The sequence below is a fragment of the Vidua chalybeata genome, chromosome 3 (assembly GCF_026979565.1).
Source record: "Vidua chalybeata isolate OUT-0048 chromosome 3, bVidCha1 merged haplotype, whole genome shotgun sequence".
Classification (NCBI taxonomy): domain Eukaryota; kingdom Metazoa; phylum Chordata; class Aves; order Passeriformes; family Viduidae; genus Vidua; species Vidua chalybeata.
This window is the reverse complement of record NC_071532.1, coordinates 54,564,746-54,708,924: the sequence shown is the minus strand read 5'-3', so window position 1 is coordinate 54,708,924 and position 144,179 is coordinate 54,564,746. Positions and strand designations below refer to the sequence as shown.

Genomic DNA, 144,179 nt, shown 5'->3' with positions numbered 1-144,179 from the left:
AACTGTGTAGCCCTGTGCACTTGTATTTCATCTGTAGACAGCATGACAATATAATTTTATCCTCCCACATGCTTTTCACAGCCTTTTGGAAAAATCTGTGTTAACAACATGACTCCTGCAGCTATGCAATGGGCTCTTACAAGGGCATGACAGCATTCTGTCAGCTCTCCTCAGACCACATGGAGAAAAAGAGACATTGGTCAACCAAGAGTCCTTGCTGGTGCCTTCCAAACAATTTAACTGGCACTGAAATAGGCTAGAGGTGGGTGTGTAAGAAAATGCACTGCCAAAATACACCTTGGGCATGAAGGAGAGCAGTGGTGCCAGCTGAGCTCAAGATTCTACCTAGGAATCTAATCCATGTGCTTTCCTACACAAATTTAGTCAAAGGAAAAGGATATCTTTTCAGATTTAAAAAAGTAGGCAAGTTAGTAAGGCTGATGACAGCTACACAGGAAAGAGTCACAAGTGTCAGAGATGATATTCTGCACTGACAAAAGGTCAGAGACACAATCAACAGGATAAGCAGTGGAGAAAACACCCATCAGGGAAGATTTGACAAGTGACATAGCTGTCAACAAACAACTTGAAGGTTTGCCCACCAGCCCAGTATAAAATTTCCGTAAAGTAATGAAATTTTTAAAAAACAGAGAGACAGGTGACACAGTCCACTCTACTTTGTCTGTGGTATATTCCAATTTCTCTTGGACATCGAAAACAGTGAATTTATGGAGGTCACCTACTCTAGAAGTTCTCAGAGTAGGCTTTTAATTCATACTCTAAGACAGCTGGAAGGTCTTCCTAACTATTACTTGGATGCAACGGATCACCAAATATATTAATTCATAGAAATTTTCCCTCCATATCCTAATCTGTCTCACACGTGTCAAAATAACATGAGTGATTCATGCACTATTTATCTGTGGCCAAGTACTATGCCTGTCAAGGAATGCAAACTTTGATTTAAAAGGTGTCTAAATTTATCTGGCAAAGTAGGAAATTGTTTGGATTACTCATTAGCATCCAAGAGCTTTCCACATTGTGCCCACAAAACATGACCCTCTAGGCCACAATTACCCCCTCCTAACTTGTTATTTGTGTGTACATGGTGTGCAGGACACAATACACAACAGAAAGTGTGTGATCAAATCAGGCACTTCATTATCATGTTTTCCACTCATCTGTCCAATTATGATTCATTTTACTAGGTGAAGTAAATGGTTCAGCACTGACATGCATACTGATCTCTGCTCTTCTAGACGCTGTGAGTAGATCAAATATTTCCCAATTTAAGGTCCCCCCTGATGCAGATCTTCGAGTTAGAATATGGCTTATTTTAATTCAGTTTCTGTATTTTTAACAAGTAATGTGCATGGGCAAGGGGTTGGTGGAAGAAGATTTTAAGGCTCTGCAAAGCTTTTTAAACCTTTTTAATGCTCCACAGAGCTTTAAAAATATAATTTTCTCAAAGGAACATGAATGTAGAATAGGCTTTCCCTCAGTCAAAATAGTCACGGATAGAAAGTGTAGGAAGCAGTTTCATTTCCACTATATGAACCCTGCCTTATTAATTAGGAAAATGACTCTCAAAGATTTTCAGTGACAAAGCCCATTTTAAGTAAAACAAACACCACTCTTCATTAACTAAAAGGTTAAAAACCATTCTCTGCTTTTGTGTTGCTTATTTTTACTAACCTGTTTATGAATATTGGTCAATTCTTCACCAGCAGTTAAGAACAGACACATAATCTGGGGTTTTTTTTTCCAATTTCTGTCTTTTGTTTTTGCTTGCCTCTTCACTAAGCTCAAGATCATGTATTAATGACAGCATCATCTGCTCACTGAGTTCATAAAGAGTATATTGTATAAAGAGTATATTCCTGAATCAGTGCTTCTGTCTTCTATTCCCAAGAACATGTACAAACATAAGTTTTGGAATATCCCCAGCACCAAATCAAAGCGTAATCAGTAGGAACAATCCACAAAAATCTTTGTTAGAATGGGAGAGAAGCCCCTCTTTGTTGCTGTAGCAGCTGTTGACAGCTGAGGTCAATACAGTTTGTGCTGACAGGTCCATCACTTCCACAGCCAGTGACCTCCTAAGAAATCCTACTCCCACATACCCATCCCATTGTTTAATGGCTTCCATAAATAGCAGGAAATTGCCCACATTTTTCAAATTAAATATCCCAGAGGTCAGAGTCAGAAAAAATTCCATTTCTGACTGCAGCAATACCCAACATTTCCTGACAGTCCTGTTTGACTCCATGACTCAATAGCAGTCCAGATCCTTTGGTTAGGGAAAACTGCCCTCACAGTCCAAGAGTCAAAATACCTGAGCACTTGATGTAGGATTGTGCTTCCACAAGACCAGCATCCCAAGCCACAGGACGGCAGGAGATGAGAAAGGATAAAATTTCATGTTGTACTGAAGAAAAGAAAAAAACCCCCATGAACCTGGAAAGCTCTGCCCACAGGGAGATCCTTCTCTCCACAGGAAAAGGAAGGTAAACTGAAGAAGAAATCATGACTCTAAGATTTAAATCTAATAAATCTTTTTAATTTTAAAAAAGTATTACTCCTGTAGTCTGGTAAAAAAGGTCATAAGGAATTGATGCTTTAGTAAGAGCAGGACAGACATGAAAAAACATGTGAATTTGTGGAAAGAAATTGGGATGCACCAGCCTTAGGGATGCACAACCTAAGTTGTGCTTAGGTAATATCTACACCATGGGACTGAGCAGCAAGTCAAGGACTTCATCAGGACAGCATTCTCCCTGTGCACTGCTTTCCATGGCAAGTTGGCTGTCACACAGGCCAAGGCATCCTCAGGATAATCCCTTGTCTGTACAAACAGGGAACCAGAACATAACATTACTCCAGGTTTTTATGTCTGTCCCTGCAGGACGGACATCCTGGAGCCAATCAGAGCCAACAATGAAGAGCTCAGTGGGGACAAGAACTTTCTGATCTGTTGGAACACCCTCCAGCTGCAACCAGCGTGCCCATGTTACTGGTTAATGAGATGAACATCCTAGGTCCAGCACCAGAAGGGCGTGACCCAGCTGCTAGCAGCAGCAAACGCAGAATAAAAACCGAAAAAAACAGAGTGTGAACAGGACTTTTCAACTGGTTTTGTTTGTTGTTTGTATTGACATGGTGGTTATACTTCAATAAATCAGAAAAGGTATTATTAGAGAAAAAACATCATGGAAGAGCTGGAAAGGATCAGTATACATGACAAAGCAGGCTAATTCTCCAGGCTCCTCACAGAAACTCTTAGAGATCCTTACCCCAGTGAACCCTGGCACTGACTACAATAGGGTTGGTTTTGGATACGAACCCATCACAAAGGACAGGGTTCCAGTGTTTCACTTTCACTTACAGTGCAGCTCTTCATGTTGTGTAAGTGCCTCACTATTGCACAGACTTTCATACTGAAATAAAGGACAGAGATGAAATAAGAGCAATTATGAAAAGACAGCCAGAAATTAGCTGCAACCCACAGGGGCTACTAGTAAAACTAGCTTATTTCTATTTCTACCACCTATCTGATAAAGCTAGATAAATTCGCTTACAGAAGATTACCTTAATTTAATTGAACAATAAAATATCAGCAAATACAGGTAAATCAGATAAAAAAACAGATAAATTTTCTTCCCTGTGTTACATCTTCCCAACCATTTTCTCATTTTCTAAAATAATTTTATTTGACACTGTTTTGCTAACTATTAAAAGCGGGGTGTTTTTTCCTAATTTTAAATTCACTCAAAGTCATAACTCATTGCAGCTGAGTATGGCTATGATTAATGCCCCAAATCACTTCTGCTCAAGTTGCCACTGCATTTCACTCTGCAATATCCGAGCACTCAGCACCATCTCTGGCCAACTGTGTTAAGTACAAGCTAAAATTCAAATAAACAGAAATCCCCAGTAACAAATTCACAGGACTCAGGACAGATGAGGCTGACATGAAGATTTTGTAGACAGAAAGATTTTGCTCATCTGGAACATAAGATGCCCCCAGAAGTGAAAAACATGTGAAATTTGATTCAGATCTTTCTATATATAGGAACTCTATAACATTTCTATACATTTCTGTATTATGCTTTACAATTTGTGGTTTTGTTTCTCCTTTATCTAAGAAGCATTAAACCCCTGTGTTTCCTCTTACAGGATGGCAATGCTTTCTGCCTTGAGTTAATCCCACTATTTCATAGTGAATGCAGAATGATGGACTAAATATGGAGAAGCTGTGAGGATGGGAATCCATATTTCACACTTTGGCCCCTTACCACAATGAACCAAACCTAAACCACAAATCAAAAGACTCATTATTATTACAGAGGAAAATACTGAATTTGAACTTAAATATTTGAATTAAGAAAAATGCTCTCCCCAACTTTCATACCATATATTGAAGCCTGCATTTTTCCTTCATATTTTAAAGTGTACATATACTTAAAGGATAAAGATAATATGTGGAATCTAACTTGCACATCACTTTTCCTTTCAAATCTTGGGAAGAATCAGCTTTAACTTCTTTGGTTGCATTAACCCTTTTTCAGGGTTGTAGGTTGAATAATATATGGAAAATATGAAATTACTGTAGTTGAAAAATTATTCCCTCAAACTACATAAGCTGTAGCAGGAATACACTCTCCCTTCCCCAAACATTCATAAATACATGTATGGAAAAATTACAGTTTTGAGGCTGTGTGGGTTAGATCAAGGCTTAGTCTCTGCAAGCGGTTTCATTAACATCGGTTTTTCTTCCCCTGGCCTCACATGCATACTTACCAATGTCCAAGAGGAAAACAAGACCTTCAACTGTGCTTGCAATGTACACAGAACAAGGACAGTGATCTCTTGCTTTATGAGTCTCTGTAAAGTGCAAGAGTATATTTCAATTACACATAAAATTCTGATCCCTGACCCAAAATAACTCAGAAATTCACAATGAAGTAAACATACATAAGTCTTCCTTTCTATTTTCATTCTGTGGTCTCACATTCTACAACATCTGAATGTTCTTCTTCACACTAAAAACTGATAATCACCTCATTTATTTAAATGATTTATCAGAATGAGGGTTGACTCATAGGAGAAATCTCAGACTTCAATTCTACAAAAGCCTAAATGACAACTTAGAATAAAAGTATTATGATAACCTATCATAGAAAAGGCTGCATCTATTTCTCATCTTCTTAAGTTTAAATATATATCATTGGTATTCTAAGTAGCCAGGCATGAAATACCAATGAATCATCCCATTGCACTTTCTCAGATATCCCAATGACATTAAAAAATAAATCTAAGTTTTCTTCCCATTTTTTTCACTAGCCATGATAAGTATGAAAAAGCTTTACTCAAGAACCACAAGCAGAATTTCTGCCCACCAAGCATAAAAATGTCTACTCACTGAGCATTTGCTCAGACTTTTATGCTGATTGACTTCCTGTGTTTTCTCATTCCTTGCATGTTCTCCTCCTGTTAAGGTGAAATGCAACTGACTTTCAACAGCATAATGTGGTTGTGGAAAAGACATTTAGGTACACATCTTTGAATACTTCAGTGGATTTAAAACACAGTGTTCAAAAGAACTACTTGGAAACTTGATTATAATCAGTTAGCCTCCTTCATGCCATCTGGAACCTCAGCAGTCAGATGTCATTTGTATCCCAGTCCTAGAAGATCACACTCATTGCAGCTTCTGAAAGTTGTGCAATGTTGCATAAGGGGGGCTCGCGGCTTTCCTTCATTTTATTCCTTCAGCTCCCTGTGTGTCATCTGACCCCTGTCCTCTGCCTCTGTCTCATCCAAGGGCTTCCCCTCTTCACCCTCCTCCAAAACAGCTCATCTTCTGTTGTCCCACATTTCCATTTGCCATATTGCCAAATGGAATATTTCTTGATGTCTCCCCCACCCTCTTTAATCCTGTCCTCTTTTCTGATGCCAGGACTTCTGTGTAGCCAGTCCTTCATGTGCCGCACTATTTTTTATATCTTCTTGCTCGGTATAAGGTTTCTCCATGTATTTGCACCTTCCTATTGCCTCTTCCTCTTACAACTCTTCTGAAGTTGCTCACAGACCTAATGCACCTCCCCTGAAAGAAGGTAGCGAACAGTGAGGATGATAAAAACAACTTTTGGACAACACCGATCCTTGCTTGGCTATGGTAATAAAAAGGGGAAAGAGGGAAAGCAGGAAAAACTAAGCTTAAGAAACCCTGTAATGGGTGTCATTCAATGTTAGTTAGGTTTCTTCTATAAAACACTAAGGAAAAAAATCAGCAGGAGAGAAGACCATCTTCAGTTTCTCTCCATACCCCTTTTTAATAACGCTTTCCTGTCAGTTCAGTAGGGTTCTCTGTGCCACTGCCAAGAACCTTGCCTGGAATTTTCATTCATGAGACACAATTTTCAAAAGTACACGTTGCAGAGAAATGGTCCAATGCACTATGAAGTAAATATGCAATCTTGACTGAGCCAAATGAACTTGGTAGAGCTGATTTCAGTGGTGACCCCTAGATTAAAACTAAATATTCAGCAGTTAGCATAGCTAAGCAAATGGCCATTTTTGAAGGCATATTGCAAAGAGAAAAAGAACCTTATTAAAATAGCCAATCATTACAGCTATTTTTCCAGCTCAAGGAGAAAGAGCCTAAGAAAATGTGAAAGAATTCAATTTGAGGGAGCGAAGAAACTGTTAATAGAGTGTATGGTATGTTTTCATTCAGTTGGGGTTCTGTAAAATTTTTTATTTATTGCAGATATCATGGTCTTAAGCCCTGTAGGACTGGGAATGGTAGGCTAGCTACAATACCTTTCTGAAATGTTGTTTCAAATTGTACAGAAATTTGCTAGAAAGAAGTTAGAAAAGAAGAACTAGCAGCAATTCAGTGGTCAGCCTGAATTGCAAGCCTATATTAGGGGGAAAAGGCATGGTTATGCATGCAGAAATCTCAGAAGAATGTCTGCTTCCTTCTAAAAGGGACAGCAGCACCTAAAAGGACAGCAAACAAGCTGGATCCTTAAGTTTGTGCCTTGTATGACAATGATTCAAAGCAATACACTGTCTCCTAAAATCCCAACAGGGTTGTGGTTCAGTTATAACTTTATGGGAAATGTGACATCCAAAGCATCAGCATCACTTAGGGATGGTATGTCATTCCCTCAGAGCATCCTCAATTACAAGCAACATAACACCTCAAGGAAATGGCATGGTACATGGAGTTCTTCTCATCAGCTTCTCAGAACAGCTTAGATGAAACAGTGCCACACATGACTTAATTCTTACAATTGAGATTCACTGACAGCTACTTAGATGTTGTTTACTGTCATAAGTCCAGTGACAGTTTGTCCTATATCCCATTATAACTAGGTTCTTTTAATGAGCTTGGGATGTTTTGTAACAGGAAGCTTTTCTAAGCTTTCCTCTTAGAAACACATCTTTGAATATGAAAATGATTGCTGATGATGGGACAAACTCTTCCTTAATTAAAAAATTGGTACAAGCCCAGACTAAATTTTGCTTTGTATCTCAGCCATTTGCAAATGCTTGCAGATGAGATTTGTCCTCGGCTGTTGCACAAAAATGTAAGCCAAATAAACAGAAGTATTGCCTCTTATATTGCAAAAATTCAGAATTAGTTTTTGGCATTCCCAGTTTTTATCTTCTCTTCCCAGTTGTTTGATACATATCAGAATAAACACCAGAAAAACAGACTTAAAATACACTAATCCTGAAGTCATGTGTAGCATTTACTAATGCCTTTTACTTTTGTAACACAGGATAGAGACTCCACTGGTGTCTGACTAAAAAAATGTATGCCAGGGATGAAATCTTAGAGAGATTGACCAGCTTTGCAGTTGCTGTACATGATTAAAGCCCCAGTGGGTTTCATGCCTTGCAACTGAACAAAGATGGTTTACAGCTTCAGAGAAGACAATCTGCAGCTGTTCTTCCTTGTATAAAACCTTGATGTTAATTCATAAAACAGTGGAAAGACACTAACTACAAGGCAGCAAAAGGAAGATTTGAAACGATAGTGTGACAAAGAGGAGACAAATATGTTCAAGAGATGTAAATGCCTCAGAGCTAAAAAGCAAGTGCTACTCCCTTGATATTTCTTTTCTGTCAAAATATAATGAAAAAATAGCAAAAAAGTGTCTCAGTAATGCACATAATTATGACTCTAGCTGTAGACATATTTGCTTGAAGTGATAATAATAAAGGCATTCCCAGGTGCTAATGGTGACTAATCAATCTTCTCTTAACAGGTAACACACCTTTAACTGAAAGAAAGGAAAAGCACATTTTCCCAAATCAGTCCCAAGAAATCAATCGAGAGAGAAGAAGCATTAGTTATGTACCACAGAACCTGAATTAATGTGAATTATTAGAATTCAAAAATTACTTCTATCCAAAAAGTTAATATTCCCCCAGCCCCTGCAAGAAAGTTAATACTATTGATCATGTTTCTTGAAAATTGAATTTCACTTCAAATTTCTTGAATTGAACTTCTTCATATTATTCTTCAGTAAAGAGGGAGAAGTCATGAACCTCGATATGCAGAACTGTTTCCTCATTCTTCTCTGGAGAGAGAGAGAAGCAAAATTTGCAGCTATTCCCTGCCTGCCTGCTCCTTTCCAAAACTCGTATCTTTTCAAATCTGTAAAGGGTTCAGTGGAGGGAAAACACGTTTTCATCTAAGCTACCTGATGATGTGCTGTTACACAGATTCACACAAACATATGCACACCTGCCCTTAACCTTGACAGGTCTTTAGCATGGCTTCCCTTGCCTCTAACTCTAAGAAGAATTTATCAAAGAACAGGAATTGGGAAAAAGAATTTCAAATACAAGAATGAGTAAATAAAAATCATGGCAGAGCCTAGCCCACCATTCTCAGTGATGGTTCTTAGATGTTGCTTAGTTCTTCCAAAGCAAGAACTAAGGAAATGCAGAAGGCTCCACTATAGTCCATTAGGGCAATTTCCACTTCTATGTCTTCCACCTTTCTCAAACCTGGAGCTGAAACGATATTTAGGGGCCCTAGAGAGACCACGCAAAAGCCAGTGCCAACTGGGAAGAGCCTGGCAAGTCTACTTCCTGCTCTCAGGATTACTTCTGATTTATGGCTTACTATTGGGAAACAAGTAAGGAGCTGATCAGAGTCCTCCACCTTGTAATGCATGTCAGTCCTGTTCTGGAAATGCTGCAACACAGTTGGCACTGAAGGAACTCCAGGTCAGAACAGGAGTTAGCTCAAGTTAGCTCAAGTGCTGTTTACATTAGGGTGAAAACTATGACCGCAGTATAGTGTCTGTCTATGCCCTGCTTTAATTATCATCATTCTTTTCTAGATGCTGCTTCTCTCTCTCTCTTTAAAAATCCTGCACCTAAGCATGGTGCACAGTTATATTGCTGGCATTATTGCATTCTTCCTCTCCTTCACACGTTTTTGACTGCTCCCACAATGACTCCACAGCACTCATTTCCTCATTTATTGTAAACCTAACGCAATGGTAGTATCAAAACATCAGCCTGACTTATTGATCACCCAAGCAGTCCTTGATGATTTTCCAAGGAGAAAATATTGCTGAAGGAACAAAAAATGCACAAACCCCCATTTTTTTAAAAAATAAGTAAAGTAGGTAAATAAGCAGGATTTATAAACTCAGGGTTTGGAAACATCACTAATTTCTCTTGAGATTTATTTTCTCTATTTTATTAGCTCCATTTTTAATTCATGCACAGGTAAAGGGTCAGATTTGTGAAACATGGTTTCTATTAGCTGTGAAAATTTTATAATTCTCTGTTATTCTCAAAATAAATGCAATTTTCAGGGAGTCCTTTACATAAATCCAATTCAGCAAAGCTCTTAAACAAATGTTTACACTTCAGTAATGCTATGTACAAAACAACATCATACATTTCTTGATTTTCCAAGATGGTTATTGGAATGCCTACTTCGACAGAAATTTGCTACAAACATACACCCACCACACACACACATGCACACACAAAATTAATAAAGGAATTGTTGGATTTTGTTTTTTCTTAACAATTAATAACTTAGCAACGAACAATCACATAGGCAAACAAACTAATTGTTAAGCTCCTAAGTAAAAACACCTCCTGTGTCTGTGTGGAACAAGTCACATTTAAATCTTGCTTTACAGCTGGGACTCCACAGTGCTATTGTACTCAACAGCAATAATAATAATAGTGCTAACAGCCGTCTGGTCCTTGCTCTCAAAGATATAAAGATATCTCCTTCCACACACAGTGACTCTGTGGTACTCTGTTTTCACTGGGGTGAAGCCTCTTGTACCATGGTGTCTCAGGAAAATAAAGGAAATGCACTTCCTCAGCAAATGTACATGAGTCCTGCTCTGCCCACCCAAACCCAAAGGCACATAAAGACTTTCAGTACCTCCCAGCACGTGCATTCCCTGGGCTTCACAAGGAATGCAGACCATACCACAGATGATTCCACCCTGCATCCCGCAAATGACATCTTAATGATTTTGGCCATAGCAAAGGTTCTGGTAATTGCAGAGATGGACAGAAAACATTGAGTTGAGCTTCTACATGTTTTCAGTTAATCAAAAAACATCTCGCTACGTTTCTAAAGGGAAAAAATAATGTAATGTCCTTGGACTTCTTTGCTGTATTTTTTTTTTTCAGAGAGACAACTAAAGTAATTCAACTGTATGAACTTTTCTTAGCAAGTAATGTTTCAATACAAAAACACAAACAATTATGAAAAGAAATGTCCATTAGGGATTTATGTTAAACCACTATACACTCTTGGAAAAGAAAAGAAGGTAGAGAAGTAGAAATGCAGGATATCTTTGTTTTCCCATGAGTCAAAGGCATCAGCTCTTGTCTTTCCATGTCATTTTGCTATCAATAAACTGTTGCTAGGAGGTGAATGTTTCCATGGCAATGCATGAACTCTTAGTTTCACTAACAGCACTGTTCTCCACACACTCTCTTTCATTTTCTGAGATTATTTATTTTTTCATACCTCAGGAACAAATATGGAAATGAAAACAGAACAAGACAGGCAAATCCCACATCAGACTATAACCTAGAAAGGCTTGAGGACTTCGGTGCGACTCCAGGTAAATGTCTCTGAGACAGCATCATGGCTTTTGCCATAGTTTACAGCCACTTACTTCTACTTCAGATTTCTGGCATGGAGCAGAGAACGATATCAGGTTCAGGAAATTTTCTGAAACCTGAATAGGAGGCAGCTTGTGCAGAGGAAGCTGCATTTTCAGCGCCGGCTTTGCTGGATGTAGAGCATTTCGGCAGGCAGAGCCTGTGCATGTGCTCGGTGGAGGCAGGGGAGCGGAGCCGGGCAGCGATTGCCACCTGTTGGGTCTGGAATGGCAACTGCAGGGCTGGAATGGTACCTGGGGGCTGGAATGGCACCTGGGGGCTGGGACGCCCGGGGTGAGGCTGCCGGAGCGCCCCGCCGGGGCCAGCTCTGCCCGCATCCTGCCGCCCTCTCTGGGGAGGCACCAGCGGCTCCTCCGCCCCCGCAGCGCTCAGAGTCACTGGCGCTTCAGCCTGGTTGTCAGGCGCCGACTTTTTCTCGACAAACTGTTCAAGTAAGCAAACATGAAACCGGTATTTACAAGTCAGGTGAGAAAATCAAGCGGTGCAGCTACTTTTCCTCTCCTCCTCTCTGATTTTTACAGGAGGAAAACCACCTTGGAATGAAATTTGTTGTCTGCATCTGTTGTCTCCCTCCTTAGGCAGAGCAGACAACAGGGATAAGGCTATAGCTATCATCTCTGTCGATCCTTTTGTGATTTCTTTTACAAGCAATACAAAGGAGACAGGGAGTTAAATGGCAAAGGGGGAAACAGAAGCTTCCCTTCTCACATTGCTCCTCCATGTCCAAAACAAGCTGGGAGCTGCTGGCATCACCTTGAGATGGGTCTAAACACTGACACTAAGAAACTCTTGACTGGGTCACCCAACTTCTCCTTTCAGGAGACTTGCAGCTCATCCTACTGCTCAGTCGTTACCATGAGCCTGACTAGACACCTCAGGCTCAACATAGATATTTCTGAAGCTAGAGGGCAAAGCCAGAAGGAAGAAGAAGGTAGTAGGTTACAGAAAAATCATACACAAACAGGGAGGAATTTTGGGAGAGATTCTGATTCAGCACATAGAAAGATGTAGATAAGACAATAAAAGAAATTCTGATCCATAGTTTCTTCTTTGCCTCCATTAATTAGATGGCTTTCTAGGAAAAAAATGTGTGACAGTAAATCCCAACAAGTACAGCCCTTGAACAGTTGAAGTTTGAGGGCAATGGAGATCATTGGCCACGCTAGAAATAAGAGCCAGAAACTCATAAAATTCTTTAAAAGATCTTTTTTTTAGAGTGGACCTCATCAACCAAAAATGAGAGGCACATTTATTCTGTTCTTAATTACAGGGAAATACATGTTCAGAGCCCAGTTTATAAGCTCTTTACATTTCACCCCTTCTGCCTCACAAAACTTGTGTGGCAACTTGTGCTAGACTCTCAAATATACACAGCATGACTTTTTTTTTTTCCTTAGCAATAACACATAAATATCTCTGGCATTAATTACTTTGTGTTGTTTTTCGCCAAGTGGTTTTGACAGCTCTCCTTGATCATGGGACAACAATTTTCTTTAAAATACTCAATTGTCTAGACAGCCACCTTAAGCAGACATTTTGGTTGTTTTCTACAACCAAAATGAAGGATATTTATGGAAGTCCGTTGTTAAATACTGATCTGTTACTGCTCTTCATCACTTGGCTGGTACCCTGCTTTCCACAGTCCAAAACCCCACATAGGTAGAATCTCACCAGAGTCACATGTTCAGAGACATAGTCAGGATGTTCAGAAACAATGAATTTGTCTCTCAGCTGCCATTGCCTTCCCTTATTTTGATATATCTGCCCTTTCACTGAGTGTATTTTCCAGTGCCATGTTGAAAGTTTAAGTGTTTTTCAGTGCTTCCTTCTGAGAGGCCAATGAATCAAAAGTAGATCAGCCTCTGACCCATATACCTGTTAGAAGCATTTTTAACCCTAAAAGTGTTGTTCCTCACATTCCAAAATTAGTGTAGGGTGTGTGACCTGTAACTAGCAATAGTGATCTTACTGGTCCACTTGAAAACAACATTAGTCATTAATATTAACAGTTATGATAAGGCTGTCCTTTTAACCAACATTATCTGAAGATGCTGAGCTGTGTCAGCTGGGGATACAACACTACAAACTTTGTGGCTCACAATGAACAAATTGTTGCAAAGAGTTAAGTAATAAGATGCACATTTGGCTTAATCATGTTGCTCAAAAGCTGGAATGGGGGACTGTCACCAGCTCAAACAACTCATGAAGGTACAAGATAAAAAGCACAACACTATCAGAATTGCCATTAACTGGTGCTAAATTCATTGAGAACGTCAAATACATCCAGATACCTTTTTTTAAATGTTGTCATTTATCCATTTTCAAAACACTTTTTTTGAAAGAAAGGTGGCTCAGCTTGAGACATGGCATAACTTATGCTCATCTTTGACCATTTCTAGTGCAGTTGAAGATAAATTATATGCTGGAATATGGTCCCAAACCCACATAGGCCAGTGAAATCCTGCAGTGGAATTCAGTGGGCTTTGGGATTACAACAAAATGAGACGTCCTGAAGATAAGAAGAAGCATTGACAGAAGATAACACTTTGAAAGGCCTACATTAAATTCCTAAGCACCATCTGCATGGGAAACTCAAAGGAAAAACACCAGCATGTCTCTCAGCATTCCTTTCTGCCATGTAAATTATTTTCAAGGGGTACCAGCTATCTTCCCACTGCAAGACAATAACGTGAAAGCCCCTTTGGATTCTCAGCCAACTTCAGATGCTGCTGTGGGAACGCTGCAGGGAAGATCACTAGCAGGACCCAAGGCTGTCCTCCCAGGCCAGAGAAAAGAAGGAAATAGCACATCAATTGTCCTGTACTGCTTCCATGGCTGAAGTGCTCTTGCACCCAAGCAAGCTTGTTTAAAGCAAACATGATGGAGCCCTTTCCTCTGGCACCCCACAGGGCATAAACACACTTCTGCTTTCCATCATAACTGACAGTTCTCATCCTTCCTGCTTTGAATATAGAGCTAAAATCCTTCTTTGCAAACTGAGAGAATGAGCTTACAAAATAAATTAGGGCTACAAACTCCATCTTTTCCCATCATCTTTGCCAGATCCCTAGCAACATTTCTTGCCTTCTCTTATAGCAAGACCATCAAGGAGTGGGAGATAAAACAGTATGATATTTAAAAATTATTATAGCGTAAATTAATTTAGCTCAACAAACATTAAACTTACCCCAAATGCAGTCCTGTAGGTTTGGTACAATGTCACTATGAGGAAAGTGAAGGTTTCTTCCAAAGAAGGCGATTTCATCAGTGATGAATGAAGAAAAATTGAAGGCAAGCTCTGAAGTATTTAGTGAACAGGACTGCAGCCTTTAAATCAGGTGAGGATTTGGAAAGGTTCAAGAGAGAATATTACAATTCCTAGCTCACCCAAACACATTTATACCTTATAATTTCTAGATTCACTTATCTAATAATACATTATCTCAATTTTTTGTTTCTGGTTCCAGATGAGTTAATTACAATAGCCTGTAAGTATATTTAAACATATTACAACTAAAACTGTTTAGCTATGTTTCCAATCTGAGCTCCACTTAAATTAAGTTTTTGCCTGTGTATGAATTAAAAGAATGTGAACCTGTTCCAAGTACTCTTATTTGGTGATAGAATTTGATGTAAACTGAGGCACGACTTTGTAAAGAGAAATTGAATACTATAAAGTAAATCTACACAAAATACATTATATTACATGATTTTCAGCATTTACCAGTCTTTAATATTTTACTTTCTTCAGTTCTGCTTGTTTATGCAAGATAAAATTAATGTTTTCTTAATACCAAGGAACCTAATGTTTTATGTATATTTATCATTTTTCTGTTTCAGTTTCTTGATCTAGGGCTGTCATTGCATAAAAACTGTCCTTTTATCTGCATTCACTAAGTTTTACATCTTGCCTACACTCAAGACAGCTGGCTTTTCATTTTTGTAACTGCTAATAAAACTAACATTCTTTGACAGTTTTATTCTGAAAACATCTTTATTTCACCCCTGAGATATGTAAGACAGTATCTAATTTGGAGTTGTGGCATATCAGGAAATCTGGATTGCAGTTTAAGTGGAACAAGAACTGGCATCTAGAATGATTAGATATCTGCTAAAAAGCCCCAAATTTCAGCCCTAAGAGCCATGCAAGTTTTCCTCGCATTTTGAAAGTCATGTTTCCAGGGATGAAGGGGAGAAAAGTGGAGGTATAATTTTTAGAAGAATCAATCTAACATTATTTTGGCATCACTTGAGAGGCAGTCATATGCCATCAGGACTTGGTATGGTCCATAGGGAAAAGAAAAAGGTGTTGGGGGCTTTCTGGTGGCACCAAGCCATCAGGACAGCTGGGTCAGCTAGCTGAGGACACTCTTCCAACTCTGATGGTGATTGCTTACAAGCAGGAAGCAATGGCTCAGCAGAGGTGATGTAAGGACTTCCCAAAAGCAACAGGGCAGCAAACAATGGTCATAAGCTGGGTACCTCCTTTGCCCATTCTAGGCTCCTGGAAGGTCAGACTGGCTGCTGGTGAGGGAGTGGGACAGTTTTCGGGGATTGAGGAAGCTGGATTCACATTCATGCTTTTATTCAACCCCCCACACAAGAAGCCTGTCTGCCCTAGACAATGGCTCCATCCCCTCCCTGTCTCTCTTCTAGTCTGTGTTTCTCTGGTTTTGTCCCTGTATTCCTGTCAAAGGGCAGGAGCAGCTAAGACTGAGCACAGGTGTGTTCCCTGCTGATTTGCACTGCATACCTTGATTAAACCTACTCTGCAAACAAATTTACAGTTAGCTAGAGTTTTAGCCTATGTGAACCAGAATAAAATGAAATATTATTCCTGGCAGATACCTAGCGTCTTCTAAGAATATAGAGCAGATACAGACATTCTTCCAGAGATCAGTTCCAGTCCCCTCCTAGTACCAGCTGTTATACCTTTCACAGACCTGGTCAAGTTCGGTCAGGTTCCATTCCTGACACTACTGAGCATTTCAATCCCTTTGCTGCTCTCAGAAAATGTTTCCAGAACCCCATTGTTCAGAGCAGAAACCTCCTCCCAATATTGAGGGAACATACAAACATTTGCTAGAAGTGTACTTTGCATATTTAGTTCTATCTTAGGACTGGGGAAAAACTATGTTCCCAAGGCTCCTTCCAGCCTTAAGATTCTGTGATGTAAATTTATTTCCCATCTCTCATTCTTTTTTTTTTTTTTCTTGTTTTGGTTTTTTTTATTCATCTCTCACTCTTTATAAATCCTAATCAGTCAATTTACCTTTGGCTTTCAATGGCCAGCAACTATTGCTAGCTTTATCTTGGCACAGTGTCATTGACCTTTGTGAGGTGTTTGGACCAAAGGTTAAGAGAAAGCACTTCATCACCCCAACAGTATTAACATATTTTCTACAGTTTACATATAGCTAAGCTAAAGTAAAGTTATCAAATATTTTTTCCATAGACTACAGTCCAGTGCTGTATGTAATAATATATCATTTCTGCGAGGCTGAAGTTTTGATTCCCTTTGATGAATCACAGGTATCAGCTTACTTGGGTGGTAATTATGTTCCTCTCAGAACACCTCAATAAAAGAACTCATTGTATGCTGGAAATTCTCACTTTGAAAGTGATCTTATCTAGACAGTATTGGCAAGTCTGGGTCTTTTTTATTGTTTGCTGTTATTACTATCGAAGGCAGCTTTTGCGTTTTTATCTGATTTGCTGTTGTTTGCAAATTGCTTAGTGAGTGTAACCTCTGGGAAAAGAATATTAACGATGAATTGGCAGCCAAGATAGAATATTAGCAAGCGTGACTTCACAGTTTAGTAGTTTGAGCATTCAGATTAAAGTGAGGAGAGTCAGGTTCCCACCCTGGTTTACATACAATTTGTGTGCTCTAGTCAAAGACTGCTTGACATAAGTGACTGTTTAAACAGGAGTCCCATGTTATTTATCTCCCAGGTGAATAGCCAAAACATGTAGCTAAAGACCAGACTTTTTTTTTTTTTTACACCTTTTTTCACAGCTACTCTGAACTCTTATGAGCAATGCAACAACTGTAACAACAACAGCAAAGGTACAATCTTTGGAGAAGGAAAATACTGATTCTTTTTTCAGAAGGAAATGGAAAGTGATGTCAGGAGTCAGAATTTTACATATGTGTTGTAACCAGGAAGCTCTTGCTTAGCAAGGGGGGACCGGCTTGGAAAAAAAGCAATAGTCCCTGCAGTGTCACCTGCAACCTGGCCAGCATGCTCTGAAATTGCTCACAAGATCAAGCTCCTCAATCTAGACAGATGAAGGAGCACCTTCAGTGAGATCTCATGTGGATTCCTTTATTTTACAGTAAAATGGGAGTGCCACACGGTCGGAGAGAGTGCCTCAGATGAGAGAAAAGCTGCTAGCAGCTCACAGATGGCAAGTGGATACAAATTGTTTGATTTAATAGTCTCAGGCAGCTGTCAGTGGAGATAGCTGTAATGAACTTATAGTTAGTACTAAGTCTTAAATCAGATGACCACATTTCCTTTCTCAGACCTTGCCATAACCTAGCATTTCTGTAACACATATACCTCCATATTGTATTATCTCTCAGTCATGCACAACAGCTAGCTATAGTGGAGCGCAAGTCTACTTTTCCCATTTTCAATATTTCACAACCATCAAAAAAACTGTGCAGATGTTCTACAGAAATCAAGCATAAGAAGAACTTCTTTTGCTCTTCAATTTATGGTATATTAAACAAAATTTAAATGTTGAATTTACAACATTCTGCTTGTCACAAACTTCAGGTTTCTTTGCACCTGCCTAGGATTTAGCACTTCATTCTCCTTTTAGAATTATTTTGCCAAAACATGGCAAAAATTATATCCACAAAAAGCCTAACTAGCCCTTAAATAATATATTAGTGGTTAATACCCACATACAGTTAGTCTGCAGAGCATTTTGATCACCAAAGGAATTACTTGCACATAAGTAAACATTGATTAATTTCTTATGTTTGTTTAAACACTGTCAGACATATGACATATATTGTTAGCTCATTGTTTAAAATTTCATAAGAGATGGGAGCATGCAATGAGCACTTTTCTGTCATGTACCAGTGAGGAGATTGCAGGTGTCACCATGTTCAGTTGAATTGAAATTCAGATTTTGTCCCATGTGGCAATTCCTCCCCCAGGTATCAGAACCAGGTCCATTCTGTTCTCAAAAAAACCTTGGCCTGCAATCTGGAAGGAGTGAACCATCAGCCACAAAAGCCTGCCTATTGAGACCTCTTTTTCTTTTCCTTGTCATGGTGTGACTCTTGGGGTAGTCCTGTGCAGGGCCAGAAGTCGGACTTCGGTGATCCCTGTGGGTCCCTTCCACCTTCAGATATTCTATCACTCCTTGAAAATTTTTCCTAAGATCAGAAAAAAGTTTGAAAGTTTCTGGGAAACTCAGCATGTATATGAATTCAGGGCCAAAGGAGGACTACCTGCGCAAAGGGCTATTCTTTTGTTATCTTCTTCACTAATATAAAATCATCTTAATGTACAATAGGCAATTAGATACCATTTTAACAAAATAAGATAAAACATAATTAGACTGCAACCTTTGCAGTCAAGCCAATTCCACTATCTTTCTTTCCAGAGGAAATCCCTAGCTCATCTCATTTTCTCATGTCATTTTTTCAGTCATCTGATCTTCAACTTAACTAGAGCTATGCTGACACAAACCACTTGAAACAGTTACTCATAAATGCTGCAATGCTACTTACATCTTATTCTGTCCGCGGTGGTTATCATGTATCATTTCCTACATTATCTGACAGTAACTGCCACAGGCTTGCTAAAAGAGTTGGTTTAAATGCATATAGAAAAAAGCTACATAAAGAACTGCGTATCTTGAGTGTTTATAGATCTAGTCCTGACTTAATTAACCTAAAGCATGTAATTTAAATAGGATGTGAATACATGAATACTTCTGTGGCTGAATTGCAAATCAGGAATTCATAAACTAAGGTCACAGCTTGCTTAACATTCACAAAACATGCCCACAGATTTGATTTTTTTCCTCCAATCCAGGGAGCAATTCAAATAACACTAAAAATTAATCCATTACTGGGTTTTCACTCATGCAGTAAACAGCACTCTCTTCCTGAGGAGAAGCCAAACTAGGTAAGACCAGCAGTTTGAACACAGTTTTCCTTAACCTGTGGGATAGGGAAAAGGGGAAAAGAAAAAGAAAAAGAAAAAGAAAAAGAAAAAGAAGAAAAAGAAAAAGAAAAAGAAAAAGAAAAAGAAAAAGAAAAAGAAAAAGAAAAAGAAAAAGAAAAAGAAAAAGAAAAAGAAAAAAAAAGAAAAAAGAAAAAGAAAAAGAAAAAGAAAAAGAAAAAGAAAAAGAAAAAGAAAAAGAAAGAAAAAGAAAGTAAGTGTTAAGTCTTCTTAAAAAAAAAAAAAAAAAAAAAAAAAAAAACCAGAAAAGGAGAGCTTGCTTTTCTGCTTTTGCACACTGTTTTCTTTGACAAAAATGTTTTCACAACCCCAAGTCTCTCTGGCTTTTCATGCCTTTTCCCAGGAGTTCTCCTAATGCAACAGCAGATGAGGACATGCTGAGCAAATTCACTCTGTTTTGACATGGTAAAAGATAATGTTGAGCAAAGAGTAACTGCATCTTTAGCAAACCAACATAACTACTGCCCTTACTTCAGAAATTATGAATAAAAAAATGTATTTCCTTTGAAGAAACTATTCACACAGATAGTTTTGGATGTATCTGTAGTGTATGCTGAGGCAAACTAGATAATGGGGGTGCTTGTTTGCATGCTAGCAGTCAGGAAACTTAGATTAAGCAGAAAACAAATTAGAGATCAGCAAGTGCAAGTCACTTGCTTATGTAGTGGATGGCAAACTGTGGCCAAAAAGAGCAGATAATCATACAAGAAGTAATATGAACTGTAGAAAATACCTGCATACCTTATATTATAGTGCCATATCTTCGGAAATAATTGAACTCTATCCTTAAGTGCATTGCCTAGTGTCAGTCATGATGCATGGGTAGAGGAAGCGACACTGACATTTGAAAATATTACATTAAGTAGAGAGGGGTGTTAACGTCTTTCAGACGAGACAGGGCTAAATGCAAAATGCCTTCAATTCAATTTTGTTGTTATTTACAGCTGACAGTGGATTTCTGATGAATGTGTAAGGATAAAGATAGTTGTAGGTGGTTCTCAGACAGTAGAAAATTGCATTAACATACCATACTTGTCTATGAAAAAAGCTAAGGTTACAAATAGATGCCAGGGAAGGCTCACTGACAGTTCTTCATGCATTATTATAGCTCATGATTATGGTATTCATAACAAAAACTCTTCCATATAGGGGAGGGGAGGGAAGGGCAGGGGAGGGGAGGGCAGGGGAGGGCAGGGGAGGGCAGGGGAGGGGAGGGGAGGGGAGGGGAGGGGAGGGGAGGGGAGGGAAGGGAGGGAAGGGAAGGGAAGGGAAGGGAAGGGAAGGGAAGGGAAGGGAAGGGAAGGGAAGGGAAGGGAAGGGAAGGGAAGGGAAGGGAAGGGAAGGGAAGGGAAGGGAAGGGAAGGGAAGGGAAGGGAAGGGAAGGGAAGGGAAGGGAAGGGAAGGAAGGGAAGGGAAGGGAAGGGAAGGGAAGGGAAGGGAAGGGAAGGGAAGGGAAGGGAAGGGAAGGGAAGGGAAGGGAAGGGAAGGGAAGGGAAGGGAAGGGAAGGGAAGGGAAGGGAAGGGAAGGGAAGGGAGGGAAGGGAAGGGAAGGAAGGGAAGGGAAGGGAAGGGAAGGGAAGGGAAGGGAAGGGAAGGGAAGGGAAGGGAAGGGAAGGGAAGGGAAGGGAAGGGAAGGGAAGGGAAGGGAAGGGAAGGGAAGGGAAGGGAAGGGAAGGGAAGGGAAGGGAAGGGAAAAGCCATGTCTTAGCAAATGCAAGGATATCCTCCCTGTCTTGGGAAGATCCTAAGTGAAAACTTATGGAATCCAGAAGAAAATCTGAGGAAGGAAGCACTACTACATGCTGGTCCTGCTACTATTGTGTTACAGAGAGCATCTGCTACTGATGACTAACAAAGTCGGGATTTAGGCTGACATCTTTATATTCTCACTCAGTATGTTGCTCTGTGAATCATAAATAGTATTCTGGCTTTTCCAAGTAAACACAGCCCTGCAGTGGTCTGAGTTCTGCAGAAACATGTCACTAGGTGGTATCTTAACTTCAGCATCTGCTTAACACAGAGTTCAGTGAAACTGCTGCTGTGATCCACTTTAAATAAACCCTACGGACAGAATTCTTGTACTGTCTGAGGAGACCACATGGCGGCAATGACACAAGACTCTGAAGACTCAACAGGAGACTAGATGAACACCTTAAAGGATATCTTTAATGGCAATGGATGTATGGATGTCCATGTTCAAGGATCTGAACTCCACCCTGTCTGAATTGGTCACTTAGAAAGTCCATGTCAAGATTGATCACTTTAATTCAAATTCAGTGGCCCACATTTTGCAAAGCTTATTTTTTTTTTTTTTAGCTGTTAATGCACAATTAAATATTCTGCTGCGTTGGGACACAGAGAAGGTACTAATGCCTAAAAGCCAGATAATAGGATATGCCCTGGGACCTGCACTGGAGAAGGTCAGAACTTGAATATTGATTTCATTTTGTTGATTAATGTCATTCCAACCCTTTGAATATAATGGGAGAAATGACAGCAAGTCCCAGTATAACAGTGCTGAGTTAGAAGATCGTTCCATGTGGAGAAAAGCACAGAGAAGCTCTTGGTAGGGAAGGATAGAAAGAGACAAGAGGTCTTGGTATCCGAACGGGAGATTCTGGGATTACTAAAACATTTCACAGAGCACCATGACTGCTGAAAACTAATTTTGATTCAACTTTTCATTTTAAAATTTACATTAGAGCAGTTGAGACTAATAAAAATAAATCATAGATGAAAAAAGATAGCATTTTGAAAGTGGAACTTTGCTCCATGTGAAATTATTATTTCTCGATATTCTTTCTTGGCAAATTTTAAAATGTCAGGTTACGTATATAGCTGAAATTAAAATAATTTTTTAAAACTGTAAGCTTCTCTGAGAGAATGAATTTCTACTCTGTGTGTCTCAAACAGAGATTCTATGTGAGCTTGAGAAATTTAGGCTGGAACAAGGAACTTTGATGAAGACAGGAAAAAATACATGTAAAAGTAAATTATTGAAGTTTTCACTATTAAGCAATTTTAAAGTGAATTGCTCCCGAGCTGCTGGACTTCTAAACTACATCCAAACCTTGCTTCAATGTAAGGACAAAGTATTCTAAATTAAAGTAGTAATTTTATTAGTATTAGTATTCTAAATTAAAGTATTCTAGATTAAAGTATTCTAAATTAAAGTAGTAGTTACGGCCAGTCTGAGAAGGCAGAGAATGCAGCCTGTACTCTCCATTTGTGGAGCTGTTTGAGACATAAATTAGTTATATCAGATTGGGTCACTTATTTTTTGGTGCCCCCCAAAGTTTCAATCTGGAATATAGACTTCTGACTGCATTTACAGTGTCCTTCTAGAGAGACATTTCTGAGGAAGGAAAGAGAGTTGGTCTTTTCTTCTATCTGGAGGACCATAAAAAGGAAGACACATGCTGTATACATAGTATGTCTCTCCACAGGTAGGCTCTTTTCTCTTTCCCCCTCCTTTCTTTCCCCTTTCTTCTACTCTTAATGCTAGAAATAAGTCTCAAAGTTTGTGGTCTTTGTAGGAGGTGGGAGTTAAGGCTGAAATAGAAATATAGATCCATCTTTTTATTAAAAATCACATAAAGATAACATTGATAATACCCATACCTGTACATCCTTAAATACCATTGTGGGATTACAAATGAGCCTCTTGAAAAAAGGGGAAAGGCTTCCAGCCTTCTGGGCACAAATCAGTTTCCCAAGATGACTAGAAACATCTGGTAATCATCTCTCATCACCTCTGACACGCAAATATCTATTAGATGGAAAGAGCAAACACTTTAAATAGAAGATATTGGGTATTTTTTAAAAACACTGTGGGACAAGATTAGCCCTTCATTCTTTCAAAAATTAAAGTCTCTGCTGTTGCACTTCATAAGCTACTCCACTCATATTCTTCTGTACTACCAAAGACAAGTTCATATCAATAGTTAAAAATAGAAATATATTTATGGTGAGATTCATCCACTAATACCTGACAACAGATATGGTGATTGATACACTTTGCTTTATTTGCTAGTGTTGTTTATAGAACACCACAAAAAAGTAGTGAGAAAAATTTACAAATAACATCTGTAACAAGTGAGGAGTCAGCCCTGGCACCTCTGAAGTGCCCCTGCCAGAACAGGCACAGTGCTCTTGTGGACACTCAGTGCAGTGAGGGCATGGTTGTGCTGACAGATCCATGAGCAAGGAGCTGTCTGACAAAGCACCAGTCCCAGTTCAGAATTCCTTACCTTTGAGCATGCACTGTAGTCTGGAAGCAACCTACCTCAGTTTACACTCAACAGAGAAAATATATGTTCCATAGTGTTACAATGCCATAAAAGGAAACAAATAGATACAGATAAACTGATGGATAAACTTCATGGCTTTAGTCAACAAAAAATTCTATTTATTCCAGAGTATAGGTCATTACATGTTCTCATGGCCAAGTTATTCCCTGGAAATTTATGAAATTGAAGATTAGATTCATTTTACTTGGACACCTAATAGAAGCACCTGTGTTAGGGATTTTTGAGGTCCAGCATGGACACAGGAACAGAAAGACAGAGGCTTCCTCAAGAGAGAGAAATGCCTCTTGCACATGATTCAATGCACTTACCACTCTGCCACTACTTCTTCTCCGCACTGTAGCTCTGTTCTCTATCCCTCCTGCACATCCTACAGAACTGGACCTCTTTCTTCAGTGTTCCTGGCAGAAAGGGAATTTCATTATGGATGGGCTGGAATAACAGCAGGTGCCATAAGAAAAGTGATACTGGAAGTTGCTGCACTCTTATGATACTCATGAACAAAGAAAAGTTTTCCTACAAGGTTCTGGAAGGGAAGAAATAAACCCACCAGCTTGCTGAGTTATTTATTAGACACAGATTCTCATCTGCAATTGCATCTTCTGTATTACAGCTGAAGGACCCTATGTGCTTTCCTACCTTTTATTTCATACTTGTGCCCTAACCCCATTCAGCATTTGATGTTCCAATGCTTTCCCGAGCACTTGCATTTAGGGAGCCTCATCCAAAGGGCTTCCTGACTGACCAAGTGTGCTATTGGAAAGCATGAATCATGTGGTGCTCTGAAACCAGTTTCACAATACCTGAATATGAAAACCTATATTCATTCAAAGAGGGCAGTCTGACTTCAGCCTTTCTCCTGCGCAAATGATTCATTCCAGGACTAATGAAATGTCAAGGTTTTGGCAACCCATACTCCCACAGTCTGCCATATCCAGGCACAAACTTACAAGCACAATCTGAACTCTGAATTCATGTTCTAATTACTCTGCTTACTCGACACTCGACCTTAGAAGTTGTGAGAAGACTGCAAAGGTAATCATTGTCTGGCAGATGAAACACTCACAATAGCATTGTGGATAGGTTCCTGCCTCCTAGACTTCCTTTCCTTTGTGCTCATTATCACAATGACTTCATAGGTCCTTACAAGATGTGGGACTGAGAATTGTTATGATTTTTATATAAATGAAGTCTTGAACAATGATTTGTCACTCTCCCTTCAATTGTAAGCGATTTCAGTGAGCTGCAAAATCTCACACCCCCTAATGCTATATTTGGCCAGTACTGCTGCACAAGTTCAAGTGGTCTTCTAACCAAGAAGAGAACACTTCTACCCAGGAGTAACTTGATGAAAGATAGATACACTGCAAAAATCATGCATTTAATGGATAACAACCATTTTGTATGCTTCCACTGTACATGTCATCTGAGGATTGCCGAACACTTCTCAAATGTTAATTGAACTTCATAATACCCTTCTGAGACACATAAAAGATGTAATGAAGGCTTCAACTCCTCAGTAAACTGTACTAGCTTCCAAGAGAGAATCAAGAAATTGTCTGACAGTATATAAACACTTCAGCAGGAAGTGAGAAATGTCAGCATATTGCTTTGAAATAAAGCAAAGGGAATTCAGTAGCAGTTTATTCCAGAAGGCTAAAACTTCCTTTTGCTTCAGACTCACTGAAACATTAAAGAAAATATAAGTCAGGAATTTACTATTCTCTCCTATTAGCACAGCTGACTACTTAGTAATACTAGTGCCCCAAGCTCTTTTTGAAGTACTGCAGTAAATTCTGCCAAAAAGCATTCTTCTCTTCTCCACTTCCTGCATCATTTGCTATCCCTGTATGGCAGCTATACCATCAACTATGGCTATTGTACAGCCTCCCACTATGGGTCATGATATGGATGCAGCATGAAGTGGTGTGGCCCCAGGCAGGCCAATTCTGTGACGCCAAGGCTCTGGAAACATAAAATCATAGAATCACAAATGGTTAGGATCGGAAGGCACCTTAAAGATCATCTAGTTCCAACCCCTTCATCATGGGCAGGGATGCCTTTCACTAGGCCAATTTACTCAAAGTTCCCTCCGGCTTGGCCTTAAACACTTGTAGGGATGAGGCATCCACAACTTCTCTGGACAACTTGTCCCAGTGCCTTTACCTTATGGTAAAGAATTTTTTCCTACTATCTAGCCTAAACCAACTCTCCTTCAGAAAAAGGCCATTGCCCCTTGTCCTAACACAACATGCTCTTGTGCAAAGTCCCTTTCCATCTCTCTTATTATTATTCCAGTACCCTTTAGGTACTGGAAGGTTGTTATGGGGTCTCATCAGAGCCTTTTTTTCTCTAGGTTGAACAACCTCAATTCTCACAATCTTTCTTAATAGGAGAGCTACTCCAGCCCTCTGATCATCTTCATGGTTCTCCTCCAAACTCATTCCAACAGGTCAAGGTCTTTCTTGTGCTGGGTGCCCCAGAGCTGGATGCAGCACTCCAGATGGGCACTCTCTCACAAGAGCAGAGTAGAGGAGAATCACACCCCTCGCCCTGCTGGCCATGGTGCTTTAGAAGCAGTGCAGGACGTGGTTGGCTTTCTGGGCTGCAAGTGCATGTTGAGTTTTTTGTTCACAAACCTCCCCAGGTCCTTGTGCCCAGGGCTAGTATGGATCCTTTCTACATCCAGTCTGTACTTTGCTTGGGATTGCCCTGACCCAGGTGCAGGACCTTACACTTCACCTTGTTGAACTTCATGAAGATTGCACAGACCCATCTCTCAAACCGGTCCCTCCAGATGCCATCCCTTGCCTCCAGCATGATGATCGCGTCATGTAGTTCCATGTTATTGGCAAACTTGCCATGAGTGCATTCCATCCCACTGTCCATGTTATTGACAAAGATATTAAAAAGTGCTGGTTCCAATACCAGCACCCGAGGAATGCCATGTGTCACTGCTTTCCACTTGGACATTGAGATGTGGACTGCAACTCGCTGGCTGTGACCATCCAGCCAATTTCTTACCCACCAAATAGTTGATCTATCAAATCCATGTCTCTCCAGTTTAGAGACAAGGATGTCATGGGACAGCATCAAATGCTTTGCACAAGTCCAAGTAGATTATGTCAGTTAGGCCTTTCTCATCTACCCCTGCTGTAACTCCACAGTAGAAGGCCACTGGATTTGTCAGGCATGATTTGCCTTTAGAGAAGGCACATTGGCTGTCACAAATTACCTCCTTATTTTTCATGTGACCTCCTTTGCCATGACTCTTTTCCCTGGCCCTCTACCACTCTACACATTTACTTACAGCAAAAGGAAGATCTTTCCCACCCCCTAGAACTTGCATTCTAAGTAAATCAAGAGAGCAGACAGAATCTGTTCCCCTGGGTACAGGGGTTAAAACCAAGTCTTTCCTCAAGTTCCTGTTGCCCTGTGAAGCTCCACTGATTTCATCAGAATTATACCTTACTTACTCCAGTAACATCAAAGACAAATTTGTCCCATCATTTTCTTTATGGTTAAATTATTTATAGTATAAAAAAAAAGTTCTGGCATCCAGAAAGGAGAAGTTTTGAATGTGATGCTAAGGGTGGCATATCCAAACCAGAAAAGAATAAAGCTACCATAGATACTACTACTCTATCACTTCAAACACTTCAAATACATAAAACATCGAAAGATAATTATGCAACTACAATATGTATGTCTACAGTCATCCATCAAACAACTTTCCACTGCATGCCCAATACGTGCTCCCATTTACCTCAGGCAAAAAATGCACATGCTCCTTCACTCTGTTTAGTCTTGCAGCCAAAGACAACAAAGTCACACATCAGAGGTTACAAGAGATCTTAACCTAATAGACTACAAATTTTTCATAGAAGGGAAAAATCAAAGAGAGAAAAGATATTCTAAACTAGTTTGAAGTCATAGAAATTTCAATAAGCAATAATTTCCACAATCTAATGGGGTGGGGATGGAAGGACTATTTTTTCCCATCACTTCAAATGTCATTGTACACCAACAAGACACCTTTCTATTACCAGTGGCTGTTAGCATTCAGAATCGTAGTAACAAATTAAAGGTCATTTTCCTGTATGTCATATCCTACTGCAAATTAGTTTTTGCAATCACTAATTGATGAAAAACTGGAAGTGCTTATTATACAGATAAGTGTGAAATCTTCAAGTTGATTTCTTTCTCCTACTGTGGTTATTTGGAAATGAATCATCTCCTATGCTCTCTTTTTAGTAACAACTAAAAAGATAATAGAAAAGGAAGGAAGAGAGAACAAAAATCAGAAATAAAAGTTTATTTCAAATTTTAGATTTTATGTTACTTAAAAATACATAAATAAATATGGGACATACTTGTGACCTTTCATCTTGTCATAAGTAGTACTATTATCCCTCCTATGCAAATGTGAAAACTATGACTCAGACATCTAATTTGTGTAGCTTGCTGATTCTGTTATGCATTTGATAAAGAGGCTTAATCACTGAGCAGAGTCTCTGCATGCTTGCACATATTCACAATACAAATACTGCAGTCAGAATACAATAACACATCACCATGTTCCAGTGAAATCCTATGCTATGTGACACCAAGATTATTACCTGTTCATTTGTTGTCTCTTGTACTTGCTGCAAAGAAATAAGCTGGGCAGATATACTTCTCCAAGAAAAATTAACCAGGAAAACTCTTTGCCCTCCTTCAGTGTCTCCCCTCACCAGGCTGATTGTTCAAAATGGATTAGTGTGGGAACAAGGCTATAATAGTTCATCCTTTTCTTGGCTCATGAACTGGCAAGCCAAAAGTGAAAAAAGCATTATTCCAAGAGAGTTCTGCTTTCTGAGTGTCATGGTTTAACCCCAGCTGGCAACTAAGTATCACAGAGCCACTCACTCACTCCCTATCCCTGCTGGAATGGAGGGATAACTGGAAAAAAGTATAAGTTTTTGGGTCAAGATAAGAACAGTTTAATAATTGAAACAAACTGAAAACTAGCAATAATAATAATAATAATAATAATAATAATAATAATAAAGGAGAAAGAGAGAGAGGAACACAACACAGGAAAATGAAGTGATGAACTATACAAGTGCTCACTACTCATTCATCAATGCTCAGCCTATCTCCAAGCAGTAACTATTCCCTCCCAACCAACTCCTCCCAGTTCATGTACAGGAAATTATGTTCTACTGTATGGAATGTCCATTTAGACGATTTGGACTGTGGTCCCTTCCTGCTTCTTGTGCTCTCCCTCACTGTCAGAGCATGAGACACTGAGAAGTCTCTGATTTAGAGTAAGCACTACTTAGCAACAAACAAACAAAATGTCAGTGTATTATCAATTATCAATCCTTGTACTAAACCCAAAACACAAGACTGTACCAGCTACTAAGAAGAAAATTAATTCTATCCCAGCTAAAACTAGGACACTTAGGAAAAAATACGTGGAGAAGTATAAGTGTCTTTCTTTTGTGTTTTATACAGATGCAATACTTTTAAGATGCAAACTCAAACATTTGTCAAATGTATGACAAGGACAAAAGCAAGTAAACCACCTGAGAAAGAGTAGTGCTATGCTTTCTGTTGTAAATCTAAACTGAGATTACACCAGCACTCTGCTTAAAATACTCTGTTTAGACAATGTCATTATCTTGCAGCAGTCATCTATAGACCATTGTGTCGGTTGAGTTCAAACCCCAAGGTTTCTTTAAAGCAGGCATTTGCAAGTGTTAAAGTGAATTTGAGCACGAAAATCAGAATTTATCCTTTGGACAAAGAAGTTCTCTTACCCTGTACCTGAGGAAGATGCCTCCCTCCATTTGAAATCACAGACACAACTCCTTCCACTGCTGGGTGTCCATCTCCATGTCACTTCATCAATTACTGCTGCTGCTGCTCCTATGCCTTCTCTCTCATATGCCCTAATATGCACCCCAAGAACAAGACACCCTGCAAAGATGATGGAATGCCTGAGCTCTCATCTCTCATGAGATCAAAAGGACCTAAGAACAATTTTTAGCAGAGTGCTTAAACAGCAGATGATAGTTCAGAGGAGACTGGGAAAAAAGAGGACCAAAAAGATCTCTCTTTTTGGAAGCTGCTCCATTTAGTTGGGGATAATTAACCATTTACTTAGCCAGAGCAAAGGTACAACAATAATTCCCAGTTCAGCTATTAAGAAGTTTTCCTTCCTGAGGTGAACTTTAACACCAATGCCTATTCCAGTGAACACTGTAAATACAAAATATTTAGCATCTAGTGACACATAAAAGCCAAATAGAAGTATAGAACTTTACATTTTGGAAAGAAGTGATTCTGTGACCAAATAGCCAAACCTTTTGGTCAAACTGGCCTTTTGTGGCTAATCTGATGACTTGAACTTGAAGAACTCTTTTGTTCTTTGCTCTGGTCTCGGGCGGCTGGGAAGCCCGGCTAGCGCTGCCCTTTGTGAGACCGAAGCTCTAGGGCTGAGCGCTCCTGCATGGGTAATGCAGCTTTCGTAGCCATACGCTGAGAGGAGGCAAAGGGACGAGAGAAGGCGCACCTTGCCTGCGTGGCTGAGAACTTTTATTTCCTGTGTGGCCGCTGCGGTGCCTGGAGCGGCTGTTCTCAGGTCGCGCACGAGGACAAAATGGCGATTGAACAAAGGAATCATTGGGTTAAATAGGGGGGGCGGGCAGATGGGGCGGAAGCCCCCCTCGCCCAATGAGGACAGACGACAGGGGAGTGATGTGGATCACGGCAACCTACGGGAACAAAACAGAGGTGGGTACAGCATTCTGGGACAAATGGAATTGCAGGGATGGGGTGACTGACACAGAACTTTCAGGAAGAATTCGGGAGTGGCTACAAGATGGACACATAAAAGCTCCTGTGGCAGACAACTTGGAGCGAACCATTGTGAGGGGAAAATGGGGGTACAGAGAACCGACTAACTAACATTTATTAAAACCCCTAACTGAACCAACCCCACATACAACAGAACTTGTGTTACATCTCAAGGTGATTGTTCCTACTATTCAATAACACAAAATGAGGTTCAGCCTCCATCTCTATTTGCAGGGATTTTTCTGAGACTGCACCTGGTGTTATGAGAAGCCAGATTGACATCAGACTCTTTATGGAATTCAAGTTTTCCAGTGTGCCTTTTCCTTTCCTGTTGTCTTTGCTTAGCCTCTAGCCCTGCTTATGTCTTACATCTGTTATGTGCAAGATTTAAAGCGTAGTGCTGTCTTACAAAAACAGGCAGCCTCCCATTCTGATAGAAGCAAGGCATGCTGCACACAGCAAGAATGCACACAAAGGCTTCAAGAGCATTTTGAGTATCAATTGTCAGAGCAGACAAATCAAGCAAGAAGCAACAATTATGAGCTGGAAGACAGAGGACCTTATTTTACACTAATTGATACTTGCTGGGGAGACAAAAGAGAGATTAATTCACTTCGCAGTATCACTTACTGAGGAAAGGTTTGAAAAAACAAAGCCCATGGCATGCCTGTAGGTAATTGCTCTCAGTTGGGTGTGTTCCCGGTGCCTTTGCAAGCAGTTTGTGAGGACACTGCCTTCATGATTTAGATAAGCTTCTAAAATTATCTCCCTACAAATTACTGCAAATATGGTGGTAAAGTGGGCTTCCTCTGCATGTGGAAGAACAGAGAGATAAAGGCTGGGAGGAGGTGCGCTGAATTTTTATTTTGGCTCATTTCAGTGGTGCTTCAGCTCTGGCTTATGCTTTCATGAGGGGGGGAAACAGGATATTTGAAGGGCACATCATTTTTAACATTTGTATGCAAGAATAATTAGAAGTAAAACTATCCATTTGTTCAAAACTCCCCATTATTTCACATTAAGAGTATTCATATGGGAACATGAATGATGGCAATTATATCAGCAGTGTTACAGATTTCCCTATGATAGATCAAGTGTATGTTTTATCACTTCTTGATAGGGCTGCAAAGAAAATAATAAACAAGGAAGGATTTAAAAGGGAACAGGACATGAGTTTGAAGGACAGAATAAATAATGCAGTCCTAAAAACAGATCCATATAGGATGCCTATAAAAAAGTTTTGGAAATGTAAGCAGGTAGAGGCAATGAAATGTTAAATTTGATAAACATGTCAGGAAACAAAATCCCAGTTGGGTTTATGGAAAGAATCATAAGCTCACACTTCACACAGGAGGAAATTGAGACTATTTCCTCGTTTGAAAATAAGTAGAGCTTGTCAGATTTTAAATTCTGTAACTTTTCATAATTTCTAAAATTAACCAAAACACACATTGGAAAAGTCTCAAAATCATAATCCCTCATTTTCCCTCTCCTTTTGGTTTTGAAAATAATTTATTTCTCAAAATAAAATCACATGGATAAATCAAAAAGCCAGATATCACGCTGTCCATTCTATACAGATTTTGCTAGTGTCCTCCCCTTCCAAGAATCAAAGTCAGCTCTTTATTCTGCCACACTGTATTATTTAATTTCATTAATCACATAATGGGTGGCAATTACTTAGTGTCACATAATGCTTTACTTTTAGTGCTACCAAAGTGGCATTACACTGTAGTTTAGAAGTTGTATTTGTGACAGGGTAATTTATGATGGCTCAGAGTTCTCCATTTATTTCTGAATGCCTTGTGGAATCTGTGAGGCCCATAACAAATATTTTATTAGTGCATTCTGAGGATTTCCTAGAAGTATAGAACTGCATTTAAATTATCTATTTGAATCTCCTCCCTTCAGCAAAAGCCAATTTTATGGCCACATAAATATTTTCCCTACATTACCATCTGTGAGTAGGCAGAGTAGTCAGTCTCTGTGGACAGTATTTCTCCAACAGGTGCATCCTTTGTGTATGCCTAATGCTGCCTTTCTAGCATATTAGAGAAATCAGTATTTAGCAGTGAGATTGACAGAGATGACTCTTAAGTTATGTGATCTATATCTGCACACATGCAGGGAGAGACAGACACAGCAACAGGTGGGGGAACGTAAATAATTCTCTGCCATGGCTACTCCAGGAGCCACCAGAGGAACCACCACCCCAAAAAAGACCCATGTCCTCACACAGGAAGGAGCTCCAGGATACAAGGGCAGGTGGGAGAACACTAATAATGCCATCAGAGAAATGAGATCTCTGACTGTCCCCAGGCTGACACAGGGGATTCTCAGCCCCATGGGCCAAGCACTATAACCAACACCACAGGGTAGCAGTTTCCTGGAGCACCTCCCAAACTGTGGGGTGTAACTGCTAGAGATATGGGACACCATCTGGGATTCAGGAGAAGAGTATCTTGGGATTGCACAAGAATGTGTCATGAAATGCTTAAGGGAGGAGGAGACATAGGCAGGAAAAGGGAGGGATACAGGCCAGCCACTGGGTACACAGGGCTCCTATGTCCATGTGCAAACAGCTGGGATGCAGGGAGCAGCTACTGGGCAGACTGAGTGTCTGATCCAGATGCTCACTGAGGACAGCCATATAGTGTACATGTACACATATATATTCACATGAGGAGATTTTCACCCTGAACAACTAGATGGGAGCAGGGTGAGGCTGTTGGTGCAGTTTGTGTCTCTGTTAGTGCTGTTTGTGTCTGTGCCGGTCTGTGGGGCCAGCTGTGTGTATATGTTTATGTGTGGGTTCCGTAAAGGTGCTTGCAGGCGTGACTACTGGGAATACAAGCCTAGTCTGGCTATTAGCTAGACCTAAGGGCACAGAGCTGCAGCAATCTCCCCTCTGTTGAGCTACTGGATTTGGAAAGCCTAACCAATGACCAAGAAGTGAACTTGCAAAATACCTAAGAGCTAGAAAACGTAAGATTGTATGAACTGAACTGTTCCCCTTACTATTGTATTAAATTATATCACACACTAACTTCCTCTAGACCCTTATGTCATTAACTACAGTGATAGTTTTTTGGAACACCTTTCACTCTTCTCATTCAATATGTAGCTCCAACTCAGCAAAAGTAAAACTATTCGTTTGTCAAGGGTAATTGAGAATATAGCTAACTATCAAGGACAGCTAGTAAATACAGTCCTTAACAAACCGTCATGAATCTGCTTTGCAGCCTTGCCAGATAAGGAAATTGAAGACTATATCACAGAATCACAGAATTGTCAAGGTTGGAAGAGACTTAAAAATCATCTACTCCAACCATCAATGTGGTCCAACTGACACCCTTCAGACTTGTTATGCAAACACAAAAACTATCACTTATAGCTACATTTATTAAACTTTGAAGAGACGTTTTATTTTCTACAAGGGCAGAAGAACTCAGAGATGATGAAGTTTAAAGTACTTATTTTCAACTAATGGATATAGTATTTGCCACTCTGCAGATTGCCCTTATCTGCAGAGTCACTGTCACAATCTAGAAAGGAGACACTGGTGATCTGTGAATACAGAAATAATGCAAATGACTGAGACTGCTTCATTTCTATGAAGAAGGAAAAAGCTGAACTACTACCAACAAGAAGGAATTACTGGTCTTCAATTCCACAAACACCCTTTCACCAGAATCTTGGCTACACAGTCCTATACTGTCTGAAATTATTTGAAGAAAGAGTCTCACACATTATTACACCCAAAATGACCTTTAGCATCTGAAAGCATTATTCTAAACGTTTATTTCAAATTGCCTATGTCCTTGTGAAATAACACTTGTAATAGCTTTGCAAAGAGGTGCCTTCAACTATCATTCCCCTACCTTGAAATTTTGCTTAATGAGGCCTGTCATAAACAGGCTCAACTCCCAGGGCTTTTTGCCAGCCCTCTCCTCATCCTAAGTTTTCATCTGCACCTGCCAAAAGGTTGATTTATTTGAGCATAATTTTTTTTTTGTTAATCACTTTTCTGTGAGCAGTCATAAAGATGTGCATATAGCACTCAATTTACTTCAGCATCTGTTTTTAAGGGTTTTTTTAAAGATATTTTAGTGTATTTTTAATGTCATTTTAAAGGGCCTTCTGATAGTGAGGATGATCCAAACCTGGCTATGACACAAGATATGGAGTGGGTCTCCTGGCAGCCTTGATTTTTGCTCCCGATCTTCCCCATCCCTTCCACAACCGGGCACAGTTGTGTTCAAAGGGCTAAATACTAATTGTGTACTTGTGGCTTACCTTAAACTCTTTTGATGGCTTTGGTGCAACAAAGGGCAAGCACAGACAGAGGCTCCCACACTCTGTGCACATATCCAGAGATGAAAGTCTCTGAGAAAAGCCCAGTTTTAAAGTCTTGCTCCTCCTGCTCTGTGTAGGACTATACATGCTTCAGCATGTATGTATATATATATATATACACTATACTTCAGCAGGGGATAAAGAGGCAGTGTCTTTGACCACATAAAATCTCTAAGTTCTTGCTTTCATTTGTCCACAGCTATTTCCAGAGACAAAAATAACTCCTATTCTAAAGCTCATCCTAAATGCAATGCTAAATGGGCTCTCTCCTACTCAATGAACGATGCTGAAAATACTCTCTCTGGCCATGAAGCAATACATGCTATCTACTGAAAGTACCCATTAATAGCTTACTTGTTCTTCTCCTTCCATTTTCGCTTTAGAATGAAAAAAGGAATACAAATTATCCAGACCTATATCCCTCTCAAAGTCCAGTGATGCCCCTTTCCCATTCCCTCTTCTTCCTCTCCATAAATTATCAAGATATACATTGAAAGAGTGTGTGGTCAATTCCGCTACTGTTACTGCCCTGAGCAGCACTGGTTCCCACTGCTTGTGGCACAAGCACATAGGTAAACCTTATACTAAAATGCCCAGGATTCTGCATCTTTCTCTTAGGCTGCAACTTGTTTCTTCTCCACTTTTGTCATTACCACTCTTGAAATAGCGGGAGGTGCTCTGCACAGGGTGAGCAGAATAAGTGCACATCCACAATGAGGCAACAGGAGCAATCACTGCTACTCTGTCACCTTCCTGTTCACCAGGAGATATTTTTTTCTGCCTTACCAGGGATCTCTTCTGATTTCATTAGTGAGACAGTAAATGAGCTAAGTCCTAATAATCAGCCATCAGGCAGTCCCACACCTCTGTACTCATTTGGAACAACTGATCATGAAAAGGTACCGGTGAAAACAAGCGGTGTGCAAATTAAGCATCCAGTAACAATGAGTGCACTGCTTAAGAACGGTTTTGATGTCGTTCTTATCTGTGTTATCACATCCGATAACAATCACACCAACATCTAGGGGAGAACATCCTTGGAGCTCTGAACAGAAGGTCCTCTGAAAACCCTGAGGATCCATGAGATTCGAGTCATTTCTAAAGGACAATTCTGTTCACAACCACCCCTCCAAAACTGTTGCCGTAAAGTTCGTCACATTTTATTACAAGGTTCTGTTAATCACTGAGGACATCGTTTTGCCAAGATCCCTATCTCACTACGATAATCTCTCGCGCATTGATCTCCTCTCTGCACCGGCCTTTATCTCGCCAAGTCAGTCTCCCCCGGTTTTCTCTTTCCGGTGCTTGCCACCGATGCCTGCGGCGCTGGGGAAAGGAATATGTTAAGCGCTTTGCCTTCAAGTGCCACCTGCAGGGGAAGCGAGTGCCCCCCGCAGGTGCGCCCCGCTCGCCGCTGGGGGCGGCCGCCACCGCGTCCCGCCGGCCTGGGAGGAGCGGTGGCGGGCAGCGGGCGAGGGAGGCGGCTCCCGCCGCTCCTGCGGACACGGCCCCTCCTCCCGGCCCGCCCCGCCCGCCGCACACATGTGCCCGCACCCAGCGGCGGGGCGCACCGTCGGGGCGGGCGGGTGCCGTCGCCTCGCCGACACCGCGCCAGCACCGCGGCGCGCCGGGAGTCCCTCGGGCGTGGGGAGCGGGTGGCCGCGCTGACACCGCTGCGCGCCATGGCTGTCGCCTACCTGCTGGGCAACGGGTCCGCCCCGCTCCTCGCCGGCGCCCTGGAGGTCCCGTTCGCAGCCAACGCCTCCGCCTGCCGCCCGCCCGGGCCGCCCTGCCCGGCCTGGGGCAACGCCTCGGCGGCGCTGGGCTGGAACCGCTCCGAGCCCTGCGGCGGCGGCAATGGCAGCGCCGGCGGCGGCGGGCCCTGCGCGCCCGCGGGCGGCGGCCCCTCCGTCGTCACCGCCATCGCCATCATGGCCCTCTACTCCGTGGTCTGCGTCGTGGGGCTCTTCGGCAACTTCTTGGTCATGTATGTCATCGTCAGGTGAGTGCCGCCCTGCCCCGCCCCGCAGCCCACGGCCGCTGCCGTCGGGGCGGAACCCCGCCGCCCGGAGCCGGGATGCGGGACGGTGTCCCGGCGGGGATGCTGCGGTTCCCCTCCGCCAGGCAGCGCGCTGAGGGGTGCGGACGGGCGCCGGCCCCCGCGGAAAAGGGAAGGAGGCTTTTGATAAAGAGCTGGAGCGGGTGACGGGGGAAGAGAAACTTGAGGTGGAGCAGTGAGGGGCGGCCGGTCCGCCAGAAACCGCTGCGCGTCCGAGGATATTCTAAGGATCCTCCGAGCTGCCCACCTCTGCGAGTGGCTCTGGCCAACGGGGCCTGAATCCTGGACCTGTCCCCTTAGGAGCGAGGATTTAAAGGGACTGTAGCCACTGCCTGTGAGCGTGTACGGGTACGGGGTGGTACACGGATAGCCGGCACGCATCCACCTGTCTTTCCACCCACCTCTCCCAAATGCACGAACAAAATGTAGATGGCACTGCGGTTAAACACTTCTCTGTGGCCATGTTTGGAGATCCTCTGCCTCATGTCTAGATCTATATGTGTATATTGAAATACATTTATATATGTGTATAGATATACATGCGTATACACGTGTATAAATACGCATGCGGTGATCGCGACCGCTTTCTGTAATCCCGGCGTTCCGGCTGTGCTGCGGCACTTCGCAACTTTCACGCCCGCAAGAGAAAAAGCCCCCAGTGGGGCTGTTACAAATCAGATCACGCGCGATAAATCCATTGCCCGTAAATGAGCGGAAAACGAGTGAGAGGGAGATGAAAAGAGGCTCCCTTGCCGGCCTGGCAGCCGAGCTGGGCAGGTGGCTTCCGTGAGGGAACACTGCCACCTCCCGGGAGCGACGGCCCGGGAGCGGGACGGCGGATCGCGACAGGACGGGGCCGACTGAGCTCATCTCCCTTCGCGGCTGCTCGTCGTTTCCAAACGAAGCATCCATTGAGCCCTGGAGAGCTCGGCGGGCGCTTTTAAGGGGGCGCGCTCCGTTCCTATCGGGACAGCCCCAGCACTTCCATTTCCCCCCCGTCGTTCGGAGCGTCCGTTCTCCCTTTGAGCTCTGCGTTGCCCGAGGAGTCGGGCCCGCAGGAACCGGGGTTGTCTCTTGGCATCACTGGCACACCAGCGGCAGCGGGCGGCTTTGTGGTGCGTGGGTGCAGCGCAAGCAGTGCCAGCTGTAGAAAGCTGGGGGTGAGGGTCGCGGTCACAGTGGGGTGTTGCAGCAGGATGGAGGATGCAGCGCGTGTCAGGGATGTCACTGCAAAGCCTGTGCATCTGGTAGACCTAGTGGGAACACAAGTGATACCCATCAGTGGTTCAGACTAGAGCAGTTCAGAAGCCTTGTGGGTTTAACTATGCTTTAGAGGCTGCATGCCCAGAGCTCTTCTGTCTTGTGGTTTTGGTCAGTCTGAAACTCAAGCTATCTGTGTGAGGATACATTGCAGAAAGGCTTCTGAGTGGGGGCATGACTGCAACCACCGTAGCAGTATTGAATGCATTCCTCTGGGAGGAAAAGCAGATGCACAGTATAACAGAGACAGGATAGCTGTCAGCAGAGAAATATGCTTCCAGCTTGTCCCTGGAATTATGTATTTATTATCCTGGACATAACCCTTACTAGGTTCATATTTCTTACAGTAATTAATTGAATTACACTTGCACCACAAAGCCAAATCTAATGAGGCACTTGTATTTAGATTCCTATCTAAAGAAAGCATCTTTCCCTGAGATGACAACTTACAAACAAAAGCCAGAAGCAATAGCAGAAAGCAAAAATATATTTTCATTTTACAGAGGAAAACACAAATTAAGTGGCTTGTCCAAAACCATCAGGAATTTTATGGCAAACCTCACATCTCCTTTGCAAGAACAGCTTTTGGTGTGACAGAATTTGTTCCAAATTATCACCACACAGCTGTTTAGCAGTTGGGATGACAAGGAATTTACATGCTAATGGCTGAATAGGATCTGTGGCTTAAGCAACATAAAAATACATTATCTTTCTGTGCCTCTCTGCACGTGCAGTGTATCTGGTCAGCAATAGGGAACTTAGTGATTGCAGTTCCTGCTGCAAGCTATACTAGCTTGAAAGTGTTTCAAATCAGAATATGAGCCTATGAAATGGTGACCCTATGTGTTCACATTCATGCCTCCTTGCATCCAACTATGCGTAAGAGGCCAGAGTTTCACTGGATTGAATTTGTCATCATATAAAACTCTCCTTCTTTATTTGCCTTTCCCATCATGTCTTCTCAGGAAGAACAAAATATTGAACTTCAAATTAATTGTGAAAGAAATTGAGGCTACTAAAAATTAACATTTTTGAATAGTATTGGTATCTAGTTTGTCTTGAAAATACTAGGAGTTGGGAGGTAGGTGCTTAGATGTTTGAAACTGTCCTACTCATCTTTCAGAGTCCAGCCCCAGTGAAAGCAACAGTGACTTCAGATCAAGTGTGCTGCATGCTAACATCTCATGCTTGGTTTCTTTGGAAATAGTTTTAAAATAATTATATCATTTTTATAAACATTATTACTCTTAAAATTTTTCCACATGAGGCAAATCCAGGGGTTTGGAGCCAGAGCTGTGTGAGAGCTGGCGTGACAAGGAACTATCATCACCCGACAATGCCACCCTGCTATCTCTGCTGGGGCAAACAGAGGTCAGAAAGCAGATATGTCCAAGGAGGAGTTAGAAATGTATTGTGATTATCAATGTGAAAAGAAGGCTCTTTGTGCAAAGCAGACTGACCAAATGCATTCCAAGATTTCCAATTTATACACATTACGTTATAATTAATGTATTCTCATCCACCCTCCTCATTCTTCCAGATGGTTCCTGTTCAGCTGAATGCTTTCATCCTTGAATTAATATTTACATGTTTTATATGTAGTGTGTGAGGCTTAACCTCATGTTACTAACACTGAAGTGTTTCCTTTCTCAAGTACCAAAAAATGCCTTCAAGTGACAGCAGTAGTAGTTTAATAGGTTTTACTGCTAGCCATAAATTTCCTGTAATCTGAAAAAAAAATCTATAGAGAATTTTTATTATCTGTTTTCCTCATGTGCTTTGTGTAAGTGTAAATTACTAATATGAATACATTGTTGTTATGGATATATCAACAGCAAATGCTACTTCTACCTGCTGTGGAGTACAAGAAGACAGTGTACAATTAGTACCATGTGGCATTGAATTAATTTACACAGTAATCCAAAGGCTGTTGCAGCTTTCTCATCAAGTCGGTGGATATTAATCTCACAATTAGAGTGGAAATAAGAATATGCCTTGTGATTAAGGTAATATGCTAGAAAGCTGCAATAGATCCTAGATTAAACTCTTAAGCATCACGGGTCTAGAAGAGAGGAATAGCTCACAGAGGCCCCAGTCCTCCACAATCCAAATGCTCTGGGAGAACTGTAATTCCACCAACAGCCGCTGAAGTCACTCAAGTTCAGTGTGATTCTTCATTTGTTTTGCTAGAAATGTTTTACATACAACAAAGGGGTCTCAGGTTCTCCGCAATCCTTTGTAGAGGTAGGAAATGTCTTGTTTCATTGAGTAAATTATTACAGTGCTTTAAAGGAAAAAAAAGGCAAACAGGGAAAGAAGTCGAAGAAATCCTCTCTCTGAAATTAAGAGAAAGCTTTCTATGTGTCTCAAAACAGCCTCTTATTAGTGTTTTGAAAAAAAAAGAGCTGTGGCTGAAGCGTCATCTAATCTGGAAAGACTGTTCAGCACTGAAAACTCTGGTTCAGCTGAGTTTACTTAAAATTCAGAAAAAATGTTTTATTAAGTAGAACAGACTTAGAGTTGAAATTTCAGTTGTAGAAATAATTGATATCACCAGAGGAATAAATCTTCTCACACCTGTACACAAAAGTGTAGAGTCTTTTTAGAGAAAAAAAAAATCTGTACATTATCTTAAGCTTGAAAGTGGGTGAAGCAAAACAAGTATTTCTAAAAAATAGGTTTGCAAGGTGACATGGTGTTATGGATGCTGTATGTAAGGTGACCTTCAGCATCTTTTGTAGCAGCTCAGATCAGGGAGCTTAGAAACAAAGAAGTGCATAAAATTCCCACTTTTCTTTTCTGTCCACAGCCTCATGAACCTCTCTGCATTTGCACAGCATTGCTTGTGTGAGTGTGTGTCCTGCCCCGTTCCACTGACTGCAAAGGTTCCACCCCTGTGCTAAGACCTGAAAGCCTCAGCAGCCTTCTCCAGTCATGTCAATTATGAATTAATAGAGCTCACAGCACCAGCCAGAGAAGACCTGGGGACAGAACTGAGGGAGCAGCAGAGGAGCTGAATTAAATCAGCAGCATAGCAAGGGGGTGACCCTCAGCATCCTCCCTTACAGAAAGGCAGGTGTCCCTGTTTGCATACTGTTTGTGACAGAGTTTACCAACCTTTGCTAGTGGGTAAATGTTTAACTAGCAAGCAGCTACCCCCCCTCCCTCAAGATGAAGGAAAGCAGACAGATAAAATGGAATGTATACTTCTATATTCTTTTTTTTTTTAAATTATGTTTTTACAGACATGATGACAATTTGACCAAAAATACATGAGGCTACAACCTGGTGGTAACACCCATCTCATTGAGGAAGCAGAGACACCTGAGGGATGAGCTCTGCAGCCCCAGACTCATCTCCAGACCCTGTGCCTGGCCCCAGTCCCAGTGAACTCCTGCACACAGGACAGCGTGCCAGGCCCAGGTGCACAGACCCTCTGGCTTTGCTAGTGCCTACCACCAGGCAGTTCTGAGCAGGAAACAAACCTTCTCACTCAATTTTCCTGTAAAAAGCTGTTGGATCCCACTGACTGTACTCTTCCTGGATTGACATTATAGTAATGGCTGCCATGAAAAAATAGTGTTAAACACTTCCTCGTGTTTTTTTTAAATTTCTTTATAAAAATAATCAAAAGTAACCAACTTTTCGAGGCTTCACGAAGGGTAGAAAGTACTGTATGCATGTATTGCTTACATTACATAATTACTAGCAAGCTAATGACTAATTAGCTATTTAGCTAACATAATCCTGAAGTACTGCTTTATTTTATTTTAATTTACAGTGTTTTCCCAAACCATTGAGCATAACTTCTGCTGAACACTGTGGATAAGCTTTTATAACTTTTCTAGATCAAAAGGTGACATATTTACAAAAATCTCAAACATAATATGGTGGAAGTCCAAATGTCACAGAATCATAATTTAGCTTACTAGCCTCTTTTCTAGCCATAGCCAGCAGCTGGTGTTTAGTCACAGAATGGAAAAAATAGGGGCAAAACTGTGTGACTATCTTTCTAATAGACTTTTAGACTGCAGAGAGTTTCTGAGCTGCAGTTTGCATCAGCATTTATTCAGTAGCTTTTTGTGGACATTTCTAACATGCAGTACTCCCCAAAAAATGAGGATCAAAAATAAGATAGGAAGAAGAAGGTCACAAAGATTGCCACTACTAAACAAAACTGCTTCAAAACAAACATGTGAAGCATTTTTACGGATTCTAATTTTGTTGTTTTTAAGCTTAGGTGTTCTAAGATGGTTGTTGTAGAGATCTTCATTAACAGACATTTCAGAAAGTTACTTATTTTCATTATGATTCCAAGGAAAAAGTTTTCAATGCTTGATAAGTCTCTTCAAAATACAAATCCACTCATGTAACTATATTTTTAAAAAGTCCAAAAGCAACTATTTTCTGAATTTTTGTGCTTAAGCTGATCTCAAAGCTCTTTTTATAACCATCTAGGTCTTCTTTGGTTTATATAATGAAGTTTGGGTTTATGGTATTGAAAGTGGGAATATTATAATTATCTTTCAAAGACCTCTAGTCCTTTTTGGAAGTGGGCTTTTAATGATGTTCACTATCAAGGAGTTCCACAGCTTAGCCAAGCTGTGATAAGCATTCTCATTTATCCATTTAATGTTAAACACTTCTAACTTTTATTTATATTTCCCTTTGAATTTACATGATGAAAAAAAGGTAGGGATGATGCACCATAGCTAATCAAATAACTGTGAAGGACATGAAATAGATTTTTTCCACCTTCTTGCTGAGAAGTGTTCAATTATCAGCTATAAGATTTTGTATCTCAGATCAGGAATAAAACTTCAGAACAAAAACGTTTGTGTAAAGTGGAACATCTCCTCCTCCTCATCGTGTTGTGTGGAGCAGTTCCAACTGAGTGAAGTCTCTTTTAAAGGAGAACAGGGAGCAGCAGTTGTCACAGTGCTAATCTTCAGCCCTGGGATGTGCTACCCCTATAGAAAAATCATCTAAGGAGCCAATTACCCAAATCACTCTCATAAGATTGTGGTCTTAGGAACTCCCTCAGCCACAGTTTCAGACACAATCTCATCCTTGTCTTGTAGAGACTCAGTCCATGTTTTCCAGTACTTTTGATTTGGTCTTTTCACATACCACATAGCTGTGCTCCTTCTTCCTCTCATGCCATCTTTCACCATTGCTTTCTTTCCCCTTCTCCCCACATCATAGGCAAGCCTTCCTCCTCATTTATTCTCTCTCTAGTTCCTTTGTCTCACCTCTGTCGCTCCTTTCCAGTTCCCTCTCAACAGCTTCACAAGAAGATCCCAATCTCCTGCATGCAAGAGGCCATACCTTGTATGCCTGGCGGTACTTTGGTCTGTACAGTCTGTGTATGGCCTGCCCTCCAGCCCCATGCCACCTCTCTGCTACCCTCTGACCAGGGGGATTGATTACCTGCTGTTCCCTACCACACCTTTAGGAATCTCACATCTACTAGCATTAAAACTATCTTCAAAGGCTTCCCTGCCAGCTTCCCTGCTGACCGGGGATATTTCATGTACAGTCCTTATCTCTGGTGATCAGTATACAGAGCAGGAGCGGGTACCAGTGCCTGGAAACCAGACAAAGTAGCTGATAACTTGTCCCCTCTAGGAAAATGTCACCACATTATCTTTTATCAGAGGTATAGTCAGCAGTTTTACTCTCAATCACATTTCCCTGAAGGCAGAGGGGGGAAAAAGTCAAATTGAATATACTGACAGTTTTCCTTTATATGTCTTCCTAGCAAAGCAAAACCTTCAACAATAAGCACCTGCTGCTGGATAATGGAAATGTATTGTAGTTAGCCTTTTTAGCACCATTGATTTATTTCAGAGAGATATGTTACACAATAACCATGAAAGCAATGACCTTTATTGGAGACCCATATATGCCTCAGCCCCAGGCAAACAGAGAGTCAAATAAAAGTGGTTTGACAAACAGGCCAGATTAAGTTCTGAAATAATTGGCAGGTAATTTTCCCCCTGTTCAACTAGGCTGGAAGGGAAGGAAGTGTACCAGCAAATGACTGTTTGGGCACTGAAGCATACTTATTACTGTCATTTGTTTTTTATCATTAAGTAGCTTTTTATGATGTCTGGGAAGAGCTTGTTTTATTTTCTCTGTGTAGGGACTAAACTCACTAGCTTAAACTAAGTAGCAGAAAGAAAACTTCTATATTATGCCTTTCAGTAGCCAAAAAAATAAAATCAGGAAGAGCCAGAAAGACAGCAGCAAGTAATTTTTAGTCCAAAGTCCCAACACAGGAAAACAGGATGAGTCAGATGCCCTCACAACTCCATGTCATTTCCCAAAAGACTGGCATTGAAAACTAAAGGTGACTGCCTAAAAGGTTTTTGTTTAGCTCACCCTCTCCCAAAGCTGAGGTATGAGATAAATTCCTGATGGGTTCTGACTACAAGCAAAATGGCCCTGAGCTGGTGCTACTTCCCAGGTGCTCTGCTTGCTCCTCCTGCATCCTGTAAGCAAATACTGCTGGATCTGCACATGCCTTGACACTGTCCCGATGAGAGGAAGGGATAAGCTGGGAAGTCAAAGATGCTAACAAGGTAACCTGAGGGAAGTAAACTTTGGTGACATTCTGGCCGAATCTCATTTGTACTATGGAGGAGAATAAAGTGACAAAAGAGTGGGAAAACAAATTGTTAGGGAGAAAAGAGGTAGCAACTGAAGCAACTACAGCCCAGCAGTTCCCTGCCCTGTGCTGAGGCCCACACTGACCACCTATATGCTCAGACTCCTTCAGAAAATGGACAGCCCCTTGCCAGTGAGTGAAGAAAGGAGAGAAAGCTGCTCCAGAACAATGTATGTGAAGTATGACCGAGTATGTAAAATAACTAAACTCTTTGATCTTAGATCTACTGCACTCCCTCAGTATGTCATGCCTGGACACCTCAGTGACGCCTAATATTTTTCATCTCTAATTAAACCACGTGACAAGTCACAGCAGTGAATGGGTAGCACTGTGCTGGCAGTCGGGATGCAAGGCTTTAACAGGAGGGAACAGCAACAGCTGTCTTTCTTAAAGGCAGTAAAAGCTTCCTCACTCCCCCATTTCAGCTTTTACCCCCAAACTCAGGATGGGTGCAGGAAGTAAGTGAATGTGATGCAAATTGCACAATTTCATTGCAACCAAGTGTGACTGCTTTCAGCTCTATTATAACTGCTTAAGGTTTTCTTTAGTTTTTCAATTTGTTGTTCATTTGGTTCACTCAGGGCGTACTATGTTAAATTACAGCCTTGTATAAGATCTCTTTAGTAGAATATACATCAAAAGGATGCAGAGGTTGTTAACCACAACATGGCACCTCCAATCTGAGTGGCCTTACTGCCTAATAACCTATCAGGGGTGTGCACAAATTCATGGTGCTTATAGCCAGAGATGAAATTAAATGGCTTAAAGAATAAGCATTCAGAAGTACCCATTAATAGAAAAATCAAAGATTTAAGTTTTCAAGCTGATTAAATCATGTGCTCACAGACAGGAAGGTTAGACCTTTCCAGAATATATATGACTTCAAAACTTTTAATAGGTTACGGCCTGCCACAACACACATCACAGCTGTGGTTGAGATACAGTATGGGTCTTTCACTCTATGGAGACCCATTACCATGGGAAGAAAAGGATAATAAAATAGACGGACATCAGTAAATTCCATCATTTGAGGCCCTTTAGCTCAAAGGTACTTTCCAGAATGTGGTTTGAGAGACTTTATTTCAGTGTTAAATATTAAAAATGGATTGGCAGACAAAAAAAATTTTCAGGGTTTTACAGATTACCTTGAGTATGTCATGACTTTGTTCAAAGCTTTAAGGGCTCAAGAAAAATTGAAAGTACCTGATATCTCAAGAAAACATGCAAAAAAATCCCTTTTTCCTACTGTTTTTGAGTTGCATATAAAAGGTGCACCAGAACAGTCATGGGGAAAAAATAATTTAAATTGATTCAACTAGGCATACTTAACATGTTTTTAATCTTCCCACCCAAGGCAACCTCAACTAATCTAATGTATGCACATAATGATTCTTCGTTTGTTTAACAAGTCATTTATGCAAGAAGAACATGAATTGGACATGCTAACCTAATCTCCAGCATCAAGAAGATTTATGTCAGGTTGTCTGTATGCAAGACCTAACTGTTGGCTGCTGTTTCTTTCAGCAGCCAAACCATTTTTGAGAGTGACTGCTTTCTGCAGTGAATCTCCGGTGATTTTGTCCAGTTTTTCATGTATTTTGTGCTGAACTTAAACACAGTTCTTGAAGTGTCTCCAAATTAGCATTCTGTAGGCAAAACCTTGCATGCCTTTGTGTTGCTGAAAGTAATTGTTACCAGTCTGTCATCAACCAGCCCATTTCCTAAGTGCAAATGACTTTCTGCTTTCTTCCTCATTGATGTTATTCAGAGGAAAATTTTTAATTAATTTGTAATGTTATGTATTATTCTGAGCTGCATAATTATCATTAATAATAATTATTATAATGATAATAATATAAGCATATAACAATAATTTATCTGTATTATTACTATTACTACTATTATTATTATTATACTCTGTATTACACTGAGCTAAATGTGGACCTCTCTAGCTTCTTTGCACCAGCCTGCTGGTCCAAGGATGCTCTGGTCCAGAAGGGCAGAAGGCTTTGGAGGAGGGGATATCTCAACAATCCACATGGATGTAAACGACTTGACCAGGGAGCAGTAGGGACATGACTACGTTAGTTGTATAGACTACAATAGCAGTATAAACTCTGTGAGGCCTAAATAAGGTGTGATGCAAACTAAAGTTTTCATTACATTTTAAGAAGCTTAAAAGAAGAGACTCTTAAAAAATATTTGAAGGTGGTAATTAAACTGTTGGAGTGGACAGGCCAGAAGCGGGGCCATGGCAGGTGTCTTTGCAGAGTCACAAACATGATCACATCTCTCCTGTTGCATGAGAAGTGGAAGGGAAGGTGCTCCTGGCTCCTGTCCAACGTGCTGTTACACCTGGGAGCTGGAGTCTCTCTGAGGTTAATCTGGCGAAAGTTTTATTTGGTTTACAAACTGCAAGTGGCCCGATAGTTGAGGGATCCATTTCAAGACTTTCTATTAATCCTTAAATGCTAGGAACATGGTGAGTATCTGAGCTGAATTCTCACTCTTTTCTCCATTGTTTTTTCTTATTCCAAGCAAATCCCAGTTGAGTGGACCTGTATAGCTCAGGTCTTCAAACTTGAAGTCTACTTTAAAGCTTTGTAGGACTGAAGATAAAGACAAGGCTGAGCTTTCCCTAAAAAATTAGACAGGCATAAAGTGTGTTCTTGCTGTTGTAAACCTGATTTATCATCTACTATTACCAGCAAAACAACAGTTCATGAACAGATATTTCATGGTACAAAACCTGCACTGAGGAATTAGAAGGGGTATACTAGTAGGTGCCAGTATTATAATGAGCATAATTAATTTGTATATATACCAAGAGCAGTATTGCACTAAATATTCACAAGAAGCCCCTGATTCATCACATTCTATTAGTCTTTACATTGCAGAGTTGTAAAATAAAACTAAGGCCACCCAAAGCAAACTTCTGTCTTCACTTGCAACCTTGCTCATTGTTGTGCAGAATTTAATACACCTGATGTTTTAAACAATGAAATTTCAATGTAATCTAAATACCAGTAAGTTTGAATGAAAGTGTGAAAGCAGTATTTTAAAAGATTGCATTTATAAATTTTGGTATTTCATTATAAATTTTGGTATTACTAAGTCCCTCTCAACTGTAGAAATAGCATCACATATACATCTGTGTCTGGATAACGGAAATGTTTGTTCTGCTTGTTCAAATAGGTAGACTGATACCTTAGCAAAAAGTATAATAACAGCTAAGATCAAGACTTTGAAAAACTTCATTTTGATTGACTGTTATTTTTCATGCTGTTAAAATGATGTTTAATCAATTGCTTTGGTATTTATTTGTTCATGCCAAAAAATAATCCTGGGGGACACTGATAATCTACTTATTTGGAAAAATACATGTTTTACAAAATGTACCTTGCAGAAATAGGCCCCTTATAAAATCTTTAAATATTCTGTACAGAGAAACACCCAAATCTCATAGAATTCACTGAAAAGAATATTGTGCATTTCAATAGGCTTTTGTTGATTAGGCAGCAGGTGGAAGTAAATACTTTCTATCACCGTAAGAGCTCTGCTTCTATTCATTGTAAGAACAGCATGATTAGAAAATCAAGCAAAACCCTTCACTAATGGTCTATAGAGGCCATTAAGCAAAGCAATTCCAAGAACTTTTAAACTTAAACTGACAACGAAAATTAGATAGCAAAACTGAAAAATATGCAGCATTTAAGTGGAATAAGGCCCATGCCCAGTGAAGAAACTTAATTCTATTTATTCAGAGTGTTTTTCTGTCCATCCTTTCTCATGCTAACCTGAAAGTCATTTGCATATTGGTTGATGGTTTGGGCTTTTTTGCTGTGTCAAACATTCCTTTTAAATCATAATGGCTTTAATTACTGATAACAAAGCATTGTCATTATTATCTGACGATGCTCTCCAGACTGACCTGTCCCAGAATCACGTGTGATGGCAGCAGCACTGAGCAGCATTCCCAAGTGTGCTTTCTTGTCCAGCTGTGAAGAAGGCAGGCAATCATCTAAGGTCTGAGCAGGGATCAGCAGCCCGGATGAGGGCACAGAACCCTCGTCACCTTTGCCTGTTTGTGCAGAGCTGAGAGCCACTGCCCCTCTGTGGCTGTCCTGGCCTGAGCAGATCAGGTGGGAGCAAGCTGGATATGTCTGCTCACAACACAATCAAACCTTCAGGTTAGCTCTGGACACACTTTCAGCTACTCCTGGATATCTCAGACCTTTGGAGAGATATTAATAACAAAATATAAATGTTGCTGCTTTCATTCTTTATCTGGAAGATTTTCCAGCAAATTGCCCAAGAAATATTTTGTCCTCCCTCCAGTTTTTAGAGCTGTAGCTTTTATTGTGTACTTCTCCCACACTGCAATCTTGTATATTTTTTCCAGTTTCCAGAAGAGAGAGTTGTAGATGCTTGCAGCATCTACCTCCTCCTGTGTTAGTTACGAACTTGCTATATAAATGGAGTAAGAAAAGTTTTTACAGGACTTTCAGAATACGGAGTTTATTTACAACTTGAAAGTATCATATTCAACTCATACTTTCTCAAGGCAGCAGTCAAGATAGCATTTGTATCTACTTGAAAATCTGTTTTTAAAACCACCCTAAATTGAAATTAGGATTGTTAGTGCCTTCTCGTGCGCAGGGCGAAAAATAACAGAACAGATCCAGTGCCAATGACTTCAAATGTTCATCATTAAAGCTTTCTAGGTCCATTCAACATGAAATCTGCATTTCTGCACAACCTACCAAAGAAAAGTTCCAAATGCACATTTCCTACACAATCTTTTAATTGGGATTTTTTGCAACTGACTCATGTTCTGAAGAGATCTCATTCAGAGAGATAAAACCCTCAAAACTGTGTATTTTACATTTTGCTTTCCCTAGCAGGTTCCTTGACAGGTCTTTTGAAATTAGCTATTCCTCTTGAAAAGCACTATATAAATTGTAAAATGTTTGATCAAACACTCTGCTTATTAGTTTTGCAGAAACGGAAGGAAGTTTCATCAAAAGAGCAAGCCATCTGACCCCCCAAAATCCAAGCAGCCACAGCGCCCAGCAACCTCAGCAGCAATCAGGGCAGAATGGCCAGGAACATTACTTAAATTGAAACTTTTTTTGTACCACTACAAAAGTACAGCATCCGCATAAAAAATGTGTCTCAAGTGCTGCTCATTTGGAATGACAATATTACTACTTCACAACCTAGAAATTAATTTTCTATTTCTACAGACCATAGTTATGATATTTGGCATGACATCAGCAGGTACAGAAAATCTATCCACGTAGTACAGTATCTGATCTGTACATTCAATTTTTTCAGCTTCTCAATTATTTAGCTTCTATAATATTGTTTCTTCTATGTGTATCTTTTCCTTTTGCACAAGTTAAATTAGTTTTTTCTTCCTTATACCCTTCAGCTGATGTCACACTGAACTAACTGCCAACATGTAGGTGAATCATAGCATGGTCATTTGGCTAAAAGCAGAAAATGCGATCTTTGACAGTATCTAGCACATTATTTTACAGAAACTTCTTATAGATGATGCACTGAATTCAGTTTTATTTAATAATGTCAGTTGTGGTCATTCACATGCTCTGCCAATTTCTTTTTCTAGGTACACGAAAATGAAGACTGCCACCAACATCTATATTTTCAATCTTGCATTGGCAGATGCCCTAGCAACAAGTACTCTGCCATTCCAGAGTGTGAATTACTTGATGGGAACCTGGCCATTCGGTACCATCCTTTGTAAGATCGTTATATCCATAGACTACTACAATATGTTCACCAGTATCTTCACACTCTGCACCATGAGTGTGGACCGCTACGTGGCTGTTTGCCACCCAGTTAAGGCCCTTGATTTCCGTACCCCCCGAAATGCCAAAATTGTCAATATCTGCAACTGGATTCTTTCCTCTGCCATTGGCCTGCCAGTTATGTTCATGGCAACTACTAAATACAGGCATGGTAAGTCTGGCTTTCATTCCTAAATTGAGTACTCAGCATTTCAACTCCTTTCTGCATTGTTTCACTGTAGTGTAGAGGCATTGAATTAACTTCTGACCTCCAACCTGTGTAAAGCAAGTATCAGTGCAAATGAGCCCCTTCAACAATTTTGCTGTACTTGACTGGACAAGCAGTGCATGTGATCTGTGTTTTACAACAAGCAGCTCCAGCTCCTTCAATGGGTCCATGCAAGTCTTGCTGGCCCACTTGGTTATTGTAGTGTTTGGAAAATCATCTGTGCCTGCCTGCCTTCTGCTGTGGGGCAGTTCTGCGTTGTCCTTCAGCACAGGAGCCTGTGCTTTACCCAGGATACTCCCACTGGCAGTCATAGATATGCTACACCCTGTCTGGCAGGACATGATACAGAGCAGAGAGCATGTTCTGGACCACTGGTGCTCCAAGACCTTCCATAAAGGGGCAGTGACAGCATGTCAGCCTAAATCCAGATCTTCCACAGTGCATAGTTGCCAAAGCATCATGTCGTTCTCTTCTCCGTTGCCCCGAAATGCCCAAACGCTCAGCATATATGGTGGCTTAACAATCCTTCTTTTCACCATGTTTTATATTGTAAGTGAAAATCAGTCAAAGTTTAAGCATATATGACAGTTCAACTCTTTTCCTTGTTTAGTATACATTAAGTTCCAAGCCATAATATGCAAAAGAGAGCATGTTAATTTGGTTTTGTTTTCCTAACTCATGTTTCATGCATGTTTTGCAGCACTCTATCCTGCCAATGTTTGTGCAAATGACAGGTCACAGATTGCTTCATTTTACATATTTACTTAGGTGTAAAGTCTTAATATATTTGCCTGTGATATTTAATTAAAGAAAGGTTTAAAGAAAAGCAAATGGAAAAACTGACCTGAATGTTCTTCTCTGTTGTTTTCCTTTTCCTCAGGTTCAATTGACTGCACACTTACATTTTCCCACCCTGCTTGGTACTGGGAGAACCTCCTGAAAATCTGTGTATTTATCTTTGCCTTCATCATGCCAGTCCTGATCATTACGGTGTGTTACGGGCTGATGATTTTACGCCTGAAGAGCGTTCGCATGTTATCCGGCTCCAAAGAGAAGGACAGGAACCTGCGGAGGATCACAAGGATGGTTCTTGTAGTGGTGGCCGTGTTTATTGTCTGCTGGACTCCCATCCACATTTATGTTATCATTAAAGCCCTGGTCAACATCCCAGAAACTACTTTCCAGACTGTCTCCTGGCACTTCTGTATTGCTCTAGGGTATACAAATAGCTGCCTTAATCCAGTCCTTTATGCATTTCTAGATGAGAATTTCAAAAGGTGTTTCAGAGAGTTCTGCATCCCCACTTCCTCAACCATTGAGCAGCAAAACTCCACCCGAGTCCGACAAAACACTCGTGACCATGCTTCCACTGCCAACACTGTGGATAGGACTAACCACCAGGTATGACTAGCAGTGGAGATGTCATCTCTGGATCCAGGCCACCCGCTTGGAGATGACATGTGTTCTGAAGTTACCATGTACACTGATTTGTAGCTTTTGGAAGGTCTGAACGCTTTCAAGGTTGTATTTGAAACTGGTGTATGCATACACAGAGACCCCAGTCCTGCATGGTGCTAAGTTGTTCTCTGCCCTGTTTGATGCTCAGAAGCCAAGGGTTCTGAAGGGTACCTTGAGTGACTGGGTCCAGCGTGCATGCATGTACAAAGCACATAAAACAGTGTTTCACTTGCAGGATGTTTGCCACAGGTTGAAAAACACAGATTTACCTGTTCATGCTCCTTGTCTGCTGATGGAGGCAGGAGTGGGACAGAATACAGATAGATCTCTCATCTTCTCCCATTGCAACAGGGAATAAAAAAAAAAAAAAAAAAAAACCAACAAAACCCTCTATCTTTTCACTTTGATTGATGTACAAAGAAGTCCTACCTGGCCTTGTTTGTCCTGAAAGTCATGCAAGAGATAGACCGAGGCTTGTCTATATGCCATTCTTGTGTCAGATAATTATGTGGTGAATAAGGTGGGGTTAGATATGTATATATATATATATATATATATATATGAAAATATATACACACATGTTAAATACTAATGTGCCATTTTGCCATTTCAGGTATACCAAGAAAATACCTTTTCCATGTAGAAAAAGCCTTTAAGAAGTAGGGATTTTATGGCACATCAGATAACAAGAGTTGTTTGTGGTTTTTTTATTCAGCCTATTTTTGCAAAGAAGCTGTTTTGTACATGTTCAATATCCATGGTCCTGTGACTGTGGTCTTGAGATTTTCAAAGCTTCATCTCTCAGCAAAACAGGAAAGCAAATCTTAGCATTCATTAAAGTAATTCAAGCACACGGCAAGCACTAGAAGTTTGAGTTGTCTCTGTAATTCCTTAAAAATAAGAACAAAAGGCATAAGCCTGGTTCATTGCCGTTATCACCTTTCAGCAATATACTTCGGTTGCTCATACAACAGTTTCTCACTGCTGCCACTTCAGCCACAAGCTGGCTGCCTCCTCAAGGTGCAGAACTCAGTGGGTTCTTGTGAAAGCAGCTACTTGCCTGATACTCAGCTGCTGCCAGATAGCCCAAATAAGAGTATTCCCATCTCCAAGGCGACTAAACAGTAATTGCACCACAAAAGAGGAGGGAAGTCTAAAGGGAGAAGGGCTAAAGCGAGAAGCTTTATTAAGCATCCACAATGGGTGTTGTTCACCTGTGTCTGAGTCATACATGCCAAACTGTGGCCTGTGAAATTGGCACCTGCTCAGTCTGGTGGTGAAGCAGAATTGCCAAACTTGGCATAGGTGCACATATATATGTGTGTGTATGTAGTGTAGTATTTACTAGGTGTAGCAAATTACTACATTCATCTGTTAATAATGCATTTGCAAGCCTCAGTGGAGTCAATTTTGTGCATGTGTCTGACAGCAAGATTGTATTTCTGTCTAGTACAATTCCAGCTTTGTAGAGTGCAGTGTGTATGCACCCATTTTCTACATTTAGTTATATATCTTTATATTACTTCTAGGAGAGCTGTAGCCTTCTAAACTTCTACCCACAGAAAAGATTAATGTGGTACTGCCTAGAGGCTGAGTGAAATAAAATCTGTTTCCCTGAGAACTGAGCAAGCACAGAATAGAAGATGATGTTTCCCAGAGAGATGTTTCAGCCTACACCACCAAGAGAGACAGCCTGCTGGGGCAAGGATGGAGCAAGCAAGTGAAGTGATCTTGAGAGTGGCAATAAGGAGGAAACTAGTCCTGTAGTTGGGTTCTTTGCTGGTTAGGGTTTGTTTTATCCCTTCAGGGAATAGTGATTAAATAAATTAGTTATGAAGAAATCAAGCATATATAAAGAGAAGAGAAGGGAAGGACTCTGAAGGGAAGCGGAGCTGAGAGGAAGAATGCTGAGGAGAAAGGGAAACATAAGGAATGAGGTCCAAGTGAGGCAGTAAGGATGGAAACTGCATGATGGAAAAGCAAAGAACCAATCTGCAGAGAACAAAAAAGGTGCATGCAGAGCTGGAAGAAATTGTTTGACTGCTTTGGTAGCTCTTCCTAGCAATTAGCCATCAGTTTTCCCCGGAGCCAGGGAGAAGAAGCCAGCACTTGGTAGCTCAGGTCCTCATAGGTGGATGGATAGGACTTTGCATGTTCAGATATTTGAAAGACTCTGGAGTGGCCAACTCCACTTCCCTCATCACCATTCCTGCAGTCCTTGTTTTGGCAGCTGCTGATGCTGCCATTAGTTTATTTCTGCCAGATGTGCTCCCTGAAAGCTGACCTGGGCCTTCTCCCTGGAGTTCAGCTCAGCAGCTATTTGGTACAGTCTTTCTCACTCTCCACAATGTCTATAGAATACATTCACAGTAAGCTGTGTTCAAAGCTCAATATTAATTTATCTTTTTTCTCCTGCAAATGTTTATGTAAGAGATACTTTTTGATGTCTGCTTTTATCAGAACGAGAGACAAGATTGTTGAATTAATCTACACTAAAAAGGTTCTCTGGAATAGTAACTAAAAATGTAATTCCTAATATTTTTATATTATTATTTTAAACACAAAAGGCCCTAGAGTGAATGCAGCTTTAGCTCTCAGAAAAGAAAAAAGAAAATAAACCCCAAGACAGACACCAATATTTTCTCAGACAGTGAGATTGTGTAAACTCTATAGACAGGGTATTCTTTTTACAGGTAAGTGCTTTCTGTAAAAGAAAGTCTAGCTTGTGTATCTATTGATTGAGGTATACTGACAAGGTATTTCTTGTATAGACAAGGCCTTGGAGAGCATTTGGTATGAATTCTAATTGCAAGGTTGTGCAGTACTTGGCACACTTCATATAATTTTCTAAGAAACAGATGTTCTACAAGTTGCTTTTTTGCCAAGTCAGAATTCTTTTCTCCTGCTAAATGAGAACTGCAAGGCTCAATCATAAGGCCTAACACTCTTAAAGCATTTAAAAGCATTTAGAATAGACACTCTTAAGTATTTAAGTTGTTGGAAGGAACAACAGTGTCTTCTACCACTTCAAAAGCACCACAGGAAACATCATAAATATTCATATTATTCTGAGTTAATATAGTGGCCTTGGGCCTAGTCTGTGGCTCCTTGGGCATTACCAAAAAGGTCAAGATTAAGTGCTTATAGTTTTCAGGAGGTTTTATGCAATCTTATAGGTGAATTTGCATGGAGAAGGAGTGATGTAATCCTGGGGGGGAAATGTATTGGCAGGGGAGGGGAATGAAGGACCAAATAGTAGCTTTTGCAAATGGCTGAGAGTTTTTGATGTTGTTGACATTAACTGATTCATATCAAAATCTTGGCAAGTATATTGAAGTGGCTTTTACTTCAGATGCTCAGAGACTCTCTGCATCAATTTATCTCTGAAATTAGAAGAAGGTTTAATTTTTTGAGTTTAAAATCAATTGATAGTTATTTTTCCCTGAAAACTGAGGGTTTGCTAGTATCTATGTATTAATAACTAAAAATCCTAAATAATTAGGGAACTGGATTATTAATAATTATAGAAATCTGGGAAATTTAATTTGTTTCAGTGGATTAGTTTCTCTGTGACCCATTTTTATAGCTGTTTTTATAGCAGCTTCACCTGAATCCATCCAAGCAACTAAGGAAATCATGTACAGGCACATCTTCAGGACTTTAGTGTGTAACTCTTCTTTTCAATTTTAGCTTCTGATGCTTTTTTTTGTCAACTACTGAAATGTCTAAATGCCCTAATGGAAACTGTAAATCCTCCCCATATGCTGAAAATGAGGCTTCACATATGTTCAATAACAAAAGGCTCAGCCCCGAAAGCTTTGCCTTTACTGCCTGGGCTGGCAGCCACATGTAGAAATAAAAAGGATATTGGATTCAAGAAAAAGTTTTTAAGTTAAAACAAGGAAAAAATTCAAAGCCAGTTTCACTTTGATTAAATGAATGAAGAAAGTGTTTTCTTGCTTCTTAATTTTTCTTGTGCTATGTGACCCACTGTGAATGAATATGGGGAATGTTGGTGATTCCTGTTGCAGAAACATGAAAAAAAAATGGGCAGCTTCTTGTCAGATTCACATCTACCTGTATTAACAGAGAATTGCCTTCCTGTGTATTTTTAGAAAATTAATACATCTCCTTTGTGAATTATACTGTATTTCAATAATAACTTTAAAGTACTGGTTTTTTAAACAGCTCGTTTCTGGTGAGATAGCAACGTCTATGAAACATTTGTCTAAGTTCAATAGATCCTTAAAACTGGGCTTTCTTTCGTAGCTGATATGCGTTGACACGGGCTCTTTGTGAGTCTCCAGGCTCCATCTGTGTCTATGCTTTCAATTCCATAAACCCTTGATTTGCACTGTCTCCCACCCAGCTCTTAACAGGTTCTGGTACAAAATTTGCTGAGCAAAAAGGGGTTGCAGCCTTTCAGAACATGCTGTGCAGCAAGCAGGTTTTCTTGGTGGAAAGATCTGTAGTGCTACCGTGCCTACATGCAAGTAGCACTCAGTGTGGAGACTGCGCACACACAGGGCTGAGGGATTGTTGGGTTTGTTTGCTGATGTAAGTTCACCTCACGCAGAATTGAAACTAGACTATAACTGAAAATCCAGAAGTTAGACACTGTTCTGATATGAGCACAGAATGTATTCAACTGAAGCAGTAATTCCCCTGTAACTGCTACAGAAAGAATACAGAGAGGGAGTGAAATTTTTCCATGCTCATGAAATTCTTAGAGAGTTCTTCCCTAGAAAGAGAACAACTGGCTTGATACTAAGTATATTCTAATTCTAATCCAAATTTCAGACCTACTAATGTTTCTTTGTGATCATTTCCTCTGTTGCTTCAGACAAAAGCATAGTCTTGTCTTACTCTGGGCTGTGTGCTCAGCTTTATAACATTAGAACAGTAGCTGCAAATGAGAAATAAATTCCTCCTAAAAAAACACATACACGCAGTCTTGTGGATGGGAAGATATCACAGTTGTTCATTGTATTTGCAATTTCTTTCCTTTCAGTTGGAACTTCAAGAAGCTGAAACTACTCCACTGCCGTGACAGGGTCTCCTGCTGCATGGCTCTCAGAGCAGTTGCCAGTGCCACAGTGTGCTAGTGGGAACATGTAGGATATGCTTTCCCTCAAAAAAAAACACAGAGGAAAGTGCCTGCTTTTCCAGTCTGTCAAAAATTGCTTCTGCAGCACATCTGTATTGCACTTAACAGAAGCATGAAATGTAACAGCGAGCAGAGCCAGGAGATACAGGGGCCTTCCAGGTTCCAGTGTTCAAAGCAGTCCTGTTTACCAGGAGCATATACAGTAGTCTAAAACACAGCTACTGTGCCTGTAGCAACCTGACATGCACTTGGTAAGTTACAGTGGTGGTAAAGGAGGTTGGAAACAAAAATTCAAAGGCTAGACAACTATAGTTTGAAAAATAAGGTGAGCTTTTGAGGACGGAAAATAATGGGATATGAAGTTGTAATACTGTTGGGTACACTCTATTTACTCTTAAAAATATTTGTAGAGGTGTTTTCTGTGCAGGTTATTTACGTGCTGAAGTATCACAAGGTCAAATAGAACAACACATTTGTAGTTCAAGAGATCTTTTCTTACAAGGGTTGCATGTTCTGCAGTTTCAAAGGATTTTTTTTTTCAGCGATCCTTTAACAAAAAGGAAAAAAACCAACAAAACAAAAACAAAACCTAAAAAAACCACAAAAAAAAACCTCCAAGCTTCATCTTCTGCTTCTATTTCACATAAATTTAAAAAATACCTTAAAATCAAAACAATGAGCTATCACTTCTTCTAAAAGAGGTGAGTAAATGAAAGTATTCTACATTGTTACTGATTGTCAAATGATCCCCAAAATAGCATAGATTAACATAAATTTCTTTGTGAATAAAAATGTAGCTATAAGCCTGTCACAGCTTGCGCAGGCTGATGATGTCTTCTCTTTCAAGTAGTTTCTCAAATTTCAGCTGCTCTGTCAGCAGCATTTTCAATTTGTAAGTAAACAACAGCCCCTATGTGAAGTACTTGAAGCACTTCATGCATTAGACCTTTTTTAAAAAAGAAATTTTAAACGACAATTTGCTAGACATCTACTTTTTCTTAACCAAACTGGTAGTATGTTTGCTTTTCTAATTAACATAATACAGTCTGCATCTGCATTTTGTATTAGCTGCTAAAACACATTACGATTTCAGGAAGAAACAATGTGCTGCAAATGCCTTCTTAGCTGTTTTCTAGTATGAAGATTAGAAATATCCATGTAGATAATTTGTGGTGCAATGGCATTTTCTAGACATTGTTTGTTACTTGTTCTGTAAATAAATTATCAATAGTTAACTGGGGGGAAAATGTACTTTGATGAATTTAAGTGTATTCTGAAATACATCTATATGGAACAGGTTTTTTTGGGGGTTTTTTTTGTCTTTTTCTTTCTGCAGCCAAAATGTATTTCTTATTTTCATTGTTAAAGTCTGTGTAACAATAAGGTTATAATGTGAAATTGTTTGTTTCTGCCATAGACTGCATAATAAAGATTGAAGACCAAATCCTTGCAAGTTGTAAATTTAAGGATTATTGGAGTTTCATCATGGTGTTGCAGCTAAATATGTAGCCTATACATTAGCAGAATATAAAGCTAGATATAACAGAAGTGCCTTAATTTTTTTAACTTTCTGTTGAAAATTCAACTGTGTGGTCATATGAATTTATGTTTAATTTTGAGTTACTTTAGCTGTATCACCTCATGGCCATCATGAAAGTTTAATCCAGAATCATCACCATTCTAGGAGGTTTTGCATCTAATTTTTAAGCATCATAAGATAGGCACTTGGAAGAAGTTGATACCTTGTTTTGCACCTCACAGCCGTATTATTTAAATAACAAAACCTACATAGAATACACTAGGTTTAAATGGACTAACATCCTATGTCATAATTACTACCTGATGGATTCAGAGTAGTCTGACATGCTCACATACAACAATCAAAAATTTTTAAAATATTGAATGAATATTTGGAAAGTCTTAACTGATAGACCAAAAATGTGTTTAAGTAAACTTAAGATCTTAGTTTTGTGAGTAGTCAAAAGTTCAGCTTTTCACAAAATTTATGTAATTAATTGAAGCCATTATTTATTCTTTACTTTGCATGAAGCACACAGGCAAAATACTTGCCAGCAGATAGCCAAATATTTTAAAGGACATTTTCTGTTTCTGCAATCCAACAGTTGAGAAACCTGACTGTAAATATGTTTAGCAGTTATAATGTTGTAGCCTTGATGGCTTAAGAATATGAGGAAGTAAATTTTATTAGCAGAGCACTAGCAAAAAATAAGAAAAATGTCTTCTTTTTCCATAAGGCTTGAATGTTCATTGGTAGTGCTTTGCAGTAAGTAGCATATTATTACACAACTTCTGTATCTGCATTGTAAACCTTTAATAAAAATGTCTCTGTTTCTTGTGGATTTGCACTCAACCCCATTGTCCATGTTTGTGGTGAAAACATTAAATAGCACACTGATTGCAAACAGACCCCTGACGGAGACCATTTGTCCATCTGGACATTGAGCCTTAGACCCCTACTCTTTGGATGTGGCTGTCCAAGCAGTTTCTCATCTATTGAATAGTTCACCCATCAAAGCCATATGTGTCCAATTTAGAGAGAAGGACACTGTGGGAGATCATGTCAAAAGTCTCACCTATGTCCAGATAGATGACACTCAAGGCCCTTCTCTAATCCACACTGATGTAGGCACACCATCGTAGAAGGCCACAAAGTTGGTCAGGCAGGATTTGCCCTTGTTGACAGCATCCCAGCTGTCCCAAAACACTTCCATGTCCCATGTGTGCCTTGACATAACTTCTAGGAGTTCCATGATGTTCCCAGACACAGAGATGAGGCTGATATGTTGGTTCTCAGGAGCCTCCTTTCTACCCATTTTGAAGACAGATGCAATGTTTCCCTTTTTCCAGTCACCTGGGACTACACCTGACTGCCATGACTTTTCAAATACTATGGAGAATGTCTGAGCAATTACATCAGCCAATTCCCTATTGACTTGAAGGAGTCTCTTTAGAAGGGAAGAGGAAAATTGAGTTGACATTTTCCACTGCAGAGATAGACTCCATGAACCCAAGTCTCTTTGTGTGAGTTTGTCTCTCTTGAAGCTGGAATGTAGCTGACTGTAATTACAGATGCTCTAGCAGAAGAAATATGCAGCTGAGTTGGCTTTGAGCTGGCTTGTGCAGGTTCACTCAGCTGAAAAAGGGAACGGAGAGCTCAGCAGCTAAACTCCCCACCTTTTGGATTTATGGTTAATAAAGTCAAGGCAGCATAAGTAGGATTACCTGTGCTACAGGCATCTGGCTCTCATTTTGAATAATGGGAAGAAACCTTAGAAATCTACATCATGCCCTTCCTTATCTCCAAATTAATAAAAAAATAGGGCACTCATACTGGATTGTGTCATGGGCAAAACAGTCACAACTAATCCTTGATAATTAACCATAAGGATTCAGGTAATCAGGAAAAACTCTGGAAATCAACTATGTGCCAACTGCAGTGGTAAAAAAACTACTTTGGTGGCCTCCAGTGGGTCCCTGCCCCTGTGTGGGTTGCCAGCAGACACAGTCCTCCAGGGGGTGTCCCTGTCCTTACTACTTATTTTTCACAGGTTTTGGTGTGTTGGGGTCTTTTTGATGAAAGAAGTTTACTATGTAAGGTCTTCTATATAAGTGTTTTGCCAAATTTATGAAATAACAGTTCAGCTCTGATTTTCCAAAGACCATTCAATATTTTTTTTAAAGTGACCTACTTCTGCATTACTTGATTTTCTCAGAACTATATTTTTAAGATCGTGTTCTCTTGAAAGCCTTTTTGTACAAACAAACTGAAAGACGTTCTTCCAGCTTTTGCTTTGCATCAAACATTTTCTTCAACATGTAGGATCAAAGTGATGCCTTTTGTGTCAGGACTGTTAACTGCCTGGAAAATATATCATCTGGGAATTGCCAGTACTGAAATCTCCAAACCAGGCAATAAGATCAGCACTTTACTTTCTATTGGTATCCAGTTCCTAATTTGACCAGCTGCGGTTTCTCCTGATCTTTTAAAATTTTTCCCTTGATTCCCAGTGATTCCATGTACTACATTTTGTCAAATAACGTGAAGGAAAAAATGTTTAGACTTTGGCTGAACTTTTCACCTGACACAGGATCATATTCTTCTCCTTTCCTTTTTCCCCCATAGATTTCCAACAACTAGTTATTTTCTTTTGAATTTTTCAAAGAAGCAAGATATTTGTGAATAAGATGCAGTTTAGTTCAGGATCATCTAAATTCTCTCCCACTTCTTACCAATTCTGCAAATGTACATATTCAAACCTCTTATATTAAATGTTTGCTTGGTTTACTCAATAGTGTGGAGATTATATAGGCTGTTCAAACTTAATTGCTTTTTTTTGTATTCCTTCACTGTGATATTTTCATGTATCTGATGTTCCAGAGAAGACAAGACAAAAGAACAGGGAACAGGCAGGCTCCAGGCATACACTGGTCACATGTAAATGATGCATCACATTGTTTCTGCACATCAATTTACTGTCACAGTCTCTTTCTGTAAATATCTATTTTATTTTTCCCTTGTGATGCTGTCAGTAGGCAGCATCAGAAGAGCTTATTCTTCTCAAGAGTCCTGTACATTGAGTCAGATGGATAAATACAACCTGGTAGATCCAAATGTGATAATGTGATCTGATGATGAAGGCAGACAAAACTTCTTGCTCTGAAAGATTTAGAAATCAAGATTGCTTCCACGTGCCATAATGCAATTAGATAAAAACAGAGAATGGTAGCATCATAACACTAACAAAAAAAGTTGTTATACAATGTTTACGAGACTTTTAGTTTCAAGAGAGAATCAGACCATATCATAGTATCCACTTATGAGGGATCAAAATTTCATTCATTGACATTAATTCTTGGTAATGGAGAAGATGAATATCATCACCATACGAACTCTGAATGGAGGGGGTCTCCCATTGGTGTTGCTAATAACTATAACCTCCCTCTGTGTTCATGTCTTAATGCAGTTTATTACAGAGCAACAGAAAATTAATTTTTTAAAAGGTTTGATAGAGCATTTGTGCTGCCTTTTATACTGCAATCATCATCTCTGCAATTTGGAAGTTGAATACAGGATAATTGTAAGAAAGCTCTTCTTCTGTCCCAAGAAAAGCATGCGCTAGATGTGGCAGGGAAACCCCATGTTAACCATGTGAAAATAGAAGTAGCAGTGGAAGTACACACGTGCTTGTAACTGTACACACTACCTGTACTTATGCCTATTGGTTGAACTGAAGTACAATCACAGAATCATAGAATCACTTAGGTGGGAAAAGAGCTCTAAGATCATGGAGCCCAACTATTAACCCAGCACTCCCAAGCCCACCACTAAACCACGTCCCCAAGGGCCGTATTTGCACATCTTTTAAATACCTCCAGGGATCAGAACTCAACCACTTCCCTGGGTAGCCTGTTCCAATGCTTGACAAGCCTTTGCATGAAGCAAGTTTTCCTAATATCCAATCTAAACCTCTCCTGGCACAACTTGAGGCCATTTCCTCTCATCCCATCATTTGTTAGCTGGGACTCCTTTCAGGCAGTCACTGTGAACGATAAGGTCTCCCGTGAGCCTCCTTTTCTCCAGGCTAAACACCCACAAGTTCCCTCAGACACTTTTCCTTAGACTTGTGCTCTAGACCCTTCACCATCTGGAAGTTTTAGTCTCTTTAATAGCAGGGGGTCTTTAAACAGTCAGAAAAGGAATTGCAATCAGTAGGAAGTGAAGCAATGGCCTATTCAGGTGGCTCCTCTGTATACATCCCTACTAGAAACGTTTTAGACAGAAGTATCATGAAGGTGTAATGGGATTTCAACTTATTCAATACTCTCCATCCACACTTTTCTTAAAGCAAAACATCACGTGTTGGGATCACTTGGACTTGGTAAAAGACTAGACAGCCTTTGTAGACAGTCTGAACAGAAGGTTGTAGAATTTGGGTTCAGCTTTCAAATCTCTGGATTGGTGAATTTGCCTATGAGCAAAACACCATCTAAAGAAATTTTCACAATGTTTTGGTTTAAAAGTAATAATGCAGGTCACTAGTTGCAGTAGATTCTAGGTAACAATGCCAAAACTTCAGCAAATCTCTTCCAGTCCCTAAACTAACATATGTCAATAATAAAATACAGTCTAGAAGTGAGTGAGAAGAAGAAAGCAAACAGCAAAAATCAATTTATTATGCAGAAAAATTCAGTGAAATCAGTATTACCTATAATGAAGTAAAACTTAGGGCAAATTTTAAATGCCACATAGGTAGTTATCTCCACAGGCTGTCTTACTGAGGTTCCCCCTTTTCACTCCTTCACCCCTTTCCTTTTAACATTACTGCCTCTGCTTTGTAGTTACTATTTTACTTTCTGTCTAGTGTAAGTTCAGTGGAACTACTGCTGCCTCTTCTCCAACACAGCAGCAATCCTCCTTCTTGTCCTATTCTTTTGTAGAAATGACTCTTCCTTCTAAGTGCATATTTTCTAATAATGTATTTGATGGGTGCTGCTGCGCTTTCAGCAGAGGTATCAATGAGAGTGTTAGAAGAAGTATTACCTTTTTTTAAATTTCTGATTGTGATGGTTTTAATGGGAGGAAATGTTTCAAAGAACAGTGAAATAAAATGTTATATAAAAAGTGTTATGAAGAAAAAAAGTATTCCGAGTGTTCAATATTGTACAGGTTTTCCTCAAGCTCAAGGTGTTTTGTTGCAATCAATATCAGCACCTTCATCTGTGATTCTGTGGGTATGTGCTGCAGAAAAGGCTGCTGCTGGATTTGAAAGGATTAATTGGATAGAGATAGATTAATTTGATATTGAATATTCAATACTGAATATTGAATAAATGTCTTTCATCTTGATCTGTACTACTTTTATTATCCTCACTAATGTAACACTTAAGAATTTAGCCTGATACTTCAGCTACAAATTATTCCAAAACTTTCAATGAATCAAAGAAAAAACTGTATCTCTTTCTTCAGCTAATGCCAAAGGTGAATTTGGTGAATTGGAATTAATTGGATGCTACATTAAGAACTGAATACAGATTTGTGTTTAGTTATTTTTCTGATCTTTATTGTAAATATTGACAGACAAAGTAGGAGTACAAAATTCTTGCAAAGATCCTCATCTGAAGTCATTTTACTGTGAAATGGGAGGCTGGGAGGCTGCAGGTGGCATTAGATCCCAAAGATAGCTGTGTCTTTCTAGGCAGTTGTGCAGTGTCTCTGTAGCTTGCATTGAATTATAAACAGAATTTATCACTGTATCCTGTCCAGGAGGTAGATAGTGTACCAGGGAAGGTGCAAACCCACACAGTAGGATTTCATGTCTTCCAAAGCAAAAACATCAACTGGAAGACTGAAGGCTGGAGAAACTGGATTGTGAACATTGACAGAAATGACATCATAGTTCAGGCCACATCCACAGTTCAGGCTCAGGGTGCTGACCTATTGCAGGTGCCTCTTGCATGCAAACATGTCCTTGGGAACTGAACCTACTGCAGTTTCCCTCGAGTCACCTTCCCAACCTGTCTTAACATCAAGACATGGTTTACTATGTCTTGATGCTCTGCTTATCTTGCCAGGTGGTGTCCATGAAACAAATGAAACTTGGGAACTAAGGCAGTTTTGCAGCCTGTTTTTTCTCTCCACAGGATCCTTTTGCCTTGTGTCATTAAGCTAGTTCCAGATGTCAGCTGATGTGCTGTCCAGTCCTGCCTGGGCTGTGGTTCAACCAGGTCACCCTACAATCCTCCAGAGCAGCTGTGCTCCTAAACCAGTCCACACCTTCCTGCATCTGAACCTTATTCCCAGAGTTTACTTCACACACTGATTTTTTGTATGAACAGTGCTGTCACACAAACTCTGCCTTCATCATTTCTCTGAGTCGTTATGGCATAGGCTTCCTTTCTCTCTTTAATGAGTGAGATTTCCACATCCTCTTTTGAAGATGTCATTTGTGCTACTGTCTCCAAAGTGCTGAGTTTTGTTTGCTGCCTCAGTCCTGAGGTTCTCATCTACTTCTTCCAAATAGTACCAGCACCATAAGCCATTCTTTTTCTTGTGTTAGAAAACACATTTCAGAAACAACACAGCTGCCTGAATTGCCTCATGTCATCAGCAGTAAGATTGATAGAATAAATTGTTTCACAGAAAACAAATTATGCTCATGATGAAATACCACATCTGTCTGGGAAGGTGATACATGTGTTTTACAACAGTATAAAATCTGATTTGGAGCTCCTCCTGTCAACTGTAGAGCAAAATTTCCAAATTTCACAGCAAATGACTCCACTATCAGAATCATCTTCGTAGCTGCTGTAACATATGAACTTAAGTGCTAGCCAAGGTGGACTGAATTTACTTTCTGTAAAAAAAATAAGATTTAATAAAATGCACATTAGAAAAAAAGATTCTACTTCAGCAACAGGACTGCAAGACCACAGGCAGGGATGTCAGTTACCAGGACATGGCTGCCATTGCAAGGGTTGAGGACACTGGAAATGCCTTTGACTTTTAAGCTATTTTCTTATGACACACCATGATAGTGGCTTTGGGATTTCACCAGGCATGCACAGAACATTTCACAAGGGACAGAAACATACCATGGTCCTTAAGTGCATTTTCCACAAAACAATCTCTGACATTCATGAGGTTCAGACCCTCAACTTTTAGGATGCTCTGCTGAACAGCTTTAATAAATTGCCGGATGAGATACATGGATATTAAATAACCAGATACTAAAAATCATTCCCCATCCATTGTATGGCCACCCATTTTTCATCAGACAATAATTACCCCTTTCCCACGCCCCCTAATTTACCAGCTCTTTTTTCTTTGTGTTTTTTTTGTCTTTTGTTTTCTTTGTCTTTTTTCTTTGCTGCTCACAGGTTCACTTGCTCTTTCTCACAGAGCATCTTTATCTCCAGAATGACCTTTCTTTTTACTGTTCTGTTTCAGCCCTAGAGAGGGTCAGTGTCCCAGACAGCATCTCCCATTTTCACACCTGCTGTAAATGCTGTCACCTCTCTGCAAAACTTCCTCAAATGTGAGCTGAGACCATCACAAACTTGTACACGTGCAGAAGAGGTGAAGGCAAAAACCCAAAACCTTGTACTGAGGATAATGAAGCCGAAAAAACATGATCCTACAGCAAACCCTCTTATTTTTTGTTTCCTCTCTTACATACAAACCTGTGATTTCCTCCCTTGCTTGTCGTGCTGCCAGCAGCCAGCAGGCTGTGCTGAGGGATCAGTTTTCTCCTTCAGGAGCATGCTGAGAGCCACTTACAGAAGTTTTCTCACCGGCAGTCCAAGAACTTTTTTGTCTGTCCAAGACTAAAAGCACTTTGCCAAGAAGTGGAAAGGGAAAGATAGAGTTTCACCACCAAAATAGAGCAGTTGGTCACTGTACTCTGTATCTCATGTACTGCCAAGGCTTCGGTTAGACAATTTGAAACATCCCCTAGTGATAACCAGGATATTTCTTGAAAACAGGAAGATAGTACAGGAACTTTCTCACTAACAGTAGGCACTTTCTTCCAGCAATAAGAAAAAGCCACAATAATAAGGAGGATGATGACTGAGCCATTCCAAAATAAGCAGTGATGAAATAGGGTCAGATGCCAGGGATGGAGCCTTTGCCCTCTGTGTTGCCAGTGATCATACTCATCTCAAGCTCACAGGAAGCAAGCAAATAAAGACCAATGGATTTTTTTTTTAATCAGGCAAAAGACACATGTCCAAATCATAATGCAACTCAATGATACCTTTATAAAACGTTGGAACAGCTTATGTTTTGTACCACCACGAGAGGGTGTAAAGCAAAAGCAAGAGCCAAACAAGAGGCAGCCCAAGCCAGCGAGGTGAGGTGTTACAGCAGGCATAAGGGTAGACATATGGTGCCCCACTGCCTTTCCTGTCAGCATTCCCACAGCAAGCATGCCAGGAAGGATCCTAAAGAGAGGTATCCTTGGATGCTTTTTTGGAGAGTTTTGTTTTCAGACTCAGAAACCAAATGCTTAGCCATGTATTAGGCACTGAAAGCAAGAGCACAGGCTGAGATCACATGAAAACTGTTTCCTCAGGTTGTCTTCATGACTCCCTGTCTGGCAGGGGGAAAAAAGAGCAGTAAAGGTATTACTTTGTGGGAACCCGAGCCAAGCTAATGCTCTGCTTCTGAAAGTCCCCCTCTTCCCTCCCACTTACACAGCTCTTCTTCCTTCTGCTTCTGCCTAGAGAATCCAGCTGCATCCCTTCTGAGGACTCTGTCAGGCACTGAACCCCTCCATAGGGCAAGTTTAGTTATCATCACTGTAGATGAGTATCCAGCTTGCTGTGTCTGTTCCCTGCTGCCTGACTTGGCTGAGCTGACAGAGGTGCCAAATGATGAGCTGATTAGCCCAAGGCAAGCAGTGGGAGAACGTTGGAGGTTGGGGGAAGAGAGGGGACAGAGACAGGAACATTCTTTTTTCAGCTGAGCCCTTAGGACAAGCTCATTTCCTAGGAAACACGCTTTTACCATACTGCTACCTGGCTGGCCTATCCAGCTAAACTGAAACCCTTTTGACAAAAATATCTATCTTCTTTTAATTGAAACAGGCTGCTCTGTGAGCTTAAAAAAATCTAGTAATGCTCCATACCTGCCAGAAGAGACTCTTCTTCCTAAAGGGTGTCTACAATAACCAATTAAGAGTTAGAGTTAACTAATTTAAAAGCAGTTTCAAATACCACATTGTGAATTAGTAGAGAGCATTCCTCAGTCAAACCATTCATTGACTCTTCCTGGTTTCAGGTTATACAATTTAATAATAATACTAGTCCCACTGGGAAATTGCTTGCTTGAAGAACCAGTAAAAATTTATTTCTTTTTATAGCAGTAAACTGAAAAATCTGCAGTGAAAATAAGAAGAAAAAAAAAAAAGGCTGAGCAAAATTTTCTCTCATTTCAGTGTTTAATTGACAAGTGCAAACATAAGGCTCTCATTCTGCAAGATGTGTGCATCATTCCATGAAAATCAATTCACACATGTAGGCAACAAGCAGTAAAAAGGCAGCGCTGAGCGCCAACATTGCGCTGTGAGTTTTAAACTAGTGAAGAAAAACAAAAAAAAAAGACTCAACAGATAAAATACTGAATTTGGATCCCATGTATTTTCATGGTGCTGCAGGCCCTGCCACTGCCTCATAGAAGTCCTTGCAAATATTCCTCTGTGTGTGACTTTTCCTCTCTACACAGAGCACAGTGCAATAGACACATCCTTTCTTCCTTTGGGCCAGCCAGTCCTCAGCACTGAAAGCTCGTCACAAGAGCACTGCTATTTGTATGCACAAATGGCTTTTCACCAGGTGATTTATTTTAGCAAACATTCATAAATAAGGTGACTTACATTAATCTCTGCTAGACTAGTGCTAGTTTTTCTTCATGTGGGAGTGGGAGATGTGCTTTCAGACATTTTTTTTATTTTTAGCTGGGAGAAGATAAAACTGCAGTAAGCAGATTCAAGAGTCAGAATAATTTGGGCAGGTCCTATAAGGCATCTAGGACACTGAATGGTTTCTAAACTATGGCATGATGACACAAACTATTTGCCCTATAGAAAGGCCATTCACCTACATCTTCAACATGGACCTCATGTGGACCAGATGGGGTACATAAGCTTCAGACACTGGTAGCTACAATGCTTTCCCAAAGAAATGGATTTTACAGGCTGAGTGTTACAGGCTGAGTCATCTAAAGTCAACCATTTCCAGATCATACAAAGGTTGTTGAGCTATCAATGAATTACATGCATATTTCATCTTTAACTTGCTGCCATTTTATAAACCACTCCCTTTGGATTTTTATCAGGAGGAAATAAATTAGGAAAATATTCATTTTTCCAGAGCAGACAGGTCTTGGAACTTCTCCCATAGCAAATTTCAAGGAATGTAGTACTCTTTTCAACACCTTACAATTTTTTTTCAGTGTTGAAATTACTTAAAAGATCAGCTTTTGGCAAACACAGCTCCTACTACCCTATGCAGGGAAGTGAATTTCAGCATGATCTTAGCTTCAAGCTTTTTTCTGTTCTATTTTCCCCTTTTTCCCCTCAAATTTTGTTTCAGCTCAGAATGAAGGCAGTTTTTAAAAAATGCAAAAATGTTGCAGCTTGAAGCAAACCAAAATGGGATGAATCTTCAAGCATCAAGGAAATGCTCACTGACATCTTAAATGTCTGCTGTTTTGAAATGCCCCACTCAAAACAGGAAATTCCACTTTGGCTCTACTACTACAAGAAAACCACTTTGGCTTCCTGTTAGCAGAAAGACATGTCGGTAAAAGTGAACTCAACTCAGGCCCGCACTTGGTTACAATTGGCTACTTTTCTATGACTAAAGAAACAAAAAAGTAAAAAAAAAGGCCAAAACCCAAAACCCAATCACAGTACATGGAGTTCCCTTCATAAACTACGCTTTCATGGGCTCCTTTCCCACTAAAAAGTTTAAAAATACAGGTTTTCGTATTAAATCTGTAATAGACATGTACGCTTACAGGCTCACACAATAATGGGTGTAACACATCCATAATTTTTCCAAGTTAGAAATAATTTTAAATTCTGAATTTCCACAGAGTTTTAAATCAAATACCACGTTTTTTCTTCCCTCCCTCCTTGACTGTCCCACACCAGCCTTTTCTCTCAATATGATGGTTTCCTCCAAAATTCAAATAATTTGCAAAAAAGAGAAGTAGCACATTATTTATTCCTGTTTATTCCTGGTATCACTTAGGGTAGAGTTAATTTCTGCTTCAGTAGCTGTTACAGTGCTATGTTTTGGATTCAGAGTGAGAATGGTATTGATAACACACTGGTGTTTTGTTTTTTGCTAAGCCATGCTTATCCTAAGTCAAGGATATTTTTCCTTGTCTCATGCACTGCCAGTGAGGAAATACACAAAAAACCAAACTGGCAGGGAGCATAGCTGGGACAGGGGACTTAAACTGACCAACGGGATATTCCACACCACAGAACATCATGCCAGGTATATAAACTAGGGGGAGCTAGCTGAGAGGGGGGCCTGATCTGGGTTTGAGAAGAGGAGTCTGGCAGATCAGTGAGTGGTGAGCAGTTGCATTGTACATCACTTGCTTGGGTTTCTTTCCTTTTTATTATCATTATTATTATTATTTACCATTACTGTTGTATTTTACTTTATTTGAAATTATAAAACCTTTCTTGTCTCAGCATACAAGTTTTACTTCAGTTCTGCTCCCCATTACACAGGGATGGGGAAGGAAAAGAGAGGGGGGCTGAGCAAGCAACTGCATGGTGTTTCATCTCCAGCTGCACTTAACACCATGGCAAGGTGAAACCCTATATTGATTGAATCATCAGAGCTAGGTGTAAAAATATTCACAATCCCCACATGAAATCTCTTCCATCATAGGAAAGGAAATGTGATCTCACCTCATTCTGGTATCCCATAAGATGTACAACACCAGAACAGAGAGATTCAATTTCCAGAAAAGCTGCAGAAACAGCTGAAATTAGATATTGTTACCAGAATTCCAAAACCTCCATGGCTGGACTTGCTGCACCAACTGGCTTTACTGACAGAGGGAAAATTGTGCATGTGTACGTATCCACACACACATACTTTCTCCCAAAAAAGTGCATAAAACACGTCCCTTGAGGCAGATGGTTAAAGACTTCTTGACATTCACACACTTCTTGATACACAGCTCCCTATTCTATGAGTCAATAGTGCAGGTCTTCCAAATCCAGACCAAGAAATACCAGTTACTCCAAGCATCACTGAGCAGAGCACAGACTTGTCCAAATTTCTCCTGTTGAGGTGGCTCCCCACTGTAGCTGTCAGCTTGTGCGCAATTCTGTCCCTGATTATGGCTTTCACGCTGCTGGGCAGCCCCTTGTGATAAACCCAGGCAACAACTGTCACAGTAATTAGCAATGCCAGAAAATTAATCCTGTTTCACTGCAATTTTCAATTCGCATTTTCCACGCTTTTCATTATTTTGAGTCTAAGTAGTAGCTGAAGAGAGTGGAGTCAGACTTCCTGCACAGTACTTGCATAAAACTCATACATTTTTGTATTGTATTTGTTTTCCTGAACAAAGAAGTTTGTTAAAGTTATAAGTGGGATTAAAGTAACTCCATTAGAGAATTTTCTGTTCTTTTTAAGCAGCGATAGAGCCCATGCTCAGTAGGTCTCCAAAACCTCAACAGTTCAACAATGAGTATATACTGACCATCTGAAAGAGAGTAATTTAAAAGCAATTTCAGGCTATGTAATCTGTCAAAACCAATAGTGGAGTTTGGGCAGTCCAAGGGCATCTCTTTGTCTCTAGATTTGGGAAAGCTGTTTTGTCTATGCTTACACAAGTGCAGTGTGAACAGAGCCAACACAGCATGTACAGGCCACATAGGCTTTTCTTTGCATACAGCAAATCTACTTCAGCAAATGGAGTTGACTCAGACTTTGCTCAGAACTGCAAGGCACTGACTTGTCTGGCCCAGCTCAACAGGCCACTTAAGCATATGCTTCTTTTCAACATCTAAGTGAAGACCCTTTTGAAAGAAAACAGTGTTTACATGCTTTGTTTCATGAGAAACTCACATGTGTGATAGAAAATGTACATGCAATTTGACCTCCAATATTTATCCATTACTTAGCACCAGGTAGTTAAAAATTAAATAGACCAAGCAGATTAATCCCTACACTCCTAATTTTCAGGGTGCTCTCAGCAGTTAATTGACAACATTTCAATGGGAATGGTAGAAGAATTATTAAAAAAACCCCATGAAACAAAAAGAAGAACAAAAAAAGCAACCTAAAAATGGTCTCCATTTTTAAGATGCAATTACTCCAAACCAAATTTCACCAGGTATTTAGCTTGGTTGACTTCTAGTTAGAATTAGTGAAGTGATAAAATCACCATTCATATGATGATTTCCTGAAAAAAATAGATATTTAACCATCCAGGGTTTTGTGTCTGCTTCCCCATTTAGTCTTTTTCATCTATTTCCTTGCCTCTATTTTAGAAGAAAAGCTGCTGAGTATTAAAAATGAAATATCAACAGTCAAACAAATCACTACTCAGGTGGAAAAGATTTCATATGTTCCCACTAACACCATTATCTTTTGTTTTCTCAATCAAGTTATGATAAAACATAAAATGTATAAAGAGAGATGAATATGGCTGCATCTCCATAGTGTATTTTGCTTTAAAAGATAAACTGTATCGAAAACTAATGACAAAGACTATCTTCATGAAAGAGCAATGGAAGTGCAGATTGTCACAGTTCCTGTAATGACATTAATTTGGGAATGGTGGACTAATTCTTACTTTTCAAAATTCAGCACTCTGCAAAATTCCTTATACTGCAGAAGAGAGGAAGGCAAAAGCCCAAAACCTTGTACTGAGGACAATGAAGCCAAAAAATCATGATCCTGCAGCAATACCTCTTATTTTTTCCCCCAAAGAGAAATCTTGAAACTCTCTAGAAAACTTTTTCAGGCCCTAAGTTGTACAGATTTTCTTCATCTAAAACTCAAAGCTAGAAAAGCAGAAGAAAGAGTCACAGCATATGCCTCAGGGTAGTCTCAGCTGCAGAGCCATTACTGTGATCTATAATGGAACACAAAATAAAAAGTCATTTCAAGTCAATCTGCAAGCACTCACAGCAGGGTGGGCTTGGTCCACATGTGCCTATTTACATTAGGAAATTCAGCATATATAAATATATAAATAAAATGTCTATACAGTACATAGTCACATTCATATAAGTAATAAAATTACATATATTTACAAAAATATTTGCAGCTTTGTTTTACACTTCCAGGTCCACATTAGGAGTTCAGTCATTTAGCTTCTGGCTTGTGAATATGATCACCTTCCTTAAGTTGGACTGTGGGATGAACTTGTACCTTATATACTCCCAATTGTCAAAAATAAGAAAGAAGACCATAATCTTCCAAGGAATTTTGCCAAGTCCATAAGAAAAGTTGAATCTTGTCTCGCTGAAGAGTAAATTACATGTTAGCAAAAACTTAGAGACCTCTTCTTCATGTAGAAAGACAGTACCTTCTTGGTCTGGACCATAAATAAATTTGAAACTCATAAAACATCAGGCAGAGCCCAAACTGCGTGCCTGGCAGCTGTCTACAGTATCAACTCATGCCTAATTACTCTTCCATTTGTCTCTGTTTAAACTGGTTGAGTGGTAAAAGTAAATGGGTATGGAGATGAAAATATATACATTGGGTTACCTTAGAGGGTAAAAAGGTAGAGTAGACTACATCCTATTTGGATCAGTTTAGCTTCATTTCAAGGTAAGTTGTATGGTTAAAACAGTCCCAAGGAACTCATATTTATATAGTACATATTACATAGTTCTGTGTCCTCCAGAAGCTGGACACTTATAATTTTCTTCTCCAAAAACTGAAAAATGTTTCTTTGCTGCTTTGTTAAATAGTCTTCTTATGTATGCAGGCCACATTCAGGCGTGGTTTTTTGAGCAACTTGGGCAAGTTTGGGGAAATTGTCCATTTGACATTAAATGAGTTCTGCAAGAGCATTTAAAACTTTGGAGAATGGGTTGTTTTCCTTTTGAAGCACACTTGCGAAAAACAAACCTCAAGATACAGCAGCTTAAATTGCTTGTACCTGAAGACCCGTGGAGAAAAATCTTGCCATGTGCCATTGATTAAATAGCACTTTCAGTGACTGGCTGTGGAGTCATCTCTTGGTCTTCACTATTCTCTGTGGACATGTCCTGGACCTCCTGCTGCTGATATATATCTTGGACCAGCATGATGTTTGTGCTCCTCCACTCTCTGTACTTCACTGCTGTCAACTTTGGGTCCTCTAGCAACTGGTTAATCGTGGCCAGGTCATGTTCCTTACACTAGGAAGAGAACAAGTGGTTATTTCCACAGAAAATGTCAAGACAATTGTCCCTAACAAAAACACTCTGGGAACGTTAGACTCATGTCACAAGGATGGCCAATTACCCATCCTCCTGGCAGCTTGTTCCCATTTTTAGACCATAGGTCATCAAAGTTAGGTCTACAGTAAAAATTCTTCCCGGTTAAAGACAAGTTATAATTTCATCTAGATTTTTTATAGGCTTCTTAACAAAACTTGATGAGAGAAGATTCATGTGAAAATTACACATTGTTATGCTGTCGCTCAACAAGACAGTACTTGCATGAAACCAGGCACAACAGCATTTATTTCTGTAATTCACAAGAGTTCTGACTTTCTCAAAAAACACTTATTCCATGTAATAAATGTCTCTTCTCTGGGAGCTTGACTGAACATAATTTTGGATATAATTTGTGCACTGGCAGTAGAGAGGCTACAGTACCTTTGTCTACCATCTACCACCAGCTACTGCTAATAAATCTGGTATCTACTTTTAGGCAAGAGCAGCTCAGACCATATATTGCAGGCACCCTGGTTCATTTGTAAGATGCAAGCAGACTGATGCAGGGACACTGAGACTTTGTATGCCACACAACTACAGAATGGTTGAGCTTGGAAGGGACCTCTGGAAGTCATTTCGTTCAAAACCCTTCCTGAAACAGAGCCACCTACTGAAGGCTGCCTAGAACTGTGTGCAGATGACTCTTGAATACCTCCAAGGATATTCTGTCCAGCTTCCCTGGACAGTCTGTACTTGGTCACCCCCACAGTGTTTCTTGCTATCCAGGGGAAGCATTCTGTGTTTCAGTTTGAACCCACCACTTCTGGTCCTGTCACTGAGCACCACTGAAAATAGCCTAGCTCTGTCTTCATTACACTCTCACACACTGATGTTCTCTGATGTCCTCACATGTTGTGGCATAACAAACCACTTTGCTTTTCCAGCCCATATTGCCTATCCATGCAATGGATCACAGGATAGAGAAGCCCCAGTTAGCAGGTATAATTTATTAATGGAGGCACCATGCTGCACTAACAGAACTTGGCTACTTTTGCCAGGCTCCCTTGCTCCAGTCTGTGTGTGAAAGTGATGGAATAGTTCTAACCATCTTCTCCTGCTGCCACCCATTTATCATACCCAAGGACACCCTCTGCTGGTGGTTGCCTTGAAAACACCTTGAAAGTACTCCCACACATGCATTTCACCTTCTGATAGCAGCAATCAGCTGTTTCTACATCTATATCCCACTGCTACTCTAAAGAACCTTCAACTGCTCCAATTTCTGTCATGTCTTAGCTGCTTTTTAAACCCAAAAGCTCATTCAACTGTATTTTACACACGTCCTACCCCAGTGCCAGCTCTTTTAAGAAGACTGCTGGCATTGATGCAGGGATTTGTGCAGTTAGCTTAAAAGAAAAAGCGAGGAGATAGGGAGGTGGAAGGGAGAGGAATATTTCTACTGGACAAACTTGGCAGCAAAAAGTCATGCAATGGAATTTCTCCTCACTAAAACTATTTCCCACATTCACTAAGACTGTGATGCATTTGCACATAAATTCCCTTTCTTCCAAAGTATTCAAAGCATGTTTTCTTAATGATATATTGTGGCAGCAACATTAATCTGTTGTTAAATATGTGGAGTCAAAAGTCTAAAATTAAAATTGCATTGAGACTTGCATAAATCACTTCTCAGCTAATGGGGTTTTAATTAAAGCAAAGTACATATGGACCTAAAAAAACCCTGATTTTTAAATTTCCAGTAGATCATTTCCAATTATGTTATGCCTTATATTATACACTAAGAAAATTGACTCTAAAAGCACATAATTCCACTGATGTAATTAATATGGCACTTTCCCACTGCAGGCACTTGACTTTCAGACAGGCTAACTTATATACTGCTGTGTACAGAACTCTGTTTGTGTCTATGAAAAATGTTTGTGCTTTTTTATTTGTCTTGTCAATACTCCAGTTTCTTAGTTTGAAGAAAGGAAAAAACAAACAAAGAAACAAACCACAAAAACTCACCAAAACCCAAACAAACAAAACCCAAAACAAAACAAAAACCAACCAAAAAAACCCCAAAGATATCAATACATTTTATATGTTATGAACACTCCAAAACTTATTTTTCCATATTAAATACAATTGTTAGACAAGCCTAAGCTAATCACAACTTATATAATACTCCCATGCTAAATCAATGCACCGTTGTCCTCCTTGCTCATGTCTGACATTAAGGCTTCCATTCAGCTCCATACTAATGAAAGTGACTGTCCTACAAAATACAACTCCATTTTGCACAAACTGGTTCTTAGATTTATTAGTGAGGGTCCTGTCAGGAAAAACCTTGCAGAAGGTTTCTGTACATAGCTTCCTATGTACAGAAGTAGGCATACCTTTAAAATCAACTTTCTGCTATGTGGGGGGCTCATTTTCCTGCTGATGCAAATGAATACTTTTGTAGTCACTGCCACACCACTGAAAACTCTTTGATACTAAGGAGAGTCTTCACCAGGTCTCATATGGAGCCAAGAAGAATGCCTCTCTTTCCAATTCCCTTTACAACTGTACTTTTCAGGAATTTCAATACAGGCTAAGGTGCCAAACACAAACCTTCCATTGCAACTAATAATCAAATCAATAATTGTGCTGGCAGGATAAGTTTTTAGAAACATAGAACTGCTAAGGTTCTATGGCCTCTAAGATCATCAAGTCCAACCATTTTACATGCATTTCTCCAGCTTACAGTGCCTGAAGCCAAATACATCCTTTTGAAACAAGATACTCAATTCCTGCTTCTAATGCATACGAAAAGAAACAAGTGAAGTCCCAAGTTTGCATTTATTCTGTCTTCTCCTTACCATATAAATGTTATGGTTAAGCTTTTTGTTTCCCTCAGTACCATTCAGAAAAGGCTTTGAAATCCCCATGACACTTGATGCTGGCAAGTAAACTGCTTCATAAATTCCCATATTCCAGGCAGATTTACCAGCCCTTTCATGGAACATCTCCTGAATCCCTGTACCAGTTCGTGATATGTTTCCAACATAAAAGCAGGATGCTTTTGTTATTAGAAATATTTTAGTTACAGGAGGTCTTTACAATAGCTTTGGCACATCCTGTACATTCTCTGATAATCACATACGGAAAACTTTTTTTGGCTCAGGGTCATTTTCATGTGCTTTATCATCAATGTACTTTGTCTGCTTTTCCTTTTTTAAGGCTCCCCTGTTTAGTGCATTTAGCTGAGCTTGCAAGTTTTCCAGTTAACGAAGAGTTTTCTTTATTAAATTTTCCAAATGGACTGGAACTTCTGCAAGAAGAGTCCCTTCTGAGCTATTGCCTCTGCTTCCAGTTCAAACTGAACAACATAATGCAGATCAGTGTTCATAATGAACCGGAAAAAAAGAATTCAAAAACTTAACAAAATTCTCTGGGGATTTCAGTAAATATGTAATTAGAGTTTGGCTGAAGTCTATACTGCTTCTTTTCAGCCAAACTGTTTTTTTGTCTCAAGCTTTTCCTTGGCAAGATCTGCAAACTCACCTTTAATGTACTGTTCAGCATTCGAATTTTGTGGAGCTTCTCATTAATGGAGGGGTTTTTGCTGCGCTTGATAAATGATTTCCTAAGCTCCTTCTTAGTTGACAGTCGACGATCACCAATGGGAGACAGGCTTGCTTGCTCCAATGACTTGTAAAGTCGCTCCATCTCATCATCATCATCACATTTTTCCTGGTCTGCAAAGAAAAGAATAAATTGGGTATGAGAACGTGAATGTGGCAGCAGATAACAGAAAAGTTATGTTCAGCCATCAGGAAGGCTCCCAACCAACTCAAAAAATAATTGTATTAGAGTTAAAACTAAGGGCAATTAGGGTAATATCTAAGGTAACAATGCCTATGAGAAAAATATACTTCCAAACTCACATGTTGTTAAAAATCAGGTAATGAGCCAAACAGATGTGAGCCTGTATCTCCACTAATAGAGTGCTGCTTTAGTGCTCTGAATATATCACAGACTTTGAACAACTGTCAGTAGCTCTGTGTTTGAATGAAACAACTCTGATAGCATCTACACACATTCACCCCTCCCTGCATGCTACGCACAGTGAATTATGCTTGTACCTGGCAACTCACAGGGCAAATTCTCTTTGGTGTGCTGATTCATCACCAGCTTTTGGTAATTATTGAAAACAGAATTAAAAAAAAAATGAACAATTAAAAGAAACATAGAAATATTTCAGGGGCTGCAAGAGAAGGTTCCTAGAAAACAGATTAAAGCAAGAACCCTTGCGGGATCCAATGTCTTGCCCCTGAGTTTCACAGACTGCGGCAGAGAATTTGCTTGCCATGCCTCACAACAAAGCCTTGATTATCTCCACCTTAATTATTCTGCTGGCTCCCAAGCTGCAGGACCAGACAGAGAGTACACGAAAGGAAAAGCGAGTAAAAAGCTGAGAATAGCATAAGATAAGACAAAAATTGAAGTAAAGGCATTTCTCAGAATAAAAAAACTTAAAAATGAACAGACAGAAACTAAAAATGTGCCAGGCATATGTAGAAGGCCATTTTTAGCAACAGACTGCGCAACTCGCTTCTTGTCCTTCAGTCCACACAGCTTCAGTGATCTCTAAAGGAAAATCTTACAGCTATTGCTCTTTTCAGGGTGCTAATGAATCCCTCAAGATCCACTTTGGATAACACTTGGTTTTATATCACTGGGGGTAGTGGTGTTGGTTCTTCTCAACTGCAGTCCTTCCTATTCCCGTTCAACTGGCTGGGCACTTTTTTCTTTTAAAGTTAAACATTTACTTTTCTAAATCATCTGCAGTCAGCAAATATATCCTGAACAAAAGGAACAAGTCCTTCTGCTCACTCATGCTGCTGTGAAAAGAATTCTGCAATATGTCAGTATGCTAAAGAGGCTGCTTCTTATCTTTTCCATGTTTTATAAAGTACAGCATCCTCCTACATCTCTGTTCTTTCTAAATATTTAGGTTACAAGAAAGGTTTATGATATGCTGCAAATATTTGCCTTCACTGTATTTCTGGCCTATTCTTCACTACTGTGTGATTATAAAAAACCTACTGTAACTTGACAAAAACTAAATATAACTTCCAACATTGGTACATTGCTGGGGGAGGAAAAGGAGAACTGTTGTATATTTAACAAGCTGCAGGAAACAGAAAAAAAAATGGAAGTGTAAGGCATAATACACGGCAATAGTATTTCCTGAAAGCTGTTGGCACATGCCATGAGGCTTGTAATAACTAGTTTCCTGTCTACTTTCTTGGGATGAAGCAGCTGTTTGTTTCATTAGCCAGCTTCTGCACAGGACTGGCTCAAGTCTGCTGCAGACATCACCCATCAGGACTGTGCACAGTAACACTTTGAGAGATAAATTGTTTTCTATCAGCTATCCAAGAAAAACTGTGTAAGAAGGGAAAGAAGTTTCTTCAATCCTGTTCAGAAACTTTTAGATAAAGTCAACCCACAGGGGACTTAAGGTCTCTTCCAGACACCTTTTGAGGCTAACTCATGAACTTCCTCAATGTCCTAAAAGGATTACAAAGCAGCAAGCCTGAGAAAACACCCTCACTGAACACTCTTCTTCCATGGTAAATATTCTGATATCTTCCATGCACTTGTGGGAAACTGTAAGGAGCACAGTAACACTCAGCACAGAGAAAGATGGAGCCAAAGTCAGAAAAGCCCAGGAGAAGGCTTGCACATGATGCACTTGCCCAGCAAAATCAACTCAGCTCCTGCAAACTTTCAAGATTTCTACCTGAAACTCCTTTCCCATTTCTTATTCTTCCACCATTCTCATCCTCCAAGGGATTAATCAGGGTCAGGTAATTTCAAAGGGAAAGGAATGTGTCCGATTCTTCATATCAGATAGATAAAGGACTAAATGGGATTTCAGCAAACTGCTGAAAAACAAGGGTGAGTAGAACTTACAGGTTGTGTAGAGCCAAGTATGAGTTTCATAGCACTTTTGTCTCTATCTTTGATGAATTTCAACTACAGCTAAAAAATAAGAGATTATCCTAATATTGTACATTTGTGTAGAAGAGTGTTGCTGTTGACAAAGGATATGTCTGCACATAAACCTCGATAAACTGAGACCAGAATGTTACCTATCCAGAATTTTACCTTCAGCATCCTGAGTACCCCTAAGCCAAGTTCAGAAAGAAAAAACCCACATTTTGCAGGCTTGAAGCTGCCACTGAATGCACTAGATTGATGCTGTAAATCTGAAAGGGGGAGAGGTAATGGAGAAACTGAAAAATTCTGATTTAGGGGAAATAAAACAAACTAAAATTCTGAGGCTTGATGCCATTTTTCTGGAATTTCCCTCTAACAGGAGATATCATAGACAAGAACAACCTCATAGAGGTTCAACATGCATATTCTTCACCTCCTCAATTTTCAGCTTATGCTCTCATGTCAGCCAACTTGCCAGAGGCTGGAGACATTAAGATATTGAGACTCCCCATCTTGGAGCATCAGTACAAGAGTCTGTCTGAAATACCAACTTAAATGCTCTTTAGGCCTACGTAAGTGAAATTATCCAGAACTTTCAAAAAGCAGCTGTGAAAAATATAGTTGATTGTTTCCCAGTAGTAAAGATAAAGAAAATGGAAATGTTTGGCAGAAAGAACATTTTTCATTGAAAACCACCTCCAACAGAATATATCTGACTAAATTTATCTGAAATGTAAATATTTGTTCTCCCATTCTGTAACTGAGATCTCACAGACCCCCAGTTGTGTATTAATCCCAGGGAAAAAAACTCTGCTTCTTCCTCCTGTTCTTGCTACTCTTATAAGTGTCTTGTAGCTTTGCCAGCACCTCTGTTTCTGATTCTGCTAAAAGTTTTTATGCCAGTTGAGAGAACACATACACCCAAGGCTGAAAAGAGCAAAGGGAAAAAAGTCATAGATGATTTTTGCCCTTACCTACCTATCCACCCCTTAACCCTTCTCCACAGTGGTACTAGACTTTTTGATGGGAATATGAATTCACCTCAGGGAAATCACATTTCCCACATAATTATGGAACAGAAAATACAGGGAAAAAATTCAATTAGGTGAGCATAACTCAGGCAAACTCCTCACTGGCAAATGCAGAACTAAGGAAGGAAAGATTGGAAGAAAATAACAGGAAAACTATGGCACCACAATTAGATGCTGTTGTCTGACGGTATAGTGGACTCAGAAGTGAGGGGTGGAATTTTAATAAACTTAATTGGAAACAACATAAATAAGTATCTCTTTTTCAGAGGGTTCAGAAAACCATAGCACCATAGTTTTCATGGTGATTTCTAAAGCTTTTTTTATGAGAAACAAAATAATTATTGAAGTTTTTTCTCCACACAGTTGTTCTCACCATAGGCACATTTTTCGGCTAGTCTCAGCCACAATCTAGCTATTTTCTATAACTTTTGCAAAAGGAAAAAAGGGGCCAGAGCACACCAGAGGATCTGTTCTGGCTATTACTGGCACAGGCGGACTCCAGAGAGGAAGAGGATGTCAGTCGTGAGAGCAGAAGGAATTGAATGAATCCAGCTCGTATTTAACCAACTCCTTCCCACAAAACCAACCCAGATAAAATCCAAGAGGTACTTGAAAAGTTGTCCAGGTTTGAAAATATCAGCACACAGCAGATCTTCCACAGCTACTGTGAGCTAAGGTAAAATATACCAGAAGTGGTGGTAAAATAGGAATGCCTTGCCAAGATGCCTTAACTTCATATGATCATGAAACTCTCAGAAAATGCAGGGAACAAGGATCTTACTGCCATAGTAGTAGATCCCTAAATAGAAACACACATTCCTATTTTCTTATATAACCTCTCAGTTCCTGTGGCTTCCTTTAGCTGTTGTGGTTTTTGATCACAATGGTGGTGTGTCAGAATCATATACTTTTTCTTCCAGTGGTTGTCAGAAGAAATACAAAGGATGGAGTTTGGCTAGAGAACATGTCTAGCCATCCTGGAGGGGGCAAGACCAGCTTCTGGATACAGCACACATAGTCAGACAGCTGTTTGTATTCTCAGCTGTTTCTTGTTTACCTTTCAGTTTCTTTGCATTACAGGCAGTTTAGAATCCTTTGTCCCTGTGCATGTAGAAGCTGCGTCACCAAATGTAAATGGATGCATAATGTTGGTCTCCTTTCAAAAGAGAAAAGTGATAAACTCCCCTTCTTTGTATCAATCTCTGGTATGTAACATCTCCCCAGTAACTGGTGCAGAGAATTAATGTTGACAATGTTCATAATGCCACTAAGAGTGGTTGGAAAGATTGTTAAAAATATCGTATGTTATGACTCCTTGCACCAGACACTCCCAGTTGCTTTGCAGAATTCATTAAAAAATCTCTGTTGAGAAAATAATCCATCACCATTTAGTTGAATCTGTAGCTTTTCTTAATTTATTTCTGAAAAATGTTTCTTTCATTGTTTAACTCATCACTAAGGTTTCTTCACTGTTTCATACTTTTTCATGGTAAGCTCTTCCCACAAACCACAGCTACTCTTTCTTCCTTTTAGGAACCAACTTTTCTCATATTGGTCTCCATTTCTAGACTTTGTCTAGCAAAAGTGCTCTTCAGTTTTAGAAAATTTTCACCTCAACTCTAGGCTCTTATCAGCTACAACCAAAAATTCAGCTTGTGGTTTTACCTTAAAGAATGTGGCCAGAAAACAGTGTGGCAGGGGTTTTTTTATCCTCACCAGGAGAAAGAGTGCACAGACACAGCTGGAGGTTCTGTGAGAGATTGGGATCAAAGGCTTTCAAAGAACATGACTGTTCTGATGACAACAGGGCCATCTTTACACACGGGGAACATGTGCTTTCAGGACAAATCTGGACAAAAGACAGGCTTGTCTCCTCCTAGATGCAGTCTCATGACTCTGAAACATGTCAGAAATGCATTATTCTGAAGCACTGTAAAGCAAATAATACCGACTGCACTGAGGTATGCCTTCTTGTTTTGCATCAGATAACAAGGGCGTTCTTACCAGTTATTGCAAATCAGGAGAATTTGCAGCTAGATTTTACCCAACAACTTGAATTCATCTCACAGTATTTATGCACATGCGTATCAACTAGCTGGAGAGGGAAATTCTTGGGGGATAAGCCATAGAACCAGAATTGTATCCTTTTTGATAATTTTCATTTGGAACTGAAATGTTATTTTACATTAATCCTTCTTTTCCTACTTCATGCTCAAATTGAAGTAACTTAATCTCCTTGAAAAATATTTCCTTGAAGTTTTCAGTGACCATTGCAGGGGAGAGCCCCACACAGCAGCACTCTCCACACCCAGCCCATAATATGCAGACTGATAAAGGGAAGAGAGACCTGTGTCTGGTGTATGTTTACTTGGTCAGCAATGGGTTATGATGCAGACAAGAACTAGTGAGGTTATACAGTTTCCATAGTGACTGTCTTGGTGAAATTATCTATTTCTGGAATTCCGTCAGCGATCACCAGTGTGGTTAAGATGGAAGTGTTCTGTGTTCTGCCATCAGAGTTGCCCATCAGCTAAGCAGTGAGCAACAGAAGAATTCATTTCCCCAGGAATAATCTAATCAAAATTAAACCATCTTGCACATTGCAGGAGTATACCAAAATATGTCTTGATTTACATTTTAATCTCATTTAATTGGTTAGTATGATTGAGCCTATCAAACTATACTTTAAGTGATTATGAATGTGTCATGCTTATTCTATGACATCCATAAGAGTATTTGTCACCCACCCTTACATTACAATGGAAAGCAATAACCTATGCATTATTGCAGGACTTCTAACAATACCAGAGGAATATATTCTAAGCAAAAGTTTTAAGCAAAAGATTTCTGAAGAGCAACTACTGAATCTTTGTCAACAGGATCTATAAGCCACTATGCCATTTATGACCTACATTCCAACAAGCCACTTGAATATCCCTAATGATGCTTTCCAAAGACATTACTTTAGCAAATTTAACCTAGAAAGTAAAATTACAGAAAACAATATATTTTATATGTCTTTGTGACTTTTTCAGTAGGGACTCAATTTCTGCCAGCTCCAGCCTTTCCACAACTTGCAAAGCCAGAATTAGGGGAATTAGATTCCACAGTAACTCAAAGCACTCTTTTCCAATACACAGAAAGAGCACATATGCTCACTCTGGATTTTAATGGTTTCTGATCTTCATTGCTGCAGAATTTTCTAGCAGACAAGCCTACAAAATGGATAAGGTATGTGAGCATAAAACATGGAGTTAATTTTCACTTTTGATGAAAACTTTAATTAATGCCCTTTTTTTTCTGTGTAAAATCAGAAAATATATGACTACATACGGGGGTTCCAGCTTTCTAAGCGTTGATATTTGTAAAACACAGGGGGACTGACCAGGTAACCAATGTGCCTTATAGAATCATCTTTCAGTATCAAGTTCACCTACAGAGAAATACCCTAATTTCCTGACAACTCCAGCGTTGTTTCTTTCCACCACTGCATTACTTTCAGCCTAAACTCTTAGATGCACCTTTCTGTTGCATAGTGCTGAGACAACCCTTCTCTTTCAGCAACAAAGTACTCACTTTAAATCTTTACAAGAATTTGGAATCATGGGAAGAGCTGAGGCAGAGGAATGTTGTTGTTCCCTTATGTATTACCCATCTACACAGAACTGTATGTCAGGAGCAACTCTTCGGCTTCAACTGCTTTTAATTCAGAAAGAAGCTTTGCTCAAAAGGCATGAGATATTTCCTCGCTATACAGGAGAGTTATGAACAGTAACAATGACCAAATTCTGGAACCATACCACCTTTTTCAATTTACAGTACATTTCAGCAGGAAGATACTGTGCAGACACCTCTTTGTTTAAACAAAATCCGGTCTTAATGGACTTTCTGACTCAGGATTTCAGTTGTTTTCTCTTGATTACAATGAAGCTTAATGAAGCAAATAGGGAGTATGTACTTGGAGTAAATGAAATTTACAACAGCATTTGTAAAACTGGACTGAGTTAACCCCATGTTCACCATTCCCTACATATTACAGTTCTGTTAGTGTCCATTCTGTGACACACTTTGTTAGCATTTTGATTCAATCCTAACTAATAAAAGATAATGTGCATTGAAATAACGACTGTTAATAAAATTATGTGTATGCTAAATTTATATACAGAGGTTATGGTCTAACCTATAGATACAATTTGAGAAAAGCTGTAAAGGTACCTACCAACCAGACACTAGGTTATATATTTAATGTGCAATAATTTAAATGCTATAAATTATATGCCACTGGAAAACTCTTCAGCGAAGAATATAGAGGAAGGAAGGGGGAAGGAAGTTAAGGAAACCAGTAACTCTTCTATTGTATGGCTCTGCAGCAAAAGTCTCTCATTAGCTCACCTCTGGCTAGTGATCGCTGTCCTGTTCCATCTGGCACAGCTAGAAAATGTGTATCTGCACTTAAGCAAGAGGTTTGGGATCCACCAGTGGGTTCGGAAAGCCAGACTTCCTGGCTTTCTGCTGCATCTCCACAGACCACTTCTGGCGCCTCGTCCGAATGAATCTGTACGCAGAACGTTAAAGGCTGATCACCCTCTTCCGTGGCAGAGCTGTTAACCAGGTCAAGCCAAGACTGCCTCTCGGAATAAACCACTTTGGATGTCAAGGAAGATGATGATTCTTGGGAATTGAAAGTGCTTTCAGGAGAGGAGAGAGAACAAGATGCTTCACTTGACAGAGTTGAGGTGATTGATGACTTCTGCTGATCCTGCTTTGCAGAAACAAAAGTGGGAGGAGGAAGAAAAAAGAAAAATTATTTACAAATTACTCCTTTTTCTAGGGTCTACATTATATATAGATATGCAGCTGAAATGCTGAATGACCAAAAATTGATGCAATCTGGTTACTTATTCATCCAAACAAGTCTGTGGTGTGGCAGCCAATCTCCTACAGAGCAGTAACTTCAGAAACCAAGCCACCAGGAAGCCAAAGGCAAAAGAGGTATAAACCTAGAAACGAAGACCAAGGAAAACTATTATGCTGAATGTAGCCTTCTGTGGTAGGTCTCACACTCACCTTCTTTCTTTAATTTATCTTCACTTTATTGGCCTAATCAAGAGTGAGAAGAAAAACTCCAAATTAGCCATTGAACATGAAGCACTCAACAGTTCCATCAATGCGATAACCAGAGATAGACAAAAGGGGTCCCAAGCACTGAAGTACAGTAAAGAAGTATTTTTCCTAGTCCATTCAAGGGATAATCATTTACCAGGGCAAGAAGGTTTAGCAGAAACTATAAGAAATTGTGATGAGATCATCATGATACGAAAGCCAGATTTGCTACTGCAGAAATTTATTCCTTCTGCATATCATCTCCTACTGGCCAATGCCAGCATCAGAATACCAGACTTAATGGACCACAATTCTGGCAAGTTTCTGTCCTTAATATTTATGTAGAATAGATCTGAGTAAGGATTAAAGCAGATAATAACTAGACTGAAAATATTGAAACTTACTGAGAAGATGTTGCTAGGGAAACCTGGAAAAGCTGAAAACACAGTAAAGGGGCTAGCCTGGAATACTATTTATAAAGTAAACCAGAAATAAGTTTTATTCAAATAAACCAAACCAAGAGTAACAATTTTTATTATGATTTTTAAACTTCCCAATTTAGAGTTGTATACTGTAATGTATACTACTTCCTTCTTATATTAAAACCAGCAAAGCCTTCCTGCGCTTCTAATACAGCTGCATCATGTAACAAGTAGTCAATTCAGAGGGTGAAGAACACTTCTATCAGACTGTGGGCACCATTTGTTTATAGTAGCTTCTTCACTTTTGTAAATTTTCAAAGCCATTCATAGTATCATAGAATTGTCAAGGTTGGAAGAGACTCTCAAGTTCATCCAGTCCAGCCAAGCACCCAGCATTTCCACTGCAACCCCTAAACCATATCATCCAGCACTGGATTCTGATCCCTCTTGAGCACTTCCAGGGATGGTGACTTCACCACCTCACTGGGTACTCACCTATTCCATTCCCTGACCACCCTAATGGTGAAAAAAAACTGTCTTATATCTAATCTGAATCTGCCCTGTCCCACCTTAAGGCCATTTCCTCCAGTCCTGTCACTGTAGACACGGCCCCCACCTGGCTACAACCTCCTTTCAGGGGATTGTAGAGGGGAATGAGATCTCCCCTGAGCCACCCCTTCTTGAGACTGAACAAACCCAGCTCTCTCAGCCATTCCTCATAAGGGATTTTTTCTGGTCCTTTCATGATTCTTACAAAACTTTGCCAAACATTGCAGGACCCAGACATTTATATTCACCTATGAAAAGTACAGCACTGTGTTTCAGGTGTATTTTTGTTTCTAAAATAGAAACCTTAACATATGTAATCCTCAAGCAAAGAACAAGGAGATGCTGTAGTAAACTAGGAATGCTAAAAATGCTCTTGGGAACACAGGTGATATGAAGCATTTCATCTAAGAGTTCCTATCACAAAGATAAATTGTTGAAGTGCTTATAAAGTCAAGCAGAACAACTGAACAGTGGGAGCTCTTGCCCACATATTGTAGATGGTCTAATTTCAGTTGTTCAAAGCTGGAAAAGGAATATGTAAGATCTCACCTCTATTTTTCTGGCATTTGTCTATATAAAAAAAAAAGTGTTATTGAAATGAAGGCTGTGCCTCACTGAGGGGAATATGTTTTTATTTTCATTTTCATTGTGTGTTAATTAAAAAATATGAGTGAGAATAAATATGACTGCCAGAAGGTGTTTCTTTTTGTCTGCATATGTGTTTTGTTTTGTTTTTAATTTGGCATGACAAATGTTTACCTATCTTATTTGACTCCTCTGGAGGTTTTGCAATCATCCATATGATAATAAATTTCCATTTGGGGAAGTTTTAAAAAGCAGATCATAAGGATTTCACTGGAAATTAATGAGTCTCTAGGTATTTTTTAGAGAAAAATTATGAACATGAAACTCTTCAATTGTTTTTTTGGCCACTGCTGCAATCTATTGTCTTAATGTATCCGCTGATTTTTTAACTGTGTATGCATTCACACGTGGGCAAATTAATGCAGGTGGTCAGTTTAACTTTTGTCCTACAGATGTTACAATTTACTTGTTCCTCACTTACTTTTTGCTCCACAGTACCTAAACCCATCCATACACATGGAACCTCATGATCACTACTTTTTTCTTCTGCAAAATGGTTTGAGTCAGCAGAGAATAGAACAGCAAGTACAAACTTGGCGCTAGAAGTACAGCAAAGTGTTTGCTGCTCTAAAATGTAACAGAGCCTACATCTGGGTTTCTATTACCAGAATAATAGTTTTTAGTTTTGAGTTGATGTCAAGAAGTTTGAAGGCCTTTCTGCTTAAAATAATAAAAAGAAATGAACTCCAGTCAATGCCTGTGGCATTCTTGACACTGAGCTGAGTTGACAGGATAAGTGTCACTTTCAGTAGCAATCTGAGAAAATTGAAGTAGGCCAAGTGCTGCACCCACAGAATATGAACCCAAATCCACCACATTTTTGAGACTTGACAGCTTGGTTCAAGAACTCTGCAACAAATAAACAGGCAGAGAGCTGTGTTTAACCAGCCTTCCTGAGACAACCACAGGCTGCAAACCGAGAACTGAGGTTTTAGTAGAAGCGGCACTTTCCCAATCCTTCCAGTGTTTTTCTTGTTTCAGCACTTGTCCAGAAATGAAAGGCGTATTAAATATGGTATTTAAAAGCAGACTCTGACTTGCAGTCGAACAGAGCTGCTCCTACTCTCTATGTAAGCAAGCTGAGCATGGGGCAGATCCGCAGCAAATGGAGTGGCCAGTTGCAGTGGCCAATTCTGGGGTGAAAGGATGACACCTCTGCTCAGGACACACTAACCTTGGTCCACAAGGGAAGGGATTTTAAGGGATAGGAAGAATCAGAAAATCAGCTGACAAAGGCAAAGGCTGAAGGGAAGATACCCTTTAAGAGAAAGCTTGAGAAAGCAGTATCCCTCAGCATCTGCACCACTGCCTGTGTCCCACATGTTCCCTGCCAAAATGTGGAGGCCAGCACTCAAGAGGAGCAGATGGGAAGGAGACAACCGGAGATGGCCTCTGCAGCAACAGACCAACAGGCAGCAGGAAACCAGAAAAACAGAAAACTAAAACCAGCACCTGTTTAAAACCCTTCATCTGGAAAAACGCAGGCATTCACTCAGAAGTGAGCAGACGGAAAACACATCTACATCTCCTAAAGTCAAGCCACTGAGGTATAAAATTCAAGACGCTTCATTAACTGATTCACGGCCCTGAATAACTGCAGGAGACATATTGCCAAAGTTCTTCTCTCCTCTGATATTTATAGCCACTCAGTCACATTTAACCTCCACTTAATACAGGCAACAAGGAATCACATTCTACAGCAGTGAATGCCTCACACCCCCGCGTGCCAGTGGATTGTTCTAGTGATAAACGTCACACATTTGGGAGAGGAAGTGAAGACTGACTTATCTGACAGAAAATGAGGGGGGTGAGTGGGTGACACTGTGGCATGTGCTCCCAGCTTTATGTGAGCTAATTACAGATTGCCAGACAGGCAACCCTGTCCATGACATCTCCTTTTATTAATGCCTGTGATTGCGCAAGCTTCTCTAGGTCATCTGTATATTTCAGATTTTCTCCTGCTTTGCTGCTCCTGTGCCCACCCAGCTACTGGGTGTCATTTCAGCGTGCCACAGAGGAACTTGTACCACAACAGTGAGGCAGCCGACACTTCCCTTCCATGAAATGCCATGAGAATATTTAGTACTAAGTATATTACTGCACACCTCTTAGTGTTAACTTTCAGGTAGTTAAGGGAAAGGTTTGAACCAGGATTCCTTATTACCAACCCAAACCAGATCACTCATTTCTAAACACAGAATTAAGTAATTTTGGCTTTCCATTTTAATGGGAAAAATAAAAAAAAAAAAAAATTAAAGTGTGGTGACAAAAGACTCTCACAAAGCTGCTCTATTGTTCCAAACCATGATATGAACAATCAGTTTACCCCAAAATTGCAGCCAAACCCCCAGTGACTGTTACTAGCTCCAGGAAAACTTACTGGTTACAGAGATTAAGGGATTGCCTCTGCTACTTGCAACAGGACTTCCTGACTTCTACTACAAATAAAACTTTTCTTTTAAAGGCTGCAAAGAGAGGAAAAAAACCTACCCCAAACCTACTAGTGAAGCTACCTGTCATAGCACATTAACAACTTTCTCTCTTTACTTAAAAAAAAAAATGGGAAAAAAATTTTAAAATTAAAAGATTTTTTTAAAAATCCATTTAAATCACATGTAAGTGTAATGAAATCACTGGGAAAAAATAATTATATAGAAAGAAAATTAATAGGGCAAGAAGTAGATAATAATTAGGCAAACCAATTTGATTAGACTCATGAGGGTTCATAGTGCTTATTTTAATTTATGAAATGAAGTGAGACAGGAAGGAATATTCTGGGACAATATGCTACATAGATTTTGGAAGAATGCCTATTATCTTTTTTCATAGTCTATTTTTCAGAGGTAGAAGAAATAAAACAGATTCTTATCTCTGTGTGAAGTGGCCTCTTTCCCCTCACTTCACTGCCACAAAAGCAGCTTTAAATTCAGCAGTCTTAAAAACAGCCCACTCAAATAAATAAATATGAAGCTGTTTGATATGCCACCAAGGTCACAAAAAGAGAGAGGTTTCAGGATGGATTTTTTAAAAAAAAGACAGAACAGTATGAAAAAAAACAGCTTATAGCAGTGTGTTAAAAACCTTGTAAAGAAAAGACACAGTTTGTGTATGAGGTAGAATGACACCTTCCTTTCTCCAGCAAGATAAATAGGAAGGAGCTGATCTTTTAGAGTGCAAAGCTCCCTGTGATGCAGGATGTGCCAGCTGTGTGCTCTGCCATGAGGCGGGCAGTCTGTGCATGAAGGTTTCACAGGAACACAGTGTGGACATTTCCAGACACTGTTTTAGGTTATTCCTAGAGGTCCACCACCTCAGGAGGGTTTTGTTTCAACCTGTTTGCAAGAAGAAAAAAGATAATAACTGGAACACTTACCGAAGGAGGAGGTGGGGTCTGGACTGCGTAGGGTGGAGGTGGCGTGTCTGTTATTTCTGGATCGTCATGTTCACTTTCACTGTAGCATTCTGAGGTAAACATGGAAAATGAGCAAAAAATAAAGAGTTAGACCAGTGCATTATTCTTTGCAGTACTGTGACAACCAAAGATCACCAAGTAGGATGTTCTGGATTTAAGACTACACTTTACCAAGTCAGTGTCTCCTAATCCACTTGCGGCAATGCTGGAGAGCTGTTGCAAGTAGCAGAGGCAATCCCTTAATCCCTGTAACCACTAAGTTTTCCTGGAGCTAGCAACAGCACACAGGGGCTTTGGCTGCAATTTTGGAATAAACTGATTGTTCATATCATGGTTTGAAAACTATAGAGCAGCTTTGTGAGAGTCTTTTGTCACACATGGTATCTCATATAGACACACCATACAGCATGGCAGTACATATGAAGAGGTAAAACCAAAAGTAAACACAGTATTCTAGGACTACCCTACTTGTATCTTTTTTGTTGGATTTTTGGTTTTTTTGTTTGTTTGTTTGTTTGTTTTTTGCTTTTTTTTGTGTTTTTTTTTTTTTTGTAACAAAATCAATCTCACAGGAGTTTTAACTCACTGATGTGTAGCAGAGGCAGTCATTCTATTATTTCTTTCAACTATCTATACAGCAGGTGAAAACATTTTCTACAAATTTTTTTAAAGGTGGATTAAATGAAGTGATAATCACTGATAAAATTATACACAGAAAAAGGGAGGCAGAATGTTGCTGGTTCTTATGCCCAGGACCTGGCAATAGTAAACACTAGACAAGATCATAGAATAGTTTGGTTTGGGAGGGACCTTAAAAGGTCATATAGTCCAACTTCTCTGCAATGAGCAGGGACACCTTCAACAAGACCAAGCTGCTTGGAGCCTTGTCCAGCCTGATCTTGAATGTTTCCAGGGATGGAACTTCTGCCACATCTCTGGGCCACCTGTTTCAGTGTTTCACTAACCTTACTGTAACAAATTACATCTTTATATCTAGTCTAAACCAGCCCTTTCTTAGTGTAAAACCATTACCCCTTGTTCAGTATGCCCTGCTAAAATGTTTGCCCCCATCTTTCTTACAGGTCCTCTTTGTGCACTGAAAGGCCACAAAGATCACTTTTGCTAAATGTCCCAACACAAATGCAAACTTTATAGGAGCAAGTGCTTGCATCCCGCCCTGCACCACCTGCGCAGGGTGACAGCACTCACCCCCACCCCACTGAGCTGGGGACACGAGAGTTTGCAAAGACAAGCTCAGACCTTGATGAGGACAACTTGGGGGCCAAGGATCACAGAACAGAGGCTGCCCCTGTGGTGTCCATGGAATCCAGTGCTACCCTTTGCTGGCCACTGGCACTCAGAAGCCTGTGCTGACCAAGAGCCTCTGTCCAGCTTCATAATTCTTGATTCAACCAATACAACCAGTATCACATTTTTTTGAGTTTAAAAAAATTGGTTTAATGTAAAAAAATTTTGGCCATTCCCATTTTCCATTGAACCTTTCCCTTCATGAAAAGATGGATAATATATTTGCACACTTCCTCCCTGAGTACAAGTATCTTGCAGTTCTTGCTACACAACCTAATAGACAATATAGCCCTTTATCCTAATGTGTTTTGATAAAGTTGGCTTCAAACAGGATACAGGCAGGAAGAATTAGATGGTGTGGAAGTTTACAAGTTTCCTGACAAGAAACAAATGTGAACTGAAAACAAAGAAACTGATGAGACTTGCTGAATTCTCCAGGAATCAGTAGCATCAGTGTTTACCAACCCCAAAGCTGCTTTTAATGGTAGAGCATAAATGGAGCCAGATTAAATTAATCAATAATGTAATGACATGTCTCGAGCCTGGACATAAAGGACAATCTTGAATTTTGTGATAAAGCAGAAAGGATACAGAGAAGAACACTTCATTGCTTAGGCAAAACAGGCTGCATCACCTAAATGTTCATACTACTGAAAATACCAGTTTCTTCTTCATAATGACAGCTCCTTCACAAGCTCAGCAATTCCAAAAAGGGCACTGGGTACCAATACTCTAAAAACGGAGACTTAAAAGCCCAGATGATGACACATATTCCTCAGAGTCCATTCCTGGTTTGGTAACATAATATTACTCAGAGCACTTCTCATTCTAAACCAGCCCCTCTGCCCAGATTTGTGATTTGAGTGCTGGTATACTCCCACCAAAGAGTTATATTAGGTGAGTGTAAAAATTAAGACAATAAATTAATTGTTTAGGACTTTTAAAGTTTTTCATTCCATAATGAACTCGGGCTTGGCTCTGAAACAAATTGTAGGCTCCAGAATAGCAGTACCACCCCCTCATCCCCCAGCACTGCAGTTGTTGAAACCCCAGGACTGGAGGACACAGTAGGGATGGGTTTGCAGAGCACAAGGTATCCTGGGCCTGCAAGCTGCCATGCTGCAGCACTCCTGTAATATAACTCAAAACCCAGAGCAGCACAGCTGTTCCTCTCCACACTTGGTAGGCTTAGCAAGCCAGCAAACTGCCAGAAAGTAGTTACACACCTCTCAAAAGATCACCTAGTGTCTCTCACACTGTTTCTCATAATTTTTTTCTTTTTCTGTGGTTTCTCTGAGCTCAGGCAGTAGGCAGACCCAAGATGACAGTTTGAAAGAAAGAAAATAGCTGACAAAAATTTGGCCAAGCAAAAACTGTGAAGAACCATAATGAAGCCAGTTAGGAGCATACCTTCCTCATTCTTCCTGTTTGGTGCCTGAGGGTCTACAGCCATTCCCAGCTTACTTAGCCACCTGTGTTTGAAATAGAGGGAACACAGAGTCAGGGACACTCATATGCTCTTCAGATTGAGTTTTGATGCTTTCAGTTGTGTTCTACATCACATCTGTTTTCATTAGCCTGAAGACCAAATGTCAAAGTTTCTATTTCTTAGATCATCTTCTAGAAAGGCACCAGTTACCTCTATATTAATATTCCCTGTAGTGAATAGGATTAGTTGCCTGGGACATCTTTCCTTGATACTGAAAGAAAGGTACTACTGATGACCCAGGAGCTGCATTTGTGTAAGATAAAGAAAGTCTTTGTGCTGTAACACCATGTCAGTGAATTAGTCCAGCTGTTGAGGTGCCATCTTTCACCTGAGATGAAGACAAAGGCATGGGAGCCTCAGAAGGTGACATCATCTGCCCTGGGCAAAACTGTTGCAGCACAGTCTGCACCACTTGAAACCAAACTTTTTGATCAGAACATATCACATTTTTCAACTTGCTATGTACTTTTTGTTTTAGTAAGTCTCACTTCCTGTGTTGGTTTATGCTATAACCAGGGTGTTTCTCACTTATCTTCCTAGATGGCTGCATTTTTCTGGTGCTAGAAACATTCCCTAGTTATACTTTTGGTATATTATGTTTGCCTGCAGGTCATTCAGATCTATCCACATTTTAAGCAACTAACAACTGAAAAGGCTCAAGCTTTTAAGATTAAAACTCAAGGCATATACAGAGAAAGTAGGAAGCGCAGGAATTCATTACTGGAAAAAAAATTCTGTTTGAATTTGGTTCTACTAAAGCAACAGGGAATTTGCTAGTAAGATCAGCATCAAACTAACTGCACTTTTAGACTGCAGTATAAGCAATAGAGCCACAAACAAATCAGAAAAACAAAGTTTCATTTCTATAAGAGTGGTCCATTGACTCTTTTCTGACAGCTAATCCTAACAGAATGATTTTTTAAATGAAAATCCACCTTAACAATGAAAATATTTACTAAAAATTTCTAGGACTTCATTAATGACACGGGCAGACAAGTCACTAATAACTATATACAACTGGCCAGCTAAATGCATGCAGCTAGTCAGCATGGCTTTACTTTTCATGTGTACATGACAATAGCAAATACATGATAAATTAGTGAAAGAAATGACTGTGTTAATAAATCCACTGTTGATTTAATAGAGATATATGTAGAGGTATATGCATATATATTGATATATGCATGAAGAGTTACAAAAGGTCATGATTCATCAAGCATTTATGCACACCAGGAACTCGACACACACAAATGCTCCAGTGAGTTCAGTGGAACCATTCACATGTGTATTTGCAGGACTGGAGCCAAGAGAACAGATGTCTTTTAGTCTGTTTCAACATATGTGTGAGTATGCGTGTACTTTATGTATTAAATGCATGTATTTTGTACTTTGCCAAGGAAAACATCATCAGTTGCAACAGTGAGGGGTTAGTACAGCATAGTGCAGGCTGTTCTAACACTAGACTACCTAGCTTTAAGCCAAAATGAAATTTAATCAAGTGGAGTTTGAACAAAATCATTCCAGGGGAATAAGAGCTAAGACACCTGCATAGATTTCAATCACTGACTCACAGGAGACTAAACATTTTTCACATGAGAATTTCCAGCTGGGCTCCAAACTGGCTGTTAGCACTTACTAATGTCCTCCATTAGCTCTAAATTTCCTTCTCCATATGTCCTTCCATCTCTTCTCTCTTAACCAGGGTTACCCTCTCTGCTGAAATTCTCCTACCCAGTGATCCCTCATTCTCAGTCATCCTCATCCTATCTGCCTCAGGATCTTGTCACTCCAGTCAGGAGCTCTGGTGGGAAATGCAGGAACACCGAAATAGATGGTTACGAGAATGCTCCATGATGCTCCAGCTTGCACAGAGCAACAGATTCTTTTCATCTATATTTACTTGTAGGCATCAGGAGAGTACAGATTTATGAATACCTATCTATGTACATACACTACTGTAATATTGTACATTTCTATATCTATAGATCACACACATTCTCTCAACCTCTCTCTTTTTCTATTGTGGTAAATATGTATGAGGTCTCCTGTTTATAGAGGGAATGAATAGTCATTGCCCTGTGAAAAATCACACAAAGATCACCAGTAGAGCCATGATTAAAATCCTGACCTGACTATTGTAGGAGCTCGCTTCCCATTTAAATTGTACTGCTTTTTATCCAGTATTTGGCCATTTAATGACTGCAATCTGAAGTAAAAAGGGCAAAGGTATGAGATATATCTAAATATATCTAAATCAGACAAATTTGTATCAGTAGAAAATAATATCTTTCGATAGCTTAGTGGTTTCTAAAATAGCAGTTTTCATATCCATTTTTACTTGACAACTATTTGGTTGTTAATCTTCTAGACATTTGTGGAAAGAAAATTTCTGACCTGCCATGACGATCATCCAATGACAGCATAGTTTGATGCTTAAGTTAACGCTAATTTACATTACGGAAACAGACCTTTCCATCCCTCTAAGCCTCCTTGTTAGCTGCTATGATACTCCGAAATTGTTGTGTTCTAGTCCTAGATCACTTCTGAGACTTTTCCCTCTCTTTCCTTTCTCCCCTCACTTCTTCCCAAGTGCTGTACTTGCTATCGAATCTTAGCACTGCTCTAACAGAAAGGGATTTATATAAATTTATATAAATATTGGGAAGATTAGTCTCAAAACTGGGCTAATTATGCAATTCTGATTTCAATCAGAATTAGTGAACAAAGAGCAATAGTTTTCTTCCATTTAGTGACCAGAAAAATTAGACTCAGTAATTCCCCAAATAACTTTGTCAACGACTGCTTGACAGTGAAAGAATGAACTTTCAAAGGGTATTCTCAGGCATGAGACAGGATGAAACATGACCAGTCACTCCTACTTACGTGTTCATTTCCAGAACATTTTCTGCCGCAAAATAAAATGTCTTGATCTGTGGGTGGCTGATCTTAATAGCACTTTGGGAAAAGAAAAAGATAAAAGATATGAAGAAAAATAGTTTCCATAAGAATGAAAAAATAATAGCTGAATGAATTATTTAAAATATTTATTCACTCCACTGTGTTAATCCAGATTAGCTTGTCCATCAATACAGCTCTTTCTTTAGAACGCTAGTCTATTTTTAGCTCATTTCCTAGGCCACACACTATTCAGAAAGTATAAACTATGGGAACTAAAAAGGAAGGAATAAAGAATAAAACAAAGTCTTCCATTATTTCATTACATAATTCTGTTGCCTTCTCATACCCCAAATACTATGTGCAGTTTTGCTTCCTCCAGCTCTGAGAAGTAATGCAAACTTGAAAAATGTTGGAAGAAAGCACCAGTAGTGAGCCAAAACATGGAACAGCTTCCGTGTGCTGTGGTCAATAAGGCTAAGACCCCAAAGCATGGAAAACTGATGGCTGAAGGAAGGGATATGTGACACAGTAAAATCACAAGCAGCACACAGTGGGTGAACAGTGGGTGAAGAGTGACTGACTCTTCTGACTTCTCCATCAGAAGAATGAAGGCTTTCTCTTGAGGGACACAATTAAAACCATGCTGCACTTTATAATTTTGAACAGCAACACCTCTCTAAACCTTTGAAGAAGCTTCCAGAAGCAGCTGGAAATCAGTTCTGCATATGGTGTTTGGAGATAATATTTTTAAATGCCCACCCTGCTAAAGAAAGTATTTATTCCCTGCACAACCAAAGGCTTCGAGTACAGCCCAAGCTCAGTTGCACCACAGCAGCCTAAAGAATAATCCAGGCTTGGAGTGATACATCATTACTTGCTGTCCTCCTCAACTAAGAGGGAGCATCTGAGAACTACAGTCTACTCATAACCAGCAAATGAAAAAAATGAGACAAAAAAAGAAAGCATTTGGCACACTCATCTGTGGGGTGTTTTTTTTGGTTTTTTGGGGTTTTTTTTGTGATTTTAGCAAAGCACATCTGGCAGAGATTTTTCAAAAATATTTTTGCAATATGGTTTTCTTTCAGTAGCTCAATTAATATCTCATTATTTATACAACACAAAAGAACTCCCCACAGCTTCACTGTCAAAGACTACTGAGATTCATTCCTTGCAATGTTGTAAAAATCATGCAAAACCAGGAACAAGAGATAAACTTACTGCTTTTTTTTGCATTCAATTGCTCGATCCACACTGAAGTCTGGAAGTCTTATAAATCCTTCTGCTTTTTCAGCCTTCCATAAAAGAAAAAAAAATTAAATATCACCACATCAACCAACTGGTAAACTAGTAGACTCCAATGGTGAATAATATTTAACATGCAAGTGCTTGTTTTTGACAGCTTTTTATACTGTGAAAATATATGCTTATCACCATGGGGACAGATTAACGCCTGATGAAATATTTCTATACCAGCTATATTTGTGCAAATCCAGGGTGCTGGAAAGCCACCACTCCTCTTGGTACAAGTGGCAGAGTGTAAGCATAGATTTTGTTGACTAGTAAGGATGAACAAGAGTTATATCATCTGTTCAGGTCTGAATGGCACCTACAATCTCAAAAGTGGGTTTGTGCCATGATACAGCATGTGTGTATCTTACACAGGCACATAACAGCAGCACATAAAATGACCCATGTATAGCTGAAAAATACAATTCAGAAGTGCCTCAAGATGATTTTAAGTAGAAATAGAGGAGGGTGTCCCCTGTGTAATTGCAGCATGGACCATTTTGCAGGGTCACCTGTACACGAGGAAGGTAGAAGCAATGCAGGCTGTTCCCATCCCACAAGGTGCAAGGGGATCATCCCACACAGCTGAGTTCTGTGATTAAACACTGCCGACCTGCCTCAGAGGCCTTTGGTCACCCAGCTATCACTACCTCCAGAAATTTGCAGGCATGGTACAAGAGGTAGCAATATTCCAGGCAGACATTCATATTTACATTTACAGTACCCTGTTTATATCCATCAGCCCTTTCTACATGCAAGGAGTTTACTGAGCATTGACGTCTCTGCTCTCAGTCAGCAGGACTCTGAGTCAGAGCTGAAAAACTGAAGTGACAAGCCTCAAATCCCTGTTTGTGCTGCCTGAAACTGAAACATCTGAAGAAAAACATCTTCCTTACTACATCTATCTACATACACCTGGTCATCTGCAATAAGATTAGGAGTCCTCCTAAGATGAGATGAATATATAATGTAGACAAAAGTCTGTAGGACATAATGTCAGGAAAAAACATACTTTCCAAAACAAGGAGTGCTCATTCCTGAGTTACATTTTTGCTGCTCCCAGCCATTGCTAGTAGACACATTAAAATTCTGAAAATGTACACTGAGTTAAAGCAGGTAAAATACACACAACAATTACAAAGGCAGAGGATAAATGAAGATGACTGACATTATCTCAAGTCTCATTATGCATGAATATGATCAGACTATAAAAAGATGTTCATCATGACAAGCCTTTGAGCTTTAATGCTTAGCAGTACGAATCTCCGAGAACTGAAATATTAATACAGGATGGTTACTTCAGTGGGTGGCTTCCACTCACATCTGCATATATGTTCTTTGGTATACAATAACTCATGCCCTAACCATTCATTCCTGTCATTTACATGTATTAAACATTCATGTGAGAAGTTTATATTTCAGATCATCACCAATAGACAGTTTTGTTGCTCCAAGACACGGACACACAGCATCAGTGGCAGGGGTTTTTCTTATTTTCTTTCAGTACAGGAGAAAAAAATTATTTTTTCTGGGCTGAAAAAAATTCATTTTGTAATATTCATATGAAAAAGTGCTCATTTGCTACTGTGGACTTTTAACACTCTCTGATTGTATTTGTATCTGTAAAACTTGTTTAGTGACTAGCTAAAGGAGCTTTTGTTTCCATTCCACAGGTTAGAATTTCATGAGCTTAAAGTCATTGAGATAAAATGACAACTAAACCTAGTATTACCATCTCAAATCCACAGTATAGTAAATATATAGGGATGAGCAAATAAATACTGGCAAGTAATGAAGGAACACTGTTCTTGGGCTGTACTGTGCTAATGCTAGAGATTGTATTATCCAGCATTTCAGTTCCAAAAAGATAATAACTTACTAGATCTGGATCACCAAATTCCTGTTTAGTTCCCAAGACCAATCTGAGAATACCATGAACCAAACTCAAAAAAGCTGTCCATTAAGTACAACAATCACTACTGCACTGCTGGATGAGAAATGCATACAATGCCAGTTCCTTCTCTGTAGTAGGAATCCATACTCCCAGTTTAAGAAAAAGTTATCCATAAGACCCTGGGTGAAGAAATATACCTGGGTACCCATGCAGCAATGAATCTGTGGCCTGAGCTGGGTAAGCCCACAGGTCGGTGAGTGGGTGACTCAGGTCTGGGACAGGTTTGGCCTTTCTTCCATGTTTTGAATGCAGTTACAGCTCAGCCAATTCTATCAGTGTAGTGACCATCGGTCTAGACTGCACCCTATAAACAGTTTAGAGCGCTGCAAAAGCACTCCTGAAGGGATTAAGTCCATGAAATGCCATTAGATAAATCACTGTTTCTACTGTCAATGTATTAAAGAATTTGAGTGTTTGGATTTTGTATTGGATTAGTGAATTACCTGCACCCTGTAAGCCAGTGTGGAGACACTCACCTGGAACACTCCCACCCATGCAGAAATGGAACTCAGACTTGCATCACTGACTTAATCCGTCATTAATTTAGATAGATTCCTCTACCTAAATTAAGGGAGTGCCCTCTAAATTACTAATGACTATAGGTCTTTAGGCCTTGCTTTCAATACTTTAATTTTAACAATTGTACAACAGAGAAACCTTTGATTTCTTATGCAGCACTTGGCATACAGTTGGTAAAAGATTATGTTCTCACATACACATTCTCTCTCAATACATTCAAATTTTATACTAATTCTGTCTGTGATTTCATATTTGTTCATTTAAAGAAAAAATCATGTTTCATTTTATGTATGAGTGAAATACCCTATTTGTACACATCTAAAACATGCCATCTATGTAACAGAAAAGAGGAGTTTGATGGGTATGTAGCTTCATAATTAATCAGGAAAAAAAGAAAGGAAAAAAAGAAAAAGAAGTCACTAAAATCTTAAGGGTGCTATTTCAGTCAGCAAATAGAATTCCAAATAAATCCTAGGAACAGAACATGTGGAAGTCATCCTATCAGTCATTCTTGGGATAAAAATGACATTTTAAAACATTTAAAGCATATAGAAATCCTAAGTGCTTTCCTTCTTCCAAAATGTTATTTCTAACATGACTTTAGCAGGCTATTATTTAACTCACGTTTCATTCAAGATTCCTTCAGATTTTGATGTGAAGCTGTAAAATAGCCCTAAAAAACTCCGATACAAAGAACCTTGACCTATTTTCTACTTAATCAGGATGTTTAAAAAAATAAGCTGTCATCTCTTGTGGGTTTTATGGAGGTTAGCCTAACATAAATCTGTGCTTTTGCTATTCCAAGTTGTAGAAAAATAATTTCATTAATAACAACAGTCTCTGCAAGTTCTTGTGGCAAAAAAGAAAGTGACTAATTTTTTCACAGGAAAAGCTTTGCACTCAAAAATAAGAAATTATTTCTAAAACAATGCATGAATCCAATGAAAAAGGCTAATGTCCTTTTGAGCTTGCCTCAATATGTTATCTAAATGTTGTGGCTTTAGGAGATCTAGCAAGTCATTTAAAGTGAGTGTAATGTCGCACAAGATTTTTAAAAATAGTGCTAGAAAATGAAGTATCTTGCTATTGTGGAAGAGCTCCAATCTGCAAATCAGGGTAGTCCTCATGGCTTCATCAGAAGACACTATGGATGTTGGAGGAGCAGTTCAGTATTTTAGTCTTTTTTTCTCTCTGCCAAGTACACCAATGAGGCATCTTACAGAACTGTGAATAATTTGTGTAAGATATTGGGCCATAGGTCCCCAAGCCTCTCAGCTCAATCAGCTGACATCAATGACTTTTTCTCACCCACATAAGCAGCTATTACAACTCAAAGGTAAAAGATTTTTCTTTTAAAAGACTGTAATTATATAGCTTCCAGCAAAGCTGCTGGAATGAGGACCAATTCAAATGCAGTGAATGAGGGAAAAAAAAGTAAAAAGATAAATAGTGACAGTAGATCACAGCCTGCATCTCTTTAATTTTATATTTATATTTATTTTCAGCTGAATCCCCATGACAACCACCGTTAAAACATTCTACAAAAATATATTTCAACTCTATTTGGAAAACCAGTCAAGCTACCCTAAAGACCCACCAGACAGAGGCATTTAGTCCTTTGTCCCATTCCAGCCAACACTATCCAGCACAGTTGAAACAAACAAAAGAGCCAGGAACCTGGGATTACACATGACAATCCTCCCCCACCACCCCTCTTCCTATGTAGGAGTACTAATTCCCTCTGGGGTTTCAGTATGAGAATTGAAACAGCTAAAGGGTCAGGCAAGATCACAAACTGTACTACTTAAACACTTGTCTTCAAGGCAGCTGCTTACAGAGAGCAGTACTAAAAAAAAAAAAAGAAAAAAATAAACGAACACTAATGAAGAGGAGTTGCCCAAGGAGTCTGGTGTTCTTGAATGCACCCAGAAAGTCTGACTGCCCAGATATATTTTCAGACATGTCCTGTATTTTCATTGCAAAACCAACCCTTCCGTGCTTCCTCCTAATCCAAACAGCTTCCCCTCCCCAGACTGGGAGTGCTTCCATGTTGCAAAGAGAAGTTTACTTGTCTCACATTTTATAGAAAGAAGAAGACTGTGTGGGAAGAGGTTCCAGGGCAGCCTACCCAAGACTGCTGAGACCACTGGGCCCTGACCTCAGCTAGCTCATCAAAAATATATTCATGTTTTCATGTGATCTCTGGCTTTCTTTCAGTGAAGAAGCTTGACTCTTAGGGTATCTGATCTGCTATTGCTGGCCCATGTATTATTTTTACTCTTTTAAGCTGTGGCATTCAAAAAACATTTTATGTTAAATTGAAGGAAATATCAGCTGCAAATGTCACAAGTGTCCTATTTCATGTATCCAAATCTGCCTCTCATAAGAGACCCAGAATGAGAGTGCCTTGAAGAAAAATTAAGCCAGAGTGACAGAAACATCCAGAGCTTCAGAGGCACATGAAGACAAACTTGACCAAGAAGATGATATTCAGATGAGGTTATCTACCCAAATCCAGGATAATGCATGCTCCCATACAAATTCCACCCACTCTCTATTTTTTCCATCTCCATTAGAAAAAAGGTCCAGCACCCTGTTGCTATGCTACAGTTGCCAGTGTCTGGTTTTCACATAGCCACAAACAAACCAAGCTCATTTCTCACCAGAACCAAACTGGTCAAGCAGAGCTACAGGCAACCAGTGTGCCCCAGTCCCTTTGATGCCAGCCCCACTCTTTCATCACCACCTTTGGCATCAGCCCCTGTAAAAGGGCTGGTCACATGAAGGAAGCCTTGGGCACATGAGAAGCAGGACTCCTGTTTCAACAGAACTTTAGACTGTCATCTTGTACAGCCCCTTGGGACCAAGGGTTAACTTTACTGAACACAGTGGAAGTGCAGGCAGTCCTAATGCCAGGCCAGAGACTTGTCAAGCAAGCAAGTGAATGTGTCACTGCTATTTCTCCTTCATCAATCTAGAAGTGAGAATATCTGGGTCTAATTGATCACACATACAACTCTGAGCATGCCTCTGAAGAATTTCAGAGAGCAAGCCTTGGCAAAGAGCACCTCTCTTCCTTTCCAAACCCCACAGTTACTGACATTCTGCAAACACTGATTGAATCTATAGTTACACAGAGGCTGCACTTTAAGTTGCCCAAAGAAACCTTGACTTTTTAATGTAAAATAGTGTGTGAGAATTGGCAGTAACTGAAAGCAAAGAGGTGCTATCAGCTAGCATGCTTAAAGAACAGCTGCGATAGGTGAGAACTCAGGGTTGACACAAGACAATATTTTGAAGCCACATTAGCTCTTCAGAGGAAATTAAATAAACTGGAATGAGACTGACACTTACTTTTCAACCTTGTTCTTTTGGAGGCAGTCAGTGATAGTTAGGAAGTAGGCATGGGCTAAAAGGGTGAGTGCTGTCTAGGAGCACTGGAACCAGCATGATCATGGTTTCTCTGGATCTCAGGAGTGGAATTTAACCAGGCCAGAACAACTGAAGGAAGTGGTGGAATTTGCACCTCTCCTCCATCACTCTTCTCTTCCCAGAGGCAAACTTTTCCTAGTCTTGCCTTCTTTATTTCCTCTTATCTTGATTAATCCTTAGGATTATTCCTTTCTGATATTTTCTGTGCCTAAAAAGTCATGTCAGCCAGCCAGCTCACCTTTCTTAAATCTGCTTGGCCAGAAGTACAACTACAAACACAGATTTATAAAAGTCAATAAGGTTTTGCAAGGTATTAATGCTGCTTATTGGTATTACTGCCTTGCCATGCCTTTCAAGATCTATTGTAAGCATACGGAAAAAAGTGCCTTTACAAAACTTTTTTCCCCAATATTTCTATTTATTTTCTTTCTATTATGCATGTATTTGACATAGTCTTAAAAGGAACCTATATCAGACTAAGACATCATAAAAAACAACAGCCCAAAACTAGCAGAGTTACTTTCCTTTACCCCAAAAAGAAGTAGTTAATATCATCTTGAAGTATCAGACAAAGTTTTGTTTGGATTTTAAAAAAGCAAACCAAAAAAATCTCTCTCACACACACACAAACACCCCACAAAGAAACACTAGCACTATATTCACAGCTGAAGGGAGAAATGTGAAATAGTCTACATGAGTAAAGCTTTGTTTAGGGTATGAGGACTTTTTTAATGGCTTAAACTATTGCATTTTTTTCCCTGAAAAGTTAGCCAAAATTTTGATGGGGATTACTGCAGTGGAAATAAACAAGTGGAAATCATCCAGATTGCCTTTGATATTTTTTTAAATGCTCTAAGAATTAATAAGAGTTCCTTTAATCTTTCATCCTTTGCTGCGCCTGTGACATGCTGATTTCCAGAGCAGCTGCTTTACATTTAAGGAACCTCATGCCCATCCACAATTTGACACTGAAGCTGCTGAGTTTCACTATGTTTTTGCTGGCATACACTAATTCTCTTCGCATCTTAATTCTTAGATCTGTCACTCCATCATTTGAATGTGATAAGAGCTTTTTAGAGATAGCAGTGCCAGACAGCAAAGTCAAGGGAATAACTATATCTGAATCTTCCTAGAATGGGCAATGCCCATTTAAACAAGCACAGAGCAAAGCAGCTGCCCTCTAGTATTTGAAAAAAAAAAAAAAAAAAAAAAAAAAAAAAAGAGGACAAAACATTTCAGTAGGAAAAAAAATAGAAGAAAACAGAAAAAGAAACCAAGCAAACAGAATAATCTCAGTGGGGAAGGGGATGGAAAGAGAAATACGAGAGACATTTCTGAAAATTAAATAATAAGTCAAGAATCATTCCTGTTTTGAGTTTTGACAACAAGTGTTTGCCTATACCCAGGAAAACATTTCTCAAATTCAAATGCCACCTTTAAAGGACAGCCCTTTACAGGGCAAAACAGACAGCAAGTTAACATTTCACAAGTACCTGCTGAACTAGAAAACACATAGTTTTCTGCAAATTTCAAATTCATATAGACACTTCCCAGATCACATAAGTGTCAGGACTGAGAAATAAACCCAGTTACTTGTACTCCTCCAGGGTGCACCTAAATTGTGACTCCAGGTTCCTTTCTCTCAGTCCCAGCAGATGCTGTTTCTCTGGCACCCGGAGCTGGCTGTATGCTGTACTCACCAGCTGACTGCTGTACCAATACAGCGATGACTCCTTTAGCACACACCAGAACTTTTTCCATTTGTTGCCAATGAAAGCTCCTTTTTCCTTCTTTTTGTAGAGCCATCCTTGGCAATCGGCTTGCCCCAGCTCTTTGCACGATATCCTCCGTCGGCTCATTATAAAGAACCCTGTGCCATTAAAAATACAGTGTTGTGCTTGTTTAAAACTGCATTACCAGGAAAGATGTTGCTGCCAATTAAGGATACCATCCTTACTTAGGAACCTCAGCAAGTCATCCAAGCATATCTTAAAATAAACTTAGAAGTCATTCAGTTTTATAATGGCTGTGACAGTAACACACATTCATTTGAATGGCTTGTGATGTTCAGAAATTAAACAGTAAGCTATAGATAATGCAGATACTAATTAATGCTAAGATAACCATACACGAGTTCTTGTAAATTAAAAATACAGCCTTTGATCCTTTTAAGAGAAGCATGCATATATTTTCCCTCACACAGCTGCACTGAAAAGGATATATCTCTTTAAGTCAGCTAGAGAAAACTATTATGCCAAGTACATGAAAATCACCAGCATGTATGTCTGTGCAGGCAGCTGATTCTACCTCACTGATTTCCAGCTTTGATTCAATTAACATACCACAAGGATTTAGTCCAAAGGAACAGCCCGTTGTCATTTTTCTCAGAATCGATGTAAGAATCAGTGGAGTTAAAAAACAGCTTTTCACCAGATGAGTAGCAATACAAAATCCTCACCCTCCCAAGAATAAGACATACTAAGAAAATAACAGAAGAGGAATCCAGTAGAGAAAAGAAAAAACAATCTCTCATTACCTTGACTTTTCTTTTTTGCCTTCTGACGCAAAGGAACCTGTAAGAAATGCAGGAAGGAAAGAAAAGAGGAAATTTCAGATTGTGTTGCAACATTTGTGTAGAAAGGGGAGGGGGAAGCTAGAGAAGGACGTGGTGGTGATGCTGGTGGTATATGCAGGATGGAAACACATAACCCACTCACTGCTGAAGGGATGCTAGCAGCTGAAGCAAAAAACGTGTTAATTAAAATTGATGTATATCTAGTTGAGCAAGAGCACACACAACCCTATTACACATGTCTATCTACTACTGCTTCCTGTTTCACATCCACAGACAGCTTCTACTTTGCTGTGTTTGCCCAAATGGTATTCTGTGTTTTGAAGTTAAAAAATAGGAGTTAAAACTCTAGCATTTTAATGCTTCATTAGGCTCCACAAGGAGGATTTACAAACATGGGGAGATTAAAATACATGCCAGATGACTGATACCCATTTAGCTCATTCTAAGAAATCCTGAAAAAGAAAAAAAAAATTGATCTTCACCTTTGCCTTTTTTTTATTTAATGCAGAACATGTATTTTTTTCCCTATTAAACAGTTTAATAATATTTCTTAAGAAAAAGAAATCACACAAAATATATGGAAATTTTAGTCACTGCAAAAATAACACAATTGAATTTATTTATGCATTTGCAGTCTACATATTTAATCCTGCATAAACACATAGAAAATGAAACTAAAAGAGAAGACCACAGAACAAAAAAGGAGGTAATTGAAAATGGAAGGTATGGCTTTTGGAGTAAATTCTCCCCAGGCAGGCTGGTTGGTTGTGTGATTGCAGACAAAGTATTTGACTTCTTTTTGCCTCAACCTTTCCTTCTCTAGCGTGGGAACTAAAGCATTCACTTTTTCCTATTTTTAGGAAGGGTTTGAAGCCCCCAGATGACAAATGCTGCATAAAGTGACATATGATTTAATATGCTGGCCACAATGTTGCTATGCAAAGCCGCTAGCTACCTGATCCGCTGCAGAGCTACACTATGAACATCCCTAATGTAGCCCCTTCGTCCTGTCAGACTGTTTCCCAGGAAAACAAAACCCCATTTCATATCCATCTTGAAAAATTTGATGGCTCTTCTCACAAATTAAAGGTGAGTAAAGCTAGACCATCTGTAAACAATGATAGAAGTGCCCACTGTCACCAGTATTTACAAGAGCGACAACTTTCTGAAGCAGGGATCTCTGCAGCGTGTACCACAGAGCACAGAGCTGTGCCTAGCAGTCCTGTGCTTATCCAGTGCCTGTTTGACATGACCTGAACAACACTCTTGTGGGAGGCTTTACCAGGCATGAATAATTCCAGACTCCTGCTTAATCACTGAGTATTCTTTTTTCCTTTTTCCCTTATTGTTTTATTTTTTTAATTCTACCACTGCCTCTCTGTCTCAGACTATTCTCCATGACAACACACAAAGAAAAGCAATAAGGAAACACATCAGCTTTATTAGAGATTCTGCTATTTCCCCATCCTTTTCCTGTCTTCATTCCAAAGAAACTTATGCCCTGTTTAGGACACATGGAAATAATGTATGGCCTCAGGGAATCAATGGGTCACACAAACTAATTGCTTTCCTTCAGAGCTATCCAAAATTATATTAAGAAAATCAAGTGTGAATCAGGTCTCCTGGCCCAAAAACTGTGTAGTAAAGCGACATCACATCTTTGCCATGGTACTATATTGGGGTCATTTCATCTCTAACCAATATGAAGTCATAAAAAAGAAGAGCGATACTGAGACAGGATGTGGCTCTCTCTACACAAGTGAGGAGGAAACAATCTTTCCACTAACTTTGTTGATGCTCTAAGAAAAATAGCATGGTCTGCTGCTCATGTGTCAGGAAACAGCTAATGCCCATGTTATGTAAGACATCCATTGGGGCCCATGTTATATCAGACTGAGACAAAAACTGATCACCTAGTAAGAGCCTGGGCTAGCTAAAATAATTTACCAATTTATGTGTATTATTCTGCAGCAATGATGGTATCCTGCTGCAAGTTGATAGGGGTGATAAACCAACCCTCTCTTCTTCATATATTGTGGGAGGAGTTGGGAAATTAATGGTGGAAGGAAGAGCAGTTCCTCTACAGCCAGAATGCTATTTAGTTTGCCTGGATAAAATCAGTGGTAAATCTCTAACAAAATAACTGATGAATTATTTTTTTTAATTAAGATACATTTCTCATTATCTTTCCAAGTATTCCTGAAACCTGAGGTAAATTTTCAACAAACTAGCACTAAGCCTGGAATTCTGCAACTTCTGGTTGTATTTTAGTGCTTTTCAGAAAACCAGCTTCATCCTATAAAAAAATATGTGTTCTGCTCCACACAACAGAAAGCTCCCATCCCCAAATGCAGCAATAAAATGCAGCATGATTCACAAAATTGCCTTCTCAAATTTAGTTGATCTATAAACAAATAAAAACAACCTCTTTCTCCAAAGCACAGTGTTTGGAGTCAGATACTTTATGAAATAAACAAACAGTTTTCAGTAAAGCTGTTTTCATCTTAAACCAATAGAAAACTTATATTTAAATGAATCTACCACAAAATTCATTAAATGCCTCACCAGCACAGTTTGGATTCCATTTTCCATGAGAATACAATACATTAGCAAGTCTCCAGTGGCAAACCTTTTTTCAAGAAGTGAATTAAAGTTTCCTTCACTGAAAACTCTTTTATTAAAAAGTCAATCATCTTTTATATCAGTGGACCTGGGTGAACATTGATTAAGAGATACTTTTAAGTTTCACTCTTCTAGAGACTCTTACCAGTGCAGAACAAAGAGAAAACTGTGGAAGGCAGAGTTGTTACCAACAAAATGAAGGGTATAGCAGAAGTTTCAGATGTGAATGTACTGTAACTAGCAGACATAGCCACTGGAACTAAAACAAATGTCATGATTTTGCTTTTAACAATGGTGGATATTTTTCTATAATTTTCAATTTCCTAATGGGGAGTGATTTATTTCATTATCACATGTTCAACTGAAAAACAAACCAAGAACATCAGATGTATTTCTATTTTTTCTTACCAAGGGAAATCTGAGAGCAATAGTTCTAAGAAAGCTCTGGGATAACTGCAAAACATACAATTTTGTGCAAGACTGGCAATAGAGAATAGGTTTAATTATTTTGGTAGTCTTCGGTTTGCTAAGGACTGAACAGGAAGGGCTAGTGATCCTGCAGAACAACACAGACTTCAAACTTGCTATCTATCACTCTTCCACTTGGCAAACACACCATGAATGAGTTGCAAAGGAACCTGTACAACTGTGCATTGTTCATTGCCACTTCTGTGCTAGGCAGGCTCCAGCAATGAGCGAAAACATGTGAGAGAAGTGACAACTTCAGCAGAGGCTTCTGTCAGTCCAGATGTCCTTTTTTTTCTGCAGAATCACAGTATGATTAAGACTGAAGGGACTTCAGGAGGTCATCTAAGTCCACTCTCCACCTACAACTGGTTTTCCAGGACCATTTCCAGATGGCTTTTGCATTTCATCAAGCATGGAGACACCCCACTCTCTCTGGGCAACCTGTGACAGTGCCCAGTTATCCTCCCAGTAAAAAAGGTTTCCTGATCTTCAGAGGGAACCTCCTGTGTTTTAGTCTGTGTGCATCACTTCTAGTCCTGTTATTGGCACCACTGAAAAGAATTATAGAATCCTTAAGGTTGGAATAGACCTTTAAAATCATCAAGTCCAGCCATCAACTTAGCACCACCACCATGTTGGCCATTAAAACATGTCCTCTTCTTTGCATCCTCCCTTCAGGTATTTATGCACATGGATAAGGGTCTCCCTGAGCCTGTCTTCCAATCTAAACAGTCCCAGTTCACTTAGTCTTTCCTCATATCTTAGATGCTACAGTCCCTTAATTATTCTTCTGGCCCTTCATTGGGCTGCTTCATGTGTTTCTTATATTGAGAAGTCATTCCAGGGGTGGCCTCAGCAGCACTGAATAAATGATGACCTCCCTTGATTTGCTGGCAATACTTTGTCTGATGTAGCCAAAGATACCATTTACCTTCTTTGCAGCATGGGCACTTTGTTGGCTCATGATGTCCACCAAGATTCCCAGGCCGTTCTCTGCAAAGCTGCTTTCCAGCTCTACGGCCTCCACCATATACTGGGTTCCCCTAACAGTACCATTTCTGCTCAAACGGAATAACAACAGGGGATAGAAGTCAGAGGCCTGGACAGGCTTTGGCAGTCTCTGCACAACATCCTGGATCCTGGCCCCTCCCAGGCAGCAAACATCTGTGGATGGTTGGTCAGGCCTATGGATGGGTGCTTTGTCCCTTGCAGCAGAGAGTCACACACAGTAGGGTCTCACCTTTTCTTCCTCATAGACCTGCATGGTTTACAGTCAAGTGACTGTAAATCTGGCTCCTCTTCAATTATGAGGGCAGTCAGCCCGTTCTTAGATGAGGTGGGAGCTTCCTCTTTATATAAGAAGTCATCAGCTTCCATCCTTCCAATTCTCCACAGGTTTTTCTTACTTTGATAGAGGACAAAGACACTGTCTGCTTCTCCATTGCAGATGGGGACTGGTGGTCTTCACACTGTTGTATGTCAGAGAAAACCCTATCTCTCTCCCTTCCACTTTCTCTGATGGTGCACAGTTTGCACGATTCCTCCTGAACCGCCTCCACTTCCCAGCACAGCTCCTCCAAGGTGGCCTGCAGGGCCAAGAGACATCGCCCTTGGCCTGAGGGAGAGGTTCCTGACACCCCCTGAAGTCTGGGACTTGGAGAGCTGCAGCCACTCTGTGTGGAAACCTCTGCCCTAGGAGGGACAGCTGTTCCTACACCTTCTGGGGAAACTGCCCTGTTACCACCATGTCTAAGACTGCTACAGCCCCACAGTCTCAATGGAGGCCCCCTTATTTCACTCCTTCTTCACACCCAGCTGCTCAAACTGATGGCTCTGTTGGCTGCTATCAGGGCAGATCCCTTCCAAACACCAGTTAAAGGACTCTTGACCCTTCCTAGTCAGAGGCAGCTGCATCAAAGACTCCAGGAGTCCTGAGTCAGGGGCGGCCTGCAAACTCCTCAAGAATAAAAATAGGGTGAAATAGGTACATAAGCCTGTTTCAGGGGAAAGAGAAAAAAAAAAGTCTACATGGAAAAGCAGGGACATTGGGCTAATACTAAAAAACAGGCTTCATGTCTCATGAAGTTTGACTCACAAGGCATGAGTCTGAGAAGCCACCTAAGGCAGCTGTGATCAACAGTTATATTCCACAGAGCTGTATTTTTAAGCTTCCCAAGTGTTAGACTGTGTGGCTAAGAAAATCCTTTGCTAAGCTCATGTATCTTAGGTTACAATTATCTCATGCATTGAGGGGTAGGATTTGGAAGTGAGGACACCCCTAGCATCAGGCACGTGCACTAGATTTCATTTTATCCTTACAGCAGAACTGGGGCAACCTCTCCGCTTGGGCTGACCCACAAGAAAGATGCTGTTCACATGTGTTGTTCTTTTATGCTGTTCTTGGTCTTTGTGACTACAAGGATATAATCCCAACATATGACCTCTTCAGATGATCAATAACTCTGGCATAGCTTCAATCATACTTACAAGAATATTGCCATCAGCTTCCATGAATGGTTTCAAATCTCAATGAAAAAGCTGTTAAAAGAGAAAATTTTGTGTACTTAAGCTCTGTATTACATTTTCATATAACATAAGTCTTGACAGTAGAGTAAAAAAATGCTTTCAAACATCTTGTCCTGCTAACTCTACCCTCCAACTTCTCTAAAGAAAAAAGTCCCTAAAGAAAAAAAAATTTCCAAAGACAATCCTATGTTATGTGAACTGATTTTACTGATTTAGAAATCAATGAGCAGTAAGTAACATTAACTCAAAAGTATTCAAGCTTATTTTTATGAAAAAAACAGAACAAAGCTCATGGATGTCACCAGAGGGTTGCTTTTTGCTTGGTTGTGATAGGTTTTGGAGATGGGTAGGATTGGAGGCTTTTGGGGTTTTAGAAGGAAATGCAAGAGAGAGAATAAATAAATAAAGTTGGGAGTGGATTTTTTTTTGTTCATTTTGGTCTTTAGTCTGAAAGAAATCTATAGGATTTGGGTTCCTGCTTTGGGTAAGTAATTCCCAGCATTTTCTGGGAATAAAAATTAAATAACCTTTTGGTTCTCCTGAATGGGATGAGACCTCATACCATACTACTCATTTTAAAATGGGTTGAAATTTTCCTTTCTGGAGACCAAAATCTGTGTGGTCCAACAGCAGACACTGGATTTTCCAAAGACACCAGGTTAGTAGGTATCCATTTAGGTAGCAGATGAGGTGATTTCATTTGGTTAACACAAGCACTTGTCAGCTCCCTCCATGATTTTCCTTTGGTTGGTAGAATGGGTAGATGATGAATCGGTGCAGTGTACAAGATGAATGAATACCAATATTTTAGTGCCAGCAAAGTTCCTATAAAACTCACCCCTCTGCATGTGAAAGAATCATGGAGGAAAATGGAAGAGGATACAAAACTTGGCTGAAGCAAGCAAGAAAGGATTTCCAGAAATAGAGCCACACTTCAGAAGAATTTCTAACAAGAACATTTTCCTGTTACTAGAACCAGTTATTTAAGATATATGCCACTCCTCATACATAATATTTGTCTTAGTTTGAAAATAAAATCTTAAAAAGAAAATAAAAACCCACCTACTGGCTTCCAGCAATTTCAAACCAAAAATAGAAAGGCAAACAAATACATATTTTTCTGGCTCCCAGCCGTTTCTGTTCAAAAGTAGAAAGAAGCACTTTCTATAAGTAGCTCAAGTTGAAGTAATATCATGATGAGGAAAGATGTGATGGCCAATAATTTCAAGGATGTTTAGAAATCATAGCTAGTACAAACAAGCAGAGGAAACACCTTGAGTTATACAAGTAAATTAACATTGATCCTCAAGTACAGAGCAAGAAAAAAAGGGAATAACAGACCATATCACAGTAATTATTGTGATGTGGCCTTTTTCCTGTCATTTCTTAATTTCATGTGTGCCTTGGTTTTGGGAAGGAACTGCACAGCTTTGAGTCACACAGTACCAGGAGCAAGGGGAGAAGCATTAGTTAACTGGCAAGGCAATGTTTCTTCCTGTGTGCTTTGTGCCAAAGGAGTTGAAATGGGTTTCAGCTAACCCTACTCAGTGACTTTAACTCAAACATTTGTTTAGTTTCCAGAAACTAAGCAGTTTTGAGCCAGCACCCAGTGTTCAAAAGCAGCATTGACTTCTGTCCCATTCTAGTTAAAGAACATAATTTATTGTTCCCTGTGTAATGAAAGATACTTAAAAAATCACACAGTCACTGCAGAAATAACTCTTAGACACTTAACCTGAGTTTGTTTCTCCCAAGAAAGCCCAACTCTAAAGTGAGATTAGTTACTCTGTGAAAAGGCATTAGGACTTTTTTATCCACTCAAGTGTACTCATCAGTTTCAAAACTAACATTTCAGAAGGGCATAACCTTCTTATCTCTGCATTAGAGCAAAATAAGTGATTCCTTTCAATTTTGTGCAGGTATACTGTGGGAAAACTATCAAAACAGCCAGGTGAGTTAGGAGAAGGAGCTGGATAAATGTGGCCACTCACATAGAGCCAATCAATGTCCACTTACTGGATGGCCCAGCATGACTCTGCAGGGGCTGTCTCTGGGAACCACAGGCCCCTGGCCCTCAATACACCCCTCACACAGGCTGCAGCTGGGATCTCATGGTGGGCAGTGCTCTCACTTTTCCCTCTGTGTGCCAGTAGTGGTCACACTATGGCAGCCCAGGGCCATGCTCAGGGCTGGCAGCTTGGCCAACAGAAAGGCTTCCCAGGCCATGAAAGCTACACCTGAGCTCAGGAGCTTTGCAAGTCAGTGAGAGGTTAGTAAGAGACAAGCCTTCAGATCATATCATCAGGAAGGCATCCTGACTCCTAGCTGGAATGGCTGCAGCAGGAGAAGACTCGTCCCATTTCACAGCACTCGCAGTGCAGAGCTACAGACCGAAGACCTGTGTGTAGCCTTGTCCTGACCTAGGTGGACATGGAATTTGAAGAGGGATGTCACCCTGAAAGGTGGGTGTGGGATTCTAGCCCTCTTCCTAAATCTCTCCACTTGCAACAAGATAAATTCTAGGAACAGAAGGAGAGGAAAACCCTCCAGCCTATGGATTAAGGTACCCACATGGACGACTTGCAACAGGATTGCAATCTGCTGTAATGGATGCTCAATTTGCTAAAATTAAAATGTGGAATAAATCAAAGAGAGAAAATTAAACACAGTAAACCCTCTTCCACTTCAGATGGTTTCAGAAACAGTAAAACAAACTTGAATCTCTCATTTTCTGGAGGCTAAACTGCAATAGATGTACTCAATAAAAGCAAAGGGGATGGATTTATATTATCAGTTTGTAAAACATATCTATATTTCTTTGGCTTTCTAGGAGTCGTCTGAACCACCTGATTTCATTTCAGTCTGGATTGAATACAATGTCAAATGTGGTTTCAGTTAGAAGATTTCTAAATCAAGTTCTTGAGCGCTCTTTTTATTTTGATTTAACAACTGAACATTAAGTATCGGTGTGCATAGTTTTATTAGTCTCACTTCACCCTTGCTTTTTCAAGAAGAGTAATAAACAAGTACCTATGTGAGCAATTAGCTGATGCAACAAACATGGAAATGTGACAGGTGTCTTATAAGAAATATCTTGCAATGATAGATAGAGGTAGTCCATTTGACTCATCTTCTCTCCTAAAATATATAGAAATATCTCTATAAAGAACAAATGTAATTTGAAAGGGTGGGGAAAAGGGGGGAAAAAGAGAATGGTGAGGTTCTAATGACTCTAATTGAAAAAATCAATCTTAATTCATTAGTAATATTCCTCTTGGGAAAATCAAAATCCACAAGGCCTTATGCCGTCTCTTGCCAATTACAAGCTGCAGCGAGTATATCAATCTGCAATGATCACGGCATAAGCCTGCCAGACATGCCTTGCAGGCATCTCTCAGATGACATTCAGAGTGGACATATGCCTTCCTGCTTATGAGCCAAATATTTGATATATGCAACATGACTCAGACTATTTGTGTCACAGAAGCACCCAAAATGTGCATAGCTAAGTTCCTGTTCAGGTGGCATCAACACAGACTACTCCAAAAGAAAATTTTTGTTTTACCAAGCACCAAGCCAGGGATGTAGACAACCTGGAAAATAAGCTCTGAGCCTTCTGTTTACATTTCTTACACTGGCCACAGCTTTAACCCCTGTGCTTGTTTTCTGTTCATTTGGCTGCCTGCAACAATCTGCGCTTCAATGGGCAATGAATTGACAGGTGATATGAAACTAGTGAGAGTGCCAGAAAAGTTTCCCCCCCAAAAATCAATGATTACTTAATCACAAATTTCACCAGACATTAGGAATAACATTGCCCCAATTTACAGCAGCGCTTGAAGCACTGTCCTGTGGCAAGGAGACAGCCTTACATAATAGTCCTAAATTATCACCTTACCTTTAACTGGGGTTCTTGCAACAATGCAGAGGGAAAATTATCACAGTGATTGCAAGCTCTTAATTGTCCTTAGGCTTACTGGAGATCAATTTAATCTGACAGAACCTTACCATTAAACACTAATTAGTCAGCTCCAGTCAGGTACTTAACTGGTCAATCATCTATCTAAATTGACTGTCTAACTTGTACAAGGAGTTTCTTGGCCTGCAGATTTTCTCTCACATACAGGCTCACCAGGGAAGATAGATATTAAGGTGGTACTTTACCTGAGGCCAATGACAGATAGACACTAAGGTAATTTTCACAAAAGTTCATGGACCTGTTCCCATCCTGGATAAGGTTGCCCCACCCACTTTGGTCCCCATAACCTCATGTTTCTAATTACAGATTAAACTACAGCTTCACCATTGGCATCAGAAAGAGCAAGTCTATGAAAATATAGTCAGAAGACATAATTCTTAGAGTATACATTCAGCTTTGGCCACAATGGATAACTAACCTTTTGAATAAGAGTTACATTTTGAAAAGACCAAAAGGCTCTTTTCACAGGCTTAGCAGCAAGAAACTGCATTTTTCGTATCTAATAATTTATATTTTATACCATTGGTTGTAACATTGTTTTCAAATGCATTTGGAATTACTCCATCCCCTCATGTGAGAGCAATTCAAAAAGATGACTTCTGACTCTGTTTGGGAGAAGGCCAGGAAAAACTGGAATAAAGTTCAATGCTCCTGTGTTGGAGACAGAAAGGGTTTGTAGACATCGCCCTACTTGGATCATGGCCAGGTCCTGTCAGCCCAGCTGGGAAGCCCAAGGGCAGCAGGTTATATGTGCTGACAGCTCTGAGCAAGCAGTTGCAGGAGTTAATACTCTCTGCCTTCAGGAGAAGAGGGGCTGGAAAGAAAGAGGAAGTTCAGCAAAAGGAAGAGGTGCTTCAGCTGCCCCTAAGGCCTCACAGACTAAAAGGAGAAAACAAAATGGCATGCTTAATGAAGTGTGTCTGCCCCACATTCCTTGTAGTGTTGAACTGACTCCCAGTGCTGCTATGCTTGAAGGCCAAGGAAGAGCCTGCAGAAAAGATGAGTGCAATGCTTCGATTTCTTCTGCCTCCTAGCTGGCTTTTTGCTTTTGCTGTGGTAGACAATGAAAGCAGGCAAAGTTAAGCTCTCTGCAAAACTGGATGAAGAGTTAGTGCACTGAGAGGGTAAGGGAACACTCCAGGGATAAAGAAGCACTTCCCTGACGTTCTGCTCTCCTCTGAAGATGCACAGGTCTTTGCTAGACCAGAAGATGAAACACTGAAGAGAGGAAGGGGAAAAAAGTAAAAAGCCTCTAGACCCTCCTGAGACAACCATCTAAGGGGTTTCTCTTGAAGCAAGTTCCTTGTCAAAAGACACAGAGGAGGAGAGAGAAACCATCATCCCCTCCTCTCTTTTTTCAGATCAGCTGTTCAGCAAAGGCAGTTTTGAGGGAACACTGCAAGGTCCAGTACATAAAGAGAGAATAAGGGCATGACTCACCCTAGCACAGAGGTACAGAACTGCTGCTCTACTTGCAAATTTGGATTATTGCAGTGACAACAACCTGAGACATCTTCACTGGATGGCAGTTATTCAGAACTTTGCTGTCATGGCATTGCAGGAGGTTAATGCATCCAATGGAAGGTAAAAATTGCAGGAGCATGCTTTCAACTCCTGCATTTGAGAACAAGAGGTCATAAAAAATTGTTACTCTTTGCACTCTCTGAAGTTTAGATGTAAGTCTTGTTTCTTCTGCCAAGGAAACACTTGTTGTATCAACAACACTATACAAAAGCATTCACACTTCCAGGGAAATCTCAAGAGAACAGATTTTAAAAATCAAAGCAAAATCATTATGTTGGTAAGTATGAGGATGAAATAGGTAAGAAATATCTGGAGGACTTGTTGCTTCTTCCATCAAAGAATTCCACTCCACATTCATAAAGTTCTCAAGAAACTGAAGTCTCAAGAGTCCTGTCTGGTTCTTCATTAAAAGATCAGGAGCAATGAAGAGTTTATCTTCCTCCCACACATCAGAGCACAGCAAATACATGTGTTGCACTCAAACATCACCTCTGCAATAAGGCCATCCCAGTGGGGAGAGGCATAGCAAGGATAAACTGCCCTGACAAGTTTCACCAAAGGAAGGTGGAACTGCTTCTGCTCACAGCGTAATCTTCTGAGCCATACAGATTTGCAAGTGGCCTCCTTCTTCCTGTGGCTGAAAGGCATTTCCCTAGGAAGAAGAGAATGGAGAAAACTGGACTGCTGACATCACAGCTTCTCTAGAGAAATTCAGCCAGAACTCATTCCTCCATTCAACATCCACGTGCTAATATATAGCATAGGATTTCTCCAAGGTCTAGGACAGGCAGGCCAGTGAGCTGGGCAGGCAACTGGGAGCCAAATGCTGTTCTTAGTATGTCTGAGTTAGACCAGAGAGGGACTGCTGAGAGGCAGAAAAAAATCATCTCTAGGATGAAAGCTCAAAAATACGATGAGAAGGTACTCTTAGAAACATTTTTCCCAGAAATACGGTTTAATTATCAAGTAGCTTGCCTGCTTCTAGGCTGTTTCAGCAGTAGATTTGTGTTTCTTTTAAGCAGATTAATTCTCATCTTTATTTGCTACTAGCCATATTTACTTTGAGTTACATTTGCCATAAGCAAGAGAAAAAAGCCTCTTCGCCACACAAAAAGAGCACAGTAAGTAACATCTGCTAGAATACAGACCCTCACCAGTGTGAAAATGGGGTCTTGTCTAAGGTGGGTAGCATAACAAGCTGGTTGGCCCTGAGAGCAGCAATAAAACTTTAAAAAACCCCTATGACTGGTTGCAAATGATGGTTGCATGCAAATGATCACTGCAGTACTGTTCTTCAGCCTTCAGCACCTGTAGGCATTCAGGATTTACTGATTCTTGTTTCTTAAACACCATAGCTTTTGCCAGAACATCTGCACAAAGAAATAAATCATTAGAGATAACTATTTGCTGCTCCTGCAAATGCAGATCTGACTACATCAGAGACTTGCTTCTTGAATCTTACAGAAATGAGCACTTTTCTGTACTCCTTTCCTGTAGTAAAATCTGAAATGAAAACAGTGAGCCTTTTTCTAAAGGAGAAACCCATATTTTAAAATTACTTACATATAACTAAAAACTGAACTTCTTCTTTCACAGGAACAATTTCAAAGTTTTCCCAGAAGATCTGGATTTTCTTTTATATCATAAGCTGTATTTCACCAAACTTTTGTACTTATGTTCCACCATCCTATGGTTCTCACAACAGTCTACACAAAGTTAATCTGTATGTATTATTTTTCTTCTAAGGAGCAACTTCCTCTCTTCTCTGTTTTTCTTCTAAAATATTCCCAGCTCTTAATGTCCTTTTATATTTAAAAGAGTATATTTCTATATAGAGCACCTCCATTTTTTCATATTTCTTATTATACATGTATTTTGAAGCTTTATAGAGGAAAAGCAAATAGCCAAAATAAATTCTTGACTTCTCAGTCATAAAAAAATAAGACAATATAAAATTAGTATTATCACCAATTTGTACATCTCACAGTAATTGCAGCCTCAATAGTTACTTCTATTTCTATGATCTGCATTAAATAAATTATTTTAACTTCTTACTTCAGTTTTTCCTCTCATTGGCAACAGAACCCCCATGGCAGTAAAAGCAATAAATGAGAGGCAAATGCTTGAAGAAAAGCAACCTCACATTTGGTATTTCCCATTGTAGCAGAGCTCTAATTTATACCAATAACAATATGATTTCTAAATCATTTTTGCCACTTCAGAATTTAAGCCCCAGTTCTTAGCAGAAAACGAACACCTGACCACAGGGAAAGGATGAAAGAATGCTGAAAATGTTGAATTAAAGGTAGCCAAGGCTAAAATTCCCCAGAGTCAGGTCAGAAGGCTGAACAGCTCAAACTGGATGTCAGTCAAGTTTTCTGCACGTTTCATAATGTGTTGCATGTGCAACCAACATGTTCCTGCTTTGTCACATCCTTAAAAGCAAAAGACGAGGAAGCAGCAGCAGAGGAAAGCTGTGGACTCCAACTGAGCACCCACTGTCCTTGCACATCCACAGGCAGCAGTAAAGAACCCAAATAAAATATCATCTGACATAGTATAAAGCTATATTATGACCCAAAATTAGGAACAACATATCTCCACACGCTGAGCAGCTGTTTCTGAAGCTGTACCAAGCTTTCCATCAGGAGAAAAACAGGCCAGAAGACAACCACCACCTGGAAGTCTATCTGATCAGAAATGACTGAAGTGGAGGAACTGGAAAAAGCCTCAGCAATTAACCAGCACAAGACTAAGTCTTTTCTGTGGGTTAGGAACCCAAGACCAGAATTAAATTGCTCTGTGCAATTTCACTGGGTTTCTAGGATTTTATCTTTACAATGCATCTTTGCATTTCATTTGCTCTTCATTTGGAAGTGTGTGCCGGGTACAGACAGCACATCCAGAACACAGAGAACTGCTGGAGGGTCTTGCTTACTCCTGCAATGGTGTGAACTATATGGCAATTTAGAACCCAGATTCAATCTTCATCTCTGCATTGCTTTAAGTGTGCTGGCAGCTCTTGGGCAAAACCCGCAAGACCCCAGGCAGAGACACAATACAAAAACCACAACTGGAAAAAAAAAAATCCAGTGAACTAAATTCCTAGTAAATAAATAAATACTGATAATTTCTGGTTCTCCATTTCAGCTCTCTTCCCTTCCCTCCCTATTTTGCTCATATCTGTAGAGATGTTAAACAACCAATTTGGGAAATGCTGCATCTTACTAAATACAAACATCTTCACACTGAGAAAATTTGACAATTTGACGTCATCTCCTTTTTCCTTGCACTTTGTAAGATCCACACAAATCATTTAAAGACTCTATTAGGGAGCTGCAGAAAGCTCAGACAATAAGCAAATTACTGTGCATTAGCTGAGACACATTAACTACGAAGGAGCTTTAAGGCAAACTGAATTGCCTAGCAGTTGTCCTTGCTTTAGATTAAGAGAAAATAAACACAATTAATATGACTCAGCTGGTACGGTATTTTGATGGTGCTTGTACCCAGAAGCTGCTCCCAGAAGAACCTAGGACACTTGGATGCACCACAGAACAAGAGCATGAACTCTCTTGAGACCTTGCAAGAAGGAACAAGGACAACGAAACAGCTACACAATGTAAAAAAGCAGAGAAATATGTCAAGTGATTCACAGCATCACCACACAAAATATAGTTTGAAGAAACTTCTCTGAAGTGTTAGCAACAGGGATTGCAGTATGCTTGCTTCCATTACAATGGACTGTGTGCACTGTAGGATCAGGGAAGAAAAGACAACTGCTCCTGGCTGGTTCAAGACAAGACACAGCAGGTATCAGACGGACTTCAAGATAACAGCAGGACAACAACCACCAGGATCATATTTTGGGTCTCAGTAAGCCTGAGGACAGGCATTATAGAAGGTTTGTGTTAGCACCAAAGCAAGGCCTTTGAAAAATAATGAGATAGTATTCATTCAGATGCTTGTAAAACTAAGAGAGGGATCCCAGGGAGTGAAGGATCCCAAGGAGTTCAAAATGAGAGTTTAGGCTCAGTATGTTTAATGCTGCTCAGAAGTATAAATAAATAAGATAGGAGATTCATCAATGAACCAGAGTAGGAAAACTACCCTTGCACTGAGTTTCTGAACTGATATGAGGTGATGAAATTACTTTTGTCAAGGCCAGATAATAGGAGATTTCAGTAAAAGTGACATTAGATAATGACACTTGGATAAGAGTATATTTCTGTGTGTGGAGAGTGAAGGCATTTTAAAGTTATGTGAAATTTAACCAATAGCTTGGAAACAAGAACAAAGAACTAAAGGAAGTCCTTAGACTATGATAGCATTATCATTATGATATTGTTGCCAGCAATGAGCAAGTATGACTTAGGAAAGGTAGAAGCTGATCATGCTGGCTGGATTCAACTAGAGGCTGAGCCATGACATACCAGAGAGACAGACCAAACACTACATTTGGTAAAAAAAATGAAAAAACAAAACAAAACAGAAAAAAACAACCAAACAAAAAAAAATCTCTGTGTTTAGGATTAGATCTGTCCTTCATAGGAGGACATTTGTGAATAAAATCACTTGGGCAAAATGTGCAGAGAAATGGATAAGAGTACAGTAGAGATTAGATCATAAACAGCATGTTGAGGTATATCAGGACCTTCTGAAAGACATTTTGCACGTGTTTTCAGAAAACAGATGGAGAACCATTGGCAGATAGAACCACAGATGGAAGGTTTTAAGAAGAGATTTTCAGATAAAATGCCAGAATAAATGAAGGCAGAGTAGACAGGATTTTGTTCATTGATTGTAGTCAATAAAAGAAATAAGAACATGCTAGCTGAGAAAGAGAGAAAGGCTAGAGAAGGTTTTGGAGAAAAGCAGGTAGAGAAGTCAAAGGAAGATGACCTCTGCCCTGATGAGGAAGCCATATCCGCAGAAGAAGCAGTTAAAGAAGTAGTAGGTGAGTCAAGGCCTGTCATTATGTTGGGTTTTTTTTCTTCCCCCCTAGAAGCAGCCCATGAGAGCTGTTTGGAGAGAAAGGACACAAGAAAATGGGGACAACTGAAAGCATAAGCACAGGGAAAGCATGACTCAGCTAAGCCAGAGGCGGGGGATAGAGCTGGAGGAGGACAGACACAGCCTATTCACAGGATTTATGCCAGAGATGCCCCATAGCAAAAGCAAAAGAAACAGACACTGGAGGACAGCCAGACTGTAACTTGATGATAGGAAAGAAAAGTGAGCAATTAAAGAGTAGAGGAGGCTGCAAAAGGGAAATATTTTTAGAAATGCATGTCGCTAAGGCATAAACGCAGTGCACACACTTTGATGAGCTGTGTCTGTAACTGCATATTCTGCTCTCCAGAGAAATTCTTAAGAGAAAAAAAACGTGGCTCTCCTTTGGGCAAGAAGGAACTGAGAGGCAGAAAGGGGTAATAGGTATAGTTTCACATGCAACATTACCTCTGTGCCCATCTCCCTGTCTAGTGATGGTGCAACACTCAGTATGATTTTATCAGCATTAAGTGACGCATCAGGAAGGACACCTTCTCCAGACATGAAACCAGTACTAGCTACACCGGCCTGTAAACAGCCCTCATGACTTAACAGGGGGTTGAGTGACGCCTTGAAGAGAGTTCTGTGCACAAAACAGTGAAACTATTTAGCATGTCATGCAGTGACAGCCCTTTCTTTGGTTACTGCTCCTACCACAGGATCCAACAGCAACTGAAAATCTCCTAAGATCCCCCCATGACAAGCTGGTGAGCAGCAGGCTGCAAATCCATGCCATTTAATCAAATGAGTGCACAATACTGTTGTCTGTACAGTGCCCTGCATCTCTGTCTTTATCCACAGCAGACCCTGTCCCACTAACCCACAAGCAAGTCAGTATTACTTTAGAGAGATCATGGGGGAGTGTGTAAGGGAGGGACAGGTGGGACAGGGGAAACATCTGAAATCAACAAGGACAAACAGAGAATCTTAAAAAATGAGGAAGCCCTTCAGCCTGTATTGGCTTGATGCTTTCCTCCACCACCTTGCAGGAACTGCACAGGGCTGGTGGAGAGCCTGCCATGCTAAGCAGGCAGCACCCAGCTGTTGCACCTACAAGGAAATACACTCAAAGAAGTGAGAAGCAAATGTTGTGTTCTGGCAACTAGACAGCCCTGCAAGACATCAGGTCTCTCAGTATGCATGGGGACAAGTAGCAAACAGCTAGAACCCAAAGTTCACATGAATATTAGCAGCCTGGCATTAATAGCTCTTGCTATTTATAAGGTGAAACAGCCTTACACCACCCTGTGATGGAAAAGGGACAGCAGGGAGGCAGCATGTTGAGCAAAGTGAAATGCTGGTGATGCATGATTTGAAAGCAGACAGCTTCAGCATGCCTGACCTGAGGCACACAGACTCCACATGCCACAGGACTTACACATGGTCACATTGTGTGCAGCTCTGCCACCAGAGTCAACACCAAGAGAGAGGCACTGTGGGAATCTCCTTTCCACTGAGGTAGTTCTTGCATCTAGAAAGTTTCACCACAGGGGAGGGTACAGAAAGGCCATTCCATAAGGCACAAAACAATTTCTCTCTCCTTTTTGAATTGTCACAAACTATTGAATATTGGTATAACTGGCAGATGGGAAAATCCTACCAAACTGAACTACAGTTCCTGCACAGGGATAATAAACCATCCAAGAAACCCAATTAATACTACTGAGCCCTACACTTCAAAAGAACTTGTTGAAAGAAAGTAAGTAAGTGAATAATTAAACTGGATGCTAATCTCCACTTTCTCCAGAGGCACATTTTGTTGAGGAAAACTCGAATCCAGAGATAAAGACAGGGGCTCGGGATTTCTGTTTCAGCACAAAGGACAGGAGATTCTAATTCCAGCTGTCCTCTTGTATGGGCAAGCCCATTCACACAGTACTTTAGCCATGTCTTTACTCATTCAATTTAATGTGTATGAGAGAAACATTAAAACTAATGGACTTTAAAATTCTTTTCACATTGAAAACAGAAATAATTCTGCTCAGTGCTGTCACCACAAAATCTACTCCCATATTGCACCCTAAATTCTCTTCACACAACACTATATTTGCACATTTTTCTCTAGGAACCCAAAATCAGTAAGGGAATTGCTTCAATTTCCATATTACACATTTTTCTTCACAAATATCAGATTTACATGAACAGCCATGAATAGATTGTCACCGTGTCCCTTGATAGATCTTAAAACTTAACTGAATTAAACTTGTCCAGAAGAGAATAATTAATATACATGTTGTCCCTTGTCCTCACTCAACAAATATTTTTCTAATTATTTCATTATTTTTTAGTGATCCATTTGCATTTTTAACCAAAGTAGAGAGGAGGATGGGAGAACATGAGATCTTTTACGCAGGCCTTTAAAAACAGGCAGCTACTTGCTCCTGTGAACTTCCTTTTTTGTACCAAGTGAACATTGTTTCTTATCAGCTAAAACTATACTGTCTTCAAAAATGAAAAAGAAAATAGATCTGACTAGACAGAAATAACTAACATTTGTCACTTAAGCAAAGCAAAATTAGCCACAACCTTACCAGCAAGGAATACTGACGAATAGCCACGCTTGTCCTGTCAGCTCCATACACCTTGCAAAGCAGAGAGGAAACTCTTACAGAAATCAGTTGCAATGCTGAAATTGCCCAAGAGGAAACTCATGTCTCTTTTAGAAGCCATGACTACGCAAACCACAAGTCAGACATCAAAGCAAGTGCTAAAAGCCTTGCCTGCCAGAAGTGTTAATGCTAGAACCCAGATGTGGAAATGGGATAGGAGATGCAAATAAAATATTAGAAATATTCCCAGATAGCTAATTTTTAATATTTTTTGTTTGTTTCCCAAATGGAAATTGGTTTAAAAAATGTACTCTCATACATTCCTGAGCAGTCTTGTGGGAGACAGAAAAAGTTACGCAACAGTCCCCATGACAAATGGCACTCTCGAAGCCTCAGCCTCTTACTAACACATTCTTTAGAGCACCTCTCCAGTCCCAGTCTCCTGGGGGCCCCAGTGTTCACTCCTGAACCCCAAAGTGTGGTAGAGCCTGAACCCAGCCACACCAAGGCCAGGGAGCCCTTGGGACAAAAGGAAAGATGGGACACCAAGTGCTGTCAGTTTGGTTTTTCTGGGTCATCTGCAAGGTGTGTCCCAGGAAACCCCATCCAAGCAGGGATGACAGCAAGATCTGCAGAGAAGCACAAGGATCTAATAGTTTCAAATCAACCATCTTTAGTTACTACATTTCCTTTTCAACTAACCGAGTGGTAAGCCAAAATTAACAACCCTGTTAAAAACATGAGACAGATGCCTCTGTTACATATACACTAGTCTTGTGGGAAAAAAAGGAAATGAAAATTCAGGACCTTGTATTTTTGGGTACTTTTCTGTCTTATGTATTCAACAGTTTTAGCCAAAGGTATGTGGACTTCAGCAATGAATAAACATCTAGCACAAATATCCAAGTAACTTTTCATTGGTCTATCTACACTGCTCTTATTTCACGTATCACATTAGTCTATAAAGACTGCATGCACTCTGTTAAATTTCATCCTTCTTCAAAGAGATAGGCATTGCTAAAAATAAGGCAGGCCATCATATACTTTGAAATTATTTTTTCCTTTTTAACTCACTAGAATATTACAGACCAGTTTCCTCAAAGCAGGATGGAGGGATACTGCTGCTTAGGGATTCTCCTGCATTTTCTCAGATCTCTTTCCCTGTCACAGCAACATTCCAGGGTCCAGAATCAGGTAAAGGAGATACACAGAGATCTCCATTCTTTACTATTCATGACACTGAAATTACAGTGCCACCTGTAGGACATCCATAAAAAAAAATTAATTTGGGTCTTGCTGGTGCCACGAATGGCTGTTATAATTATAGGGCTTTCTAGTAGTCTTGGCAGAAGTGTAGGAACATTAAAAACAGATGACTCATGTCAGTCTACAGGGAGTTACTTGAAAGCTTTGTTCACATAGAGCAACATGCATCAGCACATCCAGAAGAGTATATTTTGCTACAAAGATGAATCTTTTGTGGAAGGAGGAGGTGCCAGCACAATGCATTCATAATCCATCCATTTCAGAGCTTGTGCCAATGTAGGCAGGAGAGATCTGCCACATCTCAACCACTTCCAGCTGAGAGAGACATCACCCTTGAATCTAAGGAAAGTTTCCATTGTGGCTGCACATGTTTTGTTTGTTTGTTTGTTTTTATCTTTTCCACTTTTAATTTAGTTTTTAACTGTGGACTGTGTTAACCCAGTGCATGACATTTCATTGACCAGTATTTGCATTGCATTCATATGTTACTTTGCATCAGCATTGAAAAGCACTCATATATCCTTCAAAATATACTGATAAACTTCATTTATGCTGCTTTCCCTTTTCTTTTTTCCCTCTTTACCAAGAGAGTAATTTTCCACTTTTCTAACCCCTAGCTAAGTCTGTGAAGTCTTCTCTCTAATGTATCAATTCAAGACATAAGGTAAGACAAGAGTAAGTAGATGCATCTTTGTAGCTAAATTTCCATTAATAACATCTGAAGTGGAATGTACTCAACTGATTTACTTAATAGCTCTGTTGCTGCAAATGAACTTAAAAAGAAAAGGTGTACAACGTGTTCAAGGGTAGTTTATGCTTAATGTTCAGCTGTGGTCAGAAACAGAACAAAATAGATGGACAGATGAGGAAGGGAACAGTGAATAATAGAATGGATTTAGGAATGCTTTTGTTTGGATCAATGGCAGTTTTGTGTGTAATATTATGTAACATAGCCATCACCAACACGCAATAGAAAGAATCTGTAAGAAAAAAGAGAAAAGAATGAAAATAATGGTCAAGAATTGCCGGGGGGAAAAAAGCTCTTGTAGGAAGATGGATTTTAATACAAACATGTATTTTAATACAAACAATGCTTTGTAGTATGGCTTGACTGATAAGGGATTCAACATAAATAGTTTAGATTATGATTTATATAGGGAAAACACAGCTCTTTCTCAGTCATGTAAAACAAAAAGGGAACGAACAAACAATGAAAGATGATAAAATGAAGAGAAGGAAGAGTATTCAAGCATGGTGTTTGGACCTTTGGTACAGAATTGAAAATACTACTCTGTGAAACAGGGCAAATAGTGATTAAATATGTGTAGAGAACAGTAAATTAAGTAGTTTCCAGGAATATTTGGTCAAAATATTCATGGCAAATTTCACAGCATAAAAACATTATTCTCTTAGTTTTACTAGCTTCTTATGGCCACAGCAGTGGCAAAGAGTCAGAGACTGTAACTTTTGAGATAGATGCACAACACAGAAATAAAAATTGCAGTAGGGTAAGATATGCAGAGTTAAAAGAAATTATCTATATAGTTGTGCAAATACAGGCTGTAGAAATCACTAGGTTTCCACACAGGTAATTATGGAAGGCTGGAGCAGAAAAAGGATTCCTGAAGGGACTTCCTGCCAACATGGCTACAAGGACACAGGAAAACTTGCAGAGGGGAACAAAAAATATTTAGGAATTTCAAATTCCTGTTTCTCTGGCAAGCTGTCTGTGAGGAAATAAAGGATTGTTATAAGCAGAAAAATCAGAATCACATGTACCAGGCCACGTATGAACGTGAGGACAGCTCACAGAGATGAGTGACACTTGGTGAAAGCAGGCAGGACAAACTACTTTTCCATTGTGCTCCTACAGCAGATTTCACTGGAGCTGGGAATTGCGTGGTAGAAAACATATCTGTGTGGTTAAGAATTCAAGACATAGCATCTGTATCTTTTCCTTGAGCTGAACAGCAGTTGTCACAAAGAAAGGCAGGGGGAAAAGTCCCCATATTTGCAGTTTATTTGCAATAAAATCCCATTAGACACTGTATTATTTTATTCAAAATGCTCTGTGAGTGTTTGTTTCTTACCAGACAGGAAAGCGAGGTATCATCTGAACTTTCCTTTGCCTACTCAGATGACCAAGTAACCGATGCTTGTACCAGAAGGTATGGGAAATCTGCTGAAACTTATCACTTACTAGCAAACCTATTGGTTGTGTGACTCCTGTCACAGGCTGTAGAGACCACAAGTGGGATGAGATGAGACTCTGTCAACCAATATGATTCATATTTGCCAAACGCACCTGTTACAGGCAAACCAGGTGTTATCAGCACTTAACATTTATGATTGCAAGCTACTGTCTTGTACAACCATAAAGTTTTCCTTCCAAGCAGTAAAGATGTTCCAGATTCCTCTGTGAGTTTTCTTTTCTATTTTAACTTGTTTCAGTTAATGAAGTGAATTTGAAACAGAGAGCATTAACCAGTCTTTGAATGCTCCAGTATTGAGAGAATGGTGGGGGTTTATATACATCACCTCTGTTTTGTATTTCTCTCTACCCCAGATCAAGTCACCCTTGTGCAAGCATTATTGGCAAAATCAAAGGGGAGGAAATTAACTGTATATATGCCTTTACCACTTGGCTAAATCCCAGTGTGATATTTTGAAAGTAAAGTGCTAGGACAACATGAATCTGAAAGCCTTTGAGCAGGGAATCAGTAGTCAGAGGCTCCAGGCCTGATTCTGGCACTGACTTACCACTTGACTTTGAACCCACTTCTTCCACAGCTTTACCTTCACACTTTTAAAGGAGGTATGCAATAATTACCTGCATTAGAGGAATTTTATTAAAATTTAGTAATTAATTCCTCTAAAGTGTTTGGAGCTCCCCAGATAAACTGCTTCACAGGCGGGAGGCACTTGAGCTGCCTTTGTTAAGGACAGCATTATCAGAAAAGAGAAACACCTTCAAGTGGCCAGAAAATTGCTTAAACATCTTGAAAACAAATAGTTGCCAAAGTTAAGCATTAGACACTGGTTTTATTGTAGCACTATACTAAATAAGGACTTTAGCATCTGTACAGAATCCTAAATCCTACTCTTTGCTTCAAAGTCATTTCTTGCACAACCTTATGCCACTGCTTTCCTTTCATCTTTGATAAAAAGCCCTCAGCACTTCTAGTCACATTGGCACTACTGCTGCTTGTTATGGCTGTATAAGTTTAAAATGCCTGCCAGAGACCCTGCAACAGCTTCCCATTCTAAATGTTGACATGGACACTTTTATCACTAAGCCAGTGACAGAAACTGGGTGTTTCAGATACACTGGGAATGTGGTGGGCTTGCAAGATGGCCAGCAGGTTGTAGAGATGGAACCACAGCTGGGAGATTGAGGGACATGATCATACCCCTCTGCTTGGTTTGAACCACATCTAAACACTGTATCCAGTTTGGCGCACACAGCCCACTATAGGAGAGATGGTGACAACCTAAAACAAGCTCAGCAGGGGACACCAAGATGGTTGGAGCTGGGTGATTGATTCTGTGTGAAGTTGAGGGACTATGACACTTCCAGCTTGGAGCAGGGACAGCTTCAAGGGCCCTCTAACAGCAGCCCTCCATCACCTATGAGGCAATCAGCAAGTCTATGGGTATGGGCTCTTACTGGTGGTCCACAGCAAAAGGCTGAGACACAAGAAGCAGAAATTGAAACAGGAGAAGCACAGACAGAATTTTTAAAAAATCATCCTTCCCTATGAAGACAGTGGGACCGGTCACCCAGAGAAGTTGTGAAGGCTCTGTCCTTGGAAGTTTTCAAGTCCTGATGGGATCAGGCCCTGAGGGAGTTGGTTTGAGCTCCTAGCTGAGCCTGCTGGGAACTGGAGGTTGGACTGAGGCTGCCTGCCTGGGTGGTGCAATGAACCTGTCATTACTTGTAGTTCCTTCTTCTAACCAGCAAATCACCCAAAAACCTGTTGAGAAAATATTAAAATGTCTTCCCAGAAGAAGATAGACACATATATTTTTGAAAAGCAGGATATGTATGAACACAAACACAAGGTTAGGACAATCTGTGACTTGTACATATGTCTAAAATTCTCCGTTAAAATCCAACCATAAATTATCACTGTTAGGGATATGCTAATGAACTAAGACTATGCAATTTCAAAAAATATACTCTGTTAGAAGTTCTTTTTTCTCACCATGGCAAACATCCTTCTCCTTCATTCATACATTTCAGCTGCTCTGCCAAGTCATCCAAAGATTTAAAGTATATTTTTTCACACACAAAAAAGGGATAAGGCCTTTATCAAACTATTTGGTATTTTTAAAATTATTCAGGAAAAGAATAATGTTCTTGGATGTAACACTTTACTTGAGAAGAAAAAAATTAAAAAGGAATACTGATGAACAACATCCACGTTTTTGGTGTTCTCGCTCAACTGTTTCTATTCCAATTGCAAGGTCATCTAGCAAAAAAAAAAGCAAAAATTAAAAAGGAAAAAACCTATTTTATTTCTTGAAAATGAAAATATGTTAAGGTGTTTGAAAGTCTTCTAAAAACACCCCATATTATTTTCACATATCTTAAATCTATTTTTTCAAACAGTTCTAGGGTTGTGCTCTAAGATTCCTAAGGCTAGCTCATCTACTTTCTTGTAAAGAACCCAAAAGAAGGATGTCCCATTCCAGTTGCAAGATAAATAGATTAAAAGCCAATGCAGCCATTGACTAATGTTATTAAAGTCAACAATCTAGCAGCAATTAATCAATAAACTTTTATTACTTTATATATAAGTCATCGGGAGTGCACTGAATTAAATTATACTATAGGGTCACATGAGTTATACCTAAATTCAAATACTGCCATGATATATCCATCTGAAGTTCAGAGTCTTCAAAAATTCGTAACATGCAGAAGGTCAATTTTTGAGACATTGGTAAGAAAAGCCTGTCATACTACGTTTTGGTTGTTCAGGTTTTTTTGCTGTTTGTATATCTATTTATCAAATAGTGCCTTTTCAAATTATACTACTATTAGGCATATGCACATCATCTGAATTCATATGGGTTAATTGAATTTGCCCAAACAAATTCTCTCCCTCATTTTCCCTACAGGCATTCCTTCTGGGCTGAGCTGACTGCTGAGATCACACCTCTGAGGGACAAAGGAGGTCACACAGCAACACCAACACATTCTGCAGGAAGAGCAACAACCTCAGCTGCATGTTTGCCATTTCTCATCAGTATTTGCTGCTGAGGTTGCAAAGCATTCACAATTGCTGCTTCCTCTTTCTCTCTCTTCCTCCCCCACAGCATTCGATCCAGGCCCAGCAACAAACTTTGCAGGTGAGGACAGTGAAGGCTGCTCTCCAGTCATCCTTTCTGCCCAACTATCATTTTTGCCCTTACTCCACTCCCCCAGGTTATTTGCATTTTTCATGCTCAGTAGTCATAATAATAAGGCAAGAGAATGGAATGAAAGCATTTTGCAATAGATCTTAGTAAACGTTTGAGTCACTGTAGTCTAGTGGTTAAAATCTCCATCTATTTTGCATAGGCTCCTATGTCAACACCTAAGCACAAGGCTTAAAGAAATACATTTGGAACTCATTGTTCCTTTTTTACCAAGCCTTTCTTTTTTCCCCTAAATTCACATGTTCCTTAACAGGGAATTTCACATTGGTAAAATCTCAGGCTTGAAAAGCTTCAAATAGCATAAGGAAAACAGCTCAGTGTTAAGCCCATAGTATACATGAAGAATGTGAAAATGTTAGGACTAGATTACACCCTGACTAAATAAAACTGTAAAAGCCTGAGAACTTGTGACATGTCTACCAACACTTCTACATTGCTAATGACAGCAATTCTGTGTAAAGGTACTGAAGCCTCCCATGCAGGCACTGCTGAGCATATCCCACCTGGTTCTCCTTTGTAGTAAGAGTGTAGTAAGAGCTTAACCAGCTCTCAGAAAGGCAATCCTTGATTAAGACAATATTAAGAAGACAAGATAAGACAATATTATCTATGGTATCTGTGGTATTGTCAACTCTAATTTTCAAACTCATCACCACAAGCAATCATTTTCCTTTTACACCAGAACTGACCAGTGTTAGGCACTCCTGAAAGCGCCTTGGTTAAATAGGGAGCTATTGGAGGAACTCAGAGGAAAAAAGAGGGTTATTGGCCTTTGGAAGAAGGGGTAGGCAACTCAGGAAGAATACAAGGATGTTGTTAGGTCATGTAGAGAGAAAGGAGGAAGCTCAGCTAGAATTCAGTCTGGCCACTGCTGTGAAAGATAATAAAAAGGGGTTTTAGATAAACATGAACAACAGAAGGAGGGTCAAGGAAAATATCCCTCCTTTATTTTATGCAGGGGGAACATTGTCACCAAGGATAACAAAAAGCCTGAGGTATTTAATGCTTCTTTGCCTCAGCCTTTAACAAAGACCAGTTATCCTGAGGGCAGTCAGGCCCCTGAGCTAGCTGGTAGACAGCAGAGAGCAGAGAAAAAAACCTGCAATCCAGGAGGAAGTAGATAATGATTAGTTGAGCCACTTAGACACAAGTCTACAGGGCTGGAGAGGATTCACCCAAGGATACTGGCTGGTGGAAGGACTTGCCCAGCTACTCTCCAGCATTCATCCTCAGTCCTGGTTAACCAGGAAGGTCCCAGATGGCTGGATATCAGCAAATGTGTTGCTCATCTACAAGAAGGGTTTGAAGGAGGATCCAGGGAACCACAGGCTTGTCAGCCTGACCTTGGTGCTAAGGCAGGTCATGGGGCAGATAAACCTGAGTGAAAAAACCATAGCAAGTACAAGAGAACCAGGGGAACAGGCACAGCCAGAAGGGGTTTAGGAAAGGCATGTCCTGCTTGAACAACCTGATCTCCTCTTATGACCAAGTGTCTTATGACCAACTGCTGGAGGAGGGAAAGGCTCTGGATATAGCCCACCTGGACTTAAGCTTTTGATACAGCCTCCCACAGAATTCTCCTGGAGGAACTGTGAGCCTATGGCTTGGACAAGTGCACTCTTCACTGGGTTAAAAACTGGCTGGATGGCTGGGCCCAGAGAGTGGTGGTAAATAGAGTTCAACCACTTGCAGGCCAGTCATGAGGCCCAGTTACTCTGGGCTCAGTGCTGAGGCCAGTCCTGTTAAATATCTTTATTGATAATCTGGATGAGGGGATCAAATGCACCCTCAGTCAGTTTATGGGTGACACTCAGGCAGGAGTGTTCATCTGCTGGAGAGTAGGAAGGCTCTCCAGAGGGATCTGGACAGGCTGGATCAAGGGGCTGAAGCCAGTGGTATGACGTTCAACAAGGCCAAGTTCTAAGTTCTGCCCTTGGGTCATGCAGCACAGGCAGTGCTACAGGCATGGGAAAGAGTGGCTGGAAAGTGGTCCAGAAGAAAAAGACCTGGAGGTGCTGGACAACGTTGGCCAAACACAACCCATCTGTGCCCAGGTGGCCAGGAAAGCCAACAGCATCCTGGTCTGTTTCTGTCAGGAATAGTGTGGCCAGCAGCAGCAGGGCAATGATTGTCCCTGTACTCACCACTGGTGAGACCACACCTTGAGTGCTGTGCCCAGTTCTGGGCCTCTCACTTCAAGGACATTGAGGGGCTGGAGCATGTCCAGAGGAGGGCAATGAAGCTGGTAAAGGATCTGGAGCACAAATCTTGTGAAGAGCAGCTGAGAGAACTGGAGGTATATAGCCTGGAGAAAGGAAGGCTCTACAGCTCCCTGAAGGGAGGGTGTAGCCAGGTGAGGATTGGTCTCTTCTCCCAGAGAACCAGCAACAGAACAAGAGGGAAACCCTCAAGCTGCACTGGGGATGTTCAGGTTGGACATTAGAAAGAATTCCTTCACTGAATGGGTGTTTAAGCATTGGAATGGGCTGTCCAGGGAGGTGGTGGAGTTACTACCCCTGGAGATATTCAATAAATGGCTGGGCATGGCACTCAGTGCTGTGGTCAAGTTGACAAGCTGTTCTTTGGTCAAAGGTAAGATTCAACAATCATGGAGGCCTTTTCCAACTTTAACGATTTCATTTGCCAAAAGCATCAAGGTTCAAGCCCTTGGCAATGAAGCAGATAGAGTCCTTCCACTGTCCTCCACCCCTGTGGTCAACATGACTAAATGACATTACCACACATGTCCTTTGACACCTCAAGAAGGGCTTGGAACTCCCCAACCCCACTCCTACTCCTACACGTTTGTTCCTCTACTAGAAACAACTTCTGAAACCCAAAAAAACTTGTTATATGAGGCTTAATAGCACTGCAACCATCTTCACACTCATGTATTAAAAGTTCCAACAGCTCCCATTATAGTGGAATTCCCTGTCTGCTCAAAAATAAAAGATGGAGGGGAATAAAGGTGAATGGTTACAGAATGAGTGAAAAATAATGAGCGAGAAGGCAAGAGAGATGTGATTAAACAAGACAGTGGTACAGATTCCCACTTTGCTACATGATTCTTCCAAGAGCCTGCACCAGTTCTGGGTTACAAAGCCCAAAGGACTTTTGAAACCTATTAGAAGAGCACCATTTCTCTTGAGGAGCTCTTCATAGATTCCCAGGCAGTCTCTGCTTACCAGGACACCCATCCACCTGGTCTTATAATTTCAGCTCTCTAAGAAGCTGTGCACATTTTCTCCAGTGTCACCGCTTAAAAGAAGTTCCCTTGCTGTACTTCAGCCTGCTACAACATCTGTAACCACATCTGTAACTCCCTTGGTGCTTCTCAGAGTCAGAAACTACCGAATGCTCTCTGGGTTCTCTCGCTTCTCATAGTCCTTATCACAGCACCCCTCTACCTGCCCCATGCCACCTCCCTGCAACCACTGAGCTTTGTCCCAAATACCCACATCAACATTGTTTCCAAGGCTGACACAGAAACAGTACATGCAAGCCACTTCCCAAAGCTGGAAACTACAGCAGGACTCAGCAAGTGAGGTCACAGGTGGTGCACAAGGCTGAGAGGCCCCACGCAAGCCTTCACAGCACTAGCAGCATCTCCAGAATTAAAGCAAGCTTCCTTTGGCATTGCAAGACAATGCAATATTGTTAGAGAATAAGGTACATGTGCCAATTTCATCCTCAGATCTTTCTAGAGAGTTTGACCCAAGACTGCTACATAAAAAGAAGTATGAATAATCTGGGTCTCCCAAGGGGATGCAGAGAGGATGTATTTGTATCTTCAAGAACAAGCTGAAGAAATGTGATCTCATGGATTATTACTTTTTCTTATTTACTTAATTATATGCCAGACTTTGAGAGGAAATAAAAGTGGCATTCTTATTTAGTGCTCAAACTGTGTCAGAATAAAGGTAAAGTGGAAATGAACAGAGCAGAGGAAAAGAGTCAGAACACAGACAATGTCAAGTGAGGTTTCGATGAGGAATTCTGCCATTCCATAGTCTGGGGACATCCTGAAGTAAGATTTCCAGAGCTTCATTGTATGAAGAGATTCATTTCTCAAGAGCTTGTCCTTCCATAAACTTTTCTCTTTGCTTTTTGAACCCATTTATACATTCAGCAAAATGAATTCCACACTAGCTCCCACAAGTTAATTTTGCAATGTGTGAAAAAGTACTTCTTTTTTCTTAAAATTTACTGCCAATTTTATTGGTTTTTTTTTGAGTTTTTTTGAGTTTTTTTGAGGTATTGGTTGTGGCTTTTTGTTTGTATTGTTTAAATAAATGGTGCATAACAGTTTTCCTGTGGAAAAATGGGTATTCACTGCCACTTTGTAACCACCTCTGTGGTGGTCATAACTGACAGACCTCTCACATTACCTCTCGATCCTTTTTCTTCAAGCTGAGGAGTCCCTATGCACTGAAACCCTAGTTCCCCTTTTCCATACCTTCGTTTCCCATTGTTTAATCAGCTGTTAGCCCACAAAAGAGCTGTAGCCGCCTTAGCTGTCATGAGCCTTTGGCAACACCCCTGACAAAAGGTGTCTGGAAATCCAAGTCTGCTGCGGTGATACACACATAGGCAAGCAGTGCAGTAGGCCACCAACAGTGAATCTGTAGAGCCAAATGTGCAGTGCCAAGCATCTGCCATGCACACAAATAAATGAATACCAGTACTCCAGTTTCATGAACTGATTACCAGTGCACTCCTGGAGCACATCTGGTTAATTTTATTCTAAGGATGCTCATTTTGTATAATGCAAGATCTGTCTGCCATGTGAACTACAGCAGGGTACGTGGGGATAATGTAGAGATTGGCTTCAGAAGTGCATTCCTTATCTGAATTAACACACCTGTGTCAAAACATCCCCTATCAACTGGATGCACCTTCAATTCAGGTTGGCTCATAAAGCCAAAGAATGCTGGATTTATATAGAGCATTATCTTTACCCGAAAAAAAACCCAAAATCAGTATGTATCCCTGGATACATATGAATCCGCCTGTTGTAATTTGCTTCTTCTTATTCCTCTAGTACTAATTCAGCTAATAAATTACATGCCACAGTGTCTATTTTAGCATTTCCTTTACCCAGTTGCACTAGTATTCTCCATGAACACTGATGGGTGCTCATGATCTACAAGCTTTTTTAAATAATTTGTTTTAAAATTCATTCTTGTAGCAGTTCACTTTGGGACAGCTCTTTAGATTTCTGCCACAAAGAAAAAAAAAAACAAACAAACAAAAAAAAAAAACTTTTCTCTAGAAACATCTAGTACAAGCTCACATAATATTTCTCAGTCTTATCATATTTTCCTACTTCTTTTACAATTCAAACAGTAGCAAAAGCTTTCTCTGGTTTCTGTTTCTAATGATCTGAAAGGATTTTGCTGTGACTTCCTCCCCAGTCTATTTTTTATGACTTTGGTGATCAAACCAAAAACACAAAATATTTACCAGAACTTATGGTCTTTTCCATTCTTATTCTATTGGATATGACTCCCAATTTTTGAAAAAAATCCACCTTCTTCTTTCTAACAGACTGCTGTAATTTTTTGTTTGCACATACCGTCTTTGTCATATTATTGGTATTTTTTTAAATCTTCCTTGACATGGATACATATTTACTCTTAGTTTCTACTAATAGCACAATTAAAGAGCCTTGATGTCATTTCAAATAGCTTGTCCTTTTAGCTGTTTCTCTTATTTTTCTCTCAACACACACTGTCACATCATTTAGGTCCACTTTTTAAAGTTACTTGGTTTCTTAATTACCAGATTGATGCTGAATTTGAAGTCAGTGTGGTTCCTACATTTTTTTAACTTAGTAAAGATGAGATATAGAATGCTTTCTTTGCCATTCCCCTTAACCTCTGCCATATGGAATATAAATTTTATCCAGGATGATTTTTTTTTGTTTTTTTGATAAGCACTTCCTGCTAAACAATCTTGATAATAGAAAAGTTTTTGTTCATCATCCAAAGAAAGATCCCTACATATTAAGTACTGATGTTAGTTTTCTCAGAAATCCTGAGTTGGAAGACTAACAGTAACAATCAAAGCAACAATAACAGTTTCACCCCAAAGCCAAGGCAGGGGTCAGGGAGGCTGCAGGAGGCAGCAGAACATTGCTGCTCCACATTCTGAGGCTGGTGACACCTGGAAGGAGAGGACAGTGGTCAGGCTCTGCTGGGAAGCAGCACCATGCCCCAGCCATATGCAGAACATCTGCTCATCTGTCCTGCTAGGAAAACCTTCTTGTTTAATAAATACTAGGTTGTATGCACACATTAAGCATACATTTGTACAGCAGTGAGTTTACAAAAGTCTTTCTTTCCCACCCCTTAGGCTGTCTGCCAAAAACACTCAGCTATAGGTTTCTCTACAGAATAACCCCACATTAAAAATCTGAACCAGTATGACCCAGCCTTCTTAGGCCATGAAGCATTTAACCATTAAGTACTTGTTGGACCACAGTAGATTTCTATCAGCAGCACTTTTCCTAGTCCAGCCACTGCACTAAAGTTGAATGAAGCACTGGTTTAAAGAGCAGAATGTGACAGCTGGTAGAGCACCCTGCTGCAGCAGAGCTAAGCAGGGATCTAGGCTTGCCTGCAGGACTCGGGGTTCAGTGGAATGCTCCTTGGGACTTCTTATCCTCTGAGAGGAGATAAGGAGAGTCTAAAAAGATATCTAGTTCCTGGGCATGACTGCAGGAACTCCACCTAACCAAAGCATGGTAGAAGTTGGTAATGTGGAACTGCATTCATTTGTGTAAAATGTTAGAGACTAAATATATACAAGGTTATGACAATTTTTAATCCCAAAAATGGTAGTCAAATCAAATATTTAAGTGTCCTTTTCCAATCCTGCCTTATCACATGGTTCTCTTTTTTTAGAGAAACTCAAAGGGAATATTACACATAAAAAGCTTTTAGAAACTAGGTATGAAGATATTTTTGAAGAAATGCCACATATAAATCTGACTGCACCAAAATCTGTAAGAGATAACAGGTTCACTTCAATGATTGCACCCATCAGAGGCTCCCACACCCACAGCTGTCTGCTCAGCTTCTGCTGCAGAAGGTGGCAGCATTGTGGGTATCTTGTCCCCAAAGACACAGTGCTCTGTACAAACACAATGGAGCAGGCAATGGAAACACCACAAAACACAAACCCTAAGCCTCTCTTTACACAACTTTTCCATACCACAGCTCAAACCATTTCCTTCCCCTTCCTCCAGTAAGGAAAGCTGTGTGTTCTAATCCACAAGAGAGAAATATCCAACTGTATTTTTTTCTCAGGGCTAATTTGCAGACTAATTTTTTCAAGGTCTTCACTAAATACAGTTCAGCTGAATCCTCTGCAGGCACAGAAACCCCATCAGGCACAGGTCATTTCAAAGACTGAGTGGCCACTGCCATACACCACTGGAACGGAACATTTAGGAGATTGACAGCAGGGAAGATAGCCCAGCTGCAGAAGAGCACTGCTTTACAGTTCAAGGCCTTTCCATTCCCTCATTTGCTTTGTAGTGCTGAGCAAGCTTAGTTTACCTCTGTCTCAGTTGCTCAAATCATCCAAGGAAAGCAATGGCTGTTCTCTCCTGCAGATGGAACTGTTGTGAATAGCAGATATAAATCCACAAAACACAAGGGAACTTTGTTCCCCAGATGTGGGGATTACAGTCCCCAGTCAGCACCCAAAACAAGTACTTGTTATTAAATGCCACCTGAGATATATCTGCCTCATTAACAGCAGCACTTAGCCTTTCAACACAGGAGATACAAATACGTAAAGACTCAAAATTCCTGACCAAACCCTCATGATTTTAAGTTAAGGAAGCTGATGGCAATGCCATAGTTACAACGACACAGAAGTCAGCTCTCAGAAGAAGAACAGGGGGTTCTCTCCCACAGAAACAGCTCTGGTCCAGTGCTCCTGGTCTCTACCAGCGCTCCAGTCCTCACCTAACAGCATTAGTGCCAATGCATTCTTGACAGCCATTTTCCTTAGGGTTATGTGCAACATCTGCTTATGATGTCTGACAGCAGAGCCTAAGGAAAAAACTAAACTTTCTAAACCTACCCATCCTTCTCCTATAGAAAGCCCCTGTTTGTTTTTTTTTTTTTTTTGTAGAGAAGCCAGATGATGGAGCTGAACCAGTGTGTTCAATTCTAGTTTCATAACATTCAGTCTCAAGAAAACTCTTCCTTTTACCCCACCATTTAAAAATTTAAGACATCACTAGATAGTAAGGAAGTTTCCTCAACTTACATAATGCTTTCCCTTCTTATCCTCTTCCCTTACATCCTCCAAGCTGGAAGCAGAGGACCTGGGCAGAGCTCCAAGAAGAGTGCAGTAGGAAGAGCAGTAATTCTTGCTACCTTCTCACCAGTAGTGCTACAGACCTCCCAGACATGAAGTGAGCACCAGACTTTCTCTACTATGTGGAGATGTTCCACATCAGAGTCAATTACACTTCTGTGCAGTGAGTCTCTTCAGAGAGACAGAAAGAAAAGACAACTCCAAACAAATGCTGACTTTGCTTTCTTTCTTCAGATCTACTGACACCCCTTTTTCTTACTCTTCAGTTCCAAGAATTGTTTTACCTGCCGAGCTTACTTCAGTTCCAGGAACATCTGGGGCTGAGAAGCGACTGATCATTCAGAGCAGCTGCTTTCCCCAAGCTACTTTTCCATCAGCCCAGCTGCAGCAGAATCAAAGTTGCAAGTGTGACAACCGAGTGGGGAGAGAAGTTCTGGGAGTTTGCTCTGGCACAGGCTGGGAGGACTGGAAGAGCACTGACGTAATGAGACCTATATAAGGCTTTGTGACAACCAGCAGTTGTCTCAGTGGTTTTACAAGTATCAGTTGTATTTACTCTAGCTGAGGTGTTGCTGTCTGCAATAGAAATTCAGCTTTCCTATGGCTGCTTCTCAATTCAGCATTCATGAAACAGCCAACACCCTTGGTCAGGATCAAGGGCTCATCATGGTAGATACTAGGTAGATAAAGAAGATGACATCACCCCATCCCAAAGACTTGGCAGAGATAAAGAGGGAAGCAGATGATGACAAAGTACCTGGAAAGTGAAAAAACAAATCCAACCATGCCCCCTCTTGGCCTCTATCAAAGTAATGATTATGTGTAAAGCCCTGACTGTATGCATATATATAAATAAAAATCAAGACTCATACTCAGCACCAGGAAGTTGTTTAGCTGAAGTCTGCAAGCTCCTGCCTGTAATAATCCTCCAGCCTTATGACTGGAGCCAAGAAAAGGGTTTAGCATTTTTCCTCTTCTCTAACCTAATACTATTTGTAAATGTGTTTTTCCTCTCTCCTTTCTTTCCAGTCAGTTTTATTTATGTAGACATGCCAGTGTGGTAAATTTCAGACCTATAATTTGTGGCTTCCTGACTTGGGGATGGTTCTGAAGTAGTTCTTATGTGGCTGTTCCTCCAGCTGAATGTTTACACACAGATACACTGTGCATAGCTTTTACTTATATGTATGAGCAAGGATTCAGCATGCTTCACATAACTTTTCAGAGTCTACATGTGTTTCTGATCATGACAACACATCGAAAATATGTGCCTACAAAACACATTTTAAATGTATTTATACAACACAGTATGTGCTTACCCTTGAGGCGTTTTCTATATATAGAAAAGCTGAAGATTAGGCTTCCTGTTCTCATTCTTTCCCTTTAAGTTCTTCTGTTGCTATTCATTGTATCCAGGTTTCTATTACCACTCAGCTATACACTATTTTTCACTGGCATGAAATCAATCAAACCTGAATTCTGATAACACACATGCACACGATAAAGCATGAGACTATCCCCTAAGGAGATATCTGGACTTTCACATTTCAGTCAATTCAACAACAGTGATGGTGTGGGAATGAGCATCAGCTCAGTGTCTGCTGAGAGACCACACCTCATAAGCCTTCAAGGTATCAAAAAGTATAGCTACAAATGTCAGTGCTCATTGTCACCATATTGAACATATATATGTGCTTTAAATCTCTTTTCAAAAAAAAAAAAAAAAGTAAATCTAATAAATTCTGTCTTGTTTTTAATAGTTTTAAACAGTGATTTAGCTCCAAAATCCTTTTTTTAATTTGGTTGTTTTAGTTTGCAGATGAGGCCTAACAAGTCATTCTAAGTTTCCTTCCAGATGTCAAATTTGAAGGTGTTAATAAGAATTTTCACACCTGAATCTTGCAATAAGCTACATGCAGTATAAAAAGTCAGTCACCCTATTGGCCCCAAATAGGAAACACAAAGAGCCATGGCTAGTTCTTGATTGCCCAACTCTTGTGAAAATATTCACTCTTCTAGGACTTTACAGTATGAGAGTTAAACATTACTTTCTCCACCATGACCTTCCTTTTCCTAAGGCCAAGATGCAAGAAGGGAAGGCAGGCAGGCTGCAGCAGCCCTGGGACCTGCACTCACAATTTGCCAGCTCCCAGTTAACAGCTAAAGCCACCTCTGGGGTGGCCTTCCCCCAATGAGGAAATACAAAACACGTATGACCACAGCCTGAAGACGGTAACACTTTAAACTAGACAAGTTTAACAAAATGACTATGTGCGTTCTGCAGCGTTTGGACTAGTCTTATAAACTCGAGCAGTCCTAAAAGTCAAGTGCTACATAAATGTATTCACACGCTGGTAACTGCCTGCAGGACCAAGAGCTAAGTAAAGTAGATTCTACAAACCTCATTATTGTCTGTATTTACAGAATATGATCTGACATATGTATGTTCCCTTTTTGTCATCATTATCTTGAATGGATTTTTATTTATGTGCATGACTAGACAGGCTGTGTTTTTATGAATACCAGCATTCATCCACAGAGAACAATAAAATGTCTTTCTCCCACTGCAAAAGTTTGTCTGGGAGCAGAGACCCACACAGCTTAGCCAAGCAGTCAAATGCCACAAAAAAATCCACACAGGAAACCATGTAAGCAAACAATTTCTAAAGGACTTGTACAGAAGGCTGTGATACATAATCTGCTTGCTGCACTGCTATGGACAAGTCCATTCTTACCATGCAGAATATTTTCACAATCTATTTGAGATAAGAAGAAAGAGAGGGCTGAGAGGACTAGAAAATCTAACCAGAGTTAGTCACCACTGACAAGCCCTCAGGAGCCCAACCAGATGAGTAATTCCTGCGGTGGTCACCTACAGCAGTCACACAGATAAAAAGCCTAATGGCACCACCACTCAGATAGCAAGTGCCAGGTGCTCACACAATGATATTTGAAAAAAAAAGTTAAATAATACAGCAGCAAAACATTGTCCAGAAATTCCAGATGAGGGCTAGCTTTCTGCATAGATCCATGGTACAGCCTTACCCTTACCCAGCAAGGAGGAAGCATCATTCCTCCTCCTCCACCTTTATTAGCAGGACCTGGAGCTGTTGCCACCCTTTCCTGCAGTGGGAGGAGTCCAGTGGGGAAGACAGTCAATGGGAAGATAAACACCTCATTCTGGATCTCTCTTATAGCCTGTTGGTCCCCAAACACACTCTAGACTACATTACCTCTCACCCATTAACTTTCTCTTCCTAAAGAGAATGCTGGACCTGCTGATAGGATCATTGGGAAGAGTAAAGTACTGACAAGGAGCTGTTTTGGAGAGTGAGGAAGCCAAAGGGCATATGATGGCATGTTTGAGAGAGAAAG

The 144,179-nt window shown here is 40.0% G+C and overlaps 2 protein-coding genes across 3 annotated transcripts; one reads left to right on the top strand and one right to left on the bottom strand.

Moving 5' to 3' along the window:
* Positions 1-36,594: 36,594 nt before the first annotated feature.
* On the top strand, positions 36,595-59,879 carry OPRM1 (opioid receptor mu 1). Of its 2 annotated transcripts, none has more exons than XM_053939303.1 (4): positions 36,595-36,914; positions 50,534-50,886; positions 51,824-52,344; positions 57,919-59,879. In XM_053939303.1, exons 1-4 carry the CDS (start codon positions 36,595-36,597, stop codon positions 57,949-57,951), a joined length of 1,227 nt encoding a protein of 408 aa, XP_053795278.1. In that variant the 3' UTR covers positions 57,952-59,879. The 2 variants fall into 2 exon arrangements, with proteins under 2 accessions (XP_053795278.1, XP_053795277.1); XM_053939302.1 differs by having other exon boundaries at positions 57,413-59,879.
* A 14,344-nt stretch (positions 59,880-74,223) lies between these two features.
* On the bottom strand, positions 74,224-112,664 carry IPCEF1 (interaction protein for cytohesin exchange factors 1). The gene is made up of 10 exons (XM_053938900.1): positions 112,641-112,664; positions 107,025-107,061; positions 106,189-106,358; positions 98,515-98,588; positions 97,282-97,353; positions 94,320-94,381; positions 91,563-91,651; positions 85,863-86,229; positions 77,995-78,188; positions 74,224-74,424 (listed from the first exon to the last, which is right to left on the bottom strand). The coding sequence occupies exons 1-10, from the start codon at positions 112,662-112,664 to the stop codon at positions 74,224-74,226; spliced, it is 1,290 nt and encodes a 429-aa protein (XP_053794875.1).
* Between the last annotated feature and the right edge of the window lie 31,515 nt (positions 112,665-144,179).

Bases quoted from the DNA above. Each gene is read 5' to 3' on its own strand.
- IPCEF1 (XM_053938900.1), bottom strand. From the start codon at position 112,664: ATGGAAGCTGATGGCAATATTCTT. The intron at 86,230-91,562 runs GTAAGTGTTCCA...TCTGCAAAGCAG, and splicing joins AGACCCCACCTCCTCCTTCG to GATCAGCAGAAGTCATCAAT. The intron at 78,189-85,862 runs GTGAGCTAATGA...TTTTCTTTGCAG, and splicing joins ACAGCGATCACTAGCCAGAG to ACCAGGAAAAATGTGATGAT.
- OPRM1 (XM_053939302.1), top strand. From the start codon at position 36,595: ATGGCTGTCGCCTACCTGCTGGGCAACGGGTCCGCCCCGCTCCTCGCC. The intron at 36,915-50,533 runs GTGAGTGCCGCC...TTCTTTTTCTAG, and splicing joins GTCATGTATGTCATCGTCAG to GTACACGAAAATGAAGACTG. The intron at 52,345-57,412 runs GTATGACTAGCA...CTTTCCTTTCAG, and splicing joins TGGATAGGACTAACCACCAG to TTGGAACTTCAAGAAGCTGA.